General features: G+C 19.8%; 1 long non-coding RNA gene across 1 annotated transcript; it reads left to right on the top strand.

The window, feature by feature from the left end:
* Positions 1 to 70,390: 70,390 nt before the first annotated feature.
* LOC128983498 (uncharacterized) lies at positions 70,391 to 72,229 on the top strand. The gene is made up of 2 exons (XR_008489856.1): positions 70,391 to 70,471; positions 71,282 to 72,229. It is a non-coding gene; the product is annotated as an uncharacterized LOC128983498 (long non-coding RNA).
* The last annotated feature ends 71,950 nt before the right edge of the window (positions 72,230 to 144,179 follow it).

Below are 144,179 nucleotides of genomic sequence, written 5' to 3'. Positions count from 1 at the left end.
ACATGTTACATTTTAATATGTTACATTTTAACAAGTTACATTTTAAAATGTTACATTTTAACATTTTTTATTTTAAAATGTTACATTTTAACATGTTACATTTTAAAATGTTACATTTTAACATGTTACATTTTAACATGTTACATTTTACGACGTTACATTTTAACATGTAACATTTTAACATATTACATTTTAACATGTTACATTTTAACATGTTAAATTTTAATATGTTACATTTTAACATGTTGCATTTTAACATGATAAAATGTTACATTTTATCATGTTACATTTTAAAATGTTACATTTTAACATGTTACATTTTAAAATGTTACATTTTAACATGTTACATTTTAGCATATTACATTTTAACATGATATAATGTTACATTTTAACGTGTTACATTTTAAAATGTTACATTATAACATGTTACATTTTAAAATGTTACATTTTAACATGTTACATTTTAAAATGTTACATTTTAACATGTTACATTTTAAAATGTTACATTTTAACATGTTACATTTTAAAATGTTACATTTTAACATGTTACATTTTAACATGTTACATTTTACGACGTTACATTTTAACATGTAACATTTTAACATTTTACATTTTAACATGATAAAATGTTACATTTTAACGTGTTACATTTTAACATGTTACATTTTACAATGTTACATTTTAAAATGTTACATTTTAGGATGTTACATTTTAACATGTAACATTTTAACATATTACATTTTAACATGTTACATTTTTAACATGTTACATTTTAACATGTTACATTTTAACATGTTACATTTTAATATGTTACATTTTAACATGTTGCATTTTAACATGATAAAATGTTACATTTTAACATGTTACATTTTAATATGTTACATTTTAACATGTTGCATTTTAACATGATAAAATGTTACATATTAACATGTTACATTTTAATATGTTACATTTCAACATGTTGCATTTTAACATGATAAAATGTTACATTTTAATATGTTACATTTTAACATGTTGCATTTTAACATGATAAAATGTTACATTTTAACATGTTGCATTTTAACATGATAAAATGTTACATTTTAACATGTTGCATTTTAACATGATAAAATGTTACATTTTAACATGTTACATTTCAAAATGTTACATTTTCAAATGTTACATTTTACGATGTTACATTTTAACAAGTTACATTTTAGCATATTACATTTTAACGTGTTACATTTTAACATGTTACATTTTAATATGTTACATTTTAACATGTTGCATTTTAACATGATAAAATGTGAAATTTTAACATGTTACATTTTAATATATTACATTTTAACATGTTACATTTTAATATGTTACATTTTAACATGTTGCATTTTAACATGATAAAATGTTACATTTTATCATGTTACATTGTAATATGTTACATTTTAACATGTTGCATTTTAACATGATAAAATGTTACATTTTAACATGTTACATTTTACAATGTTACATTTTACGATGTTACATTTTATCATGTTACATTTTAACATATTACATTTTAACATGTTACTTTTTAACATAATACATTTTAATATGTTACATTTTAACATGTTATATTTTAATATGTTACATTTTAAAATGTTGCTTTTTAACATGATAAAATGTTACATTTTACCATGTTACATTTTAAAATGTTACATTTTAGGATGTTACATTTTAACATGTTACATTTTAACATATCACATTTTAACATGTTACATTTTAACATAATACATTTTAATATGTTACATTTTAACATGTTGCATTTAAACATGATAAAATGTTACATTTTAACATGTTACATTTTAATGTGTTACATTTTAACATGTTACATTTTAGCATATTACATTTTAACATGATAAAATGTTACATTTTAACGTGTTACATTTTAATATGTTACATTTTAACATGTTACATTTTAAAATGTTACATTTTAACTTGTTACATTTTAAAATGTTACATTTTAACATTTTTTTTTTTTAAATGTTACATTTTAACATGTTACAATTTTAACATGTTACATTTTAACATGTTACATTTTACGACGTTACATTTTAACATGTTACATTTTAACATATTACATTTTAACATGTAACATTTTAACTTGTTACATTTTAATATGTTACATTTTAATATGTTACATTTTAACAAGATAAAATGTTACATTTTAACATGTTACATTTTAAAATGTTACATTTTACGATGTTACATTTTATCATGTTACATTTTAACATATTACATTTTAACATGTTACTTTTTAACATAATACATTTTAATATGTTACATATTTACATGTTATATTTTAATATGTTACGTTTTAAAATGTTGCTTTTTAACATGATAAAATGTTACATTTTACCATGTTACATTTTAAAATGTTACATTTTAGGATGTTACATTTTAACATGTTACATTTTAACATATTACATTTTAACATGTTACATTTTAACATAATACATTTTAATATGTTACATTTTAACATGTTGCATTTTAACATGATAAAATGTTACATTTTAACATGTTACATTTTAATGTGTTACATTTTAACATGTTACATTTTAGCATATTACATTTTAACATGATAAAATGTTACATTTTAACGTGTTACATTTTAATATGTTACATTTTAACATGTTACATTTTAACATGTTAAATTTTAATATGTTACATTTTAACATGTTGCATTTTAACATGATAAAATGTTACATTTTAACATGTTGCATTTTAACATGATAAAATGTTACATTTAACATGTTAAATTTTAAAATGTTACATTTTAACATGTTACATTTTAAAATGTTACATTTTAACATGTTACATTTTAAAATGTTACATTTTAACATGTTACATTTTAACATGTTACATTTTACGACGTTACATTTTAACATGTAACATTTTAACATATTACATTTTAACATGTTACATTTTAACATGTTAAATTTTAATATGTTACATTTTAACATGTTGCATTTTAACATGATAAAATGTTACATTTTAACATGTTGCATTTTAACATAATAAAATGTTACATTTTAACACGTTACATTTAAAAATGTTACATTTTACGATGTTACATTTTAACATGTTACATTTTAGCATATTACGTTTTTACATGTTACATTTTAACATGATAAAATGTTACATTTTAACATGTTACATTTTAATATGTTACATTATAACATGTTGCATTTTAACATGTTACATTTTACGATGTTAAATTTTAGCATGTTACATTTTAGCATATTACATTTTAACATGTTACATTTTAACATGTTACATTTTAAAATGTTACATTTTAGGATGTTACATTTTAACATGTTACATTTTAACATATTACATTTTAACATGTTACATTTTAACATAAAACATTTTAATATGTTACATTTTAACATGTTGCATCTTAACATGATAAAATGTTTCATTTTAACATGTTACATTTTAATATGTTACATTTTAACAAGTTACATTTTAACATGTTACATTTTAAAATGTTACATTTTAACATTTTTTATTTTAAAATGTTACATTTTAACTTGTTACATTTTAAAATGTTACATTTTAACATTTTTTATTTTAAAATGTTACATTTTAACATGTTACATTTTAACATGTTACATTTTAAAATGTTACATTTTAACATGTTACATTTTAATATGTTACATTTTAACATGTTGCATTTTAACATGATAAAATGTGAAATTTTAACATGTTACATTTTAATATATTACATTTTAAAATGTTACATTTTAACATGTTACATTTTAATATGTTACATTATAACATGTTGCATTTTAACATGTTACATTTTACGATGTTAAATTTTAGCATGTTACATTTTAGCATATTACATTTTAACATGTTACATTTTAACATGTTACATTTCAACATGTTACATTTTAAAATGTTACATTTTAGGATGTTACATTTTAACATGTTACATTTTAACATATTACATTTTAACATGTTACATTTTAACATAATACATTTTAATATGTTACATTTTAACATGTTGCATCTTCACATGATCAAATGTTTCATTTTAACATGTTACATTTTAATATGTTACATTTTAACAAGTTACATTTTAACATGTTACATTTTAAAATGTTACATTTTAACATTTTTTATTTTAAAATGTTACATTTTAACTTGTTACATTTTAAAATGTTACATTTTAACATTTTTTATTTTAAAATGTTACATTTTAACATGTTACATTTTAAAATGTTACATTTTAACATGTTACATTTTAACATGTTACATTTTACGACGTTACATTTTAACATGTAACATTTTAACATATTACATTTTAACATGTTACATTTTAACATGTTAAATTTTAATATGTTACATTTTAACATGTTGCATTTTAACATGATAAAATGTTACATTTTATCACGTTACATTTTAAAATGTTACATTTTAACATGTTACATTTTAAAATGTTACATTTTAACATGTTACATTTTAGCATATTACATTTTAACATGATATAATGTTACATTTTAACGTGTTACATTTTAAAATGTTACATTATAACATGTTACATTTTAAAATGTTACATTTTAACATGTTACATTTTAAAATGTTACATTTTAACATGTTACATTTTAAAATGTTACATTTTAACATGTTACATTTTAAAATGTTACATTTTAACATGTTACATTTTAACATGTTACATTTTACGACGTTACATTTTAACATGTAACATTTTAACATTTTACATTTTAACATGATAAAATGTTACATTTTAACGTGTTACATTTTAACATGTTACATTTTACAATGTTACATTTTAAAATGTTACATTTTAGGATGTTACATTTTAACATGTAACATTTTAACATATTACATTTTAACATGTTACATTTTTAACATGTTACATTTTAACATGTTACATTTTAACATGTTACATTTTAATATGTTACATTTTAACATGTTGCATTTTAACATGATAAAATGTTACATTTTAACATGTTACATTTTAATATGTTACATTTTAACATGTTGCATTTTAACATGATAAAATGTTACATATTAACATGTTACATTTTAATATGTTACATTTCAACATGTTGCATTTTAACATGATAAAATGTTACATTTTAATATGTTACATTTTAACATGTTGCATTTTAACATGATAAAATGTTACATTTTAACATGTTGCATTTTAACATGATAAAATGTTACATTTTAACATGTTGCATTTTAACATGATAAAATGTTACATTTTAACATGTTACATTTCAAAATGTTACATTTTCAAATGTTACATTTTACGATGTTACATTTTAACAAGTTACATTTTAGCATATTACATTTTAACGTGTTACATTTTAACATGTTACATTTTAATATGTTACATTTTAACATGTTGCATTTTAACATGATAAAATGTGAAATTTTAACATGTTACATTTTAATATATTACATTTTAACATGTTACATTTTAATATGTTACATTTTAACATGTTGCATTTTAACATGATAAAATGTTACATTTTATCATGTTACATTGTAATATGTTACATTTTAACATGTTGCATTTTAACATGATAAAATGTTACATTTTAACATGTTACATTTTACAATGTTACATTTTACGATGTTACATTTTATCATGTTACATTTTAACATATTACATTTTAACATGTTACTTTTTAACATAATACATTTTAATATGTTACATTTTAACATGTTATATTTTAATATGTTACATTTTAAAATGTTGCTTTTTAACATGATAAAATGTTACATTTTACCATGTTACATTTTAAAATGTTACATTTTAGGATGTTACATTTTAACATGTTACATTTTAACATATCACATTTTAACATGTTACATTTTAACATAATACATTTTAATATGTTACATTTTAACATGTTGCATTTAAACATGATAAAATGTTACATTTTAACATGTTACATTTTAATGTGTTACATTTTAACATGTTACATTTTAGCATATTACATTTTAACATGATAAAATGTTACATTTTAACGTGTTACATTTTAATATGTTACATTTTAACATGTTACATTTTAAAATGTTACATTTTAACTTGTTACATTTTAAAATGTTACATTTTAACATTTTTTATTTTAAAATGTTACATTTTAACATGTTACAATTTTAACATGTTACATTTTAACATGTTACATTTTACGACGTTACATTTTAACATGTTACATTTTAACATATTACATTTTAACATGTAACATTTTAACTTGTTACATTTTAATATGTTACATTTTAATATGTTACATTTTAACAAGATAAAATGTTACATTTTAACATGTTACATTTTAAAATGTTACATTTTACGATGTTACATTTTATCATGTTACATTTTAACATATTACATTTTAACATGTTACTTTTTAACATAATACATTTTAATATGTTACATATTTACATGTTATATTTTAATATGTTACGTTTTAAAATGTTGCTTTTTAACATGATAAAATGTTACATTTTACCATGTTACATTTTAAAATGTTACATTTTAGGATGTTACATTTTAACATGTTACATTTTAACATATTACATTTTAACATGTTACATTTTAACATAATACATTTTAATATGTTACATTTTAACATGTTGCATTTTAACATGATAAAATGTTACATTTTAACATGTTACATTTTAATGTGTTACATTTTAACATGTTACATTTTAGCATATTACATTTTAACATGATAAAATGTTACATTTTAACGTGTTACATTTTAATATGTTACATTTTAACATGTTACATTTTAACATGTTAAATTTTAATATGTTACATTTTAACATGTTGCATTTTAACATGATAAAATGTTACATTTTAACATGTTGCATTTTAACATAATAAAATGTTACATTTTAACACGTTACATTTAAAAATGTTACATTTTACGATGTTACATTTTAACATGTTACATTTTAGCATATTACATTTTAACGTGTTACATTTTAACATGTTACATTTTAATATGTTACATTTTAACATGTTGCATTTTAAAATGATAAAATGTGAAATTTTAACATGTTACATTTTAATATATTACATTTTAACATGTTACATTTTAATATGTTACATTTTAACATGTTGCATTTTAACATGATAAAATGTTACATTTTATCATGTTACATTTTAAAATGTTACATTTTAACATGTTACATTTTAAAATGTTACATTTTAACATGTTACATTTTAGCATATTACATTTTAACATGATAAAAAGTTACATTTTAACGTGTTACATTTTAATATGTTACATTTTAACATGTTGCATTTTAACATGATAAAATGTTACATTTAACATGTTACATTTTAAAATGTTACATTTTAACATGTTACATTTTAAAATGTTACATTTTAACATGTTACATTTTAAAATGTTACATTTTAACATGTTACATTTTAAAATGTTACATTTTAACATGTTACATTTTAAAATGTTACATTTTAACATGTTACATTTTAAAATGTTACATTTTAACATGTTACATTTTAACATGCTACATTTTACGACGTTACATTTTAACATGTAACATTTTAACATATTACATTTTAACATGTTACATTTTAACAGGTTAAATTTTAATATGTTACATTTTAACATGTTGCATTTTAACATGATAAAATGTTACATTTTAACATGTTGCATTTTAACATAATAAAATGTTACATTTTAACACGTTACATTTAAAAATGTTACATTTTACGATGTTACATTTTAGCATATTACATTTTAACATGTTACATTTTAACATGTTACATTTTAAAATGTTACATTTTAGGATGTTACATTTTAACATGTTACATTTTAACATATTACATTTTAACATGTTACATTTTAACATAATACATTTTAATATGTTACATTTTAACATGTTGCATTTTAACATGATCAAATGTTTCATTTTAACATGTTACATTTTAATATGTTACATTTTAACAAGTTACATTTTAACATGTTACATTTAAAAATGTTACATTTTAACATGATACATTTTAAAATGTTACATTTTAACTTGTTACATTTTAAAATGTTACATTTTAACATTTTTTATTTTAAAATGTTACATTTTTACATGTTACAATTTTAACATGTTACATTTTAACATGTTACATTTTACGACGTTACATTTTAACATGTAACATTTTAACATATTACATTTTAACATGTTACATTTTAACTTGTTACATTTTAATATGTTACATTTTAATATGTTACATTTTAACAAGATAAAATGTTACATTTTAACATGTTACATTTTAAAATGTTACATTTTACGATGTTACATTTTATCATGTTACATTTTAACATGTTACTTTTTAACATAATACATTTTAATATGTTACATTTTAACATGTTATATTTTAGTATGTTACATTTTAAAATGTTGCTTTTTAACATGATAAAATGTTACATTTTACCATGTTACATTTTAAAATGTTACATTTTAGGATGTTACATTTTAACATGTTACATTTTAACATATTACATTTTAACATGTTACATTTTAACATAATACATTTTAATATGTTACATTTTAACATGTTGCATTTTAACATGATAAAATGTTACATTTTAACATGTTACATTTTAATGTGTTACATTTTAACATGTTACATTTTAGCATATTACATTTTAACATGATAAAATGTTACATTTTAACGTGTTACATTTTAATATGTTACATTTTAACATGTTACATTTTAACATGTTAAATTTTAATATGTTACATTTTAACATGTTGCATTTTAACATGATAAAATGTTACATTTTAACATGTTGCATTTTAACATAATAAAATGTTACATTTTAACACGTTACATTTAAAAATGTTACATTTTACGATGTTACATTTTAACATGTTACATTTTAGCATATTACATTTTAACGTGTTACATTTTAACATGTTACATTTTAATATGTTACATTTTAACATGTTGCATTTTAACATGATAAAATGTGAAATTTTAACATGTTACATTTTAATATATTACATTTTAACATGTTACATTTTAATATGTTACATTTTAACATGTTGCATTTTAACATGATAAAATGTTAAATTTTATCATGTTACATTTTAAAATGTTACATTTTAACATGTTACATTTTAAAATGTTACATTTTAACATGTTACATTTTAGCATATTACATTTTAACATGATAAAAAGTTACATTTTAACGTGTTACATTTTAATATGTTACATTTTAACATGTTGCATTTTAACATGATAAAATGTTACATTTTAACATGTTACATTTTAAAATGTTACATTTTAACATGTTACATTTTAAAATGTTACATTTTAACATGTTACATTTTAAAATGTTACATTTTAACATGTTACATTTTTAAATGTTACATTTTAACATGTTACATTTTAAAATGTTACATTTTAACATGTTACATTTTAAAATGTTACATTTTAACATGTTACATTTTAAAATGTTACATTTTAACATGTTACATTTTAACATGCTACATTTTACGACGTTACATTTTAACATGTAACATTTTAACATATTACATTTTAACATGTTACATTTTAACATGTTAAATTTTAATATGTTACATTTTAACATGTTGCATTTTAACATGATAAAATGTTACATTTTAACATGTTGCATTTTAACATAATAAAATGTTACATTTTAACACGTTACATTTAAAAATGTTACATTTTACGATGTTACATTTTAACATGTTACATTTTAGCATATTACATTTTAACATGTTACATTTTACCATGTTACATTTTAAAATGTTACATTTTAGGATGTTACATTTTAACATGTTACATTTTAACATATTACATTTTAACATGTTACATTTTAACATAATACATTTTAATATGTTACATTTTAACATGTTGCATTTTAAAATGTTACATTTTAACATGTTACATTTTAAAATGTTACATTTTAACATGTTACATTTTAACATGTTACATTTTAGCATATTACATTTTAACATGATAAAAAGTTACATTTTAACGTGTTACATTTTAATATGTTACATTTTAACATGTTGCATTTTAACATGATAAAATGTTACATTTAACATGTTACATTTTAAAATGTTACATTTTAACATGTTACATTTTAAAATGTTACATTTTAACATGTTACATTTTAAAATGTTACATTTTAACATGTTACATTTTAAAATGTTACATTTTAACATGTTACATTTTAAAATGTTACATTTTAACATGTTACATTTTAACATGCTACATTTTACGACGTTACATTTTAACATGTAACATTTTAACATATTACATTTTAACATGTTACATTTTAACATGTTAAATTTTAATATGTTACATTTTAACATGTTGCATTTTAACATGATAAAATGTTACATTTTAACATGTTGCATTTTAACATAATAAAATGTTACATTTTAACACGTTACATTTAAAAATGTTACATTTTACGATGTTACATTTTAACATGTTACATTTTAGCATATTACATTTTAACATGTTACATTTTAACATGTTACATTTTAAAATGTTACATTTTAGGATGTTACATTTTAAAATGTTACATTTTAACTTGTTACATTTTAAAATGTTACATTTTAACATTTTTTATTTTAAAATGTTACATTTTAACATGTTACAATTTTAACATGTTACATTTTAACATGTTACATTTTAACATGTAACATTTTAACATATTACATTTTAACATGTTACATTTTAACTTGTTACATTTTAATATGTTACATTTTATCATGTTACATCTTAACATATTACATTTTAACATGTTACATTTTAACATAATACATTTTAATATGTTACATTTTAACATGTTGCATTTTAACATGATCAAATGTTTCATTTTAACATGTTACATTTTAATATGTTACATTTTAACAAGTTACATTTTAACATGTTACATTTAAAAATGTTACATTTTAACATGATACATTTTAAAATGTTACATTTTAACTTGTTACATTTTAAAATGTTACATTTTAACATTTTTTATTTTAAAATGTTACATTTTTACATGTTACAATTTTAACATGTTACATTTTAACATGTTACATTTTACGACGTTACATTTTAACATGTAACATTTTAACATATTACATTTTAACATGTTACATTTTAACTTGTTACATTTTAATATGTTACATTTTAATATGTTACATTTTAACAAGATAAAATGTTACATTTTAACATGTTACATTTTAAAATGTTACATTTTACGATGTTACATTTTATCATGTTACATTTTAACATATTACATTTTAACATGTTACTTTTTAACATAATACATTTTAATATGTTACATTTTAACATGTTATATTTTAGTATGTTACATTTTAAAATGTTGCTTTTTAACATGATAAAATGTTACATTTTACCATGTTACATTTTAAAATGTTACATTTTAGGATGTTACATTTTAACATGTTACATTTTAACATATTACATTTTAACATGTTACATTTTAACATAATACATTTTAATATGTTACATTTTAACATGTTGCATTTTAACATGATAAAATGTTACATTTTAACATGTTACATTTTAATGTGTTACATTTTAACATGTTACATTTTAGCATATTACATTTTAACATGATAAAATGTTACATTTTAACGTGTTACATTTTAATATGTTACATTTTAACATGTTACATTTTAACATGTTAAATTTTAATATGTTACATTTTAACATGTTGCATTTTAACATAATAAAATGTTACATTTTAACATGTTACATTTTAGCATATTACATTTTAACGTGTTACATTTTAACATGTTACATTTTAATATGTTACATTTTAACATGTTGCATTTTAACATGATAAAATGTGAAATTTTAACATGTTACATTATAATATATTACATTTTAACATGTTACATTTTAATATGTTACATTTTAACATGTTGCATTTTAACATGATAAAATGTTAAATTTTATCATGTTACATTTTAAAATGTTACATTTTAACATGTTACATTTTAAAATGTTACATTTTAACATGTTACATTTTAGCATATTACATTTTAACATGATAAAAAGTTACATTTTAACGTGTTACATTTTAATATGTTACATTTTAACATGTTGCATTTTAACATGATAAATTGTTACATTTTAACATGTTACATTTTAAAATGTTACATTTTAACATGTTACATTTTAAAATGTTACATTTTAACATGTTACATTTTAAAATGTTACATTTTAACATGTTACATTTTAAAATGTTACATTTTAACATGTTACATTTTAAAATGTTACATTTTAACATGTTACATTTTAAAATGTTACATTTTAACATGTTACATTTTAAAATGTTACATTTTAACATGTTACATTTTAACATGCTACATTTTACGACGTTACATTTTAACATGTAACATTTTAACATATTACATTTTAACATGTTACATTTTAACATGTTAAATTTTAATATGTTACATTTTAACATGTTGCATTTTAACATGATAAAATGTTACATTTTAACATGTTGCATTTTAACATAATAAAATGTTACATTTTAACACGTTACATTTAAAAATGTTACATTTTACGATGTTACATTTTAACATGTTACATTTTAGCATATTACATTTTAACATGTTACATTTTACCATGTTACATTTTAAAATGTTACATTTTAGGATGTTACATTTTAACATGTTACATTTTAACATATTACATTTTAACATGTTACATTTTAACATAATACATTTTAATATGTTACATTTTAACATGTTGCATTTTAAAATGTTACATTTTAACATGTTACATTTTAAAATGTTACATTTTAACATGTTACATTTTAGCATATTACATTTTAACATGATAAAAAGTTACATTTTAACGTGTTACATTTTAATATGTTACATTTTAACATGTTGCATTTTAACATGATAAAATGTTACATTTAACATGTTACATTTTAAAATGTTACATTTTAACATGTTACATTTTAAAATGTTACATTTTAACATGTTACATTTTAAAATGTTACATTTTAACATGTTACATTTTAAAATGTTACATTTTAAAATGTTACATTTTAACATGTTACATTTTAACATGCTACATTTTACGACGTTACATTTTAACATGTAACATTTTAACATATTACATTTTAACATGTTACATTTTAACATGTTAAATTTTAATATGTTACATTTTAACATGTTGCATTTTAACATGATAAAATGTTACATTTTAACATGTTGCATTTTAACATAATAAAATGTTACATTTTAACACGTTACATTTAAAAATGTTACATTTTACGATGTTACATTTTAACATGTTACATTTTAGCATATTACATTTTAACATGTTACATTTTAACATGTTACATTTTAAAATGTTACATTTTAGGATGTTACATTTTAAAATGTTACATTTTAACTTTTTTTATTTTAAAATGTTACATTTTAACATGTTACAATTTTAACATGTTACATTTTAACATGTTACATTTTACGACGTTACATTTTAACATGTAACATTTTAACATATTACATTTTAACATGTTACATTTTAACTTGTTACATTTTAATATGTTACATTTTATCATGTTACATTTTAACATATTACATTTTAACATGTTACATTTTAACATAATACATTTTAATATGTTACATTTTAACATGTTGCATTTTAACATGATCAAATGTTTCATTTTAACATGTTACATTTTAATATGTTACATTTTAACAAGTTACATTTTAACATGTTACATTTAAAAATGTTACATTTTAACATGATACATTTTAAAATGTTACATTTTAACATGTTACATTTTAAAATGTTACATTTTAACTTGTTACATTTTAAAATGTTACATTTTAACATTTTTTATTTTAAAATGTTACATTTTAACATGTTACAATTTTAACATGTTACATTTTAACATGTTACATTTTACGACGTTACATTTTAACATGTAACATTTTAACATATTACATTTTAACATGTTACATTTTAACTTGTTACATTTTAATATGTTACATTTTATCATGTTACATTTTAACATATTACATTTTAACATGTTACTTTTTAACATAATACATTTTAATATGTTACATTTTAACATGTTATATTTTAGTATGTTACATTTTAAAATGTTGCTTTTTAACATGATAAAATGTTACATTTTACCATGTTACATTTTAAAATGTTACATTTTAGGATGTTACATTTTAACATGTTACATTTTAACATATTACATTTTAACATGTTACATTTTAACATAATACATTTTAATATGTTACGTTTTAACATGTTGCATTTTAACATGATAAAATGTTACATTTTAACATGTTACATTTTAATGTGTTACATTTTAACATGTTACATTTTAGCATATTACATTTTAACATGATAAAATGTTACATTTTAACGTGTTACATTTTAATATGTTACATTTTAACATGTTACATTTTAACATGTTAAATTTTAATATGTTACATTTTAACATGTTGCATTTTAACATGATAAAATGTTACATTTTAACATGTTGCATTTTAACATGATAAAATGTTACATTTTAACATGTTGCATTTCAACATAATAAAATGTTACATTTTAACACGTTACATTTAAAAATGTTACATTTTACGATGTTACATTTTAACATGTTACATTTTAGCATATTACATTTTAACGTGTTACATTTTAACATGTTACATTTTAATATGTTACATTTTAACATGTTGCATTTTAACATGATAAAATGTGAAATTTTAACATGTTACATTTTAATATATTACATTTTAACATGTTACATTTTAATATGTTACATTTTAACATGTTGCATTTTAACATGATAAAATGTTACATTTTATCATGTTACATTTTAAAATGTTACGTTTTAACATGTTACATTTTAAAATGTTACATTTTAACATGTTAAATTTTAGCATATTACATTTTAACATGATAAAAAGTTACATTTTAACGTGTTACATTTTAATATGTTACATTTTAACATGTTGCATTTTAACATGATAAAATGTTACATTTAACATGTTACATTTTAAAATGTTACATTTTAACATGTTACATTTTAAAATGTTACATTTTAACATGTTACATTTTAAAATGTTACATTTTAACATGTTACATTTTAACATGTTACATTTTACGACGTTACATTTTAACATGTAACATTTTAACATATTACATTTTAACATTTTACATTTTAACATGTTAAATTTTAATATGTTACATTTTAACATGTTGCATTTTAACATGATAAAATGTTACATTTTAACATGTTGCATTTTAACATAATAAAATGTTACATTTTAACACGTTACATTTAAAAATGTTACATTTTACGATGTTACATTTTAACATGTTACATTTTAGCATATTACGTTTTTACATGTTACATTTTAACATGATAAAATGTTACATTTTAACATGTTACATTTTAATATGTTACATTATAACATGTTGCATTTTAACATGTTACATTTTACGATGTGAAATTTTAGCATGTTACATTTTAGCATATTACATTTTAACATGTTACATTTTAACATGTTACATTTTAAAATGTTACATTTTAGGATGTTACATTTTAACATGTTACATTTTAACATATTACATTTTAACATGTTACATTTTAACATAATACATTTTAATATGTTACATTTTAACATGTTGCATCTTAACATGATCAAATGTTTCATTTTAACATGTTACATTTTAATATGTTACATTTTAACAAGTTACATTTTAACATGTTACATTTTAAAATGTTACATTTTAACATTTTTTATTTTAAAATGTTACATTTTAACTTGTTACATTTTAAAATGTTACATTTTAACATTTTTTATTTTAAAATGTTACATTTTAACATGTTACATTTTAACATATTACATTTTAACATGTTACATTTTAACATAATACATTTTAATATGTTACATTTTAACATGTTGCATTTTAAAATGTTACATTTTAACATGTTACATTTTAAAATGTTACATTTTAACATGTTACATTTTAGCATATTACATTTTAACATGATAAAAAGTTACATTTTAACGTGTTACATTTTAATATGTTACATTTTAACATGTTGCATTTTAACATGATAAAATGTTACATTTAACATGTTACATTTTAAAATGTTACATTTTAACATGTTACATTTTAAAATGTTACATTTTAACATGTTACATTTTAAAATGTTACATTTTAACATGTTACATTTTAAAATGTTACATTTTAACATGTTACATTTTAACATGCTACATTTTACGACGTTACATTTTAACATGTAACATTTTAACATATTACATTTTAACATGTTACATTTTAACATGTTAAATTTTAATATGTTACATTTTAACATGTTGCATTTTAACATGATAAAATGTTACATTTTAACATGTTGCATTTTAACATAATAAAATGTTACATTTTAACACGTTACATTTAAAAATGTTACATTTTACGATGTTACATTTTAACATGTTACATTTTAGCATATTACATTTTAACATGTTACATTTTAACATGTTACATTTTAAAATGTTACATTTTAGGATGTTACATTTTAAAATGTTACATTTTAACTTGTTACATTTTAAAATGTGACATTTTAACATTTTTTATTTTAAAATGTTACATTTTAACATGTTACAATTTTAACATGTTACATTTTAACATGTTACATTTTACGACGTTACATTTTAACATGTAACATTTTAACATATTACATTTTAACATGTTACATTTTAACTTGTTACATTTTAATATGTTACATTTTATCATGTTACATTTTAACATATTACATTTTAACATGTTACATTTTAACATAATACATTTTAATATGTTACATTTTAACATGTTGCATTTTAACATGATCAAATGTTTCATTTTAACATGTTACATTTTAATATGTTACATTTTAACAAGTTACATTTTAACATGTTACATTTAAAAATGTTACATTTTAACATGATACATTTTAAAATGTTACATTTTAACATGTTACATTTTAAAATGTTACATTTTAACTTGTTACATTTTAAAATGTTACATTTTAACATTTTTTATTTTAAAATGTTACATTTTAACATGTTACAATTTTAACATGTTACATTTTAACATGTTACATTTTACGACGTTACATTTTAACATGTAACATTTTAACATATTACATTTTAACATGTTACATTTTAACTTGTTACATTTTAATATGTTACATTTTATCATGTTACATTTTAACATATTACATTTTAACATGTTACTTTTTAACATAATACATTTTAATATGTTACATTTTAACATGTTATATTTTAGTATGTTACATTTTAAAATGTTGCTTTTTAACATGATAAAATGTTACATTTTACCATGTTACATTTTAAAATGTTACATTTTAGGATGTTACATTTTAACATGTTACATTTTAACATATTACATTTTAACATGTTACATTTTAACATAATACATTTTAATATGTTACGTTTTAACATGTTGCATTTTAACATGATAAAATGTTACATTTTAACATGTTACATTTTAATGTGTTACATTTTAACATGTTACATTTTAGCATATTACATTTTAACATGATAAAATGTTACATTTTAACGTGTTACATTTTAATATGTTACATTTTAACATGTTACATTTTAACATGTTAAATTTTAATATGTTACATTTTAACATGTTGCATTTTAACATGATAAAATGTTACATTTTAACATGTTGCATTTCAACATAATAAAATGTTACATTTTAACACGTTACATTTAAAAATGTTACATTTTACGATGTTACATTTTAACATGTTACATTTTAGCATATTACATTTTAACGTGTTACATTTTAACATGTTACATTTTAATATGTTACATTTTAACATGTTGCATTTTAACATGATAAAATGTGAAATTTTAACATGTTACATTTTAATATATTACATTTTAACATGTTACATTTTAATATGTTACATTTTAACATGTTGCATTTTAACATGATAAAATGTTACATTTTATCATGTTACATTTTAAAATGTTACGTTTTAACATGTTACATTTTAAAATGTTACATTTTAACATGTTAAATTTTAGCATATTACATTTTAACATGATAAAAAGTTACATTTTAACGTGTTACATTTTAATATGTTACATTTTAACATGTTGCATTTTAACATGATAAAATGTTACATTTAACATGTTACATTTTAAAATGTTACATTTTAACATGTTACATTTTAAAATGTTACATTTTAACATGTTACATTTTAAAATGTTACATTTTAACATGTTACATTTTAACATGTTACATTTTACGACGTTACATTTTAACATGTAACATTTTAACATATTACATTTTAACATTTTACATTTTAACATGTTAAATTTTAATATGTTACATTTTAACATGTTGCATTTTAACATGATAAAATGTTACATTTTAACATGTTGCATTTTAACATAATAAAATGTTACATTTTAACACGTTACATTTAAAAATGTTACATTTTACGATGTTACATTTTAACATGTTACATTTTAGCATATTACGTTTTTACATGTTACATTTTAACATGATAAAATGTTACATTTTAACATGTTACATTTTAATATGTTACATTATAACATGTTGCATTTTAACATGTTACATTTTACGATGTGAAATTTTAGCATGTTACATTTTAGCATATTACATTTTAACATGTTACATTTTAACATGTTACATTTTAAAATGTTACATTTTAGGATGTTACATTTTAACATGTTACATTTTAACATATTACATTTTAACATGTTACATTTTAACATAATACATTTTAATATGTTACATTTTAACATGTTGCATCTTAACATGATCAAATGTTTCATTTTAACATGTTACATTTTAATATGTTACATTTTAACAAGTTACATTTTAACATGTTACATTTTAAAATGTTACATTTTAACATTTTTTATTTTAAAATGTTACATTTTAACTTGTTACATTTTAAAATGTTACATTTTAACATTTTTTATTTTAAAATGTTACATTTTAACATGTTACATTTTAAAATGTTACATTTTAACATGTTACATTTTAAAATGTTACATTTTAACATGTTACATTTTAATATGTTACATTTTAACATGTTGCATTTTAACATGATAAAATGTGAAATTTTAACATGTTACATTTTAATATATTACATTTTAAAATGTTACATTTTAACATGTTACATTTTAATATGTTACATTATAACATGTTGCATTTTAACATGTTACATTTTACGATGTTAAATTTTAGCATGTTACATTTTAGCATATTACATTTTAACATGTTACATTTTAAAATGTTACATTTTAGGATGTTACATTTTAACATGTTACATTTTAACATATTACATTTTAACATGTTACATTTTAACATAATACATTTTAATATGTTACATTTTAACATGTTGCATCTTCACATGATCAAATGTTTCATTTTAACATGTTACATTTTAATATGTTACATTTTAACAAGTTACATTTTAACATGTTACATTTTAAAATGTTACATTTTAACATTTTTTATTTTAAAATGTTACATTTTAACTTGTTACATTTTAAAATGTTACATTTTAACATTTTTTATTTTAAAATGTTACATTTTAACATGTTACATTTTAAAATGTTACATTTTAACATGTTACATTTTAACATGTTACATTTTACGACGTTACATTTTAACATGTAACATTTTAACATATTACATTTTAACATGTTAAATTTTAATATGTTACATTTTAACATGTTGCATTTTAACATGATAAAATGTTACATTTTATCATGTTACATTTTAAAATGTTACATTTTAACATGTTACATTTTAAAATGTTACATTTTAACATGTTACATTTTAGCATATTACATTTTAACATGATATAATGTTACATTTTAACGTGTTACATTTTAAAATGTTACATTATAACATGTTACATTTTAAAATGTTACATTTTAACATGTTACATTTTAAAATGTTACATTTTAACATGTTACATTTTAAAATGTTACATTTTAACATGTTACATTTTAAAATGTTACATTTTAACATGTTACATTTTAAAATGTTACATTTTAACATGTTACATTTTAAAATGTTACATTTTAACATGTTACATTTTAACATGTTACATTTTACGACGTTACATTTTAACATGTAACATTTTAACATTTTACATTTTAACATGATAAAATGTTACATTTTAACGTGTTACATTTTAACATGTTACATTTTACAATGTTACATTTTAAAATGTTACATTTTAGGATGTTACATTTTAACATGTAACATTTTAACATATTACATTTTAACATGTTACATTTTTAACATGTTACATTTTAACATGTTACATTTTAACATGTTACATTTTAATATGTTACATTTTAACATGTTGCATTTTAACATGATAAAATGTTACATTTTAACATGTTACATTTTAATATGTTACATTTTAACATGTTGCATTTTAACATGATAAAATGTTACATATTAACATGTTACATTTTAATATGTTACATTTCAACATGTTGCATTTTAACATGATAAAATGTTACATTTTAATATGTTACATTTTAACATGTTGCATTTTAACATGATAAAATGTTACATTTTAACATGTTGCATTTTAACATGATAAAATGTTACATTTTAACATGTTGCATTTTAACATGATAAAATGTTACATTTTAACATGTTGCATTTTAACATGATAAAATGTTACATTTTAACATGTTACATTTTAAAATGTTACATTTTCAAATGTTACATTTTACGATGTTACATTTTAACAAGTTACATTTTAGCATATTACATTTTAACGTGTTACATTTTAACATGTTACATTTTAATATGTTACATTTTAACATGTTGCATTTTAACATGATAAAATGTGAAATTTTAACATGTTACATTTTAATATATTACATTTTAACATGTTACATTTTAATATGTTACATTTTAACATGTTGCATTTTAACATGATAAAATGTTACATTTTATCATGTTACATTGTAATATGTTACATTTTAACATGTTGCATTTTAACATGATAAAATGTTACATTTTAACATGTTACATTTTACAATGTTACATTTTACGATGTTACATTTTATCATGTTACATTTTAACATATTACATTTTAACATGTTACTTTTTAACATAATACATTTTAATATGTTACATTTTAACATGTTATATTTTAATATGTTACATTTTAAAATGTTGCTTTTTAACATGATAAAATGTTACATTTTACCATGTTACATTTTAAAATGTTACATTTTAGGATGTTACATTTTAACATGTTACATTTTAACATATCACATTTTAACATGTTACATTTTAACATAATACATTTTAATATGTTACATTTTAACATGTTGCATTTAAACATGATAAAATGTTACATTTTAACATGTTACATTTTAATGTGTACATTTTAACATGTTACATTTTAGCATATTACATTTTAACATGATAAAATGTTACATTTTAACGTGTTACATTTTAATATGTTACATTTTAACATGTTACATTTTAAAATGTTACATTTTAACTTGTTACATTTTAAAATGTTACATTTTAACATTTTTTATTTTAAAATGTTACATTTTAACATGTTACAATTTTAACATGTTACATTTTAACATGTTACATTTTACGACGTTACATTTTAACATGTTACATTTTAACATATTACATTTTAACATGTTACATTTTAACTTGTTACATTTTAATATGTTACATTTTAATATGTTACATTTTAACAAGATAAAATGTTACATTTTAACATGTTACATTTTAAAATGTTACATTTTACGATGTTACATGTTATCATGTTATATTTTAACATATTACATTTTAACATGTTACTTTTTAACATAATACATTTTAATATGTTACATATTTACATGTTATATTTTAATATGTTACATTTTAAAATGTTGCTTTTTAACATGATAAAATGTTACATTTTACCATGTTACATTTTAGGATGTTACATTTTAACATGTTACATTTTAACATATTACATTTTAACATGTTACATTTTAACATAATACATTTTAATATGTTACATTTTAACATGTTGCATTTTAACATGATAAAATGTTACATTTTAACATGTTACATTTTAATGTGTTACATTTTAACATGTTACATTTTAGCATATTACATTTTAACATGATAAAATGTTACATTTTAACGTGTTACATTTTAATATGTTACATTTTAACATGTTACATTTTAACATGTTAAATTTTAATATGTTACATTTTAACATGTTGCATTTTAACATGATAAAATGTTACATTTTAACATGTTGCATTTTAACATAATAAAATGTTACATTTTAACACGTTACATTTAAAAATGTTACATTTTACGATGTTACATTTTAACATGTTACATTTTAGCATATTACATTTTAACGTGTTACATTTTAACATGTTACATTTTAATATGTTACATTTTAACATGTTGCATTTTAACATGATAAAATGTGAAATTTTAACATGTTACATTTTAACATGTTAAATTTTAATATGTTACATTTTAACATGTTGCATTTTAACATGATAAAATGTTACATTTTATCATGTTACATTTTAAAATGTTACATTTTAACATGTTACATTTTAAAATGTTACATTTTAACATGTTACATTTTAGCATATTACATTTTAACATGATATAATGTTACATTTTAACGTGTTACATTTTAAAATGTTACATTATAACATGTTACATTTTAAAATGTTACATTTTAACATGTTACATTTTAAAATGTTACATTTTAACATGTTACATTTTAAAATGTTACATTTTAACATGTTACATTTTAAAATGTTACATTTTAACATGTTACATTTTAAAATGTTACATTTTAACATGTTACATTTTAACATGTTACATTTTACGACGTTACATTTTAACATGTAACATTTTAACATTTTACATTTTAACATGATAAAATGTTACATTTTAACGTGTTACATTTTAACATGTTACATTTTACAATGTTACATTTTAAAATGTTACATTTTAGGATGTTACATTTTAACGTGTAACATTTTAACATATTACATTTTAACATGTTACATTTTTAACATGTTACATTTTAACATGTTACATTTTAACATGTTACATTTTAATATGTTACATTTTAACATGTTGCATTTTAACATGATAAAATGTTACATTTTAACATGTTACATTTTAATATGTTACATTTTAACATGTTGCATTTTAACATGATAAAATGTTACATATTAACATGTTACATTTTAATATGTTACATTTCAACATGTTGCATTTTAACATGATAAAATGTTACATTTTAACATGTTGCATTTTAACATGATAAAATGTTACATTTTAACATGTTGCATTTTAACATGATAAAATGTTACATTTTAACATGTTGCATTTTAACATGATAAAATGTTACATTTTAACATGTTACATTTTAAAATGTTACATTTTCAAATGTTACATTTTACGATGTTACATTTTAACACGTTCACTGCTAATGACGCACTTGTGAGTCATAAGTATATTAGCAGATATATAATACATGATGTATATAATTACATAATATATTTTAATCCACAATTTATAGTATAAAATTTATTTAATTAAAGATATATTGTCACTCAATTAACATGATCGTGTTAATGTTTATGTTTTTTAGCCATTTATAAAAGTATTACATATCATTAGCAGTGAATGTGTTAACAAGTTACATTTTAGCATATTACATTTTAACGTGTTACATTTTAACATGTTACATTTTAATATGTTACATTTTAACATGTTGCATTTTAACATGATAAAATGTGAAATTTTAACATGTTACATTTTAATATATTACATTTTAACATGTTACATTTTAATATGTTACATTTTAACATGTTGCATTTTAACATGATAAAATGTTACATTTTAACATGTTACATTTTACAATGTTACATTTTACGATGTTACATTTTATCATGTTACATTTTAACATATTACATTTTAACATGTTACTTTTTAACATAATACATTTTAATATGTTACATTTTAACATGTTATATTTTAATATGTTACATTTTAAAATGTTGCTTTTTAACATGATAAAATGTTACATTTTACCATGTTACATTTTAAAATGTTACATTTTAGGATGTTACATTTTAACATGTTACATTTTAACATATCACATTTTAACATGTTACATTTTAACATAATACATTTTAATATGTTACATTTTAACATGTTGCATTTAAACATGATAAAATGTTACATTTTAACATGTTACATTTTAATGTGTTACATTTTAACATGTTACATTTTAGCATATTACATTTTAACATGATAAAATGTTACATTTTAACGTGTTACATTTTAATATGTTACATTTTAACATGTTACATTTTAAAATGTTACATTTTAACTTGTTACATTTTAAAATGTTACATTTTAACATTTTTTATTTTAAAATGTTACATTTTAACATGTTACAATTTTAACATGTTACATTTTAACATGTTACATTTTACGACGTTACATTTTAACATGTTACATTTTAACATATTACATTTTAACATGTTACATTTTAACTTGTTACATTTTAATATGTTACATTTTAATATGTTACATTTTAACAAGATAAAATGTTACATTTTAACATGTTACATTTTAAAATGTTACATTTTACGATGTTACATTTTATCATGTTACTTTTTAACATAATACATTTTAATATGTTACATATTTACATGTTATATTTTAATATGTTACATTTTAAAATGTTGCTTTTTAACATGATAAAATGTTACATTTTACCATGTTACATTTTAAAATGTTACATTTTAGGATGTTACATTTTAACATGTTACATTTTAACATATTACATTTTAACATGTTACATTTTAACATAATACATTTTAATATGTTACATTTTAACATGTTGCATTTTAACATGATAAAATGTTACATTTTAACGTGTTACATTTTAATATGTTACATTTTAACATGTTACATTTTAACATGTTAAATTTTAATATGTTACATTTTAACATGTTGCATTTTAACATGATAAAATGTTACATTTTAACATGTTGCATTTTAACATAATAAAATGTTACATTTTAACACGTTACATTTAAAAATGTTACATTTTACGATGTTACATTTTAACATGTTACATTTTAGCATATTACATTTTAACGTGTTACATTTTAACATGTTACATTTTAATATGTTACATTTTAACATGTTGCATTTTAACATGATAAAATGTGAAATTTTAACATGTTACATTATAATATATTACATTTTAACATGTTACATTTTAATATGTTACATTTTAACATGTTGCATTTTAACATGATAAAATGTTAAATTTTATCATGTTACATTTTAAAATGTTACATTTTAACATGTTACATTTTAAAATGTTACATTTTAACATGTTACATTTTAGCATATTACATTTTAACATGATAAAAAGTTACATTTTAACGTGTTACATTTTAATATGTTACATTTTAACATGTTGCATTTTAACATGATAAAATGTTACATTTTAACATGTTACATTTTAAAATGTTACATTTTAACATGTTACATTTTAAAATGTTACATTTTAACATGTTACATTTTAAAATGTTACATTTTAACATGTTACATTTTAAAATGTTACATTTTAACATGTTACATTTTAAAATGTTACATTTTAACATGTTACATTTTAAAATGTTACATTTTAACATGTTACATTTTAAAATGTTACATTTTAACATGTTACATTTTAACATGCTACATTTTACGACGTTACATTTTAACATGTAACATTTTAACATATTACATTTTAACATGTTACATTTTAACATGTTAAATTTTAATATGTTACATTTTAACATGTTGCATTTTAACATGATAAAATGTTACATTTTAACATGTTGCATTTTAACATAATAAAATGTTACATTTTAACACGTTACATTTAAAAATGTTACATTTTACGATGTTACATTTTAACATGTTACATTTTAGCATATTACATTTTAACATGTTACATTTTACCATGTTACATTTTAAAATGTTACATTTTAGGATGTTACATTTTAACATGTTACATTTTAACATATTACATTTTAACATGTTACATTTTAACATAATACATTTTAATATGTTACATTTTAACATGTTGCATTTTAAAATGTTACATTTTAACATGTTACATTTTAAAATGTTACATTTTAACATGTTACATTTTAGCATATTACATTTTAACATGATAAAAAGTTACATTTTAACGTGTTACATTTTAATATGTTACATTTTAACATGTTGCATTTTAACATGATAAAATGTTACATTTAACATGTTACATTTTAAAATGTTACATTTTAACATGTTACATTTTAAAATGTTACATTTTAACATGTTACATTTTAAAATGTTACATTTTAACATGTTACATTTTAAAATGTTACATTTTAAAATGTTACATTTTAACATGTTACATTTTAACATGCTACATTTTACGACGTTACATTTTAACATGTAACATTTTAACATATTACATTTTAACATGTTACATTTTAACATGTTAAATTTTAATATGTTACATTTTAACATGTTGCATTTTAACATGATAAAATGTTACATTTTAACATGTTGCATTTTAACATAATAAAATGTTACATTTTAACACGTTACATTTAAAAATGTTACATTTTACGATGTTACATTTTAACATGTTACATTTTAGCATATTACATTTTAACATGTTACATTTTAACATGTTACATTTTAAAATGTTACATTTTAGGATGTTACATTTTAAAATGTTACATTTTAACTTGTTACATTTTAAAATGTGACATTTTAACATTTTTTATTTTAAAATGTTACATTTTAACATGTTACAATTTTAACATGTTACATTTTAACATGTTACATTTTACGACGTTACATTTTAACATGTAACATTTTAACATATTACATTTTAACATGTTACATTTTAACTTGTTACATTTTAATATGTTACATTTTATCATGTTACATTTTAACATATTACATTTTAACATGTTACATTTTAACATAATACATTTTAATATGTTACATTTTAACATGTTGCATTTTAACATGATCAAATGTTTCATTTTAACATGTTACATTTTAATATGTTACATTTTAACAAGTTACATTTTAACATGTTACATTTAAAAATGTTACATTTTAACATGATACATTTTAAAATGTTACATTTTAACATGTTACATTTTAAAATGTTACATTTTAACTTGTTACATTTTAAAATGTTACATTTTAACATTTTTTATTTTAAAATGTTACATTTTAACATGTTACAATTTTAACATGTTACATTTTAACATGTTACATTTTACGACGTTACATTTTAACATGTAACATTTTAACATATTACATTTTAACATGTTACATTTTAACTTGTTACATTTTAATATGTTACATTTTATCATGTTACATTTTAACATATTACATTTTAACATGTTACTTTTTAACATAATACATTTTAATATGTTACATTTTAACATGTTATATTTTAGTATGTTACATTTTAAAATGTTGCTTTTTAACATGATAAAATGTTACATTTTACCATGTTACATTTTAAAATGTTACATTTTAGGATGTTACATTTTAACATGTTACATTTTAACATATTACATTTTAACATGTTACATTTTAACATAATACATTTTAATATGTTACGTTTTAACATGTTGCATTTTAACATGATAAAATGTTACATTTTAACATGTTACATTTTAATGTGTTACATTTTAACATGTTACATTTTAGCATATTACATTTTAACATGATAAAATGTTACATTTTAACGTGTTACATTTTAATATGTTACATTTTAACATGTTACATTTTAACATGTTAAATTTTAATATGTTACATTTTAACATGTTGCATTTTAACATGATAAAATGTTACATTTTAACATGTTGCATTTTAACATGATAAAATGTTACATTTTAACATGTTGCATTTCAACATAATAAAATGTTACATTTTAACACGTTACATTTAAAAATGTTACATTTTACGATGTTACATTTTAACATGTTACATTTTAGCATATTACATTTTAACGTGTTACATTTTAACATGTTACATTTTAATATGTTACATTTTAACATGTTGCATTTTAACATGATAAAATGTGAAATTTTAACATGTTACATTTTAATATATTACATTTTAACATGTTACATTTTAATATGTTACATTTTAACATGTTGCATTTTAACATGATAAAATGTTACATTTTATCATGTTACATTTTAAAATGTTACGTTTTAACATGTTACATTTTAAAATGTTACATTTTAACATGTTAAATTTTAGCATATTACATTTTAACATGATAAAAAGTTACATTTTAACGTGTTACATTTTAATATGTTACATTTTAACATGTTGCATTTTAACATGATAAAATGTTACATTTAACATGTTACATTTTAAAATGTTACATTTTAACATGTTACATTTTAAAATGTTACATTTTAACATGTTACATTTTAAAATGTTACATTTTAACATGTTACATTTTAACATGTTACATTTTACGACGTTACATTTTAACATGTAACATTTTAACATATTACATTTTAACATTTTACATTTTAACATGTTAAATTTTAATATGTTACATTTTAACATGTTGCATTTTAACATGATAAAATGTTACATTTTAACATGTTGCATTTTAACATAATAAAATGTTACATTTTAACACGTTACATTTAAAAATGTTACATTTTACGATGTTACATTTTAACATGTTACATTTTAGCATATTACGTTTTTACATGTTACATTTTAACATGATAAAATGTTACATTTTAACATGTTACATTTTAATATGTTACATTATAACATGTTGCATTTTAACATGTTACATTTTACGATGTGAAATTTTAGCATGTTACATTTTAGCATATTACATTTTAACATGTTACATTTTAACATGTTACATTTTAAAATGTTACATTTTAGGATGTTACATTTTAACATGTTACATTTTAACATATTACATTTTAACATGTTACATTTTAACATAATACATTTTAATATGTTACATTTTAACATGTTGCATCTTAACATGATCAAATGTTTCATTTTAACATGTTACATTTTAATATGTTACATTTTAACAAGTTACATTTTAACATGTTACATTTTAAAATGTTACATTTTAACATTTTTTATTTTAAAATGTTACATTTTAACTTGTTACATTTTAAAATGTTACATTTTAACATTTTTTATTTTAAAATGTTACATTTTAACATGTTACATTTTAACATATTACATTTTAACATGTTACATTTTAACATAATACATTTTAATATGTTACATTTTAACATGTTGCATTTTAAAATGTTACATTTTAACATGTTACATTTTAAAATGTTACATTTTAACATGTTACATTTTAGCATATTACATTTTAACATGATAAAAAGTTACATTTTAACGTGTTACATTTTAATATGTTACATTTTAACATGTTGCATTTTAACATGATAAAATGTTACATTTAACATGTTACATTTTAAAATGTTACATTTTAACATGTTACATTTTAAAATGTTACATTTTAACATGTTACATTTTAAAATGTTACATTTTAACATGTTACATTTTAAAATGTTACATTTTAACATGTTACATTTTAACATGCTACATTTTACGACGTTACATTTTAACATGTAACATTTTAACATATTACATTTTAACATGTTACATTTTAACATGTTAAATTTTAATATGTTACATTTTAACATGTTGCATTTTAACATGATAAAATGTTACATTTTAACATGTTGCATTTTAACATAATAAAATGTTACATTTTAACACGTTACATTTAAAAATGTTACATTTTACGATGTTACATTTTAACATGTTACATTTTAGCATATTACATTTTAACATGTTACATTTTAACATGTTACATTTTAAAATGTTACATTTTAGGATGTTACATTTTAAAATGTTACATTTTAACTTGTTACATTTTAAAATGTGACATTTTAACATTTTTTATTTTAAAATGTTACATTTTAACATGTTACAATTTTAACATGTTACATTTTAACATGTTACATTTTACGACGTTACATTTTAACATGTAACATTTTAACATATTACATTTTAACATGTTACATTTTAACTTGTTACATTTTAATATGTTACATTTTATCATGTTACATTTTAACATATTACATTTTAACATGTTACATTTTAACATAATACATTTTAATATGTTACATTTTAACATGTTGCATTTTAACATGATCAAATGTTTCATTTTAACATGTTACATTTTAATATGTTACATTTTAACAAGTTACATTTTAACATGTTACATTTAAAAATGTTACATTTTAACATGATACATTTTAAAATGTTACATTTTAACATGTTACATTTTAAAATGTTACATTTTAACTTGTTACATTTTAAAATGTTACATTTTAACATTTTTTATTTTAAAATGTTACATTTTAACATGTTACAATTTTAACATGTTACATTTTAACATGTTACATTTTACGACGTTACATTTTAACATGTAACATTTTAACATATTACATTTTAACATGTTACATTTTAACTTGTTACATTTTAATATGTTACATTTTATCATGTTACATTTTAACATATTACATTTTAACATGTTACTTTTTAACATAATACATTTTAATATGTTACATTTTAACATGTTATATTTTAGTATGTTACATTTTAAAATGTTGCTTTTTAACATGATAAAATGTTACATTTTACCATGTTACATTTTAAAATGTTACATTTTAGGATGTTACATTTTAACATGTTACATTTTAACATATTACATTTTAACATGTTACATTTTAACATAATACATTTTAATATGTTACGTTTTAACATGTTGCATTTTAACATGATAAAATGTTACATTTTAACATGTTACATTTTAATGTGTTACATTTTAACATGTTACATTTTAGCATATTACATTTTAACATGATAAAATGTTACATTTTAACATGTTACATTTTAATATGTTACATTTTAACATGTTACATTTTAACATGTTAAATTTTAATATGTTACATTTTAACATGTTGCATTTTAACATGATAAAATGTTACATTTTAACATGTTGCATTTCAACATAATAAAATGTTACATTTTAACACGTTACATTTAAAAATGTTACATTTTACGATGTTACATTTTAACATGTTACATTTTAGCATATTACATTTTAACGTGTTACATTTTAACATGTTACATTTTAATATGTTACATTTTAACATGTTGCATTTTAACATGATAAAATGTGAAATTTTAACATGTTACATTTTAATATATTACATTTTAACATGTTACATTTTAATATGTTACATTTTAACATGTTGCATTTTAACATGATAAAATGTTACATTTTATCATGTTACATTTTAAAATGTTACGTTTTAACATGTTACATTTTAAAATGTTACATTTTAACATGTTAAATTTTAGCATATTACATTTTAACATGATAAAAAGTTACATTTTAACGTGTTACATTTTAATATGTTACATTTTAACATGTTGCATTTTAACATGATAAAATGTTACATTTAACATGTTACATTTTAAAATGTTACATTTTAACATGTTACATTTTAAAATGTTACATTTTAACATGTTACATTTTAAAATGTTACATTTTAACATGTTACATTTTAACATGTTACATTTTACGACGTTACATTTTAACATGTAACATTTTAACATATTACATTTTAACATTTTACATTTTAACATGTTAAATTTTAATATGTTACATTTTAACATGTTGCATTTTAACATGATAAAATGTTACATTTTAACATGTTGCATTTTAACATAATAAAATGTTACATTTTAACACGTTACATTTAAAAATGTTACATTTTACGATGTTACATTTTAACATGTTACATTTTAGCATATTACGTTTTTACATGTTACATTTTAACATGATAAAATGTTACATTTTAACATGTTACATTTTAATATGTTACATTATAACATGTTGCATTTTAACATGTTACATTTTACGATGTGAAATTTTAGCATGTTACATTTTAGCATATTACATTTTAACATGTTACATTTTAACATGTTACATTTTAAAATGTTACATTTTAGGATGTTACATTTTAACATGTTACATTTTAACATATTACATTTTAACATGTTACATTTTAACATAATACATTTTAATATGTTACATTTTAACATGTTGCATCTTAACATGATCAAATGTTTCATTTTAACATGTTACATTTTAATATGTTACATTTTAACAAGTTACATTTTAACATGTTACATTTTAAAATGTTACATTTTAACTTGTTACATTTTAAAATGTTACATTTTAACATTTTTTATTTTAAAATGTTACATTTTAACATGTTACATTTTAAAATGTTACATTTTAACATGTTACATTTTAAAATGTTACATTTTAACATGTTACATTTTAATATGTTACATTTTAACATGTTGCATTTTAACATGATAAAATGTGAAATTTTAACATGTTACATTTTAATATATTACATTTTAAAATGTTACATTTTAACATGTTACATTTTAATATGTTACATTATAACATGTTGCATTTTAACATGTTACATTTTACGATGTTAAATTTTAGCATGTTACATTTTAGCATATTACATTTTAACATGTTACATTTTAAAATGTTACATTTTAGGATGTTACATTTTAACATGTTACATTTTAACATATTACATTTTAACATGTTACATTTTAACATAATACATTTTAATATGTTACATTTTAACATGTTGCATCTTCACATGATCAAATGTTTCATTTTAACATGTTACATTTTAATATGTTACATTTTAACAAGTTACATTTTAACATGTTACATTTTAAAATGTTACATTTTAACATTTTTTATTTTAAAATGTTACATTTTAACTTGTTACATTTTAACATGTTACATTTTAACATGTTACATTTTACGACGTTACATTTTAACATGTAACATTTTAACATATTACATTTTAACATGTTAAATTTTAATATGTTACATTTTAACATGTTGCATTTTAACATGATAAAATGTTACATTTTATCATGTTACATTTTAAAATGTTACATTTTAACATGTTACATTTTAAAATGTTACATTTTAACATGTTACATTTTAGCATATTACATTTTAACATGATATAATGTTACATTTTAACGTGTTACATTTTAAAATGTTACATTATAACATGTTACATTTTAAAATGTTACATTTTAACATGTTACATTTTAAAATGTTACATTTTAACATGTTACATTTTAAAATGTTACATTTTAACATGTTACATTTTAAAATGTTACATTTTAACATGTTACATTTTAAAATGTTACATTTTAACATGTTACATTTTAAAATGTTACATTTTAACATGTTACATTTTAAAATGTTACATTTTAACATGTTACATTTTAACATGTTACATTTTACGACGTTACATTTTAACATGTAACATTTTAACATTTTACATTTTAACATGATAAAATGTTACATTTTAACGTGTTACATTTTAACATGTTACATTTTACAATGTTACATTTTAAAATGTTACATTTTAGGATGTTACATTTTAACATGTAACATTTTAACATATTACATTTTAACATGTTACATTTTTAACATGTTACATTTTAACATGTTACATTTTAACATGTTACATTTTAATATGTTACATTTTAACATGTTGCATTTTAACATGATAAAATGTTACATTTTAACATGTTACATTTTAATATGTTACATTTTAACATGTTGCATTTTAACATGATAAAATGTTACATATTAACATGTTACATTTTAATATGTTACATTTCAACATGTTGCATTTTAACATGATAAAATGTTACATTTTAATATGTTACATTTTAACATGTTGCATTTTAACATGATAAAATGTTACATTTTAACATGTTGCATTTTAACATGATAAAATGTTACATTTTAACATGTTGCATTTTAACATGATAAAATGTTACATTTTAACATGTTGCATTTTAACATGATAAAATGTTACATTTTAACATGTTACATTTTAAAATGTTACATTTTCAAATGTTACATTTTACGATGTTACATTTTAACAAGTTACATTTTAGCATATTACATTTTAACGTGTTACATTTTAACATGTTACATTTTAATATGTTACATTTTAACATGTTGCATTTTAACATGATAAAATGTGAAATTTTAACATGTTACATTTTAATATATTACATTTTAACATGTTACATTTTAATATGTTACATTTTAACATGTTGCATTTTAACATGATAAAATGTTACATTTTATCATGTTACATTGTAATATGTTACATTTTAACATGTTGCATTTTAACATGATAAAATGTTACATTTTAACATGTTACATTTTACAATGTTACATTTTACGATGTTACATTTTATCATGTTACATTTTAACATATTACATTTTAACATGTTACTTTTTAACATAATACATTTTAATATGTTACATTTTAACATGTTATATTTTAATATGTTACATTTTAAAATGTTGCTTTTTAACATGATAAAATGTTACATTTTACCATGTTACATTTTAAAATGTTACATTTTAGGATGTTACATTTTAACATGTTACATTTTAACATATCACATTTTAACATGTTACATTTTAACATAATACATTTTAATATGTTACATTTTAACATGTTGCATTTAAACATGATAAAATGTTACATTTTAACATGTTACATTTTAATGTGTACATTTTAACATGTTACATTTTAGCATATTACATTTTAACATGATAAAATGTTACATTTTAACGTGTTACATTTTAATATGTTACATTTTAACATGTTACATTTTAAAATGTTACATTTTAACTTGTTACATTTTAAAATGTTACATTTTAACATTTTTTATTTTAAAATGTTACATTTTAACATGTTACAATTTTAACATGTTACATTTTAACATGTTACATTTTACGACGTTACATTTTAACATGTTACATTTTAACATATTACATTTTAACATGTTACATTTTAACTTGTTACATTTTAATATGTTACATTTTAATATGTTACATTTTAACAAGATAAAATGTTACATTTTAACATGTTACATTTTAAAATGTTACATTTTACGATGTTACATGTTATCATGTTATATTTTAACATATTACATTTTAACATGTTACTTTTTAACATAATACATTTTAATATGTTACATATTTACATGTTATATTTTAATATGTTACATTTTAAAATGTTGCTTTTTAACATGATAAAATGTTACATTTTACCATGTTACATTTTAGGATGTTACATTTTAACATGTTACATTTTAACATATTACATTTTAACATGTTACATTTTAACATAATACATTTTAATATGTTACATTTTAACATGTTGCATTTTAACATGATAAAATGTTACATTTTAACATGTTACATTTTAATGTGTTACATTTTAACATGTTACATTTTAGCATATTACATTTTAACATGATAAAATGTTACATTTTAACGTGTTACATTTTAATATGTTACATTTTAACATGTTACATTTTAACATGTTAAATTTTAATATGTTACATTTTAACATGTTGCATTTTAACATGATAAAATGTTACATTTTAACATGTTGCATTTTAACATAATAAAATGTTACATTTTAACACGTTACATTTAAAAATGTTACATTTTACGATGTTACATTTTAACATGTTACATTTTAGCATATTACATTTTAACGTGTTACATTTTAACATGTTACATTTTAATATGTTACATTTTAACATGTTGCATTTTAACATGATAAAATGTGAAATTTTAACATGTTACATTTTAACATGTTAAATTTTAATATGTTACATTTTAACATGTTGCATTTTAACATGATAAAATGTTACATTTTATCATGTTACATTTTAAAATGTTACATTTTAACATGTTACATTTTAAAATGTTACATTTTAACATGTTACATTTTAGCATATTACATTTTAACATGATATAATGTTACATTTTAACGTGTTACATTTTAAAATGTTACATTATAACATGTTACATTTTAAAATGTTACATTTTAACATGTTACATTTTAAAATGTTACATTTTAACATGTTACATTTTAAAATGTTACATTTTAACATGTTACATTTTAAAATGTTACATTTTAACATGTTACATTTTAAAATGTTACATTTTAACATGTTACATTTTAACATGTTACATTTTACGACGTTACATTTTAACATGTAACATTTTAACATTTTACATTTTAACATGATAAAATGTTACATTTTAACGTGTTACATTTTAACATGTTACATTTTACAATGTTACATTTTAAAATGTTACATTTTAGGATGTTACATTTTAACGTGTAACATTTTAACATATTACATTTTAACATGTTACATTTTTAACATGTTACATTTTAACATGTTACATTTTAACATGTTACATTTTAATATGTTACATTTTAACATGTTGCATTTTAACATGATAAAATGTTACATTTTAACATGTTACATTTTAATATGTTACATTTTAACATGTTGCATTTTAACATGATAAAATGTTACATATTAACATGTTACATTTTAATATGTTACATTTCAACATGTTGCATTTTAACATGATAAAATGTTACATTTTAACATGTTGCATTTTAACATGATAAAATGTTACATTTTAACATGTTGCATTTTAACATGATAAAATGTTACATTTTAACATGTTGCATTTTAACATGATAAAATGTTACATTTTAACATGTTACATTTTAAAATGTTACATTTTCAAATGTTACATTTTACGATGTTACATTTTAACACGTTCACTGCTAATGACGCACTTGTGAGTCATAAGTATATTAGCAGATATATAATACATGATGTATATAATTACATAATATATTTTAATCCACAATTTATAGTATAAAATTTATTTAATTAAAGATATATTGTCACTCAATTAACATGATCGTGTTAATGTTTATGTTTTTTAGCCATTTATAAAAGTATTACATATCATTAGCAGTGAATGTGTTAACAAGTTACATTTTAGCATATTACATTTTAACGTGTTACATTTTAACATGTTACATTTTAATATGTTACATTTTAACATGTTGCATTTTAACATGATAAAATGTGAAATTTTAACATGTTACATTTTAATATATTAAAATTTAACATGTTACATTTTAATATGTTACATTTTAACATGTTGCATTTTAACATGATAAAATGTTACATTTTAACATGTTACATTTTACAATGTTACATTTTACGATGTTACATTTTATCATGTTACATTTTAACATATTACATTTTAACATGTTACTTTTTAACATAATACATTTTAATATGTTACATTTTAACATGTTATATTTTAATATGTTACATTTTAAAATGTTGCTTTTTAACATGATAAAATGTTACATTTTACCATGTTACATTTTAAAATGTTACATTTTAGGATGTTACATTTTAACATGTTACATTTTAACATATCACATTTTAACATGTTACATTTTAACATAATACATTTTAATATGTTACATTTTAACATGTTGCATTTAAACATGATAAAATGTTACATTTTAACATGTTACATTTTAATGTGTTACATTTTAACATGTTACATTTTAGCATATTACATTTTAACATGATAAAATGTTACATTTTAACGTGTTACATTTTAATATGTTACATTTTAACATGTTACATTTTAAAATGTTACATTTTAACTTGTTACATTTTAAAATGTTACATTTTAACATTTTTTATTTTAAAATGTTACATTTTAACATGTTACAATTTTAACATGTTACATTTTAACATGTTACATTTTACGACGTTACATTTTAACATGTTACATTTTAACATATTACATTTTAACATGTTACATTTTAACTTGTTACATTTTAATATGTTACATTTTAATATGTTACATTTTAACAAGATAAAATGTTACATTTTAACATGTTACATTTTAAAATGTTACATTTTACGATGTTACATTTTATCATGTTACTTTTTAACATAATACATTTTAATATGTTACATATTTACATGTTATATTTTAATATGTTACATTTTAAAATGTTGCTTTTTAACATGATAAAATGTTACATTTTACCATGTTACATTTTAAAATGTTACATTTTAGGATGTTACATTTTAACATGTTACATTTTAACATATTACATTTTAACATGTTACATTTTAACATAATACATTTTAATATGTTACATTTTAACATGTTGCATTTTAACATGATAAAATGTTACATTTTAACGTGTTACATTTTAATATGTTACATTTTAACATGTTACATTTTAACATGTTAAATTTTAATATGTTACATTTTAACATGTTGCATTTTAACATGATAAAATGTTACATTTTAACATGTTGCATTTTAACATAATAAAATGTTACATTTTAACACGTTACATTTAAAAATGTTACATTTTACGATGTTACATTTTAACATGTTACATTTTAGCATATTACATTTTAACGTGTTACATTTTAACATGTTACATTTTAATATGTTACATTTTAACATGTTGCATTTTAACATGATAAAATGTGAAATTTTAACATGTTACATTTTAATATATTACATTTTAACATGTTACATTTTAATATGTTACATTTTAACATGTTGCATTTTAACATGATAAAATGTTACATTTTATCATGTTACATTTTAAAATGTTACATTTTAACATGTTACATTTTAAAATGTTACATTTTAACATGTTACATTTTAGCATATTACATTTTAACATGATAAAAAGTTACATTTTAACGTGTTACATTTTAATATGTTACATTTTAACATGTTGCATTTTAACATGATAAAATGTTACATTTAACATGTTACATTTTAAAATGTTACATTTTAACATGTTACATTTTAAAATGTTACATTTTAACATGTTACATTTTAAAATGTTACATTTTAACATGTTACATTTTAAAATGTTACATTTTAACATGTTACATTTTAAAATGTTACATTTTAACATGTTACATTTTAACATGCTACATTTTACGACGTTACATTTTAACATGTAACATTTTAACATATTACATTTTAACATGTTACATTTTAACAGGTTAAATTTTAATATGTTACATTTTAACATGTTGCATTTTAACATGATAAAATGTTACATTTTAACATGTTGCATTTTAACATAATAAAATGTTACATTTTAACACGTTACATTTAAAAATGTTACATTTTACGATGTTACATTTTAGCATATTACATTTTAACATGTTACATTTTAACATGTTACATTTTAAAATGTTACATTTTAGGATGTTACATTTTAACATGTTACATTTTAACATATTACATTTTAACATGTTACATTTTAACATAATACATTTTAATATGTTACATTTTAACATGTTGCATTTTAACATGATCAAATGTTTCATTTTAACATGTTACATTTTAATATGTTACATTTTAACAAGTTACATTTTAACATGTTACATTTAAAAATGTTACATTTTAACATGATACATTTTAAAATGTTACATTTTAACTTGTTACATTTTAAAATGTTACATTTTAACATTTTTTATTTTAAAATGTTACATTTTTACATGTTACAATTTTAACATGTTACATTTTAACATGTTACATTTTACGACGTTACATTTTAACATGTAACATTTTAACATATTACATTTTAACATGTTACATTTTAACTTGTTACATTTTAATATGTTACATTTTAATATGTTACATTTTAACAAGATAAAATGTTACATTTTAACATGTTACATTTTAAAATGTTACATTTTACGATGTTACATTTTATCATGTTACATTTTAACATATTACATTTTAACATGTTACCTTTTATCATAATACATTTTAATATGTTACATTTTAACATGTTATATTTTAGTATGTTACATTTTAAAATGTTGCTTTTTAACATGATAAAATGTTACATTTTACCATGTTACATTTTAAAATGTTACATTTTAGGATGTTACATTTTAACATGTTACATTTTAACATATTACATTTTAACATGTTACATTTTAACATAATACATTTTAATATGTTACATTTTAACATGTTGCATTTTAACATGATAAAATGTTACATTTTAACATGTTATATTTTAATGTGTTACATTTTAACATGTTACATTTTAGCATATTACATTTTAACATGATAAAATGTTACATTTTAACGTGTTACATTTTAATATGTTACATTTTAACATGTTACATTTTAACATGTTAAATTTTAATATGTTACATTTTAACATGTTGCATTTTAACATGATATTATGTTACATTTTAACATGTTACATTTTAGCATATTACATTTTAACGTGTTACATTTTAACATGTTACATTTTAATATGTTACATTTTAACATGTTGCATTTTAACATGTTACATTTTACGACGTTACATTTTAACATGTAACATTTTAACATGTAACATTTTAACATATTACATTTTAACATGTTACATTTTAACTTGTTACATTTTAATATGTTACATTTTATCATGTTACATTTTAACATATTACATTTTAACATGTTACTTTTTAACATAATACATTTTAATATGTTACATTTTAACATGTTATATTTTAGTATGTTACATTTTAAAATGTTGCTTTTTAACATGATAAAATGTTACATTTTACCATGTTACATTTTAAAATGTTACATTTTACCATGTTACATTTTAAAATGTTACATTTTAGGATGTTACATTTTAACATGTTACATTTTAACATATTACATTTTAACATGTTACATTTTAACATAATACATTTTAATATGTTACGTTTTAACATGTTGCATTTTAACATGATAAAATGTTACATTTTAACATGTTACATTTTAATGTGTTACATTTTAACATGTTACATTTTAGCATATTACATTTTAACATGATAAAATGTTACATTTTAACGTGTTACATTTTAATATGTTACATTTTAACATGTTACATTTTAACATGTTAAATTTTAATATGTTACATTTTAACATGTTGCATTTTAACATGATAAAATGTTACATTTTAACATGTTGCATTTCAACATAATAAAATGTTACATTTTAACACGTTACATTTAAAAATGTTACATTTTACGATGTTACATTTTAACATGTTACATTTTAGCATATTACATTTTAACGTGTTACATTTTAACATGTTACATTTTAATATGTTACATTTTAACATGTTGCATTTTAACAAGATAAAATGTGAAATTTTAACATGTTACATTTTAATATATTACATTTTAACATGTTACATTTTAATATGTTACATTTTAACATGTTGCATTTTAACATGATAAAATGTTACATTTTATCATGTTACATTTTAAAATGTTACGTTTTAACATGTTACATTTTAAAATGTTACATTTTAACATGTTAAATTTTAGCATATTACATTTTAACATGATAAAAAGTTACATTTTAACGTGTTACATTTTAATATGTTACATTTTAACATGTTGCATTTTAACATGATAAAATGTTACATTTAACATGTTACATTTTAAAATGTTACATTTTAACATGTTACATTTTAAAATGTTACATTTTAACATGTTACATTTTAAAATGTTACATTTTAACATGTTACATTTTAACATGTTACATTTTACCATGTTACATTTTAAAATGTTACATTTTAATATGTTACATTATAACATGTTGCATTTTAACATGTTACATTTTACGATGTTAAATTTTAGCATGTTACATTTTAGCATATTACATTTTAACATGTTACATTTTAACATGTTACATTTTAAAATGTTACATTTTAGGATGTTACATTTTAACATGTTACATTTTAACATATTACATTTTAACATGTTACATTTTAACATAATACATTTTAATATGTTACATTTTAACATGTTGCATCTTAACATGATCAAATGTTTCATTTTAACATGTTACATTTTAATATGTTACATTTTAACAAGTTACATTTTAACATGTTACATTTTAAAATGTTACATTTTAACATTTTTTATTTTAAAATGTTACATTTTAACTTGTTACATTTTAAAATGTTACATTTTAACATGTTACATTTTAAAATGTTACATTTTAACATGTTACATTTTAATATGTTACATTTTAACATGTTGCATTTTAACATGATAAAATGTGAAATTTTAACATGTTACATTTTAATATATTACATTTTAAAATGTTACATTTTAACATGTTACATTTTAATATGTTACATTATAACATGTTGCATTTTAACATGTTACATTTTACGATGTTAAATTTTAGCATGTTACATTTTAGCATATTACATTTTAACATGTTACATTTTAAAATGTTACATTTTAGGATGTTACATTTTAACATGTTACATTTTAACATATTACATTTTAACATGTTACATTTTAACATAATACATTTTAATATGTTACATTTTAACATGTTACATTTTAACATGTTACATTTTAAAATGTTACATTTTAACATTTTTTATTTTAAAATGTTACATTTTAACTTGTTACATTTTAAAATGTTACATTTTAACATTTTTTATTTTAAAATGTTACATTTTAACATGTTACATTTTAAAATGTTACATTTTAACATGTTACATTTTAACATGTTACATTTTACGACGTTACATTTTAACATGTAACATTTTAACATATTACATTTTAACATGTTACATTTTAACATGTTAAATTTTAATATGTTACATTTTAACATGTTGCATTTTAACATGATAAAATGTTACATTTTATCATGTTACATTTTAAAATGTTACATTTTAACATGTTACATTTTAAAATGTTACATTTTAACATGTTACATTTTAGCATATTACATTTTAACATGATATAATGTTACATTTTAACGTGTTACATTTTAAAATGTTACATTATAACATGTTACATTTTAAAATGTTACATTTTAACATGTTACATTTTAAAATGTTACATTTTAACATGTTACATTTTAAAATGTTACATTTTAACATGTTACATTTTAAAATGTTACATTTTAACATGTTACATTTTAACATGTTACATTTTACGACGTTACATTTTAACATGTAACATTTTAACATTTTACATTTTAACATGATAAAATGTTACATTTTAACGTGTTACATTTTAACATGTTACATTTTACAATGTTACATTTTAAAATGTTACATTTTAGGATGTTACATTTTAACATGTAACATTTTAACATATTACATTTTAACATGTTACATTTTTAACATGTTACATTTTAACATGTTACATTTTAACATGTTACATTTTAATATGTTACATTTTAACATGTTGCATTTTAACATGATAAAATGTTACATTTTAACATGTTACATTTTAATATGTTACATTTTAACATGTTGCATTTTAACATGATAAAATGTTACATATTAACATGTTACATTTTAATATGTTACATTTCAACATGTTGCATTTTAACATGATAAAATGTTACATTTTAATATGTTACATTTTAACATGTTACATTTTAACATGTTATATTTTAGTATGTTACATTTTAAAATGTTGCTTTTTAACATGATAAAATGTTACATTTTACCATGTTACATTTTAAAATGTTACATTTTACCATGTTACATTTTAAAATGTTACATTTTAGGATGTTACATTTTAACATGTTACATTTTAACATATTACATTTTAACATGTTACATTTTAACATAATACATTTTAATATGTTACGTTTTAACATGTTGCATTTTAACATGATAAAATGTTACATTTTAACATGTTACATTTTAATGTGTTACATTTTAACATGTTACATTTTAGCATATTACATTTTAACATGATAAAATGTTACATTTTAACGTGTTACATTTTAATATGTTACATTTTAACATGTTACATTTTAACATGTTAAATTTTAATATGTTACATTTTAACATGTTGCATTTTAACATGATAAAATGTTACATTTTAACATGTTGCATTTCAACATAATAAAATGTTACATTTTAACACGTTACATTTAAAAATGTTACATTTTACGATGTTACATTTTAACATGTTACATTTTAGCATATTACATTTTAACGTGTTACATTTTAACATGTTACATTTTAATATGTTACATTTTAACATGTTGCATTTTAACATGATAAAATGTGAAATTTTAACATGTTACATTTTAATATATTACATTTTAACATGTTACATTTTAATATGTTACATTTTAACATGTTGCATTTTAACATGATAAAATGTTACATTTTATCATGTTACATTTTAAAATGTTACGTTTTAACATGTTACATTTTAAAATGTTACATTTTAACATGTTAAATTTTAGCATATTACATTTTAACATGATAAAAAGTTACATTTTAACGTGTTACATTTTAATATGTTACATTTTAACATGTTGCATTTTAACATGATAAAATGTTACATTTAACATGTTACATTTTAAAATGTTACATTTTAACATGTTACATTTTAAAATGTTACATTTTAACATGTTACATTTTAAAATGTTACATTTTAACATGTTACATTTTAACATGTTACATTTTACGACGTTACATTTTAACATGTAACATTTTAACATATTACATTTTAACATGTTACATTTTAACATGTTAAATTTTAATATGTTACATTTTAACATGTTGCATTTTAACATGATAAAATGTTACATTTTAACATGTTGCATTTTAACATAATAAAATGTTACATTTTAACACGTTACATTTAAAAATGTTACATTTTACGATGTTACATTTTAACATGTTACATTTTAGCATATTACGTTTTTACATGTTACATTTTAACATGATAAAATGTTACATTTTAACATGTTACATTTTAATATGTTACATTATAACATGTTGCATTTTAACATGTTACATTTTACGATGTTAAATTTTAGCATGTTACATTTTAGCATATTACATTTTAACATGTTACATTTTAACATGTTACATTTTAAAATGTTACATTTTAGGATGTTACATTTTAACATGTTACATTTTAACATATTACATTTTAACATGTTACATTTTAACATAATACATTTTAATATGTTACATTTTAACATGTTGCATCTTAACATGATCAAATGTTTCATTTTAACATGTTACATTTTAATATGTTACATTTTAACAAGTTACATTTTAACATGTTACATTTTAAAATGTTACATTTTAACATTTTTTATTTTAAAATGTTACATTTTAACTTGTTACATTTTAAAATGTTACATTTTAACATGTTACATTTTAAAATGTTACATTTTAACATGTTACATTTTAATATGTTACATTTTAACATGTTGCATTTTAACATGATAAAATGTGAAATTTTAACATGTTACATTTTAATATATTACATTTTAAAATGTTACATTTTAACATGTTACATTTTAATATGTTACATTATAACATGTTGCATTTTAACATGTTACATTTTACGATGTTAAATTTTAGCATGTTACATTTTAGCATATTACATTTTAACATGTTACATTTTAAAATGTTACATTTTAGGATGTTACATTTTAACATGTTACATTTTAACATATTACATTTTAACATGTTACATTTTAACATAATACATTTTAATATGTTACATTTTAACATGTTACATTTTAACATGTTACATTTTAAAATGTTACATTTTAACATTTTTTATTTTAAAATGTTACATTTTAACTTGTTACATTTTAAAATGTTACATTTTAACATTTTTTATTTTAAAATGTTACATTTTAACATGTTACATTTTAAAATGTTACATTTTAACATGTTACATTTTAACATGTTACATTTTACGACGTTACATTTTAACATGTAACATTTTAACATATTACATTTTAACATGTTACATTTTAACATGTTAAATTTTAATATGTTACATTTTAACATGTTGCATTTTAACATGATAAAATGTTACATTTTATCATGTTACATTTTAAAATGTTACATTTTAACATGTTACATTTTAAAATGTTACATTTTAACATGTTACATTTTAGCATATTACATTTTAACATGATATAATGTTACATTTTAACGTGTTACATTTTAAAATGTTACATTATAACATGTTACATTTTAAAATGTTACATTTTAACATGTTACATTTTAAAATGTTACATTTTAACATGTTACATTTTAAAATGTTACATTTTAACATGTTACATTTTAAAATGTTACATTTTAACATGTTACATTTTAACATGTTACATTTTACGACGTTACATTTTAACATGTAACATTTTAACATTTTACATTTTAACATGATAAAATGTTACATTTTAACGTGTTACATTTTAACATGTTACATTTTACAATGTTACATTTTAAAATGTTACATTTTAGGATGTTACATTTTAACATGTAACATTTTAACATATTACATTTTAACATGTTACATTTTTAACATGTTACATTTTAACATGTTACATTTTAACATGTTACATTTTAATATGTTACATTTTAACATGTTGCATTTTAACATGATAAAATGTTACATTTTAACATGTTACATTTTAATATGTTACATTTTAACATGTTGCATTTTAACATGATAAAATGTTACATATTAACATGTTACATTTTAATATGTTACATTTCAACATGTTGCATTTTAACATGATAAAATGTTACATTTTAATATGTTACATTTTAACATGTTGCATTTTAACATGATAAAATTTTACATTTTAACATGTTGCATTTTAACATGATAAAATGTTACATTTTAACATGTTGCATTTTAACATGATAAAATGTTACATTTTAACATGTTGCATTTTAACATGATAAAATGTTACATTTTAACATGTTACATTTTAAAATGTTACATTTTCAAATGTTACATTTTACGATGTTACATTTTAACAAGTTACATTTTAGCATATTACATTTTAACGTGTTACATTTTAACATGTTACATTTTAATATGTTACATTTTAACATGTTGCATTTTAACATGATAAAATGTGAAATTTTAACATGTTACATTTTAATATATTACATTTTAACATGTTACATTTTAATATGTTACATTTTAACATGTTGCATTTTAACATGATAAAATGTTACATTTTATCATGTTACATTGTAATATGTTACATTTTAACATGTTGCATTTTAACATGATAAAATGTTACATTTTAACATGTTACATTTTACAATGTTACATTTTACGATGTTACATTTTATCATGTTACATTTTAACATATTACATTTTAACATGTTACTTTTTAACATAATACATTTTAATATGTTACATTTTAACATGTTATATTTTAATATGTTACATTTTAAAATGTTGCTTTTTAACATGATAAAATGTTACATTTTACCATGTTACATTTTAAAATGTTACATTTTAGGATGTTACATTTTAACATGTTACATTTTAACATATCACATTTTAACATGTTACATTTTAACATAATACATTTTAATATGTTACATTTTAACATGTTGCATTTAAACATGATAAAATGTTACATTTTAACATGTTACATTTTAATGTGTACATTTTAACATGTTACATTTTAGCATATTACATTTTAACATGATAAAATGTTACATTTTAACGTGTTACATTTTAATATGTTACATTTTAACATGTTACATTTTAAAATGTTACATTTTAACTTGTTACATTTTAAAATGTTACATTTTAACATTTTTTATTTTAAAATGTTACATTTTAACATGTTACAATTTTAACATGTTACATTTTAACATGTTACATTTTACGACGTTACATTTTAACATGTTACATTTTAACATATTACATTTTAACATGTTACATTTTAACTTGTTACATTTTAATATGTTACATTTTAATATGTTACATTTTAACAAGATAAAATGTTACATTTTAACATGTTACATTTTAAAATGTTACATTTTACGATGTTACATTTTATCATGTTACATTTTAACATATTACATTTTAACATGTTACTTTTTAACATAATACATTTTAATATGTTACATATTTACATGTTATATTTTAATATGTTACATTTTAAAATGTTGCTTTTTAACATGATAAAATGTTACATTTTACCATGTTACATTTTAAAATGTTACATTTTAGGATGTTACATTTTAACATGTTACATTTTAACATATTCCATTTTAACATGTTACATTTTAACATAATACATTTTAATATGTTACATTTTAACATGTTGCATTTTAACATGATAAAATGTTAAATTTTAACATGTTACATTTTAATGTGTTACATTTTAACATGTTACATTTTAGCATATTACATTTTAACATGATAAAATGTTACATTTTAACGTGTTACATTTTAATATGTTACATTTTAACATGTTACATTTTAACATGTTAAATTTTAATATGTTACATTTTAACATGTTGCATTTTAACATGATAAAATGTTACATTTTAACATGTTGCATTTTAACATAATAAAATGTTACATTTTAACACGTTACATTTAAAAATGTTACATTTTACGATGTTACATTTTAACATGTTACATTTTAGCATATTACATTTTAACGTGTTACATTTTAACATGTTACATTTTAATATGTTACATTTTAACATGTTGCATTTTAACATGATAAAATGTGAAATTTTAACATGTTACATTTTAACATGTTAAATTTTAATATGTTACATTTTAACATGTTGCATTTTAACATGATAAAATGTTACATTTTATCATGTTACATTTTAAAATGTTACATTTTAACATGTTACATTTTAAAATGTTACATTTTAACATGTTACATTTTAGCATATTACATTTTAACATGATATAATGTTACATTTTAACGTGTTACATTTTAAAATGTTACATTATAACATGTTACATTTTAAAATGTTACATTTTAACATGTTACATTTTAAAATGTTACATTTTAACATGTTACATTTTAAAATGTTACATTTTAACATGTTACATTTTAAAATGTTACATTTTAACATGTTACATTTTAACATGTTACATTTTACGACGTTACATTTTAACATGTAACATTTTAACATTTTACATTTTAACATGATAAAATGTTACATTTTAACGTGTTACATTTTAACATGTTACATTTTACAATGTTACATTTTAAAATGTTACATTTTAGGATGTTACATTTTAACATGTAACATTTTAACATATTACATTTTAACATGTTACATTTTTAACATGTTACATTTTAACATGTTACATTTTAACATGTTACATTTTAATATGTTACATTTTAACATGTTGCATTTTAACATGATAAAATGTTACATTTTAACATGTTACATTTTAATATGTTACATTTTAACATGTTGCATTTTAACATGATAAAATGTTACATATTAACATGTTACATTTTAATATGTTACATTTCAACATGTTGCATTTTAACATGATAAAATGTTACATTTTAATATGTTACATTTTAACATGTTGCATTTTAACATGATAAAATGTTACATTTTAACATGTTGCATTTTAACATGATAAAATGTTACATTTTAACATGTTGCATTTTAACATGATAAAATGTTACATTTTAACATGTTGCATTTTAACATGATAAAATGTTACATTTTAACATGTTACATTTTAAAATGTTACATTTTCAAATGTTACATTTTACGATGTTACATTTTAACAAGTTACATTTTAGCATATTACATTTTAACGTGTTACATTTTAACATGTTACATTTTAATATGTTACATTTTAACATGTTGCATTTTAACATGATAAAATGTGAAATTTTAACATGTTACATTTTAATATATTACATTTTCACATGTTACATTTTAATATGTTACATTTTAACATGTTGCATTTTAACATGATAAAATGTTACATTTTATCATGTTACATTGTAATATGTTACATTTTAACATGTTGCATTTTAACATGATAAAATGTTACATTTTAACATGTTACATTTTACAATGTTACATTTTACGATGTTACATTTTATCATGTTACATTTTAACATATTACATTTTAACATGTTACTTTTTAACATAATACATTTTAATATGTTACATTTTAACATGTTATATTTTAATATGTTACATTTTAAAATGTTGCTTTTTAACATGATAAAATGTTACATTTTACCATGTTACATTTTAAAATGTTACATTTTAGGATGTTACATTTTAACATGTTACATTTTAACATATCACATTTTAACATGTTACATTTTAACATAATACATTTTAATATGTTACATTTTAACATGTTGCATTTAAACATGATAAAATGTTACATTTTAACATGTTACATTTTAATGTGTTACATTTTAACATGTTACATTTTAGCATATTACATTTTAACATGATAAAATGTTACATTTTAACGTGTTACATTTTAATATGTTACATTTTAACATGTTACATTTTAAAATGTTACATTTTAACTTGTTACATTTTAAAATGTTACATTTTAACATTTTTTATTTTAAAATGTTACATTTTAACATGTTACAATTTTAACATGTTACATTTTAACATGTTACATTTTACGACGTTACATTTTAACATGTTACATTTTAACATATTACATTTTAACATGTTACATTTTAACTTGTTACATTTTAATATGTTACATTTTAACATGTTACATTTTAAAATGTTACATTTTACGATGTTACATTTTATCATGTTACTTTTTAACATAATACATTTTAATATGTTACATATTTACATGTTATATTTTAATATGTTACATTTTAAAATGTTGCTTTTTAACATGATAAAATGTTACATTTTACCATGTTACATTTTAAAATGTTACATTTTAGGATGTTACATTTTAACATGTTACATTTTAACATATTACATTTTAACATGTTACATTTTAACATAATACATTTTAATATGTTACATTTTAACATGTTGCATTTTAACATGATAAAATGTTACATTTTAACATGTTACATTTTAATGTGTTACATTTTAACATGTTACATTTTAGCATATTACATTTTAACATGATAAAATTTTACATTTTAACGTGTTACATTTTAATATGTTACATTTTAACATGTTACATTTTAACATGTTAAATTTTAATATGTTACATTTTAACATGTTGCATTTTAACATGATAAAATGTTACATTTTAACATGTTGCATTTTAACATAATAAAATGTTACATTTTAACACGTTACATTTAAAAATGTTACATTTTACGATGTTACATTTTAACATGTTACATTTTAGCATATTACATTTTAACGTGTTACATTTTAATATGTTACATTTTAACATGTTGCATTTTAACATGATAAAATGTGAAATTTTAACATGTTACATTTTAATATATTACATTTTAACATGTTACATTTTAATATGTTACATTTTAACATGTTGCATTTTAACATGATAAAATGTTACATTTTATCATGTTACATTTTAAAATGTTACATTTTAACATGTTACATTTTAAAATGTTACATTTTAACATGTTACATTTTAGCATATTACATTTTAACATGATAAAAAGTTACATTTTAACGTGTTACATTTTAATATGTTACATTTTAACATGTTGCATTTTAACATGATAAAATGTTACATTTAACATGTTACATTTTAAAATGTTACATTTTAACATGTTACATTTTAAAATGTTACATTTTAACATGTTACATTTTAAAATGTTACATTTTAACATGTTACATTTTAAAATGTTACATTTTAACATGTTACATTTTAAAATGTTACATTTTAACATGTTACATTTTAAAATGTTACATTTTAACATGTTACATTTTAACATGCTACATTTTACGACGTTACATTTTAACATGTAACATTTTAACATATTACATTTTAACATGTTACATTTTAACAGGTTAAATTTTAATATGTTACATTTTAACATGTTGCATTTTAACATGATAAAATGTTACATTTTAACATGTTGCATTTTAACATAATAAAATGTTACATTTTAACACGTTACATTTAAAAATGTTACATTTTACGATGTTACATTTTAGCATATTACATTTTAACATGTTACATTTTAACATGTTACATTTTAAAATGTTACATTTTAGGATGTTACATTTTAACATGTTACATTTTAACATATTACATTTTAACATGTTACATTTTAACATAATACATTTTAATATGTTACATTTTAACATGTTGCATTTTAACATGATCAAATGTTTCATTTTAACATGTTACATTTTAATATGTTACATTTTAACAAGTTACATTTTAACATGTTACATTTAAAAATGTTACATTTTAACATGATACATTTTAAAATGTTACATTTTAACTTGTTACATTTTAAAATGTTACATTTTAACATTTTTTATTTTAAAATGTTACATTTTTACATGTTACAATTTTAACATGTTACATTTTAACATGTTACATTTTACGACGTTACATTTTAACATGTAACATTTTAACATATTACATTTTAACATGTTACATTTTAACTTGTTACATTTTAATATGTTACATTTTAATATGTTACATTTTAACAAGATAAAATGTTACATTTTAACATGTTACATTTTAAAATGTTACATTTTACGATGTTACATTTTATCATGTTACATTTTAACATATTACATTTTAACATGTTACTTTTTATCATAATACATTTTAATATGTTACATTTTAACATGTTATATTTTAGTATGTTACATTTTAAAATGTTGCTTTTTAACATGATAAAATGTTACATTTTACCATGTTACATTTTAAAATGTTACATTTTAGGATGTTACATTTTAACATGTTACATTTTAACATATTACATTTTAACATGTTACATTTTAACATAATACATTTTAATATGTTACATTTTAACATGTTGCATTTTAACATGATAAAATGTTACATTTTAACATGTTACATTTTAATGTGTTACATTTTAACATGTTACATTTTAGCATATTACATTTTAACATGATAAAATGTTACATTTTAACGTGTTACATTTTAATATGTTACATTTTAACATGTTACATTTTAACATGTTAAATTTTAATATGTTACATTTTAACATGTTGCATTTTAACATGATAAAATGTTACATTTTAACATGTTGCATTTTAACATAATAAAATGTTACATTTTAACACGTTACATTTAAAAATGTTACATTTTACGATGTTACATTTTAACATGTTACATTTTAGCATATTACATTTTAACGTGTTACATTTTAACATGTTACATTTTAATATGTTACATTTTAACATGTTGCATTTTAACATGATAAAATGTGAAATTTTAACATGTTACATTTTAACATGTTGCATTTTAACATGATAAAATGTTACATTTTATCATGTTACATTTTAAAATGTTACATTTTAACATGTTACATTTTAAAATGTTACATTTTAACATGTTACATTTTAGAATATTACATTTTAACATGATAAAAAGTTACATTTTAACGTGTTACATTTTAATATGTTACATTTTAACATGTTGCATTTTAACATGATAAAATGTTACATTTAACATGTTACATTTTAAAATGTTACATTTTAACATGTTACATTTTAAAATGTTACATTTTAACATGTTACATTTTAACATGTTACATTTTACGACGTTACATTTTAACATGTAACATTTTAACATATTACATTTTAACATGTTACATTTTAACATGTTAAATTTTAATATGTTACATTTTAACATGTTGCATTTTAACATGATAAAATGTTACACTTTAACATGTTGCATTTTAACATAATAAAATGTTACATTTTAACACGTTACATTTAAAAATGTTACATTTTACGATGTTACATTTTAACATGTTACATTTTAGCATATTACGTTTTTACATGTTACATTTTAACATGATAAAATGTTACATTTTAACATGATAAAATGTTACATTTTAACATGTTACATTTTAATATGTTACATTATAACATGTTGCATTTTAACATGTTACATTTTACGATGTTAAATTTTAGCATGTTACATTTTAGCATATTACATTTTAACATGTTACATTTTAACATGTTACATTTTAAAATGTTACATTTTAGGATGTTACATTTTAACATGTTACATTTTAACATATTACATTTTAACATGTTACATTTTAACATAATACATTTTAATATGTTACATTTTAACATGTTGCATCTTAACATGATCAAATGTTTCATTTTAACATGTTACATTTTAATATGTTACATTTTAACAAGTTACATTTTAACATGTTACATTTTAAAATGTTACATTTTAACATTTTTTATTTTAAAATGTTACATTTTAACTTGTTACATTTTAAAATGTTACATTTTAACATTTTTTATTTTAAAATGTTACATTTTAACATGTTACATTTTAAAATGTTACATTTTAACATGTTACATTTTAACATGTAACATTTTACGACGTTACATTTTAACATGTAACATTTTAACATATTACATTTTAACATGTTACATTTTAACATGTTAAATTTTAATATGTTACATTTTAACATGTTGCATTTTAACATGATAAAATGTTACATTTTATCATGTTACATTTTAAAATGTTACATTTTAACATGTTACATTTTAAAATGTTACATTTTAACATGTTACATTTTAGCATATTACATTTTAACATGATAAAATGTTACATTTTAACGTGTTACATTTTAATATGTTACATTTTAACATGTTGCATTTTAACATGATAAAATGTTACATTTAACATGTTACATTTTAAAATGTTACATTATAACATGTTACATTTTAAAATGTTACATTTTAACATGTTACATTTTAAAATGTTACATTTTAACATGTTACATTTTAAAATGTTACATTTTAACATGTTACATTTTAACATGTTACATTTTACGACGTTACATTTTAACATGTAACATTTTAACATTTTACATTTTAAAATGTTACATTTTAACATGTTACATTTTACAATGTTACATTTTAGGATGTTACATTTTAACATGTAACATTTTAACATATTACATTTTAACATGTTACATTTTTAAGATGTTACATTTTAACATGTTACATTTTAACATGTTACATTTTAATATGTTACATTTTAACATGTTGCATTTTAACATGATAAAATGTTACATTTTAACATGTTACATTTTAATATGTTACATTTTAACATGTTGCATTTTAACATGATAAAATGTTACATATTAACATGTTACATTTTAATATGTTACATTTCAACATGTTGCATTTTAACATGATAAAATGTTACATTTTAATATGTTACATTTTAACATGTTGCATTTTAACATGATAAAATGTTACATTTTAACATGTTGCATTTTAACATGATAAAATGTTACATTTTAACATGTTACATTTTAAAATGTTACATTTTCAAATGTTACATTTTACGATGTTACATTTTAACAAGTTACATTTTAGCATATTACATTTTAACGTGTTACATTTTAACATGTTACATTTTAATATGTTACATTTTAACATGTTGCATTTTAACATGATAAAATGTGAAATTTTAACATGTTACATTTTAATATATTACATTTTAACATGTTACATTTTAATATGTTACATTTTAACATGTTGCATTTTAACATGATAAAATGTTACATTTTATCATGTTACATTGTAATATGTTACATTTTAACATGTTGCATTTTAACATGATAAAATGTTACATTTTAACATGTTACATTTTAACATAATACATTTTAATATGTTACATTTACATGTTACATTTTAAAATGTTACATTTTAGGATGTTACATTTTAACATGTTGCATTTTAACATGATAAAATGTTACATTTTACCATGTTACATTTTAAAGTGTTACATTTTAGGATGTTACATTTTAACATGTTACATTTTAACATATTACATTTTAACATGTTACATTTTAACATAATACATTTTAATATGTTACATTTTAACATGTTACATTTTAATATGTTACATTTTAACATGTTGCATTTTAACATGATAAAATGTTACATTTAACATGTTACATTTTAACTTGTTACATTTTAAAATGTTACATTTTAACATGTTACATTTTAACATGTTACATTTTAAAATGTTACATTTTAACATGTTACATTTTAAAATGTTACATTTTAACATGTTACATTTTAAAATGTTACATTTTACATGTTACATTTTAAAATGTTACATTTTAACATGTTACATTTTAACATGTTACATTTTACGACGTTACATTTTAACATGTAACATTTTAACATATTACATTTTAACATGTTACATTTTAACATGTTACATTTTAATATGTTACATTTTAACATGTTGCATTTTAACATGATAAAATGTTACATTTTAACATGTTACATTTTAACATGATAAAATGTTACATTTTAACATGTTGCATTTTAACATAATAAAATGTTACATTTTAACACGTTACATTTAAAAATGTTACATTTTACGATGTTACATTTTAACATGTTACATTTTAGCATATTACGTTTTTACATGTTACATTTTAACATGATAAAATGTTACATTTTAACATGTTTTATTTTAAAATGTTACATTTTACGATGTTACATTTTAGCATGTTACATTTTAGCATATTACATTTTAACATGTTACATTTTAACATGTTACATTTTAATATGTTACATTTTAACATGTTGCATTTTAACATGATAAAATGTTACATTTTAAAATGTTACATCTTAATATTCTACATCTTATTATGTTGCATTTTAACATGATAAACTGTTACATTTTAGCATGTTACATTTTAATATGTTACATTTTAACATGTTATATTTTAACATGTTGCATTTTAACATGATAAAATGTTATATTTTAACATGTTACATTTAAAAATGTTACATTTTACGATGTTACATTTTAACATGTTACATTTTAGCATATTACGTTTTTACATGTTACATTTTAACATGATAAAATGTTACATTTTAACATGTTACATTTTAATATGTTACATTATAACATGTTGCATTTTAACATGTTAAATTTTACGATGTTAAATTTTAGCATGTTACATTTTAGCATATTACATTTTAACATGTTACATTTTAACATGTTACATTTAAAAATGTTACATTTTAGGATGTTACATTTTAACATGTTACATTTTAACATATTACATTTTAACATGTTACATTTTAACATAATACATTTTAATATGTTACATTTTAACATGTTGCATTTTAACATGATCAAATGTTTCATTTTAACATGTTACATATTAATATGTTACATTTTAACAAGTTACATTTTAACATGTTACATTTAAAAATGTTACATTTTAAAATGTTACATTTTAACATTTTTTATTTTAAAATGTTACATTTTAACATGTTACAATTTTAACATGTTACATTTTAACATGTTACATTTTACGACGTTACATTTTAACATGTTACATTTTACAATGTTACATTTTAAAATGTTACATTTTAGGATGTTACATTTTAACATGTTACATTTTAACTTGTTACATTTTAATATGTTACATTTTAATATGTTACATTTTAACATGATAAAATGTTACATTTTAACATGTTACATTTTAAAATGTTACATTTTACGATGTTACATTTTATCATGTTACATTTTAACATATTACATTTTAACATGTTACTTTTCAACATAATACATTTTAATATGTTACATTTTAACATGTTATATTTTAATATGTTACATTTTAAAATGTTGCTTTTTAACATGATAAAATGTTACATTTTAGGCTGTTACATTTTAACATGTTGCATTTTAACATGATAAAATGTTACATTTTACCATGTTACATTTTAAAATGTTACATTTTAGGATGTTACATTTTAACATGTTATATTTTAACATATTACATTTTAACATGTTACATTTTAACATAATACATTTTAATATGTTACATTTTAACATTTTGCATTTTAACATGATAAAATGTTACATTTTAACATGTTACATTTTAATGTGTTACATTTTAACATGTTACATTTTAGCATATTACATTTTAACATGATAAAATGTTACATTTTAACGTGTTACATTAAAAAATGTTACATTTTACGATGTTACATTTTAACATGTTACATTTTAGCATATTACATTTTAACGTGTTACATTTTAACATGTTACATTTTAATATGTTACATTTTAACATGTTGAATTTTAACATGTTAAATTTTAATATGTTACATTTTAACATGTTGCATTTTAACATGATAAAATGTTACATTTTAACATGTTGCATTTTAACATAATAAAATGTTACATTTTAACACGTTACATTAAAAAATGTTACATTTTACGATGTTACATTTTAACATGTTACATTTTAGCATATTACATTTTAACGTGTTACATTTTAACATGTTACATTTTAACATGATAAAATGTTACATTTTAACATGTTGCATTTTAACATAATAAAATGTTACATTTTAACACGTTACATTTAAAAATGTTACATTTTACGATGTTACATTTTAACATGTTACATTTTAGCATATTACGTTTTTACATGTTACATTTTAACATGATAAAATGTTACATTTTAACATGTTACATTTTAATATGTTACATTATAACATGTTGCATTTTAACATGATAAAATGTTACATTTTAACATGTTTTATTTTAAAATGTTACATTTTACGATGTTACATTTTAGCATGTTACATTTTAGCATATTACATTTTAACATGTTACATTTTAACATGTTACATTTTAATATGTTACATTTTAACATGTTGCATTTTAACATGATAAAATGTTACATTTTAAAATGTTACATCTTAATATTCTACATCTTATTATGTTGCATTTTAACATGATAAACTGTTACATTTTAGCATGTTACATTTTAATATGTTACATTTTAACATGTTATATTTTAACATGTTGCATTTTAACATGATAAAATGTTATATTTTAACATGTTACATTTAAAAATGTTACATTTTACGATGTTACATTTTAACATGTTACATTTTAGCATATTACGTTTTTACATGTTACATTTTAACATGATAAAATGTTACATTTTAACATGTTGCATTTTAACATGTTAAATTTTACGATGTTAAATTTTAGCATGTTACATTTTAGCATATTACATTTTAACATGTTACATTTTAACATGTTACATTTAAAAATGTTACATTTTAGGATGTTACATTTTAACATGTTACATTTTAACATATTACATTTTAACATGTTACATTTTAACATAATACATTTTAATATGTTACATTTTAACATGTTGCATTTTAACATGATCAAATGTTTCATTTTAACATGTTACATATTAATATGTTACATTTTAACAAGTTACATTTTAACATGTTACATTTAAAAATGTTACATTTTAAAATGTTACATTTTAACATTTTTTATTTTAAAATGTTACATTTTAACATGTTACAATTTTAACATGTTACATTTTAACATGTTACATTTTACGACGTTACATTTTAACATGTTACATTTTACAATGTTACATTTTAAAATGTTACATTTTAGGATGTTACATTTTAACATGTAACATTTTAACATATTACATTTTAACATGTTACATTTTAACTTGTTACATTTTAATATGTTACATTTTAACATGATAAAATGTTACATTTTAACATGTTACATTTTAAAATGTTACATTTTACGATGTTACATTTTATCATGTTACATTTTAACATATTACATTTTAACATGTTACTTTTCAACATAATACATTTTAATATGTTACATGTTAACATGTTATATTTTAATATGTTACATTTTAAAATGTTGCTTTTTAACATGATAAAATGTTACATTTTAGGCTGTTACATTTTAACATGTTGCATTTTAACATGATAAAATGTTACATTTTACCATGTTACATTTTAAAATGTTACATTTTAGGATGTTACATTTTAACATGTTATATTTTAACATATTACATTTTAACATGTTACATTTTAACATAATACATTTTAATATGTTACATTTTAACATTTTGCATTTTAACATGATAAAATGTTACATTTTAACATGTTACATTTTAATGTGTTACATTTTAACATGTTACATTTTAGCATATTACATTTTAACATGATAAAATGTTACATTTTAACGTGTTACATTAAAAAATGTTACATTTTACGATGTTACATTTTAACATGTTACATTTTAGCATATTACATTTTAACGTGTTACATTTTAACATGTTACATTTTAATATGTTACATTTTAACATGTTGAATTTTAACATGATAAAATGTGAAATTTTAACATGTTACATTTTAATATGTTACATTTTAACATGTTGCATTTTAACATGATAAAATGTTACATTTTATCATGTTACATTTTAAAATGTTACATTTTAACATGTTACATTTTTAAATGTTACATTTTAACATGTTACATTTTAGCATATTACATTTTAACATGATAAAAAGTAACATTTTAACGTGTTACATTTTAATATGTTACATTTTAACATGTTGCATTTTAACATGATAAAATGTTACATTTAACATGTTACATTTTAAAATGTTACATTTTAACATGTTACATTTTAAAATGTTACATTTTAACATGTTACATTTTAAAATGTTACATTTTAACATGTTACATTTTAAAATGTTACATTTTAACATGTTACATTTTAAAATGTTACATTTTAACATGTTACATTTTAACATGTTACATTTTACGACGTTACATTTTAACATGTAACATTTTAACATATTACATTTTAACATGTTACATTTTAACATGTTAAATTTTAATATGTTACATTTTAACATGTTGCATTTTACATTATAAAATGTTACATTTTAACATGTTGCATTTTAACATAATAAAATGTTACATTTTAACAAGTTACATTTAAAAATGTTACATTTTAGGATGTTACATTTTAACATGTTACATTTTAACATATTACATTTTAACATGTTACATTTTAACATAATACATTTTAATATGTTACATTTTAACATGTTACATTTTAATATGTTACATTTTAACATGTTGCATTTTAACATGATAAAATGTTACATTTAACATGTTACATTTTAAAATGTTACATTTAAACATGTTACATTTTAAAATGTTACATTTTAACATGTTACATTTTAAAATGTTACATTTAAACATGTTACATTTTAAAATGTTACATTTTAACATGTTACATTTTAAAATGTTACATTTTAACATGTTACATTTTAAAATGTTACATTTTAACATGTTACATTTTAAAATGTTACATTTTAACATGTTACATTTTAAAATGTTACATTTTAACATGTTACATTTTAAAATGTTACATTTTAACATGTTACATTTTAAAATGTTACATTTTAACATGTTACATTTTAACATGTTACATTTTACGACGTTACATTTTAACATGTAACATTTTACATATTACATTTTAACATGTTACATTTTAACATGTTACATTTTAATATGTTACATTTAAACATGTTGCATTTTAACATGATAAAATGTTACATTTTAACATGTTACATTTTAACATTATAAAATGTTACATTTTAACATGTTGCATTTTAACATAATAAAATGTTACATTTTAACACGTTACATTTAAAAATGTTACATTTTACGATGTTACATTTTAACATGTTACATTTTAGCATATTACGTTTTTACATGTTACATTTTAACATGATAAAATGTTACATTTTAACATGTTACATTTTAATATGTTACATTATAACATGTTGCATTTTAACATGATAAAATGTTACATTTTAACATGTTTTATTTTAAAATGTTACATTTTACGATGTTACATTTTAGCATGTTACATTTTAGCATATTACATTTTAACATGTTACATTTTAACATGTTACATTTTAATATGTTACATTTTAACATGTTGCATTTTAACATGATAAAATGTTACATTTTAAAATGTTACATCTTAATATTCTACATCTTATTATGTTGCATTTTAACATGATAAACTGTTACATTTTAGCATGTTACATTTTAATATGTTACATTTTAACATGTTATATTTTAACATGTTGCATTTTAACATGATAAAATGTTATATTTTAACATGTTACATTTAAAAATGTTACATTTTACGATGTTACATTTTAACATGTTACATTTTAGCATATTACGTTTTTACATGTTACATTTTAACATGATAAAATGTTACATTTTAACATGTTACATTTTAATATGTTACATTATAACATGTTGCATTTTAACATGTTACATTTTACGATGTTAAATTTTAGCATGTTACATTTTAGCATATTACATTTTAACATGTTACATTTTAACATGTTACATTTAAAAATGTTACATTTTAGGATGTTACATTTTAACATGTTACATTTTAACATATTACATTTTAACATGTTACATTTTAACATAATACATTTTAATATGTTACATTTTAAAATGTTACATTTTAACTTGTTACATTTTAAAATGTTACATTTTAACATTTTTTATTTTAAAATGTTATATTTTAACATGTTACAATTTTAACATGTTACATTTTAACATGTTACATTTTACGACGTTACATTTTAACATGTTACATTTTACAATGTTACATTTTAAAATGTTACATTTTAGGATGTTACATTTTAACATGTAACATTTTAACATATTACATTTTAACATGTTACATTTTAACTTGTTACATTTTAATATGTTACATTTTAATATGTTACATTTTAACATGATAAAATGTTACATTTTAACATGTTACATTTTAAAATGTTACATTTTACGATGTTACATTTTATCATGTTACATTTTAACATATTACATTTTAACATGTTACTTTTTAACATAATACATTTTAATATGTTACATTTTAACATGTTATATTTTAATATGTTACATTTTAAAATGTTGCTTTTTAACATGATAAAATGTTACATTTTAGGATGTTACATTTTAACATGTTGCATTTTAACATGATAAAATGTTACATTTTACCATGTTACATTTTAAAATGTTACATTTTAGGATGTTACTTTTTAACATGTTACATTTTAACATATTACATTTTAACATGTTACATTTTAACATAATACATTTTAATATGCATTTTAACATGTTACATTTTAACATGTTGCATTTTAACATGATAAAATGTTACATTTTAACATGTTACATTTTAATGTGTTACATTTTAACATGTAACATTTTAGCATATTACATTTTAACATGATAAAATGTTACATTTTAACGTGTTACATTTTAATATGTTACATTTTAACATGTTAAATTTTAATATGTTACATTTTAACATGTTGCATTTTAACATGATAAAATGTTACATTTTAACATGTTGCATTTTAACATAATAAAATGTTACATTTTAACACGTTACATTTAAAAATGTTACATTTTACGATGTTACATTTTAAAATGTTACATTTTAGCATATTACATTTTAACGTGTTACATTTTAACATGTTACATTTTAATATGTTACATTTTAACATGTTGCATTTTAACATGATAAAATGTGAAATTTTAACATGTTACATTTTAATATATTACATTTTAACATGTTACATTTTAATATGTTACATTTTAACATGTTGCATTTTAACATGATAAAATGTTACATTTTATCATGTTACATTTTAAAATGTTACATTTTAACATGTTACATTTTAAAATGTTACATTTTAACATGTTACATTTTAGCATATTACATTTTAACATGATAAAAAGTTACATTTTAACGTGTTACATTTTAATATGTTACATTTTAACATGTTGCATTTTAACATGATAAAATGTTACATTTAACATGTTACATTTTAAAATGTTACATTTTAACATGTTACATTTTAAAATGTTACATTTTAACATGTTACGTTTTAAAATGTTACATTTTAACATGTTACATTTTAAAATGTTACATTAACATGTTACATTTTAACATGTTACATTTTACGACGTTACATTTTAACATGTAACATTTTAACATATTACATTTTAACATGTTACATTTTAACATGTTAAATTTTAATATGTTACATTTTAACATGTTGCATTTTAACATGATAAAATGTGACATTTTAACATGTTGCATTTTAACATAATAAAATGTTACATTTTAACACGTTACATTTAAAAATGTTACATTTTACGATGTTACATTTTAACATGTTACATTTTAGCATATTACGTTTTTACATGTTACATTTTAACATGATAAAATGTTACATTTTAACATGTTACATTTTAATATGTTACATTATAACATGTTGCATTTTAACATGTTACATTTTACGATGTTAAATTTTAGCATGTTACATTTTAGCATATTACATTTTAACATGTTACATTTTAGCATATTACATTTTAACATGTTACATTTTAACATGTTACATTTTAAAATGTTACATTTTAGGATGTTACATTTTAACATGTTACATTTTAACATATTACATTTTAACATGTTACATTTTAACATAATACATTTTAATATGTTACATTTTAACATGTTGCATCTTAACATGATCAAATGTTTCATTTTAACATGTTACATTTTAATATGTTACATTTTAACAAGTTACATTTTAACATTTTACATTTTAAAATGTTACATTTTAACATTTTTTTTTTTAAAATGTTACATTTTAACTTGTTACATTTTAAAATGTTACATTTTAACATTTTTTATTTTAAAATGTTACATTTTAACATGTTACATTTTAAAATGTTACATTTTAACATGTTACATTTTAACATGTTACATTTTACGACGTTACATTTTAACATGTAACATTTTAACATATTACATTTTAACATGTTACATTTTAACATGTTAAATTTTAATATGTTACATTTTAACATGTTGCATTTTAACATGATAAAATGTTACATTTTATCATGTTACATTTTAAAATGTTACATTTTAACATGTTACATTTTAAAATGTTACATTTTAACATGTTACATTTTAGCATATTACATTTTAACATGATAAAATGTTACATTTTAACGTGTTACATTTTAATATGTTACATTTTAACATGTTGCATTTTAACATGATAAAATGTTACATTTAACATGTTACATTTTAAAATGTTACATTATAACATGTTACATTTTAAAATGTTACATTTTAACATGTTACATTTTAAAATGTTACATTTTAACATGTTACATTTTAAAATGTTACATTTTAACATGTTACAATTTTAACATGTTACATTTTACGACGTTACATTTTAACATGTAACATTTTAACATATTACATTTTAACATGTTACATTTTAACATGTTAAATTTTAATATGTTACATTTTAACATGTTACATTTTAAAATGTTACATTTTAACATGTAACATTTTAAAATGTTACATTTTAACTTGTTACATTTTAAAATGTTACATTTTAACATTTTTTATTTTACAATGTTACATTTTAACATGTTACAATTTTAACATGTTACATTTTAACATGTTACATTTTACGACGTTACATTTTAACATGTTACATTTTACAATGTTACATTTTAACATGTTACATTTTAACTTGTTACATTTTAATATTCTACATCTTAACATGTTGCATTTTAACACGATAAACTGTTACATTTTAGCATGTTACATTTTAACATGTTACATTTTAACATGTTACATTTTAACATGTTGCATTTTAACATGATAAAATGTTATATTTTAACATGTTACGTTAAAAAATGTTACATTTTACGACGTTACATTTTAACATGTTACATTTTAGCATATTACGTTTTTACATGTTACATTTTAACATGATAAAATGTTACATTTTAAAATGTTACATTTTAATATGTTACATTATAACATGTTGCATTTTAACATGTTACATTTTACGATGTTAAATTTTAGCATGTTACATTTTAGCATATTACATTTTAACATGTTACATTTTAACATGTTACATTTTTAAATGTTACTTTTTAGGATGTTACATTTTAACATGTTACATTTTAACATAATACATTTTAGCATATTACATTTTAACATGTTACATTTTTACATGTTACATTTTAAAATGTTACATTTTAAAATGTTACATTTTAGGATGTTACATTTTAGGATGTTACATTTTAACATGTTACATTTTAGGATGTTACATTTTAACATGTTACATTTTAGGATGTTACATTTTAACATGTTACATTTTAACGTATTACATTTTAACATGTTACATTTTAACATAATACGTTTTAATATGTTACATTTTAACATGTTGCATTTTAATATGATAGAATGTTACATTTAAAATGTTACATTTTAAAATGTTACATTTTAACATGTTACATTTTAAAATGTTACATTTCAGGATGTTACATTTTAACATGTTACATTTTAACATGATAAAATGTTACATTTTAACATGTTACATTTTAAAATGTTACATTTTAGGATGTTACATTTTAACATGTTACATTTTAACGTATTACATTTTAACATGTTACATTTTAACATAATACATTTTAATATGTTACATTTTAACATGTTGCATTTTAACATGATAAAATGTTACATTTAACATGTTACATTTTAAAATGTTACATTTTAACATGTTACATTTTAAAATGTTACATTTTAACATTTTACATTTTAAAATGTTACATTTTAACATTTTACATTTTAAAATGTTACATTTTAACGTGTTACATTTTAAAATGTTACATTTTAACATGTTACATTTTAGCATATTACATTTTAACATGATAAAAAGTTACATTTTAACGTGTTACATTTTAATATGTTACATTTTAACATGTTGCATTTTAACATGATAAAATGTTACATTTAACATGTTACATTTTAAAATGTTACATTTTAACATGTTACATTTTAAAATGTTACATTTTAACATGTTACATTTTAAAATGTTACATTTTAACATGTTATATTTTAAAATGTTACATTTTAACATGTTACATTTTACGACGTTACATTTTAACATGTAACATATTAACATATTACATTTTAACATGTTACATTTTACGACGTTACATTTTAACATGTAACATATTAACATATTACATTTTAACATGTTACATTTTAACATGTTAAATTTTAATATGTTACATTTTAAAATGTTGCATTTTAACATGATAAAATGTTACATTTTAACATGTTGCATTTTAACATAATAAAATGTTACATTTTAACACGTTACATTTAAAAATGTTACATTTTACGATGTTACATTTTAACATGTTACATTTTAGCATATTACGTTTTTACATGTTACATTTTAACATGATAATATGTTACATTATAACATGTTGCATTTTAACATGTTACATTTTACGATGTTAAATTTTAGCATGTTACATTTTAGCATATTACATTTTAACATGTTACATTTTAACATGTTACATTTTAAAATGTTACATTTTAGGATGTTACATTTTAACATGTTACATTTTAACATATTACATTTTAACATGTTACATTTTAACATAATACATTTTAATATGTTACATTTTAACATGTTGCATTTTAACATGATCAAATGTTTCATTTTAACATGTTACATTTTAATATGTTACATTTTAACAAGTTACATTTTAATATGTTACATTTTAAAATGTTACATTTTAACATTTTTTATTTTAAAATGTTACATTTTAACTTGTTACATTTTAAAATGTTACATTTTAACATTTTTTATTTTAAAATGTTACATTTTAACATGTTACATTTTAAAATGTTACATTTTAACATGTTACATTTTAACATCTTACATTTTACGACGTTACATTTTAACATGTAACATTTTAACATATTACATTTTAACATGTTACATTTTAACATGTTAAATTTTAATATGTTACATTTTAACATGTTGCATTTTAACATGATAAAATGTTACATTTTATCATGTTACATTTTAAAATGTTACATTTTAACATGTTACATTTTAAAATGTTACATTTTAACATGTTACATTTTAGCATATTACATTTTAACATGATAAAATGTTACATTTTAACGTGTTACATTTTAATATGTTACATTTTAACATGTTGCATTTTAACATGATAAAATGTTACATTTTATCATGTTACATTTTAATATGTTACATTTTAACATGTTACATTTTAAAATGTTACATTTTAACATGTTACATTTTAACATGTTACATTTTACGACGTTACATTTTAACATGTAACATTTTAACATATTACATTTTAACATGTTACATTTTAACATGTTAAATTTTAACTTGTTACATTTTAACATTTTTTATTTTAAAATGTTACATTTTAACATGTTACAATTTTAACATGTTACATTTTAACATGTTACATTTTACGACGTTACATTTTAACATGTTACATTTTACAATGTTACATTTTAAAATGTTACATTTTAGGATGTTACATTTTAACATGTAACATTTTAACATATTACATTTTAACATGTTACATTTTAACTTGTTACATTTTAATATTCTACATCTTAACCTGTTGCATTTTAACACGATAAACTGTTACATTTTAGCATGTTACATTTGAATATGTTACATTTTAACATGTTACATTTTAACATGTTGCATTTTAACATGATAAAATGTTATATTTTAACATGTTACATTAAAAAATGTTACATTTTACGACGTTACATTTTAACATGTTACATTTTAGCATATTACGTTTTTACATGTTACATTTTAACATGATAAAATGTTACATTTTAATATGTTACATTATAACATGTTGAATTTTAACATGTTACATTTTACGATGTTAAATTTTAGCATGTTACATTTTAGCATATTACATTTTAACATGTTACATTTTAACATGTTACATTTTTAACATGTTACATTTTTAAATGTTACTTTTTAGGTTGTTACATTTTAACATGTTACATTTTAACATATTACATTTTAACATGTTACATTTTAACATAATACATTTTAGCATATTACATTTTAACATGTTACATTTTTACATGTTACATTTTAAAATGTTACATTTTAGGATGTTACATTTTAACATGTTACATTTTAGGATGTTACATTTTAACATGTTACATTTTAACGTATTACATTTTAACATGTTACATTTTAACATAATACGTTTTAATATGTTACATTTTAACATGTTGCATTTTAATATGATAGAATGTTACATTTAACATGTTACATTTAACATGTTACATTTTAAAATGTTACATTTTAACATGTTACATTTTAAAATGTTACATTTTAACATGTTACATTTTAAAATGTTACATTTCAGGATGTTACATTTTAACATGTTACATTTTAAAATGTTACATTTAAGGATGTTACATTTTAACATGTTACATTTTAACGTATTACATTTTAACATAATACATTTTAATATGTTACATTTTAACATGTTGCATTTTAACATGATAAAATGTTACATTTAACATGTTACATTTTAAAATGTTACATTTTAACATGTTACATTTTAAAATGTTACATTTTAACATTTTACATTTAAAATGTAACATTTTAACATTTTACATTTTAAAATGTTACATTTTAACATTTTACATTTTAAAATGTTACATTTTAACATGTTACATTTTACAATGTTACATTTTAAAATGTTACATTTTAGGATGTTACATTTTAACATGTAACATTTTAACATATTACATTTTAACATGTTACATTTTTAACATGTTACATTTTAACATGTTACATTTTAACATGTTACATTTTAACATGTTACATTTTGTGCCGGAAATTCACCAGAAATTTTTGAATTTTTTCCGTCACCAGTTTTTTTGGGTCATAAGAGAACTTAATCAATGATGAGAGTTTTCTCTAAAACATTCTTATAGTGCGAGAACACCGAGTTTCTGAGATTTTATTTTGCGTGTGTGGTAGAACTGGGAGCATCGGCAATGACAACCCGAAAATTGACAACGTTATAGGAAATCAAGTGGAAGTTTATTTGTTTGAGATATTTAATATTACTTTGGTTTAGAATTTAAGGCGTATTGGAAATCATGTTGGTGGACGATATTAATTTTGTGTTACTTTTTCCAGTCGTTTGACTATGTTTAAATCCGCTACTGTTGTTTAAGTTTCGGTTTTGGTTTCAGTCGTTAGTTGAGTCGGCGTCCCGGTTTCTTTTTCTCTTGCCTCGCCATCTTGCAGAGAAGTACCATGTAGTTTTTCTCACTCTAGAACTTTTACCTAAGTCTTTTGAATTTTGTTTCCTTAAATATGTTTGAGTGATATCATTTTAAATTTCATGTTTGACTGACTCACCCACAACCCCATTATAATGGTAAGTTGAATTTGTATTAACTACTAATTAAGATCTCAAAACTGACTCAGAGAAAAATGCTGATTAGTTCGTTTCGCCGGTAGGAAGTTTCATACCTGTTAAAATGTTACACATTTTTTAAGATTCAAAAGTTCTGTTAATCTCATTTTAATCCCTGACTTGTAAAATTTCTTTTCCTTTGTTTAATGAGTATAAAATAAACTGTATCATACCCACTAGCCTAGGCCTACACTTGAATTATTTGGCAGGTATATTTTTGAAAGAAATCTCTGTATTGGTATCTAGTAACGATTAATTATTGTTTATTGCATTGCTGCAACTTTGTCAGACATCCAGGAGGCTCTGTGTTTAAGATAAATTTAATTTCTGGTCTTTTAGTTAGCTGGAAGGATAGGACTAAAGATTGCAGGCTAGGCCTACCAGATCCAATGACTGGTTAACGGCACATGTGGCGATTTGGTTTTGCAGATAAAGGAAAAACACTGTTATTGTTTCACACAGGCATAAATATTTTGGTTTCTATAAATTTTGTAAATTTTAATAAAATAGTGAGTTATACTACTTAGGCCTATTATGGAAACACTTGTAAAAAAAAAAGGAAACTTATCTTTGTCAGTTCAGATTTGGTTTTAGTAGGTTTTATTTCCAATTGTATGTAGCTATTTTCTTTAAATATCAAAATGTTCTAACATGTAATGTGAACTAAATGAATCTCAAATTTTGAGTGTTAAAGATGTAACGAATTTCACTTTCATTTAAAACTTAGACCTATTGTATACAGATTACTATGTATGAAGTTTTTCGTAACAGGGGTTCGACTTCCTGGGACGAACACGCTGAGGTCATCGTAGAACTAACTTGAAGCCGCAGGCCTACTAGCCTAGACACCTGGGTATGGGAAAGCAACACCACTTAGAGGAACCTCTTGTCTACCCTGTGTTTGGAGGCGAGGACCCTTTTTGAGTCTGTCGGACCTGGAGTTTTTCAACGCTAGAGTACATCCATGGGCAACTACCTACTTCTGTCCACCTCGCCAACACACCTCAAAATTGCTCGATACTCAGGTGACTTCTAAACTTTTTGGAAATTATTTTGCTTCAGCGGATGGACTGATCTACAACTTTCAAAGTGAAATCTAAATTAGGCCTAGGCCTATTTGAACTTAGTGGGTGCACCCATGGACTCAAATTAACTTCATGTATACAACTTTATAAATTTTGGTTATTATTTCTGGCCTAACTTTAACTTGGTGATTTCCAGCGAATTTTTGGTAGAGATTCTTGTAACGTTAAACTGTTTTATCTGTTCTGAATTTTAGCTTTAACTTTAACTCATTTTATATTGAATTTTATTCTGTAAACCCATACTGGGAAGAATTAAAAGATGTTTTGATTAAATTTCACTTAACTTTAACTTTTATAAATTTTTTGGCCAAGCTTCAATAGGTTACAGCACAGACTTGGTGTCCCAGGAATTACTGTTTAGATTTATAGTTAGTTTCTTTATTGCAGGTTGTAATTTTATTTAAGTATTTGTATCTTTTAAGAGTTTTGGGCCCAAAATCTCGTCTTGTGTTAAGGTTGGCGAAACAAAGGTTTTAGTTGATAAGTAATTCAACATTTTGACTTTTCAGGTGTTAATTATTTAGGAATTTGTCTACGCTTTTATCATACTTGTAGTAAATTTGTCATTTATGGTTTGAACCAGTTTGTAAAAGGGTATTTGTTTTTCTTTTAATAAATCAGGGTGAGTCAGTTACGATGTGTTATCATTTCCCGGTCCTGCTGACCTGTTTGAGATTGTCCCACCCTTCAGGTGGTACAAATTCTGCGCCACTCAGCTAACAGGTCGAGGAACGGGCTGTGATAAAGTAAATTTTTAAAGTTTTTCCTTTTTGTAGAGGAGTGGAAAGTAAAGATGTGCTAGGTAAAAGAAAAGACGCTTTATTTAGTTTGTGTTAGGTTGTTGTTAAATTAGGGCGAACCAACATGGCTTTCAATCCGGACCTTTTGTTGAAAGAGGATCTTATTTTTGAGTTAGCGGTACGTGGACTGGATTTTGAGAAATTAGATGTGAACTCGATGAGGCGTAATTTGCGTCAAGCTTTTTCGGACAATGTTGATTCTGATGCAAAGAACCTTGAGGGTGTAAGTTATTTTAAGGTCACAGATGAGGTGAATCGTTGTTATCGCAGGTACGAAGAGTTTTCTGGTATAGTAGAGGGAATTGATGTAGAAAGTTCACACAGTGCCCTGAAACGATACAAAGCTAGACTTGAACATTTGTTGAGGCGGCTAGGGATCCTCGTAAGTTTAGGGGAGGGTATGGATGCTAAGGAAAAGAAGGCTGTACAAGGTATGCAATCTCTAACGCCTAACCTTCTTAAGGTAATCGAAGACAGATTGAGAGAATTAGAGAGGATAGAGGCAGCCTCTAATGAACCAACAACGAAGGCTGGGGAAGAAGAAAAGGAGCAGCAGGAATTAAAGATTTTGCAGCCACTGGTGGTACATCCTGAACAGCATAGGCCTATAGAGAATACTGTAGAGGGGGGAAGTATCGAAAGTCCCCAGAGTAAAACCGAACCTAACCTAAACCAAGCCACATCCCACAGTCTAATAAATTTGAGTTCACCGAACCAGCATTTCAACGCTAGGGAAGAGGTAAACAGAGTAACTAGCCAGGTTAGTAAGGTATCATTGTATAGTAAATTACCCCACCCAATGGATAGATTTTTGAAGGAAATACCTGAGACTGATGGATTGTTTTTGCCTAAACTAATGGATTTCTTAAGGCGAGTTCTCAAAATGAAACAGCAACCGGGTGCTACTGACTTGGAACTATTGCACTTAATTTATCCTTTCACCCGAGGACCTCTGGCCGAGAGAACAAAATTAGCCTTAAGCGAGGGGTGGTCTTTCGATAAGTACCATGGGGACATCATTGAATTTTTTATCCCAAACCGGCAATATCAGGGAATGAAACAAGAACTTTTTCATAGGCTCCAACGGAATGGGGAACCACTGCCATGTTACATAGCTGATATAAAAGGATCCGCTGAGCTCTTACGCGTACCAGTGAATGAGGCGGAATTGGTAAATGTTATCCTTGAGGGATTAAACCCGGTCGAAAGGTCCCGCTTTGTATTTTCAACTAGGCCTACCAATCTTCAAGAACTAGACAGATTGTGCATTTACTCTCAGAACCTAGGGTATGCCGATAGACACCGTACCCCGATTCAGAACTTTTCAGGGGGAAAATTTTTGGGACAACGAAGCGCAGTCAATGCTGTCAGAGAATCAACTTCAAAGCCACCAAGTACTACTGGTCAAGAACACTTCCCAAGACAAGATGGTGCACGGGGACCACCTCGATGTTACAACTGCGGTCAAGTCGGACATATTTGGAGGTTTTGTAGGCAAGGTCGTAGTGATCCAAAAAACTAGTTGGCGTGAGGGCGTTTGGCCGGCACGTACCTCAAAACGTTTCACGGCGTCATAAACCCAAGAGAAAGTACAGGCGACAATGGACCAGGGCTAAAACAAACAAGTTGTCAGCTAACATTTCTACAGTTTCTAGGAGTAACTATGGAGTCCCCTGGGTCAGAGTAAATTTTGGAGGATTGTGTGTAAATGCTTTAATGGATTCAGGTTCTTCTAGATGTTTGATCAGCCATGACCTTTATGCTACTTTACAAAAAAGGGATCTTGTGTATGAATGGGTTTCTACAGACATAACTTGTGTCACGGCCACCAGTTCACCTATTGCAATTGAAGGATTAGCCACTGTTAAAGTAAGAATTTCAGATTTTACATGGAAACTGAAGTTTTTAGTTTCAAGAAATTTAGGAATGGGATGTATATTAGGAGCTGATTTTATAAGTAAGGCTGGGTTAGTTTTGGATATTCAATCACAATACTTGTACTTTAAGTTTAACCGCAAAGTAAAGATTCCGTTAGCCAATTGTAGTGATCCTGACTTAGTCACCCATACTTCCCAGGGCAAAGTTTCAAAAAACAATTTAATTGTGAGTGATAGCAAGACCAAGGATTTGTTAACTCCCAGTGAAAGGAAGGCTGTAGAAGATCTTTGTGCTAAATTTCCAGATGTCCTTACTAAGAAGTTAGGATTGACGCATCTAATCGAATACGACATAAAACTGAAGGAAAACGTGGTAGTTAAGTCACATCCCTATAAGTTATCCCCACCTAAGATGGAAGTTATGAGGAATCATATTGACGAATTACTATCAAAAAATATAATTGAGCCTTCTATTTCCCCTCACTCTAGTGCTGCCTTCCTGGTTCCCAAAGGGACGCAAAGTGAAAATCCTACTGAACAACAATGGCGTTGTGTTATTGACTTTCGTAAATTAAATCAATATATTGAGATTGAACAAGTTCCACTCCCCGATCTGCACTCTGCATTTCATTGGTTTAGTAAGGCTAGGTATTTCAGTTGTATCGATTTGAATCAGGCCTACCATCAAATTCCTCTCTCTGACCGATCCAAAGCATTGACGGCTTTCTGTGTGCCTTGGAACCTATACCAATTCACTAGGGTGCCTTTTGGGTTAGCAACAGGAGCTCAAGTTTTGACACGACTGTTAGACCACATTTTCAGTGACATTAAGTTCAGATATGTTTTAAATTTTTTGGATGATTGTGTGATATATTCAGAGTCTTTTGAAGACCATCTCAAACATTTAGAGGAAGTCTTTACCCGTTTAAGAACAGCAGGATTGACAGTAAATCCCAAGAAGTTAAATTTAGCTGTAAAGGAGATCTCTTTCCTTGGACACATCGTTTCTCATCGTGGCGTATCCATTGATGCTAATAGAACTCAAAGCATTAGGGACTATCAACCTCCCAAAGATGTTAAAGGTGTGTCACGCTTCGTGGGAATGGTGAATTTCTACTCTAAATTCATACCTAAGTATGCGGAAATATGTGCACCCTTGAATAAGTTGCGGAAGAAAGGAGCTATCTTCAAGTGGGGAGAAGAAGAGGACCAGGCCTTCGTAGCTCTCAAGGAAGCTCTGATGAACCCCCCAGTACTCAGGATGGTTGATTTCTCAAAGGAACTAATTCTAACAACGGACAGCAGCGGGATTGCTATCGCGGCGGTATTGCAACAAGAGACAGATGGAGTTAGACAGCCTGTGGCTTACTATTCTAGGACCCTTTCGGAAAGTGAGCGCAAGTTCTCCATTTATGAACTTGAGGGGTTAGCGGTTGTTGAAGCGATTGAAAAGTTTCGATCTTACCTGGAACATGCACCTTTTCTCTTGGAGACCGATAACCAGGCCTTGTCATGGATTTTAGCTCACCCAAAACAGATTGGAAGGATAGGGAGATGGGTTATGAGAATAATGTCTTTAAAGTTTAGGGTTCAACATATCAGGTCAACTATGAATGTGGTGGCAGATGCGCTTTCACGGATGTATGACTCATGCAATCAGGAGACGTCAAGTAGGGAAACCAAAGAGGGAGAAGTAGAAAATCTAGTGGGAGGTTTGTTGGTAGATTTTCCTTTGGCCTTTTCTGATTTGATTTCACACCAGCGTAAGGATGAGGAAATACAAAGAATTGTGGAGAAAGTAAAAGAAGGAAATGCCCCTCCGGCGTTTACGTTAAAATGAGACATGTTTAAATGTAACATTTTAAAATGTAACATGTTAAAATGTAACATTTTAAAATGTAACATGTTTAAATGTAACATTTTAAAATGTAACATGTTAAATGTAACATTTTATCATGTTAAAATGCAACATGTTAAAATGTAACATATTAAAATGTAACATGTTAAAATGTAACATATTAAAATGTATTATGTTAAAATGTAACATGTTAAAATGTAATATGTTAAAATGTAACATGTTAAAATGTAACATCCTAAAATGTAACACTTTAAAATGTAACATGGTAAAATGTAACATTTTATCATGTTAAAATGCAACATGTTAAAATGTAACATCCTAAAATGTAACATTTTAAAATGTAACATGTTAAATGTAACATTTTATCATGTTAAAATGCAACATTTTAAAATGTAACATATTAAAATGTAACATGTTAAAATGTAACATATTAAAATGTATTATGTTAAAAAGTAACATGTTAAAATGTAATATGTTAAAATGTAACATGATAAAATGTAACATCGTAAAATGTAACATTGTAAAATGTAACATGTTAAAATGTAACATTTTATCATGTTAAAATGCAACATGTTAAAATGTAACATATTACAATGTAACATGATAAAATGTAACATTTTATCATGTTAAAATGCAACATGTTAAAATGTAACATATTAAAATGTAACATGTTAAAATGTAATATATTAAAATGTAACATGTTAAAATTTCACATTTTATCATGTTAAAATGCAACATGTTAAAATTTAACATATTAAAATGTAACATGTTAAAATGTAACACGTTAAAATGTAATATGCTAAAATGTAACTTGTTAAAATGTAACATCGTAAAATGTAACATTTGAAAATGTAACATTTTAAAATGTAATGTAACATATTAAAATGTAACATGTTAATATGTAACATTTTATCATGTTAAAATGCAACATGTTAAAATGTAACATATTAAAATGTAACATGTTAAAATGTAACATTTTATCATGTTAAAATGCAACATGTTAAAATGTAACATATTAAAATGTAACATGTTAAAATGTAACATTTTAAAATGTAACATGTTAAAAATGTAACATGTTAAAATGTAATATGTTAAAATGTTACATGTAAAAATGTAACATCCTAAAATGTAACATTTTAAAATGTATCATTGTAAAATGTAACATGTTAAAATGTAACATTTTAAAATGTAAAATGTTAAAATGTAACATTTTAAAATGTAAAATGTTAAAATGTAACATTTTAAAATGTAAAATGTTAAAATGTAACATTTTAAAATGTAACATGTTAAAATGTAACATTTTAAAATGTAACATGTTAAATGTAACATTTTATCATGTTAAAATGCAACATGTTAAAATGTAACATATTAAAATGTATTATTTTAAAATGTAACATGTTAAAATGTAATACGTTAAAATGTAACATGTTAAAATGTAACATCCTAAAATGTAACATTTTAAAATGTAACATGTTAAAATGTAACATTTTATCATGTTAAAATGTAACATGTTAAAATGTAACATCCTGAAATGTAACATTTTAAAATGTAACATGTTAAAATGTAACATTTTAAAATGTAACATGTTAAATGTATCATTTTTATCATATTAAAATGCAACATGTTAAAATGTAACATATTAAAACGTATTATGTTAAAATGTAACATGTTAAAATGTAATACGTTAAAATGTAACATGTTAAAATGTAACATCCTAAAATGTAACATCCTAAAATGTAACATTTTAAAATGTAACATTTTAAAATGTAACATGTAAAAATGTAACATGTTAAAATGTAATATGCTAAAATGTATTATGTTAAAATGTAACATGTTAAAATGTAATATGTTAAAATGTAACATGTTAAAATGTAACATCCTAAAATGTAACATTTAAAAATGTAACATGTTAAAATGTAACATGTTAAAATGTAATATGCTAAAATGTAACATGCTAAAATTTAACATCGTAAAATGTAACATGTTAAAATGCAACATGTTATAATGTAACATATTAAAATGTAACATTTTAAAATGTAACATTTTATCATGTTAAAATGTAACATGTAAAAACGTAATATGCTAAAATGTAACATGTTAAAATGTAACGTCGTAAAATGTAACATTTTTTAATGTAACATGTTAAAATATAACATTTTATCATGTTAAAATGCAACATGTTAAAATGTAACATATTAAAATGTAACATGCTAAAATGTAACAGTTTATCGTGTTAAAATGCAACATGTTAAGATGTAGAATATTAAAATGTAACATTTTAAAATGTAACATTTTATCATGTTAAAATGCAACATGTTAAAATGTAACATATTAAAATGTAACATGTTAAAATGTAACATGTTAAAATGTAATATGCTAAAATGTAACATGCTAAAATGTAACATCGTAAAATGTAACATTTTAAAATGTAACATGTTAAAATGTAACATTTTATCATGTTAAAATGCAACATGTTATAATGTAACATATTAAAATGTAACATGTTAAAATGTAACATTTTATCATGTTAAAATGTAACATGTAAAAACGTAATATGCTAAAATGTAACATGTTAAAATGTAACATCGTAAAATGTAACATTTTTAAATGTAACGTGTTAAAATGTAACATTTTATTATGTTAAAATGCAAAATGTTAAAATGTAACATTTTATCATGTTAAAATGCAACATGTTAAAATGCAACATATTAAAATGTAACATGTTAAAATGTAACATTTTATCATGTTAAAATGCAACATGTTAAAATGTAACATATTAAAATGTAACATGTTAAAATGTAACATATTAAAATGTAACATGTTAAAATGTAACATATTAAAATGTAACATGTTAAAATGTAACATTTTATCATGTTAAAATGCAAAATGTTAAAATGTAACATATTAAAATGTAACATGTTAAAATGTAACGTGTTAAAATGTAATATGTTAAAATGTTACATGTTAAAATGTAACGTCGTAAAATGTAACATGTTAAAATGTAACATGTTAAAATGTTACATTTTAAAATGTAACATGTTAAAATGTAACATTTTAAAATGTAACATGTTAAAATGTAACATTTTAAAATGTAACATGTTAAAATGTAACATTTTAAACCAACAGATAGCAGCACTGCTTGTAACGTAGCCGGTCCCATTGGAATTGTATTGCCAAATGGAGGGGAAAAGACGGGACAAAAGTAGAATTTTGAGATTGCCAGACGGGGATTTACGGGAAGATTTACTACCAACCAACACCACAACAAAATACAGTATACTATTAAGCAGTGCTGTGCGAGGTTTCAAGTTTCTAGCTCTAATCCTGGCTTAAAAATAAATCATTTCGTACTGCATTTTAGCTTGGGAGCGATCGCACCCACCAGGATGGCATTAGGGTTCCGTATGGGAGCGATCGCTCCCATGCCGCCGCGAACGTGTTAAAATGCAACATGTTAAAATGTAACATTTTATCATGTTAAAATGCAACATGTTAAAATGTAACATATTAAAATTTAACATGTTAAAATGTAACATGTTAAAATGTAATATGTTAAAATGTTACATGTTAAAATGTAACGTCGTAAAATGTAACATGTTAAAATGTAACATGTTAAAATGTAACATTTTAAAATGTAACATGTTAAAATGTAACATTTTAAAATGTAACATGTTAAAATGTAACATTTTAAAATGTAACATGTTAAAATGTAACATTATAAAATGTAACATGTTAAAATGTAACATTTTAAAATGTAACATGTTAAAATGTAACATTTTAAAATGTAACATGTTAAAATGTAACATTTTAAAATGTAACATGTAAAATGTAACATTTTATCATGTTAAAATGCAACATGTTAAAATGTAACATATTAAAATGTAACACGTTAAAATGTAACTTTTTATCATGTTAAAATGTAATATGCTAAAATGTAACATGTTAAAATGTAACATTTTAAAATGTAACATGTTAAAATGTAATATATTAAAATGTAACATGTTAAAATTTCACATTTTATCATGTTAAAATGCAACATGTTAAAATGTAACATATTAAAATGTAACATGTTAAAATGTAACACGTTAAAATGTAATATGCTAAAATGTAACATGTTAAAATGTAACATCGTAAAACGTAACATTTTTAAATGTAACGTGTTAAAATGTAACATTTTATTATGTTAAAATGCAACATGTTAAAATGTAACATTTTATCATGTTAAAATGCAACATGTTAAAATGTAACATATTAAAATTTAACATGTTAAAATGTAACATGTTAAAATGTAACATATTAAAATGTAACACGTTAAAATGTAACATTTTATCATGTTAAAATGTAATATGCTAAAATGTAACATGTAAATATGTAACACATTAAAATGTAACATGTTAAAATGTAACATTTTATCATGTTAAAATGCAACATGTTAAAATGTAACATATTAAAATGTATTATGTTAAAATGTAACATGTTAAAATGTAATATGTTAAAATGTAACATGTTAAAATGTAACATCCTAAAATGTAACATTTTAAAATGTAACATGGTAAAATGTAACATTTTATCATGTTAAAAAGCAACATTTTAAAATGTAACATATTAAAATATAACATGTTAAAATGTAACATATTAAAATGTATTATGTTAAAAAGTAACATGTTAAAATGTAATATGTTAAAATGTAACATGATAAAATGTAACATCGTAAAATGTAACATTTTAAAATGTAACATGTTAAAATGTAACATTTTATCTTGTTAAAATGTAACATATTAAAATGTAACATATTAAAATGTAACAAGTTAAAATGTAACATGTTAAAATGTAATATGTTAAAATGTAACATGTTAAAATGTAACGTCGTAAAATGTAACATGTTAAAATGTAACATGTTAAAATTGTAACATGTTAAAATGTAACATTTTAAAATAAAAAATGTTAAAATGTAACATTTTAAAATGTAACAAGTTAAAATGTAACATTTTAAAATGTAACATGTTAAAATGTAACATATTAAAATGTAACACGTTAAAATGTAACATTTTATCATGTTAAAATGTAATATGCTAAAATGTAACATGTTAAAATGTAACACATTAAAATGTAACATGTTAAAATGTAACATTTTATCATGTTAAAATGCAACATGTTAAAATGTAACATATTAAAATGTATTATGTTAAAATGTAACATGTTAAAATGTAATATGTTAAAATGTAACATGTTAAAATGTAACATCCTAAAATGTAACATTTTAAAATGTAACATGGTAAAATGTAACATTTTATCATGTTAAAAAGCAACATTTTAAAATGTAACATATTAAAATGCAACATGTTAAAATGTAACATATTAAAATGTAACATGTTAAAATGTAACACGTTAAAATGTAATATGCTAAAATGTAACATGTTAAAATGTAACATCGTAAAACGTAACATTTTTAAATGTAACGTGTTAAAATGTAACATTTTATTATGTTAAAATGTAACATATTAAAATGTAACATGTTAAAATGTAACATATTAAAATGTATTATGTTAAAATGTAACATGTTAAAATGTAATATGTTAAAATGTAACATGTTAAAATGTAACATCCTAAAATGTAACACTTTAAAATGTAACATGGTAAAATGTAACATTTTATCATGTTAAAATGCAACATGTTAAAATGTAACATCCTAAAATGTAACATTTTAAAATGTAACATGTTAAATGTAACATTTTATCATGTTAAAATGCAACATTTTAAAATGTAACATATTAAAATGTAACATGTTAAAATGTAACATATTAAAATGTATTATGTTAAAAAGTAACATGTTAAAATGTAATATGTTAAAATGTAACATGATAAAATGTAACATCGTAAAATGTAACATTGTAAAATGTAACATGTTAAAATGTAACATTTTATCATGTTAAAATGCAACATGTTAAAATGTAACATATTACAATGTAACATGATAAAATGTAACATTTTATCATGTTAAAATGCAACATGTTAAAATGTAACATATTAAAATGTAACATGTTAAAATGTAATATATTAAAATGTAACATGTTAAAATTTCACATTTTATCATGTTAAAATGCAACATGTTAAAATGTAACATATTAAAATGTAACATGTTAAAATGTAACACGTTAAAATGTAATATGCTAAAATGTAACTTGTTAAAATGTAACATCGTAAAATGTAACATTTGAAAATGTAACATTTTAAAATGTAATGTAACATATTAAAATGTAACATGTTAATATGTAACATTTTATCATGTTAAAATGCAACATGTTAAAATGTAACATATTAAAATGTAACATGTTAAAATGTAACATTTTATCATGTTAAAATGCAACATGTTAAAATGTAACATATTAAAATGTAACATGTTAAAATGTAACATTTTAAAATGTAACATGTTAAAAATGTAACATGTTAAAATGTAATATGTTAAAATGTTACATGTAAAAATGTAACATCCTAAAATGTAACATTTTAAAATGTAACATTGTAAAATGTAACATGTTAAAATGTAACATTTTAAAATGTAAAATGTTAAAATGTAACATTTTAAAATGTAAAATGTTAAAATGTAACATTTTAAAATGTAACATGTTAAAATGTAACATTTTAAAATGTAACATGTTAAATGTAACATTTTATCATGTTAAAATGCAACATGTTAAAATGTAACATATTAAAATGTATTATTTTAAAATGTAACATGTTAAAATGTAATACGTTAAAATGTAACATGTTAAAATGTAACATCCTAAAATGTAACATTTTAAAATGTAACATGTTAAAATGTAACATTTTATCATGTTAAAATGTAACATGTTAAAATGTAACATCCTGAAATGTAACATTTTAAAATGTAACATGTTAAAATGTAACATTTTAAAATGTAACATGTTAAATGTATCATTTTTATCATATTAAAATGCAACATGTTAAAATGTAACATATTAAAACGTATTATGTTAAAATGTAACATGTTAAAATGTAATACGTTAAAATGTAACATGTTAAAATGTAACATCCTAAAATGTAACATCCTAAAATGTAACATTTTAAAATGTAACATTTTAAAATGTAACATGTAAAAATGTAACATGTTAAAATGTAATATGCTAAAATGTATTATGTTAAAATGTAACATGTTAAAATGTAATATGTTAAAATGTAACATGTTAAAATGTAACATCCTAAAATGTAACATTTAAAAATGTAACATGTTAAAATGTAACATGTTAAAATGTAATATGCTAAAATGTAACATGCTAAAATTTAACATCGTAAAATGTAACATGTTAAAATGCAACATGTTATAATGTAACATATTAAAATGTAACATTTTAAAATGTAACATTTTATCATGTTAAAATGTAACATGTAAAAACGTAATATGCTAAAATGTAACATGTTAAAATGTAACGTCGTAAAATGTAACATTTTTTAATGTAACATGTTAAAATATAACATTTTATCATGTTAAAATGCAACATGTTAAAATGTAACATATTAAAATGTAACATGCTAAAATGTAACAGTTTATCGTGTTAAAATGCAACATGTTAAGATGTAGAATATTAAAATGTAACATTTTAAAATGTAACATTTTATCATGTTAAAATGCAACATGTTAAAATGTAACATATTAAAATGTAACATGTTAAAATGTAACATGTTAAAATGTAATATGCTAAAATGTAACATGCTAAAATGTAACATCGTAAAATGTAACATTTTAAAATGTAACATGTTAAAATGTAACATTTTATCATGTTAAAATGCAACATGTTATAATGTAACATATTAAAATGTAACATGTTAAAATGTAACATTTTATCATGTTAAAATGTAACATGTAAAAACGTAATATGCTAAAATGTAACATGTTAAAATGTAACATCGTAAAATGTAACATTTTTAAATGTAACGTGTTAAAATGTAACATTTTATTATGTTAAAATGCAAAATGTTAAAATGTAACATTTTATCATGTTAAAATGCAACATGTTAAAATGCAACATATTAAAATGTAACATGTTAAAATGTAACATTTTATCATGTTAAAATGCAACATGTTAAAATGTAACATATTAAAATGTAACATGTTAAAATGTAACATATTAAAATGTAACATGTTAAAATGTAACATATTAAAATGTAACATGTTAAAATGTAACATTTTATCATGTTAAAATGCAAAATGTTAAAATGTAACATATTAAAATGTAACATGTTAAAATGTAACGTGTTAAAATGTAATATGTTAAAATGTTACATGTTAAAATGTAACGTCGTAAAATGTAACATGTTAAAATGTAACATGTTAAAATGTTACATTTTAAAATGTAACATGTTAAAATGTAACATTTTAAAATGTAACATGTTAAAATGTAACATTTTAAAATGTAACATGTTAAAATGTAACATTTTAAACCAACAGATAGCAGCACTGCTTGTAACGTAGCCGGTCCCATTGGAATTGTATTGCCAAATGGAGGGGAAAAGACGGGACAAAAGTAGAATTTTGAGATTGCCAGACGGGGATTTACGGGAAGATTTACTACCAACCAACACCACAACAAAATACAGTATACTATTAAGCAGTGCTGTGCGAGGTTTCAAGTTTCTAGCTCTAATCCTGGCTTAAAAATAAATCATTTCGTACTGCATTTTAGCTTGGGAGCGATCGCACCCACCAGGATGGCATTAGGGTTCCGTATGGGAGCGATCGCTCCCATGCCGCCGCGAACGTGTTAAAATGCAACATGTTAAAATGTAACATTTTATCATGTTAAAATGCAACATGTTAAAATGTAACATATTAAAATTTAACATGTTAAAATGTAACATGTTAAAATGTAATATGTTAAAATGTTACATGTTAAAATGTAACATTTTAAAATGTAACATGTTAAAATGTAACATTTTAAAATGTAACATGTTAAAATGTAACATTTTAAAATGTAACATGTTAAAATGTAACATTATAAAATGTAACATGTTAAAATGTAACATTTTAAAATGTAACATGTTAAAATGTAACATTTTAAAATGTAACATGTTAAAATGTAACATTTTAAAATGTAACATGTAAAATGTAACATTTTATCATGTTAAAATGCAACATGTTAAAATGTAACATATTAAAATGTAACACGTTAAAATGTAACTTTTTATCATGTTAAAATGTAATATGCTAAAATGTAACATGTTAAAATGTAACATTTTAAAATGTAACATGTTAAAATGTAATATATTAAAATGTAACATGTTAAAATTTCACATTTTATCATGTTAAAATGCAACATGTTAAAATGTAACATATTAAAATGTAACATGTTAAAATGTAACACGTTAAAATGTAATATGCTAAAATGTAACATGTTAAAATGTAACATCGTAAAACGTAACATTTTTAAATGTAACGTGTTAAAATGTAACATTTTATTATGTTAAAATGCAACATGTTAAAATGTAACATTTTATCATGTTAAAATGCAACATGTTAAAATGTAACATATTAAAATTTAACATGTTAAAATGTAACATGTTAAAATGTAACATATTAAAATGTAACACGTTAAAATGTAACATTTTATCATGTTAAAATGTAATATGCTAAAATGTAACATGTAAATATGTAACACATTAAAATGTAACATGTTAAAATGTAACATTTTATCATGTTAAAATGCAACATGTTAAAATGTAACATATTAAAATGTATTATGTTAAAATGTAACATGTTAAAATGTAATATGTTAAAATGTAACATGTTAAAATGTAACATCCTAAAATGTAACATTTTAAAATGTAACATGGTAAAATGTAACATTTTATCATGTTAAAAAGCAACATTTTAAAATGTAACATATTAAAATATAACATGTTAAAATGTAACATATTAAAATGTATTATGTTAAAAAGTAACATGTTAAAATGTAATATGTTAAAATGTAACATGATAAAATGTAACATCGTAAAATGTAACATTTTAAAATGTAACATGTTAAAATGTAACATTTTATCTTGTTAAAATGTAACATATTAAAATGTAACATATTAAAATGTAACAAGTTAAAATGTAACATGTTAAAATGTAATATGTTAAAATGTAACATGTTAAAATGTAACGTCGTAAAATGTAACATGTTAAAATGTAACATGTTAAAATTGTAACATGTTAAAATGTAACATTTTAAAATAAAAAATGTTAAAATGTAACATTTTAAAATGTAACAAGTTAAAATGTAACATTTTAAAATGTAACATGTTAAAATGTAACATATTAAAATGTAACACGTTAAAATGTAACATTTTATCATGTTAAAATGTAATATGCTAAAATGTAACATGTTAAAATGTAACACATTAAAATGTAACATGTTAAAATGTAACATTTTATCATGTTAAAATGCAACATGTTAAAATGTAACATATTAAAATGTATTATGTTAAAATGTAACATGTTAAAATGTAATATGTTAAAATGTAACATGTTAAAATGTAACATCCTAAAATGTAACATTTTAAAATGTAACATGGTAAAATGTAACATTTTATCATGTTAAAAAGCAACATTTTAAAATGTAACATATTAAAATATAACATGTTAAAATGTAACATATTAAAATGTATTATGTTAAAAAGTAACATGTTAAAATGTTATATGTTAAAATGTAACATGATAAAATGTAACATCGTAAAATGCAACACTTTAAAATGTAACATGTTAAAATGTAACATTTTATCTTGTTAAAATGTAACATATTAAAATGTAACATATTAAAATGTAACAAGTTAAAATGTAACATGTTAAAATGTAATATGTTAAAATGTTACATGTTAAAATGTAACGTCGTAAAATGTTACATGTTAAAATGTAACATGTTAAAATTGTAACATGTTAAAATGTAACATTTTAAAATAAAAAATGTTAAAATGTAACATTTTAAAATGTAACAAGTTAAAATGTAACATTTTAAAATGTAACATGTTAAAATGTAACATTTTAAAATGTATCATGTTAAAATGTAACATTTTTAAATGTAACATGTTAAAATGTAACTTGTTAAAATGTAACATTTTAAAATGTAACATGTTAAAATGTAACATTTTAAAATGTAACATTTTATCATGTTAAAATGCAACATGTTAAAATGTAACATATTAAAATTTAACATGTTAAAATGTAACATGTTAAAATGTAACATATTAAAATGTAACACGTTAAAATGTAACATTTTATCATGTTAAAATGTAATATGCTAAAATGTAACATGTAAATATGTAACACATTAAAATGTAACATGTTAAAATGTAACATTTTATCATGTTAAAATGCAACATGTTAAAATGTAACATATTAAAATGTATTATGTTAAAATGTAACATGTTAAAATGTAATATGTTAAAATGTAACATGTTAAAATGTAACATCCTAAAATGTAACATTTTAAAATGTAACATGGTAAAATGTAACATTTTATCATGTTAAAAAGCAACATTTTAAAATGTAACATATTAAAATATAACATGTTAAAATGTAACATATTAAAATGTATTATGTTAAAAAGTAACATGTTAAAATGTAATATGTTAAAATGTAACATGATAAAATGTAACATCGTAAAATGTAACATTTTAAAATGTAACATGTTAAAATGTAACATTTTATCTTGTTAAAATGTAACATATTAAAATGTAACATATTAAAATGTAACAAGTTAAAATGTAACATGTTAAAATGTAATATGTTAAAATGTAACATGTTAAAATGTAACGTCGTAAAATGTAACATGTTAAAATGTAACATGTTAAAATTGTAACATGTTAAAAGGTAACATTTTAAAATAAAAAATGTTAAAATGTAACATTTTAAAATGTAACAAGTTAAAATGTAACATTTTAAAATGTAACATGTTAAAATGTAACATATTAAAATGTAACACGTTAAAATGTAACATTTTATCATGTTAAAATGTAATATGCTAAAATGTAACATGTTAAAATGTAACACATTAAAATGTAACATGTTAAAATGTAACATTTTATCATGTTAAAATGCAACATGTTAAAATGTAACATATTAAAATGTATTATGTTAAAATGTAACATGTTAAAATGTAATATGTTAAAATGTAACATGTTAAAATGTAACATCCTAAAATGTAACATTTTAAAATGTAACATGGTAAAATGTAACATTTTATCATGTTAAAAAGCAACATTTTAAAATGTAACATATTAAAATATAACATGTTAAAATGTAACATATTAAAATGTATTATGTTAAAAAGTAACATGTTAAAATGTAATATGTTAAAATGTAACATGATAAAATGTAACATCGTAAAATGTAACACTTTAAAATGTAACATGTTAAAATGTAACATTTTATCTTGTTAAAATGTAACATATTAAAATGTAACATATTAAAATGTAACAAGTTAAAATGTAACATGTTAAAATGTAATATGTTAAAATGTTACATGTTAAAATGTAACGTCGTAAAATGTAACATGTTAAAATGTAACATGTTAAAATTGTAACATGTTAAAATGTAACATTTTAAAATAAAAAATGTTAAAATGTAACATTTTAAAATGTAACAAGTTAAAATGTAACATTTTAAAATGTAACATGTTAAAATGTAACATTTTAAAATGTATCATGTTAAAATGTAACATTTTTAAATGTAACATGTTAAAATGTAACTTGTTAAAATGTAACATATTAAAATGTAACATGTTAAAATGAAACATTTGATCATGTTAAAATGCAACATGTTAAAATGTAACATATTAAAATGTATTATGTTAAAATGTAACATGTTAAAATGTAATATGTTAAAATGTAACATGTTAAAATGTAACATCCTAAAATGTAACATTTTAAAATGTAACATGTTAAAATGTAACATGTTAAAATGTAACATGTTAAAATGTAATATACTAAAATGTAACATGTTAAAATGTAACATCGTAAAATGTAACATTTTTAAATGTAACGTGTTAAAATGTAACATTTTATTATGTTAAAATGCAACATGTTAAAATGTAATATGTTAAAATGTAACATGTTAAAATGTAACATCCTAAAATGTAACATTTTAAAATGTAACATGGTAAAATGTAACATTTTATCATGTTAAAAAGCAACATTTTAAAATGTAACAGTTTATCGTGTTAAAATGCAACATGTTAAGATGTAGAATATTAAAATGTATCATTTTAAAATGTAACATTTTATCATGTTAAAATGCAACATGTTAAAATGTAACATATTAAAATGTAACATGTTAAAATGTAACATGTTAAAATGTAATATGCTAAAATGTAACATGCTAAAATGTAACATTTTAATATGTTACATTATAACATGTTGCATTTTAACATGTTACATTTTACGATGTTAAATTTTAGCATGTTACATTTTAGCATATTACATTTTAACATGTTACATTTTAACATGTTACATTTTAAAATGTTACATTTTAGGATGTTACATTTTAACATGTTACATTTTAACATATTACATTTTAACATGTTACATTTTAACATAATACATTTTAATATGTTACATTTTAACATGTTGCATCTTAACATGATCAAATGTTTCATTTTAACATGTTACATTTTAATATGTTACATTTAAACAAGTTACATTTTAACATGTTACATTTTAAAATGTTACATTTTAACATTTTTTATTTTAAAATGTTACATTTTAACTTGTTACATTTTAAAATGTTACATTTTAACATTTTTTATTTTAAAATGTTACATTTTAACATGTTACATTTTAAAATGTTACATTTTAACATGTTACATTTTAACATGTTACATTTTATGACGTTACATTTTAACATGTAACATTTTAACATATTACATTTTAACATGTTACATTTTAACATGTTAAATTTTAATATGTTACATTTTAACATGTTGCATTTTAACATGATAAAATGTTACATTTTATCATGTTACATTTTAAAATGTTACATTTTAACATGTTACATTTTAAAATGTTACATTTTAACATGTTACATTTTAGCATATTACATTTTAACATGATAAAATGTTACATTTTAACGTGTTACATTTTAATATGTTACATTTTAACATGTTGCATTTTAACATGATAAAATGTTACATTTAACATGTTACATTTTAAAATGTTACATTATAACATGTTACATTTTAAAATGTTACATTTTAACATGTTACATTTTAAAATGTTACATTTTAACATGTTACATTTTAAAATGTTACATTTTAACATGTTACATTTTAACATGTTACATTTTACGACGTTACATTTTAACATGTAACATTTTAACATTTAACATTTTAAAATGTTACATTTTAACATGTTACATTTTACAATGTTACATTTTAAAATGTTACATTTTAGGATGTTACATTTTAACATGTAACATTTTAACATATTACATTTTAACATGTTACATTTTTGACATGTTACATTTTAACATGTTACATTTTAACATGTTACATTTTAATATGTTACATTTTAACATGTTGCATTTTAACATGATAAAATTTTACATTTTAACATGTTGCATTTTAACATGATAAAATGTTACATTTTAACATGTTACATTTTAATATGTTACATTTCAACATGTTGCATTTTAACATGATAAAATGTTACATTTTAATATGTTACATTTTAACATGTTGCATTTTAACATGATAAAATGTTACATTTTAACATGTTGCATTTTAACATGATAAAATGTTACATTTTAACATGTTACATTTTAAAATGTTACATTTTCAAATGTTCGATTTTACGATGTTACATTTTAACAAGTTACATTTTAGCATATTACATTTTAACGTGTTACATTTTAACATGTTACATTTTAATATGTTACATTTTAACATGTTGCATTTTAACATGATAAAATGTGAAATTTTAACATGTTACATTTTAATATATTACATTTTAACATGTTACATTTTAATATGTTACATTTTAACATGTTGCATTTTAACATGATAAAATGTTACATTTTATCATGTTACATTGTAATATGTTACATTTTAACATGTTGCATTTTAACATGATAAAATGTTACATTTTAACATGTTACATTTTACAATGTTACATTTTACGATGTTACATTTGATCATCTTACATTTTAACATATTACATTTTAACATGTTACTTTTTAACATAATACATTTTAATATGTTACATTTTAACATGTTACATTTTAATATGTTACATTTTAAAATGTTGCATTTTAACATGATAAAATGTTACATTTACATGTTACATTTTAAAATGTTACATTTTAGGATGTTACATTTTAACATGTTGCATTTTAACATGATAAAATGTTACATTTTACCATGTTACATTTTAAAGTGTTACATTTTAGGATGTTACATTTTAACATGTTACATTTTAACATATTACATTTTAACATGTTACATTTTAACATAATACATTTTAATATGTTACATTTTAACATGTTACATTTTAATATGTTACATTTTAACATGTTGCATTTTAACATGATAAAATGTTACATTTAACATGTTACATTTTAAAATGTTACATTTAACATGTTACATTTTAAAATGTTACATTTAAACATGTTACATTTTAAAATGTTACATTTTAACATGTTACATTTTAAAATGTTACATTTTAACATGTTACATTTTAAAATGTTACATTTTAACTTGTTACATTTTAAAATGTTACATTTTAACATGTTACATTTTAAAATGTTACATTTTAACATGTTACATTTTAAAATGTTACATTTTAACATGTTACATTTTAAAATGTTACATTTTAACATGTTACATTTTAACATGTTACATTTGAACATGTTACATTTTACGACGTTACATTTTAACATGTAACATTTTAACATATTACATTTTAACATGTTACATTTTAACATGTTACATTTTAATATGTTACATTTTAACATGTTGCATTTTAACATTTTAATATGTTACATTTTAACATGTTGCATTTTAACATGATAAAATGTTACATTTTAACATGTTACATTTTAACATGATAAAATGTTACATTTTAACATGTTGCATTTTAACATAATAAAATGTTACATTTTAACACGTTACATTTAAAAATGTTACATTTTACGATGTTACATTTTAACATGTTACATTTTAGCATATTACGTTTTTACATGTTACATTTTAACATGATAAAATGTTACATTTTAACATGTTACATTTTAATATGTTACATTATAACATGTTGCATTTTAACATGATAAAATGTTACATTTTAACATGTTTTATTTTAAAATGTTACATTTTACGATGTTACATTTTAGCATGTTACATTTTAGCATATTACATTTTAACATGTTACATTTTAACATGTTACATTTTAATATGTTACATTTTAACATGTTACATTTTAATATGTTACATTTTAACATGTTGCATTTTAACATGATAAAATGTTACATTTTAAAATGTTACATCTTAATATTCTACATCTTATTATGTTGCATTTTAACATGATAAACTGTTACATTTTAGCATGTTACATTTTAATATGTTACATTTTAACATGTTATATTTTAACATGTTGCATTTTAACATGATAAAATGTTATATTTTAACATGTTACATTTAAAAATGTTACATTTTACGATGTTACATTTTAACATGTTACATTTTAGCATATTACGTTTTTACATGTTACATTTTAACATGATAAAATGTTACATTTTAACATGTTACATTTTAATATGTTACATTATAACATGTTGCATTTTAACATGTTACATTTTACGATGTTAAATTTTAGCATGTTACATTTTAGCATATTACATTTTAACATGTTACATTTTAACATGTTACATTTAAAAATGTTACATTTTAGGATGTTACATTTTAACATGTTACATTTTAACATATTACATTTTAACATGTTACATTTTAACATAATACATTTTAATATGTTACATTTTAACATGTTGCATTTTAACATGATCAAATGTTTCATTTTAACATGTTACATTTTAATATGTTACATTTTAACATGTTACATTTTAAAATGTTACATTTTAACATGTTACATTTTAAAATGTTACATTTTAACTTGTTACATTTTACGACGTTACATTTTAACATGTTACATTTTACAATGTTACATTTTAAAATATTACATTTTAGGATGTTACATTTTAACATGTAACATTTTAACATATTACATTTTAACATGTTACATTTTAACTTGTTACATTTTAATATGTTACATTTTAATATGTTACATTTTAACATGATAAAATGTTACATTTTAACATGTTACATTTTAAAATGTTACATTTTACGATGTTACATTTTATCATGTTACATTTTAACATATTACATTTTAACATGTTACTTTTTAACATAATACATTTTAATATGTTACATTTTAACATGTTATATTTTAATATGTTACATTTTAAAATGTTGCTTTTTAACATGATAAAATGTTACATTTTAGGATGTTACATTTTAACATGTTGCATTTTAACATGATAAAATGTTACATTTTACCATGTTACATTTTAAAATGTTACATTTTAGGATGTTACATTTTAACATGTTACATTTTAACATATTACATTTTAACATGTTACATTTTAACATAATACATTTTAATATGTTACATTTTAACATGTAGCATTTTAACATGATAAAATGTTACATTTTAACATGTTACATTTTAATGTGTTACATTTTAACATGTTACATTTTAGCATATTACATTTTAACATGATAAAATGTTACATTTTAACGTGTTACATTTTAATATGTTACATTTTAACATGTTACATTTTAACATGTTAAATTTTAATATGTTACATTTTAACATGTTGCATTTTAACATGATAAAATGTTACATTTTAACATGTTGCATTTTAACATAATAAAATGTTACATTTTAACACGTTACATTTAAAAATGTTACATTTTACGATGTTACATTTTAACATGTTACATTTTAGCATATTACATTTTAACGTGTTACATTTTAACATGTTACATTTTAATATGTTACATTTTAACATGTTGCATTTTAACATGATAAAATGTGAAATTTTAACATGTTACATTGTAATATATTACATTTTAACATGTTACATTTTAATATGTTACATTTTAACATGTTGCATTTTAACATGATAAAATGTTACATTTTATCATGTTACATTTTAAAATGTTACATTTTAACATGTTACATTTTAAAATTTTACATTTTAACATGTTACATTTTAGCATATTACATTTTAACATGATAAAAAGTTACATTTTAACGTGTTACATTTATTATGTTACATTTTAACATGTTGCATTTTAACATGAAAAAATGTTACATTTAACATGTTACATTTTAAAATGTTACATTTTAACATGTTACATTTTAAAATGTTACATTTTAACATGTTACATTTTAAAATGTTACATTTTAACATGTTACATTTTAAAATGTTACATTTTAACATGTTACATTTTAAAATGTTACATTTTAACATGTTACATTTTAAAATGTTACATTTTAACATGTTACATTTTAACATGTTACATTTTACGACGTTACATTTTAACATGTAACATTTTAACATATTACATTTTAATATGTTACATTTTAACATGTTAAATTTTAATATGTTACATTTTAACATGTTGCATTTTAACATGATAAAATGTTACATTTTAACATGTTGCATTTTAACATAATAAAATGTTACATTTTAACACGTTACATTTAAAAATGTTACATTTTAGGATGTTACATTTTAACATGTTACATTTTAACATATTACATTTTAACATGTTACATTTTAACGTATTACATTTTAATATGTTACATTTTAACATGTTACATTTTAATATGTTACATTTTAACATGTTGCATTTTAACATGATAAAATGTTACATTTAACATGTTACATTTTAAAATGTTACATTTAAACATGTTACATTTTAAAATTGTACATTTTAACATGTTACATTTTAAAATGTTACATTTAAACATGTTACATTTTAAAATGTTACATTTTAACATGTTACATTTTAAAATGTTACATTTTAACATGTTACATTTTAACATGTTACATTTTACGACGTTACATTTTAACATGTAACATTTTAACATATTACATTTTAACATGTTACATTTTAACATGTTACATTTTAATATGTTACATTTAAACATGTTGCATTTTAACATGATAAAATGTTACATTTTAACATGATAAAATGTTACATTTTAACATGTTGCATTTTAACATAATAAAATGTTACATTTTAACACGTTACATTTAAAAATGTTACATTTTACGATGTTACATTTTAACATGTTACATTTTAGCATATTACGTTTTTACATGTTACATTTTAACATGATAAAATGTTACATTTTAACATGTTACATTTTAATATGTTACATTATAACATGTTGCATTTTAACATGATAAAATGTTACATTTTAACATGTTTTATTTTAAAATGTTACATTTTACGATGTTACATTTTAGCATGTTACATTTTAGCATATTACATTTTAACATGTTACATTTTAACATGTTACATTTTAATATGTTACATTTTAACATGTTGCATTTTAACATGATAAAATGTTACATTTTAAAATGTTACATCTTAATATTCTACATCTTATTATGTTGCATTTTAACATGATAAACTGTTACATTTTAGCATGTTACATTTTAATATGTTACATTTTAACATGTTAAAATTTAACATGTTGCATTTTAACATGATAAAATGTTATATTTTAACATGTTACATTTAAAAATGTTACATTTTACGATGTTACATTTTAACATGTTACATTTTAGCATATTACGTTTTTACATGTTACATTTTAACATGATAAAATGTTACATTTTAACATGTTACATTTTAATATGTTACATTATAACATGTTGCATTTTAACATGTTACATTTTACGATGTTAAATTTTAGCATGTTACATTTTAGCATATTACATTTTAACATGTTACATTTTAACATGTTACATTTAAAAATGTTACATTTTAGGATGTTACATTTTAACATGTTACATTTTAACATATTACATTTTAACATGTTACATTTTAACATAATACATTTTAATATGTTACATTTTAAAATGTTACATTTTAACTTGTTACATTTTAAAATGTTACATTTTAAAATGTTACATTTTAACATTTTTTATTTTAAAATGTTACATTTTAACATGTTACAATTTTAACATGTTACATTTTAACATGTTACATTTTACGACGTTACATTTTAACATGTTACATTTTACAATGTTACATTTTAAAATGTTACATTTTAGGATGTAACATTTTAACATATTACATTTTAACATGTTACATTTTAACTTGTTACATTTTAATATGTTACATTTTAATATGTTACATTTTAACATGATAAAATGTTACATTTTAACATGTTACATTTTAAAATGTTACATTTTACGATGTTCCATTTTATCATGTTACATTTTAAAATGTTACATTTTAGGATGTTACTTTTTAACATGTTACATTTTAACATATTACATTTTAACATGTTACATTTTAACATAATACATTTTAATATGTTACATTTTAACATGTTGCATTTTAACATGATAAAATGTTACATTTTAACATGTTACATTTTAATGTGTTACATTTTAACATGTTGCTTTTTAACATGATAAAATGTTACATTTTAGGATGTTACATTTTAACATGTTGCATTTTAACATGTTACTTTTTAACATAATACATTTTAATATGTTACATTTTAACATGTTATATTTTAATATGTTACATTTTAAAATGTTGCTTTTTAACATGATAAAATGTTACATTTTAGGATGTTACATTTTAACATGTTGCATTTTAACATGATAAAATGTTACATTTTACCATGTTACATTTTAAAATGTTACATTTTAGGATGTTACTTTTTAACATGTTACATTTTAACATATTACATTTTAACATGTTACATTTTAACATAATACATTTTAATATGTTATATTTTAACATGTTGCATTTTAACATGATAAAATGTTACATTTTAACATGTTACATTTTAATGTGTTACATTTTAACATGTTACATTTTAGCATATTACATTTTAACATGATAAAATGTTACATTTTAACGTGTTACATTTTAATATGTTACATTTTAACATGTTAAATTTTAATATGTTACATTTTAACATGTTGCATTTTAACATGATAAAATGTTACATTTTAACATGTTGCATTTTAACATAATAAAATGTTACATTTTAACACGTTACATTTAAAAATGTTACATTTTACGATGTTACATTTTAACATGTTACATTTTAGCATATTACATTTTAACGTGTTACATTTTAACATGTTACATTTTAATATGTTACATTTTAACATGTTGCATTTTAACATGATAAAATGTTACATTTTATCATGTTACATTTTAAAATGTTACATGTTAACATGTTACATTTTAGCATATTACATTTTAACATGTTGCATTTTAACATGATAAAATGTTACATTTAACATGTTACATTTTAAAATGTTACATTTCAACATGTTACATTTTAAAATGTTACATTTTAACATGTTACATTTTAAAATGTTACATTTTAACATGTTACATTTTAACATGTTACATTTTACGACGTTACATTTTAACATGTAACATTTTAACATATTACATTTTAACATGTTACATTTTAACATGTTAAATTTTAATATGTTACATTTTAACATGTTGCATTTTAACATGATAAAATGTTACATTTTAACATGTTGCATTTTAACATAATAAAATGTTACATTTTAACACGTTACATTTAAAAATGTTACATTTTACGATGTTACATTTTAACATGTTACATTTTAGCATATTACGTTTTTACATGTTACATTTTAACATGATAAAATGTTACATTTTAACATGTTACATTTTAATATGTTACATTATAACATGTTGCATTTTAACATGTTACATTTTACGATGTTAAATTTTAGCATGTTACATTTTAGCATATTACATTTTAACATGTTACATTTTAGCATATTACATTTTAACATGTTACATTTTAACATGTTACATTTTAAAATGTTACATTTTAGGATGTTACATTTTACCATGTTACATTTTAACATATTACATTTTAACATGTTACATTTTAACATAATACATTTTAATATGTTACATTTTAACATGTTGCATCTTAACATGATCAAATGTTTCATTTTAACATGTTACATTTTAATATGTTACATTTTAACAAGTTACATTTTAACATTTTACATTTTAAAATGTTACATTTTAACATTTTTTATTTTAAAATGTTACATTTTAACTTGTTACATTTTAAAATGTTACATTTTAACATGTTACATTTTAACATGTTACATTTTACGACGTACATTTTAAAATGTAACATTTTAACATATTACATTTTACCATGTTACATTTTAACATGTTAAATTTTAATATGTTACATTTTATCATGTTACATTTTAAAATGTAACATTTTAACATGTTACATTTTAAAATGTTACATTTTAACATGTTACATTTTAGCATATTACATTTTAACATGATAAAATGTTACATTTTAACGTGTTACATTTTAATATGTTACATTTTAACATGTTGCATTTTAACATGATAAAATGTTACATTTAACATGTTACATTTTAAAATGTTACATTATAACATGTTACATTTTAAAATGTTACATTTTAACATGTTACATTTTAAAATGTTACATTTTAACATGTTACATTTTAAAATGTTACATTTTAACATGTTACATTTTAACATGTTACATTTTACGATGTTACATTTTAACATGTAACATTTTAACATATTACATTTTAACATGTTACATTTTAACATGTTAAATTTTAATATGTTACATTTTAACATGTTACATTTTAAAATGTTACATTTTAACATGTAACATTTTAAAATGTTACATTTTAACTTGTTACATTTTAACATTTTTTATTTTACAATGTTACATTTTAACATGTTACAATTTTAACATGTTACATTTTAACATGTTACATTTTACGACGTTACATTTTAACATGTTACATTTTACAATGTTACATTTTAAAATGTTACATTTTAGGATGTTACATTTTAACATGTAACATTTTAACATATTACATTTTAACATGTTACATTTTAACTTGTTACATTTTAATATTCTACATCTTAACATGTTGCATTTTAACACGATAAACTGTTACATTTTAGCATGTTACATTTTAATATGTTACATTTTAACATGTTACATTTTAACATGTTGCATTTTAACATGATAAAATGTTATATTTTAACATGTTACATTAAAAAATGTTACATTTTACGACGTTACATTATAACATGTTACATTTTAGCATATTACGTTTTTACATGTTACATTTTAACATGATAAAATGTTACATTATAAAATGTTACATTTTAGGATGTTACATTTTAACATGTTACATTTTAACATATTACATTTTAACATGTTACATTTTAACATAATACATTTTAATATGTTACATTTTAACATGTTGCATTTTAACATGATAAAATGTTACATTTTAACATGTTACATTTTAATGTGTTACATTTTAACATGTTACATTTTAGCATATTACATTTTAACATGATAAAATGTTACATTTTAACGTGTTACATTTTAATATGTTACATTTTAACATGTTAAATTTTAATATGTTACATTTTAACATGTTGCATTTTAACATGATAAAATGTTACATTTTAACATGTTGCATTTTAACATAATAAAATGTTACATTTTAACACGTTACATTTAAAAATGTTACATTTTACGATGTTACATTTTAACATGTTACATTTTAGCATATTACATTTTAACGTGTTACATTTTAACATGTTACATTTTAATATGTTACATTTTAACATGTTGCATTTTAACATGATAAAATGATACATTTTATCATGTTACATTTTAAAATGTTACATTTTAACATGTTACATTTTAGCATATTACATTTTAACATGTTGCATTTTAACATGATAAAATGTTACATTTAACATGTTACATTTTAAAATGTTACATTTCAACATGTTACATTTTAAAATGTTACATTTTAACATGTTACATTTTAAAATGTTACATTTTAACATGTTACATTTTAACATGTTACATTTTACGACGTTACATTTTAACATGTAACATTTTAACATATTACATTTTAACATGTTACATTTTAACATGTTAAATTTTAATATGTTACATTTTAACATGTTGCATTTTAACATGATAAAATGTTACATTTTAACATGTTGCATTTTAACATAATAAAATGTTACATTTTAACACGTTACATTTAAAAATGTTACATTTTACGATGTTACATTTTAACATGTTACATTTTAGCATATTACGTTTTTACATGTTACATTTTAACATGATAAAATGTTACATTTTAACATGTTACATTTTAATATGTTACATTATAACATGTTGCATTTTAACATGTTACATTTTACGATGTTAAATTTTAGCATGTTACATTTTAGCATATTACATTTTAACATGTTACATTTTAGCATATTACATTTTAACATGTTACATTTTAACATGTTACATTTTAAAATGTTACATTTTAGGATGTTACATTTTACCATGTTACATTTTAACATATTACATTTTAACATGTTACATTTTAACATAATACATTTTAATATGTTACATTTTAACATGTTGCATCTTAACATGATCAAATGTTTCATTTTAACATGTTACATTTTAATATGTTACATTTTAACAAGTTACATTTTAACATTTTACATTTTAAAATGTTACATTTTAACATTTTTTATTTTAAAATGTTACGTTTTAACTTGTTACATTTTAAAATGTTACATTTTAACATGTTACATTTTAACATGTTACATTTTACGACGTTACATTTTAAAATGTAACATTTTAACATATTACATTTTACCATGTTACATTTTAACATGTTAAATTTTAATATGTTACATTTTATCATGTTACATTTTAAAATGTAACATTTTAACATGTTACATTTTAAAATGTTACATTTTAACATGTTACATTTTAGCATATTACATTTTAACATGATAAAATGTTACATTTTAACGTGTTACATTTTAATATGTTACATTTTAACATGTTGCATTTTAACATGATAAAATGTTACATTTAACATGTTACATTTTAAAATGTTACATTATAACATGTTACATTTTAAAATGTTACATTTTAACATGTTACATTTTAAAATGTTACATTTTAACATGTTACATTTTAAAATGTTACATTTTAACATGTTACATTTTAACATGTTACATTTTACGATGTTACATTTTAACATGTAACATTTTAACATATTACATTTTAACATGTTACATTTTAACATGTTAAATTTTAATATGTTACATTTTAACATGTTACATTTTAAAATGTTACATTTTAACATGTAACATTTTAAAATGTTACATTTTAACTTGTTACATTTTAACATTTTTTATTTTACAATGTTACATTTTAACATGTTACAATTTTAACATGTTACATTTTAACATGTTACATTTTACGACGTTACATTTTAACATGTTACATTTTACAATGTTACATTTTAAAATGTTACATTTTAGGATGTTACATTTTAACATGTAACATTTTAACATATTACATTTTAACATGTTACATTTTAACTTGTTACATTTTAATATTCTACATCTTAACATGTTGCATTTTAACACGATAAACTGTTACATTTTAGCATGTTACATTTTAATATGTTACATTTTAACATGTTACATTTTAACATGTTGCATTTTAACATGATAAAATGTTATATTTTAACATGTTACATTAAAAAATGTTACATTTTACGACGTTACATTATAACATGTTACATTTTAGCATATTACGTTTTTACATGTTACATTTTAACATGATAAAATGTTACATTTTAACATGTTACATTTTAATATGTTACATTATAACATGTTGCATTTTAACATGTTACATTTTACGATGTTAAATTTTAGCATGTTACATTTTAGCATATTACATTTTAACATGTTACATTTTAGCATATTACATTTTAACATGTTACATTTTAACATGTTACATTTTAAAATGTTACATTTTAGGATGTTACATTTTACCATGTTACATTTTAACATATTACATTTTAACATGTTACATTTTAACATAATACATTTTAATATGTTACATTTTAACATGTTGCATCTTAACATGATCAAATGTTTCATTTTAACATGTTACATTTTAATATGTTACATTTTAACAAGTTACATTTTAACATTTTACATTTTAAAATGTTACATTTTAACATTTTTTATTTTAAAATGTTACATTTTAACTTGTTACATTTTAAAATGTTACATTTTAACATGTTACATTTTAACATGTTACATTTTACGACGTACATTTTAAAATGTAACATTTTAACATATTACATTTTACCATGTTACATTTTAACATGTTAAATTTTAATATGTTACATTTTATCATGTTACATTTTAAAATGTAACATTTTAACATGTTACATTTTAAAATGTTACATTTTAACATGTTACATTTTAGCATATTACATTTTAACATGATAAAATGTTACATTTTAACGTGTTACATTTTAATATGTTACATTTTAACATGTTGCATTTTAACATGATAAAATGTTACATTTAACATGTTACATTTTAAAATGTTACATTATAACATGTTACATTTTAAAATGTTACATTTTAACATGTTACATTTTAAAATGTTACATTTTAACATGTTACATTTTAAAATGTTACATTTTAACATGTTACATTTTAACATGTTACATTTTACGATGTTACATTTTAACATGTAACATTTTAACATATTACATTTTAACATGTTACATTTTAACATGTTAAATTTTAATATGTTACATTTTAACATGTTACATTTTAAAATGTTACATTTTAACATGTAACATTTTAAAATGTTACATTTTAACTTGTTACATTTTAACATTTTTTATTTTACAATGTTACATTTTAACATGTTACAATTTTAACATGTTACATTTTAACATGTTACATTTTACGACGTTACATTTTAACATGTTACATTTTACAATGTTACATTTTAAAATGTTACATTTTAGGATGTTACATTTTAACATGTAACATTTTAACATATTACATTTTAACATGTTACATTTTAACTTGTTACATTTTAATATTCTACATCTTAACATGTTGCATTTTAACACGATAAACTGTTACATTTTAGCATGTTACATTTTAATATGTTACATTTTAACATGTTACATTTTAACATGTTGCATTTTAACATGATAAAATGTTATATTTTAACATGTTACATTAAAAAATGTTACATTTTACGACGTTACATTATAACATGTTACATTTTAGCATATTACGTTTTTACATGTTACATTTTAACATGATAAAATGTTACATTTTAAAATGTTACATTTTAGGATGTTACATTTTAACATGTTACATTTTAACATATTACATTTTAACATGTTACATTTTAACATAATACATTTTAATATGTTACATTTTAACATGTTGCATTTTAACATGATAAAATGTTACATTTTAACATGTTACATTTTAATGTGTTACATTTTAACATGTTACATTTTAGCATATTACATTTTAACATGATAAAATGTTACATTTTAACGTGTTACATTTTAATATGTTACATTTTAACATGTTAAATTTTAATATGTTACATTTTAACATGTTGCATTTTAACATGATAAAATGTTACATTTTAACATGTTGCATTTTAACATAATAAAATGTTACATTTTAACACGTTACATTTAAAAATGTTACATTTTACGATGTTACATTTTAACACGTTACATTTAAAAATGTTACATTTTACGATGTTACATTTTAACATGTTACATTTTAGCATATTACATTTTAACGTGTTACATTTTAACATGTTACATTTTAATATGTTACATTTTAACATGTTGCATTTTAACATGATAAAATGTTACATTTTATCATGTTACATTTTAAAATGTTACATTTTAACATGTTACATTTTAGCATATTACATTTTAACATGTTGCATTTTAACATGATAAAATGTTACATTTAACATGTTACATTTTAAAATGTTACATTTCAACATGTTACATTTTAAAATGTTACATTTTAACATGTTACATTTTAAAATGTTACATTTTAACATGTTACATTTTAACATGTTACATTTTACGACGTTACATTTTAACATGTAACATTTTAACATATTACATTTTAACATGTTACATTTTAACATGTTAAATTTTAATATGTTACATTTTAACATGTTGCATTTTAACATGATAAAATGTTACATTTTAACATGTTGCATTTTAACATAATAAAATGTTACATTTTAACACGTTACATTTAAAAATGTTACATTTTACGATGTTACATTTTAACATGTTACATTTTAGCATATTACGTTTTTACATGTTACATTTTAACATGATAAAATGTTACATTTTAACATGTTACATTTTAATATGTTACATTATAACATGTTGCATTTTAACATGTTACATTTTACGATGTTAAATTTTAGCATGTTACATTTTAGCATATTACATTTTAACATGTTACATTTTAGCATATTACATTTTAACATGTTACATTTTAACATGTTACATTTTAAAATGTTACATTTTAGGATGTTACATTTTACCATGTTACATTTTAACATATTACATTTTAACATGTTACATTTTAACATAATACATTTTAATATGTTACATTTTAACATGTTGCATCTTAACATGATCAAATGTTTCATTTTAACATGTTACATTTTAATATGTTACATTTTAACAAGTTACATTTTAACATTTTACATTTTAAAATGTTACATTTTAACATTTTTTATTTTAAAATGTTACATTTTAACTTGTTACATTTTAAAATGTTACATTTTAACATGTTACATTTTAACATGTTACATTTTACGACGTTACATTTTAAAATGTAACATTTTAACATATTACATTTTACCATGTTACATTTTAACATGTTAAATTTTAATATGTTACATTTTATCATGTTACATTTTAAAATGTAACATTTTAACATGTTACATTTTAAAATGTTACATTTTAACATGTTACATTTTAGCATATTACATTTTAACATGATAAAATGTTACATTTTAACGTGTTACATTTTAATATGTTACATTTTAACATGTTGCATTTTAACATGATAAAATGTTACATTTAACATGTTACATTTTAAAATGTTACATTATAACATGTTACATTTTAAAATGTTACATTTTAACATGTTACATTTTAAAATGTTACATTTTAACATGTTACATTTTAAAATGTTACATTTTAACATGTTACATTTTAACATGTTACATTTTACGATGTTACATTTTAACATGTAACATTTTAACATATTACATTTTAACATGTTACATTTTAACATGTTAAATTTTAATATGTTACATTTTAACATGTTACATTTTAAAATGTTACATTTTAACATGTAACATTTTAAAATGTTACATTTTAACATGTAACATTTTAAAATGTTACATTTTAACTTGTTACATTTTAACATTTTTTATTTTACAATGTTACATTTTAACATGTTACAATTTTAACATGTTACATTTTAACATGTTACATTTTACGACGTTACATTTTAACATGTTACATTTTACAATGTTACATTTTAAAATGTTACATTTTAGGATGTTACATTTTAACATGTAACATTTTAACATATTACATTTTAACATGTTACATTTTAACTTGTTACATTTTAATATTCTACATCTTAACATGTTGCATTTTAACACGATAAACTGTTACATTTTAGCATGTTACATTTTAATATGTTACATTTTAACATGTTACATTTTAACATGTTGCATTTTAACATGATAAAATGTTATATTTTAACATGTTACATTAAAAAATGTTACATTTTACGACGTTACATTATAACATGTTACATTTTAGCATATTACGTTTTTACATGTTACATTTTAACATGATAAAATGTTACATTTTAAAATGTTACATTTTAGGATGTTACATTTTAACATGTTACATTTTAACATATTACATTTTAACATGTTACATTTTAACATAATACATTTTAATATGTTACATTTTAACATGTTGCATTTTAACATGATAAAATGTTACATTTTAACATGTTACATTTTAATGTGTTACATTTTAACATGTTACATTTTAGCATATTACATTTTAACATGATAAAATGTTATTTTTTAACGTGTTACATTTTAATATGTTACATTTTAACATGTTACATTTTAACATGTTAAATTTTAATATGTTACATTTTAACATGTTGCATTTTAACATAATAAAATGTTACATTTTAACACGTTACATTTAAAAATGTTACATTTTACGATGTTACATTTTAACATGTTACATTTTAGCATATTACATTTTAACGTGTTACATTTTAACATGTTACATTTTAATATGTTACATTTTAACATGTTGAATTTTAACATGATAAAATGTGAAATTTTAACATGTTACATTTTAATATATTACATTTTAACATGTTACATTTTAATATGTTACATTTTAACATGTTGCATTTTAACATGATAAAATGTTACATTTTATCATGTTACATTTTAAAATGTTACATTTTAACATGTTACATTTTAAAATTTTACATTTTAACATGTTACATTTTAGCATATTACATTTTAACATGATAAAAAGTTACATTTTAACGTGTTACATTTTAACATGTTACATTTTAAAATGTTACATTTTAACATGTTACATTTTAAAATGTTACATTTTAACATGTTACATTTTAAAATGTTACATTTTAACATGTTACATTTTAACATGTTACATTTTACGACGTTACATTTTAACATGTAACATTTTAACATATTACATTTTAACATGTTACATTTTAACATGTTAAATTTTAATATGTTACATTTTAACATGTTGCATTTTAACATGATAAAATGTTACATTTTAACATGTTGCATTTTAACATAATAAAATGTTACATTTTAACACGTTACATTTAAAAATGTTACATTTTAGGATGTTACATTTTTACATGTTACATTTTAACATGTTACATTTTAACATGTTAAATTTTAATATGTTACATTTTAACATGTTGCATTTTAACATAATAAAATGTTACATTTTAACACGTTACATTTAAAAATGTTACATTTTACGATGTTACATTTTAACATGTTACATTTTAGCATATTACATTTTAACGTGTTACATTTTAACATGTTACATTTTAATATGTTACATTTTAACATGTTGCATTTTAACATGATAAAATGTGAAATTTTAACATGTTACATTTTAATATATTACATTTTAACATGTTACATTTTAATATGTTACATTTTAACATGTTGCATTTTAACATGATAAAATGTTACATTTTATCATGTTACATTTTAAAATGTTACATTTTAACATGTTACATTTTAAAATTTTACATTTTAACATGTTACATTTTAACGTGTTACATTTTAACATGTTACATTTTAATATGTTACATTTTAACATGTTGCATTTTAACATGATAAAATGTTACATTTTATCATGTTACATTTTAAAATGTTACATTTTAACATGTTACATTTTAGCATATTACATTTTAACATGTTGCATTTTAACATGATAAAATGTTACATTTAACATGTTACATTTTAAAATGTTACATTTCAACATGTTACATTTTAAAATGTTACATTTTAACATGTTACATTTTAAAATGTTACATTTTAACATGTTACATTTTAACATGTTACATTTTACGACGTTACATTTTAACATGTAACATTTTAACATATTACATTTTAACATGTTACATTTTAACATGTTAAATTTTAATATGTTACATTTTAACATGTTGCATTTTAACATGATAAAATGTTACATTTTAACATGTTGCATTTTAACATAATAAAATGTTACATTTTAACACGTTACATTTAAAAATGTTACATTTTACGATGTTACATTTTAACATGTTACATTTTAGCATATTACGTTTTTACATGTTACATTTTAACATGATAAAATGTTACATTTTAACATGTTACATTTTAATATGTTACATTATAACATGTTGCATTTTAACATGTTACATTTTACGATGTTAAATTTTAGCATGTTACATTTTAGCATATTACATTTTAACATGTTACATTTTAGCATATTACATTTTAACATGTTACATTTTAACATGTTACATTTTAAAATGTTACATTTTAGGATGTTACATTTTACCATGTTACATTTTAACATATTACATTTTAACATGTTACATTTTAACATAATACATTTTAATATGTTACATTTTAACATGTTGCATCTTTACATGATCAAATGTTTCATTTTAACATGTTACATTTTAATATGTTACATTTTAACAAGTTACATTTTAACATTTTACATTTTAAAATGTTACATTTTAACATTTTTTATTTTAAAATGTTACATTTTAACTTGTTACATTTTAAAATGTTACATTTTAACATGTTACATTTTAACATGTTACATTTTACGACGTTACATTTTAAAATGTAACATTTTAACATATTACATTTTACCATGTTACATTTTAACATGTTAAATTTTAATATGTTACATTTTATCATGTTACATTTTAAAATGTAACATTTTAACATGTTACATTTTAAAATGTTACATTTTAACATGTTACATTTTAGCATATTACATTTTAACATGATAAAATGTTACATTTTAACGTGTTACATTTTAATATGTTACATTTTAACATGTTGCATTTTAACATGATAAAATGTTACATTTAACATGTTACATTTTAAAATGTTACATTATAACATGTTACATTTTAAAATGTTACATTTTAACATGTTACATTTTAAAATGTTACATTTTAACATGTTACATTTTAAAATGTTACATTTTAACATGTTACATTTTAACATGTTACATTTTACGATGTTACATTTTAACATGTAACATTTTAACATATTACATTTTAACATGTTACATTTTAACATGTTAAATTTTAATATGTTACATTTTAACATGTTACATTTTAAAATGTTACATTTTAACATGTAACATTTTAAAATGTTACATTTTAACTTGTTACATTTTAACATTTTTTATTTTACAATGTTACATTTTAACATGTTACAATTTTAACATGTTACATTTTAACATGTTACATTTTACGACGTTACATTTTAACATGTTACATTTTACAATGTTACATTTTAAAATGTTACATTTTAGGATGTTACATTTTAACATGTTACATTTTAACATATTACATTTTAACATGTTACATTTTAACATAATACATTTTAATATGTTACATTTTAACATGTTGCATTTTAACATGATAAAATGTTACATTTTAACATGTTACATTTTAATGTGTTACATTTTAACATGTTACATTTTAGCATATTACATTTTAACATGATAAAATGTTATTTTTTAACGTGTTACATTTTAATATGTTACATTTTAACATGTTACATTTTAACATGTTGCATTTTAACATAATAAAATGTTACATTTTAACACGTTACATTTAAAAATGTTACATTTTACGATGTTACATTTTAACATGTTACATTTTAGCATATTACATTTTAACGTGTTACATTTTAACATGTTACATTTTAATATGTTACATTTTAACATGTTGCATTTTAACAAGATAAAATGTGAAATTTTAACATGTTACATTTTAATATATTACATTTTAACATGTTACATTTTAATATGTTACATTTTAACATGTTGCATTTTAACATGATAAAATGTTACATTTTATCATGTTACATTTTAAAATGTTACATTTTAACATGTTACATTTTAAAATTTTACATTTTAACATGTTACATTTTAGCATATTACATTTTAACATGATAAAAAGTTACATTTTAACGTGTTACATTTTAATATGTTACATTTTAACATGTTGCATTTTAACATGATAAAATGTTACATTTAACATGTTACATTTTAAAATGTTACATTTTAACATGTTACATTTTAAAATGTTACATTTTAACATGTTACATTTTAAAATGTTACATTTTAACATGTTACATTTTAAAATGTTACATTTTAACATGTTACATTTTAAAATGTTACATTTTAACATGTTACATTTTAACATGTTACATTTTACGACGTTACATTTTAACATGTAACATTTTAACATATTACATTTTAACATGTTACATTTTAACATGTTAAATTTTAATATGTTACATTTTAACATGTTGCATTTTAACATGATAAAATGTTACATTTTAACATGTTGCATTTTAACATAATAAAATGTTACATTTTAACACGTTACATTTAAAAATGTTACATTTTAGGATGTTACATTTTTACATGTTACATTTTAACATATTACATTTTAACATGTTACATTTTAACATAATACATTTTAATATGTTACATTTTAACATGTTACATTTTAATATGTTACATTTTAACATGTTGCATTTTAACATGATAAAATGTTACATTTAACATGTTACATTTTAAAATGTTACATTTAAACATGTTACATTTTAAAATGTTACATTTTAACATGTTACATTTTAAAATGTTACATTTTAACATGTTACATTTTAAAATGTTACATTTAAACATGTTTTATTTTAGCATGTTACATTTTAGCATATTACATTTTAACATGTTACATTTTAACATGTTACATTATAACATGTTGCATTTTAACATGATAAAATGTTACATTTTAACATGTTTTATTTTAGCATGTTACATTTTAGCATATTACATTTTAACATGTTACATTTTAACATGTTACATTTTAATATGTTACATTTTAACATGTTGCATTTTAACATGATAAAATGTTACATTTTAAAATGTTACATCTTAATATTCTACATCTTATTATGTTGCATTTTAACATGATAAACTGTTACATTTTAGCATGTTACATTTTAATATGTTACATTTTAACATGTTATATTTTAACATGTTGCATTTTAACATGATAAAATGTTATATTTTAACATGTTACATTTAAAAATGTTACATTTTAACATGTTACATTTTAGCATATTACGTTTTTACATGTTACATTTTAACATGATAAAATGTTACATTTTAACATGTTACATTTTAATATGTTACATTATAACATGTTGCATTTTAACATGTTACATTTTACGATGTTAAATTTTAGCATGTTACATTTTAGCATATTACATTTTAACATGTTACATTTTAACATGTTACATTTAAAAATGTTACATTTTAGGATGTTACATTTTAACATGTTACATTTTAACATATTACATTTTAACATGTTACATTTTAACATAATACATTTTAATATGTTACATTTTAAAATGTTACATTTTATTTGTTACATTTTAAAATGTTACATTTTAACATTTTTTATTTTTAAATGTTACATTTTAATATGTTACAATTTTAACATGTTACATTTTAACATGTTACATTTTACGACGTTACATTTTAACATGTTACATTTTACAATGTTACATTTTAAAATGTTACATTTTAGGATGTTACATTTTAACATGTAACATTTTAACATATTACATTTTAACATGTTACATTTTAACTTGTTACATTTTAATATGTTACATTTTAATATGTTACATTTTAACATGATAAAATAATACATTTTAACATGTTACATTTTAAAATGTTACATTTTACGATGTTACATTTTATCATGTTACATTTTAAAATGTTACATTTTAGGATGTTACTTTTTAACATGTTACATTTTAACATATTACATTTTAACATGTTACATTTTAACATAATACATTTTAATATGTTACATTTTAACATGTTGCATTTTAACATGATAAAATGTTACATTTTAACATGTTACATTTTAATGTGTTACATTTTAACATGTTGCTTTTTAATGTGTTACATTTTAACATGTTGCTTTTTAACATGATAAAATGTTACATTTTAGGATGTTACATTTTAACATGTTGCATTTTAACATGTTACTTTTTAACATAATACATTTTAATATGTTACATTTTAACATGTTATATTTTAATATGTTACATTTTAAAATGTTGCTTTTTAACATGATAAAATGTTACATTTTAGGATGTTACATTTTAACATGTTGCATTTTAACATGATAAAATGTTACATTTTACATTTTACCATGTTACATTTTAAAATGTTACATTTTAGGATGTTACTTTTTAACATGTTACATTTTAACATATTACATTTTAACATGTTACATTTTAACATAATACATTTTAATATGTTACATTTTAACATGTTGCATTTTAACATGATAAAATGTTACATTTTAACATGTTACATTTTAATGTGTTACATTTTAACATGTTACATTTTAGCATATTACATTTTAACATGATAAAATGTTACATTTTAACGTGTTACATTTTAATATGTTACATTTTAACATGTTACATTTTAACATGTTAAATTTTAATATGTTACATTTTAACATGTTGCATTTTAACATGATAAAATGTTACATTTTAACATGTTGCATTTTAACATAATAAAATGTTACATTTTAACACGTTACATTTAAAAATGTTACATTTTACGATGTTACATTTTAACATGTTACATTTTAGCATATTACATTTTAACGTGTTACATTTTAACATGTTACATTTTAATATGTTACATTTTAACATGTTGCATTTTAACATGATAAAATGTGAAATTTTAACATGTTACATTTTAATATATTACATTTTAACATGTTACATTTTAATATGTTACATTTTAACATGTTGCATTTTAACATGATAAAAATGTTACATTTTATCATGTTACATTTTAAAATGTTACATTTTAACATGTTACATTTTAAAATGTTACATTTTAACATGTTACATTTTAGCATATTACATTTTAACATGATAAAAAGTTACATTTTAACGTGTTACATTTCAATATGTTACATTTTAACATGTTGCATTTTAACATGATAAAATGTTACATTTAACATGTTACATTTTAAAATGTTACATTTTAACATGTTACATTTTAAAATGTTACATTTTAACATGTTACATTTTAAAATGTTACATTTTAACATGTTACATTTTAACATGTTACATTTTACGACGTTACATTTTAACATGTAACATTTTAACATATTACATTTTAACATGTTACATTTTAACATGTTAAATTTTAATATGTTACATTTTAACATGTTGCATTTTAACATGATAAAATGTTACATTTTAACATGTTGCATTTTAACATAATAAAATGTTACATTTTAACACGTTACATTTAAAAATGTTACATTTTACGATGTTACATTTTAACATGTTACATTTTAGCATATTACGTTTTTACATGTTACATTTTAACATGATAAAATGTTACATTTTAACATGTTACATTTTAATATGTTACATTATAACATGTTGCATTTTAACATGTTACATTTTACGATGTTAAATTTTAGCATGTTACATTTTAGCATATTACATTTTAACATGTTACATTTTAGCATATTACATTTTAACATGTTACATTTTAACATGTTACATTTTAAAATGTTACATTTTAGGATGTTACATTTTAACATGTTACATTTTAACATATTACATTTTAACATGTTACATTTTAACATAATACATTTTAATATGTTACATTTTAACATGTTGCATCTTAACATGATCAAATGTTTCATTTTAACATGTTACATTTTAATATGTTACATTTTAACAAGTTACATTTTAACATTTTACATTTTAAAATGTTACATTTTAACATTTTTTATTTTAAAATGTTACATTTTAACTTGTTACATTTTAAAATGTTACATTTTAACATTTTTTATTTTAAAATGTTACATTTTAACATGTTACATTTTAAAATGTTACATTTTAACATGTTACATTTTAACATGTTACATTTTACGACGTTACATTTTAACATGTAACATTTTAACATATTACATTTTAACATGTTACATTTTAACATGTTAAATTTTAATATGTTACATTTTAACATGTTGCATTTTAACATGATAAAATGTTACATTTTAACGTGTTACATTTTAATATGTTACATTTTAACATGTTGCATTTTAACATGATAAAATGTTACATTTAACATGTTACATTTTAAAATGTTACATTATAACATGTTACATTTTAAAATGTTACATTTTAACATGTTACATTTTAAAATGTTACATTTTAACATGTTACATTTTAAAATGTTACATTTTAACATGTTACATTTTAACATGTTACATTTTACGACGTTACATTTTAACATGTAACATTTTAACATATTACATTTTAACATGTTACTTTTTAACATGTTAAATTTTAATATGTTACATTTTAACATGTTACATTTTAAAATGTTACATTTTAACATGTAACATTTTAAAATGTTACATTTTAACTTGTTACATTTTAACATTTTTTATTTTACAATGTTACATTTTAACATGTTACAATTTTAACATGTTACATTTTAACATGTTACATTTTACGACGTTACATTTTAACATGTTACATTTTAGAATGTTACATTTTAAAATGTTACATTTTAGGATGTTACATTTTAACATGTAACATTTTAACATATTACATTTTAACATGTTACATTTTAACTTGTTACATTTTAATATTCTACATCTTAACATGTTGCATTTTAACACGATAAACTGTTACATTTTAGCATGTTACATTTTAATATGTTACATTTTTACATGTTACATTTTAACATGTTGCATTTTAACATGATAAAATGTTATATTTAAACATGTTACATTAAAAAATGTTACATTTTACGACGTTACATTTTAACATGTTACATTTTAGCATATTACGTTTTTACATGTTACATTTTAACATGATAAAATGTTACATTTTAAAATGTTACATTTTAATATGTTACATTATAACATGTTGCATTTTAACATGTTACATTTTACGATGTTAAATTTTAGCATGTTACATTTTAGCATATTACATTTTAACATGTTACATTTTAACATGTTACATTTTTAAATGTTACTTTTTAGGATGTTACATTTTAACATAATACATTTTAGCATATTACATTTTAACATGTAACATTTTTACATGTTACATTTTAAAATGTTACATTTTAAAATGTTACATTTTAGGATGTTACATTTTAACATGTTACATTTTAGGATGTTACATTTTAACATGTTACATTTTAGGATGTTACATTTTAACATGTTACATTTTAACGTATTACATTTTAACATGTTACATTTTAACATAATACGTTTTAATATGTTACATTTTAACATGTTGCATTTTAATATGATAGAATGTTACATTTAAAATGTTACATTTTAAAATGTTACATTTTAGGATGTTACATTTTAACATGTAACATTTTAACATATTACATTTTAACATGTTACATTATAACTTGTTACATTTTAATATGTTACATTTTAATATGTTACATTTTAACATGATAAAATGTTACATTTTAACATGTTACATTTTAAAATGTTACATTTTACGATGTTACATTTTATCATGTTACATTTTAAAATGTTACATTTTAGGATGTTACTTTTTAACATGTTACATTTTAACATATTACATTTTAACATGTTACATTTTAACATAATACATTTTAATATGTTACATTTTAACATGTTGCATTTTAACATGATAAAATGTTACATTTTAACATGTTACATTTTAATGTGTTACATTTTAACATGTTGCTTTTTAACATGATAAAATGTTACATTTTAGGATGTTACATTTTAACATGTTGCATTTTAACATAATAAAATGTTACATTTTAACACGTTACATTTAAAAATGTTACATTTTACGATGTTACATTTTAACATGTTACATTTTAGCATATTACATTTTAACGTGTTACATTTTAACATGTTACATTTTAATATGTTACATTTTAACATGTTGCATTTTAACAAGATAAAATGTGAAATTTTAACATGTTACATTTTAATATATTACATTTTAACATGTTACATTTTAATATGTTACATTTTAACATGTTGCATTTTAACATGATAAAATGTTACATTTTATCATGTTACATTTTAAAATGTTACATTTTAACATGTTACATTTTAAAATTTTACATTTTAACATGTTACATTTTAGCATATTACATTTTAACATGATAAAAAGTTACATTTTAACGTGTTACATTTTAATATGTTACATTTTAACATGTTGCATTTTAACATGATAAAATGTTACATTTAACATGTTACATTTTAAAATGTTACATTTTAACATGTTACATTTTAAAATGTTACATTTTAACATGTTACATTTTAAAATGTTACATTTTAACATGTTACATTTTAAAATGTTACATTTTAACATGTTACATTTTAAAATGTTACATTTTAACATGTTACATTTTAACATGTTACATTTTACGACGTTACATTTTAACATGTAACATTTTAACATATTACATTTTAACATGTTACATTTTAACATGTTAAATTTTAATATGTTACATTTTAACATGTTGCATTTTAACATGATAAAATGTTACATTTTAACATGTTGCATTTTAACATAATAAAATGTTACATTTTAACACGTTACATTTAAAAATGTTACATTTTAGGATGTTACATTTTTACATGTTACATTTTAACATATTACATTTTAACATGTTACATTTTAACATAATACATTTTAATATGTTACATTTTAACATGTTACATTTTAATATGTTACATTTTAACATGTTGCATTTTAACATGATAAAATGTTACATTTAACATGTTACATTTTAAAATGTTACATTTAAACATGTTACATTTTAAAATGTTACATTTTAACATGTTACATTTTAAAATGTTACATTTTAACATGTTACATTTTAAAATGTTACATTTAAACATGTTTTATTTTAGCATGTTACATTTTAGCATATTACATTTTAACATGTTACATTTTAACATGTTACATTATAACATGTTGCATTTTAACATGATAAAATGTTACATTTTAACATGTTTTATTTTAGCATGTTACATTTTAGCATATTACATTTTAACATGTTACATTTTAACATGTTACATTTTAATATGTTACATTTTAACATGTTGCATTTTAACATGATAAAATGTTACATTTTAAAATGTTACATCTTAATATTCTACATCTTATTATGTTGCATTTTAACATGATAAACTGTTACATTTTAGCATGTTACATTTTAATATGTTACATTTTAACATGTTATATTTTAACATGTTGCATTTTAACATGATAAAATGTTATATTTTAACATGTTACATTTAAAAATGTTACATTTTAACATGTTACATTTTAGCATATTACGTTTTTACATGTTACATTTTAACATGATAAAATGTTACATTTTAACATGTTACATTTTAATATGTTACATTATAACATGTTGCATTTTAACATGTTACATTTTACGATGTTAAATTTTAGCATGTTACATTTTAGCATATTACATTTTAACATGTTACATTTTAACATGTTACATTTAAAAATGTTACATTTTAGGATGTTACATTTTAACATGTTACATTTTAACATATTACATTTTAACATGTTACATTTTAACATAATACATTTTAATATGTTACATTTTAAAATGTTACATTTTATTTGTTACATTTTAAAATGTTACATTTTAACATTTTTTATTTTTAAATGTTACATTTTAATATGTTACAATTTTAACATGTTACATTTTAACATGTTACATTTTACGACGTTACATTTTAACATGTTACATTTTACAATGTTACATTTTAAAATGTTACATTTTAGGATGTTACATTTTAACATGTAACATTTTAACATATTACATTTTAACATGTTACATTTTAACTTGTTACATTTTAATATGTTACATTTTAATATGTTACATTTTAACATGATAAAATAATACATTTTAACATGTTACATTTTAAAATGTTACATTTTACGATGTTACATTTTATCATGTTACATTTTAAAATGTTACATTTTAGGATGTTACTTTTTAACATGTTACATTTTAACATATTACATTTTAACATGTTACATTTTAACATAATACATTTTAATATGTTACATTTTAACATGTTGCATTTTAACATGATAAAATGTTACATTTTAACATGTTACATTTTAATGTGTTACATTTTAACATGTTGCTTTTTAATGTGTTACATTTTAACATGTTGCTTTTTAACATGATAAAATGTTACATTTTAGGATGTTACATTTTAACATGTTGCATTTTAACATGTTACTTTTTAACATAATACATTTTAATATGTTACATTTTAACATGTTATATTTTAATATGTTACATTTTAAAATGTTGCTTTTTAACATGATAAAATGTTACATTTTAGGATGTTACATTTTAACATGTTGCATTTTAACATGATAAAATGTTACATTTTACATTTTACCATGTTACATTTTAAAATGTTACATTTTAGGATGTTACTTTTTAACATGTTACATTTTAACATATTACATTTTAACATGTTACATTTTAACATAATACATTTTAATATGTTACATTTTAACATGTTGCATTTTAACATGATAAAATGTTACATTTTAACATGTTACATTTTAATGTGTTACATTTTAACATGTTACATTTTAGCATATTACATTTTAACATGATAAAATGTTACATTTTAACGTGTTACATTTTAATATGTTACATTTTAACATGTTACATTTTAACATGTTAAATTTTAATATGTTACATTTTAACATGTTGCATTTTAACATGATAAAATGTTACATTTTAACATGTTGCATTTTAACATAATAAAATGTTACATTTTAACACGTTACATTTAAAAATGTTACATTTTACGATGTTACATTTTAACATGTTACATTTTAGCATATTACATTTTAACGTGTTACATTTTAACATGTTACATTTTAATATGTTACATTTTAACATGTTGCATTTTAACATGATAAAATGTGAAATTTTAACATGTTACATTTTAATATATTACATTTTAACATGTTACATTTTAATATGTTACATTTTAACATGTTGCATTTTAACATGATAAAAATGTTACATTTTATCATGTTACATTTTAAAATGTTACATTTTAACATGTTACATTTTAAAATGTTACATTTTAACATGTTACATTTTAGCATATTACATTTTAACATGATAAAAAGTTACATTTTAACGTGTTACATTTCAATATGTTACATTTTAACATGTTGCATTTTAACATGATAAAATGTTACATTTAACATGTTACATTTTAAAATGTTACATTTTAACATGTTACATTTTAAAATGTTACATTTTAACATGTTACATTTTAAAATGTTACATTTTAACATGTTACATTTTAACATGTTACATTTTACGACGTTACATTTTAACATGTAACATTTTAACATATTACATTTTAACATGTTACATTTTAACATGTTAAATTTTAATATGTTACATTTTAACATGTTGCATTTTAACATGATAAAATGTTACATTTTAACATGTTGCATTTTAACATAATAAAATGTTACATTTTAACACGTTACATTTAAAAATGTTACATTTTACGATGTTACATTTTAACATGTTACATTTTAGCATATTACGTTTTTACATGTTACATTTTAACATGATAAAATGTTACATTTTAACATGTTACATTTTAATATGTTACATTATAACATGTTGCATTTTAACATGTTACATTTTACGATGTTAAATTTTAGCATGTTACATTTTAGCATATTACATTTTAACATGTTACATTTTAGCATATTACATTTTAACATGTTACATTTTAACATGTTACATTTTAAAATGTTACATTTTAGGATGTTACATTTTAACATGTTACATTTTAACATATTACATTTTAACATGTTACATTTTAACATAATACATTTTAATATGTTACATTTTAACATGTTGCATCTTAACATGATCAAATGTTTCATTTTAACATGTTACATTTTAATATGTTACATTTTAACAAGTTACATTTTAACATTTTACATTTTAAAATGTTACATTTTAACATTTTTTATTTTAAAATGTTACATTTTAACTTGTTACATTTTAAAATGTTACATTTTAACATTTTTTATTTTAAAATGTTACATTTTAACATGTTACATTTTAAAATGTTACATTTTAACATGTTACATTTTAACATGTTACATTTTACGACGTTACATTTTAACATGTAACATTTTAACATATTACATTTTAACATGTTACATTTTAACATGTTAAATTTTAATATGTTACATTTTAACATGTTGCATTTTAACATGATAAAATGTTACATTTTAACGTGTTACATTTTAATATGTTACATTTTAACATGTTGCATTTTAACATGATAAAATGTTACATTTAACATGTTACATTTTAAAATGTTACATTATAACATGTTACATTTTAAAATGTTACATTTTAACATGTTACATTTTAAAATGTTACATTTTAACATGTTACATTTTAAAATGTTACATTTTAACATGTTACATTTTAACATGTTACATTTTACGACGTTACATTTTAACATGTAACATTTTAACATATTACATTTTAACATGTTACTTTTTAACATGTTAAATTTTAATATGTTACATTTTAACATGTTACATTTTAAAATGTTACATTTTAACATGTAACATTTTAAAATGTTACATTTTAACTTGTTACATTTTAACATTTTTTATTTTACAATGTTACATTTTAACATGTTACAATTTTAACATGTTACATTTTAACATGTTACATTTTACGACGTTACATTTTAACATGTTACATTTTAGAATGTTACATTTTAAAATGTTACATTTTAGGATGTTACATTTTAACATGTAACATTTTAACATATTACATTTTAACATGTTACATTTTAACTTGTTACATTTTAATATTCTACATCTTAACATGTTGCATTTTAACACGATAAACTGTTACATTTTAGCATGTTACATTTTAATATGTTACATTTTTACATGTTACATTTTAACATGTTGCATTTTAACATGATAAAATGTTATATTTAAACATGTTACATTAAAAAATGTTACATTTTACGACGTTACATTTTAACATGTTACATTTTAGCATATTACGTTTTTACATGTTACATTTTAACATGATAAAATGTTACATTTTAAAATGTTACATTTTAATATGTTACATTATAACATGTTGCATTTTAACATGTTACATTTTACGATGTTAAATTTTAGCATGTTACATTTTAGCATATTACATTTTAACATGTTACATTTTAACATGTTACATTTTTAAATGTTACTTTTTAGGATGTTACATTTTAACATGTTACATTTTAACATAATACATTTTAGCATATTACATTTTAACATGTAACATTTTTACATGTTACATTTTAAAATGTTACATTTTAAAATGTTACATTTTAGGATGTTACATTTTAACATGTTACATTTTAGGATGTTACATTTTAACATGTTACATTTTAGGATGTTACATTTTAACATGTTACATTTTAACGTATTACATTTTAACATGTTACATTTTAACATAATACGTTTTAATATGTTACATTTTAACATGTTGCATTTTAATATGATAGAATGTTACATTTAAAATGTTACATTTTAAAATGTTACATTTTAGGATGTTACATTTTAACATGTAACATTTTAACATATTACATTTTAACATGTTACATTATAACTTGTTACATTTTAATATGTTACATTTTAATATGTTACATTTTAACATGATAAAATGTTACATTTTAACATGTTACATTTTAAAATGTTACATTTTACGATGTTACATTTTATCATGTTACATTTTAAAATGTTACATTTTAGGATGTTACTTTTTAACATGTTACATTTTAACATATTACATTTTAACATGTTACATTTTAACATAATACATTTTAATATGTTACATTTTAACATGTTGCATTTTAACATGATAAAATGTTACATTTTAACATGTTACATTTTAATGTGTTACATTTTAACATGTTGCTTTTTAACATGATAAAATGTTACATTTTAGGATGTTACATTTTAACATGTTGCATTTTAACATGTTACTTTTTAACATAATACATTTTAATATGTTACATTTTAACATGTTATATTTTAATATGTTACATTTTAAAATGTTGCTTTTTAACATGATAAAATGTTACATTTTAGGATGTTACATTTTAACATGTTGCATTTTAACATGATAAAATGTTACATTTTACCATGTTACATTTTAAAATGTTACATTTTAGGATGTTACTTTTTAACATGTTACATTTTAACATATTACATTTTAACATGTTACATTTTAACATAATACATTTTAATATGTTACATTTTAAAATGTTGTATTTTAACATGATAAAATGTTACATTTTAACATGTTACATTTTAATGTGTTACATTTTAACATGTTACATTTTAGCATATTACATTTTAACATGATAAAATGTTACATTTTAACGTGTTACATTTTAATATGTTACATTTTAACATGTTACATTTTAACATGTTAAATTTTAATATGTTACATTTTAACATGTTGCATTTTAACATGATAAAATGTTACATTTTAACATGTTGCATTTTAACATAATAAAATGTTACATTTTAACGCGTTACATTTAAAAATGTTACATTTTACGATGTTACATTTTAACATGTTACATTTTAGCATATTACATTTTAACGTGTTACATTTTAACATGTTACATTTTAACATGATAAAATGTGAAATTTTAACATGTTACATTTAAATATATTACATTTTAACATGTTACATTTTAATATGTTACATTTTAACATGTTGCATTTTAACATGATAAAATGTTACATTTTATCATGTTACATTTTAAAATGTTACATTTTAACATGTTACATTTTAAAATGTTACATTTTAACATGTTACATTTTAGCATATTACATTTTAATATGATAAAAAGTTACATTTTAACGTGTTACATTTTAATATGATAAAAAGTTACATTTTAACGTGTTACATTTTAATATGTTACATTTTAACATGTTACATTTTACGACGTTACATTTTAACATGTAACATTTTAACATATTACATTTTAACATGTTACATTTTAACATGTTAAATTTTAATATGTTACATTTTAACATGTTGCATTTTAACATGATAAAATGTTACATTTTAACATGTTGCATTTTAACATAATAAAATGTTACATTTTAACACGTTACATTTAAAAATGTTACATTTTACGATGTTACATTTTAACATGTTACATTTTAGCATATTACGTTTTTACATGTTACATTTTAACATGATAAAATGTTACATTTTAACATGTTACATTTTAATATGTTACATTATAACATGTTGCATTTTAACATGTTACATTTTACGATGTTAAATTTTAGCATGTTACATTTTAGCATATTACATTTTAACATGTTACATTTTAGCATATTACATTTTAACATGTTACATTTTAACATGTTACATTTTAAAATGTTACATTTTAGGATGTTACATTTTAACATGTTACATTTTAACATATTACATTTTAACATGTTACATTTTAACATAATACATTTTAATATGTTACATTTTAACATGTTGCATCTTAACATGATCAAATGTTTCATTTTAACATGTTACATTTTAATATGTTACATTTTAACAAGTTACATTTTAACATTTTACATTTTAAAATGTTACATTTTAACATTTTTTATTTTAAAATGTTACATTTTAACTTGTTACATTTTAAAATGTTACATTTTAACATTTTTTATTTTAAAATGTTACATTTTAACATGTTACATTTTAAAATGTTACATTTTAACATGTTACATTTTAACATGTTACATTTTACGACGTTACATTTTAACATGTAACATTTTAACATATTACATTTTAACATGTTACATTTTAACATGTAAAATTTTAATATGTTACATTTTAACATGTTGCATTTTAACATGATAAAATGTTACATTTTATCATGTTACATTTTAAAATGTTACATTTTAACATGTTACATTTTAAAATGTTACATTTTAACATGTTACATTTTAGCATATTACATTTTAACATGATAAAATGTTACATTTTAACGTGTTACATTTTAATATGTTACATTTTAACATGTTGCATTTTAACATGATAAAATGTTACATTTAACATGTTACATTTTAAAATGTTACATTATAACATGTTACATTTTAAAATGTTACATTTTAACATGTTACATTTTAAAATGTTACATTTTAACATGTTACATTTTAAAATGTTACATTTTAACATGTTACATTTTAACATGTTACATTTTACGACGTTACATTTTAACATGTAACATTTTAACATGTTAAATTTTAATATGTTACATTTTAACATGTTACATTTTAAAATGTTACATTTTAACATGTAACATTTTAAAATGTTACATTTTAACTTGTTACATTTTAACATTTTTTATTTTACAATGTTACATTTTAACATGTTACAATTTTAACATGTTACATTTTAACATGTTACATTTTACGACGTTACATTTTAACATGTTACATTTTACAATGTTACATTTTAAAATGTTACATTTTAGGATGTTACATTTTAACATGTAACATTTTAACATATTACATTTTAACATGTTACATTTTAACATGTTACATTTTAAAATGTTACATTTAAACATGTTACATTTTAGCATATTACATTTTAACATGATAAAATGTTACATTTTAACGTGTTACATTTTAATATGTTACATTTTAACATGTTGCATTTTAACATGATAAAATGTTACATTTAACATGTAACATTTTAAAATGTTACATTATAACATGTTACATTTTAACATGTTACATTTTAAAATGTTACATTTTAACATGTTACATTTTAACATGTTACATTTTAATATGTTACATTTTAACATGTTACATTTTACGACGTTACATTTTAACATGTAACATTTTAACATATTACATTTTAACATGTTACATTTTAACATGTTAAATTTTAATATGTTACATTTTAACATGTTACATTTTAAAATGTTACATTTTAACATGTAACATTTTAAAATGTTACATTTTAACTTGTTACATTTTAACATTTTTTATTTTACAATGTTACATTTTAACATGTTACAATTTTAACATGTTACATTTTAACATGTTACATTTTACAACGTTACATTTTAACATGTTACATTTTACAATGTTACATTTTAAAATGTTACATTTTAGGATGTTACATTTTAACATGTAACATTTTAACATATTACATTTTAACATGTTACATTTTAACTTGTTACATTTTAATATTCTACATCTTAACATGTTGCATTTTAACATGATAAAATGTTACATTTTAACATGTTACATTTTAATGTGTTACATTTTAACATGTTACATTTTAGCATATTACATTTTAACATGATAAAATGTTATTTTTTAACGTGTTACATTTTAATATGTTACATTTTAACATGTTACATTTTAACATGTTGCATTTTAACATAATAAAATGTTACATTTTAACACGTTACATTTAAAAATGTTACATTTTACGATGTTACATTTTAACATGTTACATTTTAGCATATTACATTTTAACGTGTTACATTTTAACATGTTACATTTTAATATGTTACATTTTAACATGTTGCATTTTAACAAGATAAAATGTGAAATTTTAACATGTTACATTTTAATATATTACATTTTAACATGTTACATTTTAATATGTTACATTTTAACATGTTGCATTTTAACATGATAAAATGTTACATTTTATCATGTTACATTTTAAAATGTTACATTTTAACATGTTACATTTTAAAATTTTACATTTTAACATGTTACATTTTAGCATATTACATTTTAACATGATAAAAAGTTACATTTTAACGTGTTACATTTTAATATGTTACATTTTAACATGTTGCATTTTAACATGATAAAATGTTACATTTAACATGTTACATTTTAAAATGTTACATTTTAACATGTTACATTTTAAAATGTTACATTTTAACATGTTACATTTTAAAATGTTACATTTTAACATGTTACATTTTAAAATGTTACATTTTAACATGTTACATTTTAAAATGTTACATTTTAACATGTTACATTTTAACATGTTACATTTTACGACGTTACATTTTAACATGTAACATTTTAACATATTACATTTTAACATGTTACATTTTAACATGTTAAATTTTAATATGTTACATTTTAACATGTTGCATTTTAACATGATAAAATGTTACATTTTAACATGTTGCATTTTAACATAATAAAATGTTACATTTTAACACGTTACATTTAAAAATGTTACATTTTAGGATGTTACATTTTTACATGTTACATTTTAACATATTACATTTTAACATGTTACATTTTAACATAATACATTTTAATATGTTACATTTTAACATGTTACATTTTAATATGTTACATTTTAACATGTTGCATTTTAACATGATAAAATGTTACATTTAACATGTTACATTTTAAAATGTTACATTTAAACATGTTACATTTTAAAATGTTACATTTTAACATGTTACATTTTAAAATGTTACATTTTAACATGTTACATTTTAAAATGTTACATTTAAACATGTTTTATTTTAGAATGTTACATTTTAGCATATTACATTTTAACATGTTACATTTTAACATGTTACATTATAACATGTTGCATTTTAACATGATAAAATGTTACATTTTAACATGTTTTATTTTAGCATGTTACATTTTAGCATATTACATTTTAACATGTTACATTTTAACATGTTACATTTTAATATGTTACATTTTAACATGTTGCATTTTAACATGATAAAATGTTACATTTTAAAATGTTACATCTTAATATTCTACATCTTATTATGTTGCATTTTAACATGATAAACTGTTACATTTTAGCATGTTACATTTTAATATGTTACATTTTAACATGTTATATTTTAACATGTTGCATTTTAACATGATAAAATGTTATATTTTAACATGTTACATTTAAAAATGTTACATTTTACGATGTTACATTTTAACATGTTACATTTTAGCATATTACGTTTTTACATGTTACATTTTAACATGATAAAATGTTACATTTTAACATGTTACATTTTAATATGTTACATTATAACATGTTGCATTTTAACATGTTACATTTTACGATGTTAAATTTTAGCATGTTACATTTTAGCATATTACATTTTAACATGTTACATTTTAACATGTTACATTTAAAAATGTTACATTTTAGGATGTTACATTTTAACATGTTACATTTTAACATATTACATTTTAACATGTTACATTTTAACATAATACATTTTAATATGTTACATTTTAAAATGTTACATTTTATTTGTTACATTTTAAAATGTTACATTTTAACATTTTTTATTTTTAAATGTTACATTTTAATATGTTACAATTTTAACATGTTACATTTTAACATGTTACATTTTACGACGTTACATTTTAACATGTTACATTTTACAATGTTACATTTTAAAATGTTACATTTTAGGATGTTACATTTTAACATGTAACATTTTAACATATTACATTTTAACATGTTACATTTTAACTTGTTACATTTTAATATGTTACATTTTAATATGTTACATTTTAACATGATAAAATAATACATTTTAACATGTTACATTTTAAAATGTTACATTTTACGATGTTACATTTTATCATGTTACATTTTAAAATGTTACATTTTAGGATGTTACTTTTTAACATGTTACATTTTAACATATTACATTTTAACATGTTACATTTTAACATAATACATTTTAATATGTTACATTTTAACATGTTGCATTTTAACATGATAAAATGTTACATTTTAACATGTTACATTTTAATGTGTTACATTTTAACATGTTGCTTTTTAATGTGTTACATTTTAACATGTTGCTTTTTAACATGATAAAATGTTACATTTTAGGATGTTACATTTTAACATGTTGCATTTTAACATGTTACTTTTTAACATAATACATTTTAATATGTTACATTTTAACATGTTATATTTTAATATGTTACATTTTAAAATGTTGCTTTTTAACATGATAAAATGTTACATTTTAGGATGTTACATTTTAACATGTTGCATTTTAACATGATAAAATGTTACATTTTACATTTTACCATGTTACATTTTAAAATGTTACATTTTAGGATGTTACTTTTTAACATGTTACATTTTAACATATTACATTTTAACATGTTACATTTTAACATAATACATTTTAATATGTTACATTTTAACATGTTGCATTTTAACATGATAAAATGTTACATTTTAACATGTTACATTTTAATGTGTTACATTTTAACATGTTACATTTTAGCATATTACATTTTAACATGATAAAATGTTACATTTTAACGTGTTACATTTTAATATGTTACATTTTAACATGTTACATTTTAACATGTTAAATTTTAATATGTTACATTTTAACATGTTGCATTTTAACATGATAAAATGTTACATTTTAACATGTTGCATTTTAACATAATAAAATGTTACATTTTAACACGTTACATTTAAAAATGTTACATTTTACGATGTTACATTTTAACATGTTACATTTTAGCATATTACATTTTAACGTGTTACATTTTAACATGTTACATTTTAATATGTTACATTTTAACATGTTGCATTTTAACATGATAAAATGTGAAATTTTAACATGTTACATTTTAATATATTACATTTTAACATGTTACATTTTAATATGTTACATTTTAACATGTTGCATTTTAACATGATAAAAATGTTACATTTTATCATGTTACATTTTAAAATGTTACATTTTAACATGTTACATTTTAAAATGTTACATTTTAACATGTTACATTTTAGCATATTACATTTTAACATGATAAAAAGTTACATTTTAACGTGTTACATTTCAATATGTTACATTTTAACATGTTGCATTTTAACATGATAAAATGTTACATTTAACATGTTACATTTTAAAATGTTACATTTTAACATGTTACATTTTAAAATGTTACATTTTAACATGTTACATTTTAAAATGTTACATTTTAACATGTTACATTTTAACATGTTACATTTTACGACGTTACATTTTAACATGTAACATTTTAACATATTACATTTTAACATGTTACATTTTAACATGTTAAATTTTAATATGTTACATTTTAACATGTTGCATTTTAACATGATAAAATGTTACATTTTAACATGTTGCATTTTAACATAATAAAATGTTACATTTTAACACGTTACATTTAAAAATGTTACATTTTACGATGTTACATTTTAACATGTTACATTTTAGCATATTACGTTTTTACATGTTACATTTTAACATGATAAAATGTTACATTTTAACATGTTACATTTTAATATGTTACATTATAACATGTTGCATTTTAACATGTTACATTTTACGATGTTAAATTTTAGCATGTTACATTTTAGCATATTACATTTTAACATGTTACATTTTAGCATATTACATTTTAACATGTTACATTTTAACATGTTACATTTTAAAATGTTACATTTTAGGATGTTACATTTTAACATGTTACATTTTAACATATTACATTTTAACATGTTACATTTTAACATAATACATTTTAATATGTTACATTTTAACATGTTGCATCTTAACATGATCAAATGTTTCATTTTAACATGTTACATTTTAATATGTTACATTTTAACAAGTTACATTTTAACATTTTACATTTTAAAATGTTACATTTTAACATTTTTTATTTTAAAATGTTACATTTTAACTTGTTACATTTTAAAATGTTACATTTTAACATTTTTTATTTTAAAATGTTACATTTTAACATGTTACATTTTAAAATGTTACATTTTAACATGTTACATTTTAACATGTTACATTTTACGACGTTACATTTTAACATGTAACATTTTTACATATTACATTTTAACATGTTACATTTTAACATGTTAAATTTTAATATGTTACATTTTAACATGTTGCATTTTAACATGATAAAATGTTACATTTTAACGTGTTACATTTTAATATGTTACATTTTAACATGTTGCATTTTAACATGATAAAATGTTACATTTAACATGTTACATTTTAAAATGTTACATTATAACATGTTACATTTTAAAATGTTACATTTTAACATGTTACATTTTAAAATGTTACATTTTAACATGTTACATTTTAAAATGTTACATTTTAACATGTTACATTTTAACATGTTACATTTTACGACGTTACATTTTAACATGTAACATTTTAACATATTACATTTTAACATGTTACTTTTTAACATGTTAAATTTTAATATGTTACATTTTAACATGTTACATTTTAAAATGTTACATTTTAACATGTAACATTTTAAAATGTTACATTTTAACTTGTTACATTTTAACATTTTTTATTTTACAATGTTACATTTTAACATGTTACAATTTTAACATGTTACATTTTAACATGTTACATTTTACGACGTTACATTTTAACATGTTACATTTTAGAATGTTACATTTTAAAATGTTACATTTTAGGATGTTACATTTTAACATGTAACATTTTAACATATTACATTTTAACATGTTACATTTTAACTTGTTACATTTTAATATTCTACATCTTAACATGTTGCATTTTAACACGATAAACTGTTACATTTTAGCATGTTACATTTTAATATGTTACATTTTTACATGTTACATTTTAACATGTTGCATTTTAACATGATAAAATGTTATATTTTAACATGTTACATTAAAAAATGTTACATTTTACGACGTTACATTTTAACATGTTACATTTTAGCATATTACGTTTTTACATGTTACATTTTAACATGATAAAATGTTACATTTTAAAATGTTACATTTTAATATGTTACATTATAACATGTTGCATTTTAACATGTTACATTTTACGATGTTAAATTTTAGCATGTTACATTTTAGCATATTACATTTTAACATGTTACATTTTAACATGTTACATTTTTAAATGTTACTTTTTAGGATGTTACATTTTAACATGTTACATTTTAACATAATACATTTTAGCATATTACATTTTAACATGTAACATTTTTACATGTTACATTTTAAAATGTTACATTTTAAAATGTTACATTTTAGGATGTTACATTTTAACATGTTACATTTTAGGATGTTACATTTTAACATGTTACATTTTAGGATGTTACATTTTAACATGTTACATTTTAACGTATTACATTTTAACATGTTACATTTTAACATAATACGTTTTAATATGTTACATTTTAACATGTTGCATTTTAATATGATAGAATGTTACATTTAAAATGTTACATTTTAAAATGTTACATTTTAGGATGTTACATTTTAACATGTAACATTTTAACATATTACATTTTAACATGTTACATTTTAACTTGTTACATTTTAATATGTTACATTTTAATATGTTACATTTTAACATGATAAAATGTTACATTTTAACATGTTACATTTTAAAATGTTACATTTTACGATGTTACATTTTATCATGTTACATTTTAAAATGTTACATTTTAGGATGTTACTTTTTAACATGTTACATTTTAACATATTACATTTTAACATGTTACATTTTAACATAATACATTTTAATATGTTACATTTTAACATGTTGCATTTTAACATGATAAAATGTTACATTTTAACATGTTACATTTTAATGTGTTACATTTTAACATGTTGCTTTTTAACATGATAAAATGTTACATTTTAGGATGTTACATTTTAACATGTTGCATTTTAACATGTTACTTTTTAACATAATACATTTTAATATGTTACATTTTAACATGTTATATTTTAATATGTTACATTTTAAAATGTTGCTTTTTAACATGATAAAATGTTACATTTTAGGATGTTACATTTTAACATGTTGCATTTTAACATGATAAAATGTTACATTTTACCATGTTACATTTTAAAATGTTACATTTTAGGATGTTACTTTTTAACATGTTACATTTTAACATATTACAATTTAACATGTTACATTTTAACATAATACATTTTAATATGTTACATTTTAACATGTTGTATTTTAACATGATAAAATGTTACATTTTAACATGTTACATTTTAATGTGTTACATTTTAACATGTTACATTTTAGCATATTACATTTTAACATGATAAAATGTTACATTTTAACGTGTTACATTTTAATATGTTACATTTTAACATGTTACATTTTAACATGTTAAATTTTAATATGTTACATTTTAACATGTTGCATTTTAACATGATAAAATGTTACATTTTAACATGTTGCATTTTAACATAATAAAATGTTACATTTTAACGCGTTACATTTAAAAATGTTACATTTTACGATGTTACATTTTAACATGTTACATTTTAGCATATTACATTTTAACGTGTTACATTTTAACATGTTACATTTTAACATGATAAAATGTGAAATTTTAACATGTTACATTTAAATATATTACATTTTAACATGTTACATTTTAATATGTTACATTTTAACATGTTGCATTTTAACATGATAAAATGTTACATTTTATCATGTTACATTTTAAAATGTTACATTTTAACATGTTACATTTTAAAATGTTACATTTTAACATGTTACATTTTAGCATATTACATTTTAATATGATAAAAAGTTACATTTTAACGTGTTACATTTTAATATGATAAAAAGTTACATTTTAACGTGTTACATTTTAATATGTTACATTTTAACATGTTATATTTTACGACGTTACATTTTAACATGTAACATTTTAACATATTACATTTTAACATGTTACATTTTAACATGTTAAATTTTAATATGTTACATTTTAACATGTTGCATTTTAACATGATAAAATGTTACATTTTAACATGTTGCATTTTAACATAATAAAATGTTACATTTTAACACGTTACATTTAAAAATGTTACATTTTACGATGTTACATTTTAACATGTTACATTTTAGCATATTACGTTTTTACATGTTACATTTTAACATGATAAAATGTTACATTTTAACATGTTACATTTTAATATGTTACATTATAACATGTTGCATTTTAACATGTTACATTTTACGATGTTAAATTTTAGCATGTTACATTTTAGCATATTACATTTTAACATGTTACATTTTAGCATATTACATTTTAACATGTTACATTTTAACATGTTACATTTTAAAATGTTACATTTTAGGATGTTACATTTTAACATGTTACATTTTAACATATTACATTTTAACATGTTACATTTTAACATAATACATTTTAATATGTTACATTTTAACATGTTGCATCTTAACATGATCAAATGTTTCATTTTAACATGTTACATTTTAATATGTTACATTTTAACAAGTTACATTTTAACATTTTACATTTTAAAATGTTACATTTTAACATTTTTTATTTTAAAATGTTACATTTTAACTTGTTACATTTTAAAATGTTACATTTTAACATTTTTTATTTTAAAATGTTACATTTTAACATGTTACATTTTAAAATGTTACATTTTAACATGTTACATTTTAACATGTTACATTTTACGACGTTACATTTTAACATGTAACATTTTAACATATTACATTTTAACATGTTACATTTTAACATGTAAAATTTTAATATGTTACATTTTAACATGTTGCATTTTAACATGATAAAATGTTACATTTTATCATGTTACATTTTAAAATGTTACATTTTAACATGTTACATTTTAAAATGTTACATTTTAACATGTTACATTTTAGCATATTACATTTTAACATGATAAAATGTTACATTTTAACGTGTTACATTTTAATATGTTACATTTTAACATGTTGCATTTTAACATGATAAAATGTTACATTTAACATGTTACATTTTAAAATGTTACATTATAACATGTTACATTTTAAAATGTTACATTTTAACATGTTACATTTTAAAATGTTACATTTTAACATGTTACATTTTAAAATGTTACATTTTAACATGTTACATTTTAACATGTTACATTTTACGACGTTACATTTTAACATGTAACATTTTAACATGTTAAATTTTAATATGTTACATTTTAACATGTTACATTTTAAAATGTTACATTTTAACATGTAACATTTTAAAATGTTACATTTTAACTTGTTACATTTTAACATTTTTTATTTTACAATGTTACATTTTAACATGTTACAATTTTAACATGTTACATTTTAACATGTTACATTTTACGACGTTACATTTTAACATGTTACATTTTACAATGTTACATTTTAAAATGTTACATTTTAGGATGTTACATTTTAACATGTAACATTTTAACATATTACATTTTAACATGTTACATTTTAACATGTTACATTTTAAAATGTTACATTTTAACATGTTACATTTTAGCATATTACATTTTAACATGATAAAATGTTACATTTTAACGTGTTACATTTTAATATGTTACATTTTAACATGTTGCATTTTAACATGATAAAATGTTACATTTAACATGTTACATTTTAAAATGTTACATTATAACATGTTACATTTTAACATGTTACATTTTAAAATGTTACATTTTAACATGTTACATTTTAACATGTTACATTTTAATATGTTACATTTTAACATGTTACATTTTACGACGTTACATTTTAACATGTAACATTTTAACATATTACATTTTAACATGTTACATTTTAACATGTTAAATTTTAATATGTTACATTTTAACATGTTACATTTTAAAATGTTACATTTTAACATGTAACATTTTAAAATGTTACATTTTAACTTGTTACATTTTAACATTTTTTATTTTACAATGTTACATTTTAACATGTTACAATTTTAACATGTTACATTTTAACATGTTACATTTTACAACGTTACATTTTAACATGTTACATTTTACAATGTTACATTTTAAAATGTTACATTTTAGGATGTTACATTTTAACATGTAACATTTTAACATATTACATTTTAACATGTTACATTTTAACTTGTTACATTTTAATATTCTACATCTTAACATGTTGCATTTTAACACGATAAACTGTTACATTTTAGCATGTTACATTTTAATATGTTACATTTTAACATGTTACATTTTAACATGTTGCATTTTAACATGATAAAATGTTATATTTTAACATGTTGCATTTTAACATGATAAAATGTTATATTTTAACATGTTACATTAAAAAATGTTACATTTTACGACGTTACATTTTAACATGTTACATTTTAGCATATTACGTTTTTACATGTTACATTTTAACATGATAAAATGTTACATTTTAAAATGTTACATTTTAATATGTTACATTATAACATGTTGCATTTTAACATGTTACATTTTACGATGTTAAATTTTAGCATGTTACATTTTAGCATATTACATTTTAACATGTTACATTTTAACATGTTACATTTAAAAATGTTACATTTTAGGATGTTACATTTTAACATGTTACATTTTAACATATTACATTTTAACATGTTACATTTTAACATAATACATTTTAATATGTTACATTTTAAAATGTTACATTTTAACTTGTTACATTTTAAAATGTTACATTTTAACTTGTTACATTTTAAAATGTTACATTTTAACATTTTTTATTTTAAAATGTTACATTTTAACATGTTACAATTTTAACATGTTACATTTTAACATGTTACATTTTACGACGTTACATTTTAACATGTTACATTTTACAATGTTACATTTTAAAATGTTACATTTTAGGATGTTACATTTTAACATGTAACATTTTAACATATTACATTTTAACATGTTACATTTTAACTTGTTACATTTTAATATGTTACATTTTAATATGTTACATTTTAACATGATAAAATGTTACATTTTAACATGTTACATTTTAAAATGTTACATTTTACGATGTTCCATTTTATCATGTTACATTTTAAAATGTTACATTTTAGGATGTTACTTTTTAACATGTTACATTTTAACATATTACATTTTAACATGTTACATTTTAACATAATACATTTTAATATGTTACATTTTAACATGTTGCATTTTAACATGATAAAATGTTACATTTTAACATGTTACATTTTAATGTGTTACATTTTAACATGTTGCTTTTTAACATGATAAAATGTTACATTTTAGGATGTTACATTTTAACATGTTGCATTTTAACATGTTACTTTTTAACATAATACATTTTAATATGTTACATTTTAACATGTTATATTTTAATATGTTACATTTTAAAATGTTGCTTTTTAACATGATAAAATGTTACATTTTAGGATGTTACATTTTAACATGTTGCATTTTAACATGATAAAATGTTACATTTTACCATGTTACATTTTAAAATGTTACATTTTAGGATGTTACTTTTTAACATGTTACATTTTAACATATTACATTTTAACATGTTACATTTTAACATAATACATTTTAATATGTTATATTTTAACATGTTGCATTTTAACATGATAAAATGTTACATTTTAACATGTTACATTTTAATGTGTTACATTTTAACATGTTACATTTTAGCATATTACATTTTAACATGATAAAATGTTACATTTTAACGTGTTACATTTTTATATGTTACATTTTAACATGTTACATTTTAACATGTTAAATTTTAATATGTTACATTTTAACATGTTGCATTTTAACATGATAAAATGTTACATTTTAACATGTTGCATTTTAACATAATAAAATGTTACATTTTAACACGTTACATTTAAAAATGTTACATTTTACGATGTTACATTTTAACATGTTACATTTTAAAATGTTACATTTTAACATGTTACATTTTAACATGTTACATTTTACGACGTTACATTTTAACATGTAACATTTTAACATATTACATTTTAACATGTTACATTTTAACATGTAAAATTTTAATATGTTACATTTTAACATGTTGCATTTTAACATGATAAAATGTTACATTTTATCATGTTACATTTTAAAATGTTACATTTTAACATGTTACATTTTAAAATGTTACATTTTAACATGTTACATTTTAGCATATTACATTTTAACATGATAAAATGTTACATTTTAACGTGTTACATTTTAATATGTTACATTTTAACATGTTGCATTTTAACATGATAAAATGTTACATTTAACATGTTACATTTTAAAATGTTACATTATAACATGTTACATTTTAAAATGTTACATTTTAACATGTTACATTTTAAAATGTTACATTTTAACATGTTACATTTTAAAATGTTACATTTTAACATGTTACATTTTAACATGTTACATTTTACGACGTTACATTTTAACATGTAACATTTTAACATGTTAAATTTTAATATGTTACATTTTAACATGTTACATTTTAAAATGTTACATTTTAACATGTAACATTTTAAAATGTTACATTTTAACTTGTTACATTTTAACATTTTTTATTTTACAATGTTACATTTTAACATGTTACAATTTTAACATGTTACATTTTAACATGTTACATTTTACGACGTTACATTTTAACATGTTACATTTTACAATGTTACATTTTAAAATGTTACATTTTAGGATGTTACATTTTAACATGTAACATTTTAACATATTACATTTTAACATGTTACATTTTAACATGTTACATTTTAAAATGTTACATTTTAACATGTTACATTTTAGCATATTACATTTTAACATGATAAAATGTTACATTTTAACGTGTTACATTTTAATATGTTACATTTTAACATGTTGCATTTTAACATGATAAAATGTTACATTTAACATGTTACATTTTAAAATGTTACATTATAACATGTTACATTTTAACATGTTACATTTTAAAATGTTACATTTTAACATGTTACATTTTAACATGTTACATTTTAATATGTTACATTTTAACATGTTACATTTTACGACGTTACATTTTAACATGTAACATTTTAACATATTACATTTTAACATGTTACATTTTAACATGTTAAATTTTAATATGTTACATTTTAACATGTTACATTTTAAAATGTTACATTTTAACATGTAACATTTTAAAATGTTACATTTTAACTTGTTACATTTTAACATTTTTTATTTTACAATGTTACATTTTAACATGTTACAATTTTAACATGTTACATTTTAACATGTTACATTTTACAACGTTACATTTTAACATGTTACATTTTACAATGTTACATTTTAAAATGTTACATTTTAGGATGTTACATTTTAACATGTAACATTTTAACATATTACATTTTAACATGTTACATTTTAACTTGTTACATTTTAATATTCTACATCTTAACATGTTGCATTTTAACACGATAAACTGTTACATTTTAGCATGTTACATTTTAATATGTTACATTTTAACATGTTACATTTTAACATGTTGCATTTTAACATGATAAAATGTTATATTTTAACATGTTGCATTTTAACATGATAAAATGTTATATTTTAACATGTTACATTAAAAAATGTTACATTTTACGACGTTACATTTTAACATGTTACATTTTAGCATATTACGTTTTTACATGTTACATTTTAACATGATAAAATGTTACATTTTAAAATGTTACATTTTAATATGTTACATTATAACATGTTGCATTTTAACATGTTACATTTTACGATGTTAAATTTTAGCATGTTACATTTTAGCATATTACATTTTAACATGTTACATTTTAACATGTTACATTTAAAAATGTTACATTTTAGGATGTTACATTTTAACATGTTACATTTTAACATATTACATTTTAACATGTTACATTTTAACATAATACATTTTAATATGTTACATTTTAAAATGTTACATTTTAACTTGTTACATTTTAAAATGTTACATTTTAACTTGTTACATTTTAAAATGTTACATTTTAACATTTTTTATTTTAAAATGTTACATTTTAACATGTTACAATTTTAACATGTTACATTTTAACATGTTACATTTTACGACGTTACATTTTAACATGTTACATTTTACAATGTTACATTTTAAAATGTTACATTTTAGGATGTTACATTTTAACATGTAACATTTTAACATATTACATTTTAACATGTTACATTTTAACTTGTTACATTTTAATATGTTACATTTTAATATGTTACATTTTAACATGATAAAATGTTACATTTTAACATGTTACATTTTAAAATGTTACATTTTACGATGTTCCATTTTATCATGTTACATTTTAAAATGTTACATTTTAGGATGTTACTTTTTAACATGTTACATTTTAACATATTACATTTTAACATGTTACATTTTAACATAATACATTTTAATATGTTACATTTTAACATGTTGCATTTTAACATGATAAAATGTTACATTTTAACATGTTACATTTTAATGTGTTACATTTTAACATGTTGCTTTTTAACATGATAAAATGTTACATTTTAGGATGTTACATTTTAACATGTTGCATTTTAACATGTTACTTTTTAACATAATACATTTTAATATGTTACATTTTAACATGTTATATTTTAATATGTTACATTTTAAAATGTTGCTTTTTAACATGATAAAATGTTACATTTTAGGATGTTACATTTTAACATGTTGCATTTTAACATGATAAAATGTTACATTTTACCATGTTACATTTTAAAATGTTACATTTTAGGATGTTACTTTTTAACATGTTACATTTTAACATATTACATTTTAACATGTTACATTTTAACATAATACATTTTAATATGTTATATTTTAACATGTTGCATTTTAACATGATAAAATGTTACATTTTAACATGTTACATTTTAATGTGTTACATTTTAACATGTTACATTTTAGCATATTACATTTTAACATGATAAAATGTTACATTTTAACGTGTTACATTTTTATATGTTACATTTTAACATGTTACATTTTAACATGTTAAATTTTAATATGTTACATTTTAACATGTTGCATTTTAACATGATAAAATGTTACATTTTAACATGTTGCATTTTAACATAATAAAATGTTACATTTTAACACGTTACATTTAAAAATGTTACATTTTACGATGTTACATTTTAACATGTTACATTTTAGCATATTACATTTTAACGTGTTACATTTTAAAATGTTACATTTTAACATGTTACATTTTAGCATATTACATTTTAACATGTTGCATTTTAACATGATAAAATGTTACATTTAACATGTTACATTTTAAAATGTTACATTTCAACATGTTACATTTTAAAATGTTACATTTTAACATGTTACATTTTAAAATGTTACATTTTAACATGTTACATTTTAACATGTTACATTTTACGACGTTACATTTTAACATGTAACATTTTAACATATTACATTTTAACATGTTACATTTTAACATGTTAAATTTTAATATGTTACATTTTAACATGTTGCATTTTAACATGATAAAATGTTACATTTTAACATGTTGCATTTTAACATAATAAAATGTTACATTTTAACACGTTACATTTAAAAATGTTACATTTTACGATGTTACATTTTAACATGTTACATTTTAGCATATTACGTTTTTACATGTTACATTTTAACATGATAAAATGTTACATTTTAACATGTTACATTTTAATATGTTACATTATAACATGTTGCATTTTAACATGTTACATTTTACGATGTTAAATTTTAGCATGTTACATTTTAGCATATTACATTTTAACATGTTACATTTTAGCATATTTCATTTTAACATGTTACATTTTAACATGTTACATTTTAAAATGTTACATTTTAGGATGTTACATTTTACCATGTTACATTTTAACATATTACATTTTAACATGTTACATTTTAACATAATACATTTTAATATGTTACATTTTAACATGTTGCATCTTAACATGATCAAATGTTTCATTTTAACATGTTACATTTTAATATGTTACATTTTAACAAGTTACATTTTAACATTTTACATTTTAAAATGTTACATTTTAACATTTTTTATTTTAAAATGTTACATTTTAACTTGTTACATTTTAAAATGTTACATTTTAACATGTTACATTTTAACATGTTACATTTTACGACGTTACATTTTAAAATGTCACATTTTTACATATTACATTTTACCATGTTACATTTTAACATGTTAAATTTTAATATGTTACATTTTATCATGTTACATTTTAAAATGTAACATTTTAACATGTTACATTTTAAAATGTTACATTTTAACATGTTACATTTTAGCATATTACATTTTAACATGATAAAATGTTACATTTTAACGTGTTACATTTTAATATGTTACATTTTAACATGTTGCATTTTAACATGATAAAATGTTACATTTAACATGTTACATTTTAAAATGTTACATTATAACATGTTACATTTTAAAATGTTACATTTTAACATGTTACATTTTAAAATGTTACATTTTAACATGTTACATTTTAAAATGTTACATTTTAACATGTTACATTTTAACATGTTACATTTTACGATGTTACATTTTAACATGTAACATTTTAACATATTACATTTTAACATGTTACATTTTAACATGTTAAATTTTAATATGTTACATTTTAACATGTTACATTTTAAAATGTTACATTTTAACATGTAACATTTTAAAATGTTACATTTTAACTTGTTACATTTTAACATTTTTTATTTTACAATGTTACATTTTAACATGTTACAATTTTAACATGTTACATTTTAACATGTTACATTTTACGACGTTACATTTTAACATGTTACATTTTACAATGTTACATTTTAAAATGTTACATTTTAGGATGTTACATTTTAACATGTAACATTTTAACATATTACATTTTAACATGTTACATTTTAACTTGTTACATTTTAATATTCTACATCTTAACATGTTGCATTTTAACACGATAAACTGTTACATTTTAGCATGTTACATTTTAATATGTTACATTTTAACATGTTACATTTTAACATGTTGCATTTTAACATGATAAAATGTTATATTTTAACATGTTACATTAAAAAATGTTACATTTTACGACGTTACATTATAACATGTTACATTTTAGCATATTACGTTTTTACATGTTACATTTTAACATGATAAAATGTTACATTTTAAAATGTTACATTTTAAAATGTTACATTTTAGGATGTTACATTTTAACATGTTACATTTTAACATATTACATTTTAACATGTTACATTTTAACATAATACATTTTAATATGTTACATTTTAACATGTTGCATTTTAACATGATAAAATGTTACATTTTAACATGTTACATTTTAATGTGTTACATTTTAACATGTTACATTTTAGCATATTACATTTTAACATGATAAAATGTTATTTTTTAACGTGTTACATTTTAATATGTTACATTTTAACTTGTTACATTTTAACATGTTAAATTTTAATATGTTACATTTTAACATGTTGCATTTTAACATGATAAAATGTTACATTTTAACATGTTGCATTTTAACATAATAAAATGTTACATTTTAACACGTTACATTTAAAAATGTTACATTTTACGATGTTACATTTTAACATGTTACCATATTACATTTTAACGTGTTACATTTTAACATGTTACATTTTAATATGTTACATTTTAACATGTTGCATTTTAACATGATAAAATGTGAAATTTTAACATGTTACATTTTAATATATTACATTTTAACATGTTACATTTTAATATGTTACATTTTAACATGTTGCATTTTAACATGATAAAATGTTACATTTTATCATGTTACATTTTAAAATGTTACATTTTAACATGTTACATTTTAAAATTTTACATTTTAACATGTTACATTTTAGCATATTACATTTTAACATGATAAAAAGTTACATTTTAACGTGTTACATTTTAATATGTTACATTTTAACATGTTGCATTTTAACATGATAAAATGTTACATTTAACATGTTACATTTTAAAATGTTACATTTTAACATGTTACATTTTAAAATGTTACATTTTAACATGTTACATTTTAAAATGTTACATTTTAACATGTTACATTTTAAAATGTTACATTTTAACATGTTACATTTTAAAATGTTACATTTTAACATGTTACATTTTAACATGTTACATTTTACGACGTTACATTTTAACATGTAACATTTTAACATATTACATTTTAACATGTTACATTTTAACATGTTAAATTTTAATATGTTACATTTTAACATGTTGCATTTTAACATGATAAAATGTTACATTTTAACATGTTGCATTTTAACATAATAAAATGTTACATTTTAACACGTTACATTTAAAAATGTTACATTTTAGGATGTTACATTTTTACATGTTACATTTTAACATATTACATTTTAACATGTTACATTTTAACATAATACATTTTAATATGTTACATTTTAACATGTTACATTTTAATATGTTACATTTTAACATGTTGCATTTTAACATGATAAAATGTTACATTTAACATGTTACATTTTAAAATGTTACATTTAAACATGTTACATTTTAAAATGTTACATTTTAACATGTTACATTTTAAAATGTTACATTTAAACATGTTGCATTTTAACATGATAAAATGTTACATTTTAACATGTTACATTTTAACATGATAAAATGTTACATTTTAACATGTTGCATTTTAACATAATAAAATGTTACATTTTAACACGTTACATTTAAAAATGTTACATTTTACGATGTTACATTTTAACATGTTACATTTTAGCATATTACGTTTTTACATGTTACATTTTAACATGATAAAATGTTACA

The sequence above is a fragment of the Macrosteles quadrilineatus genome, unplaced genomic scaffold (assembly GCF_028750875.1).
Source record: "Macrosteles quadrilineatus isolate MER2022 unplaced genomic scaffold, UCM_ALF_1.0 Scaffold_1__1_contigs__length_201487025, whole genome shotgun sequence".
Classification (NCBI taxonomy): Eukaryota; Metazoa; Arthropoda; class Insecta; order Hemiptera; family Cicadellidae; genus Macrosteles; species Macrosteles quadrilineatus.
The sequence above is the reverse complement of the archived record's forward strand: the minus strand, read 5'-3'. Positions and strand labels throughout refer to the sequence as shown.